This window comes from Carassius gibelio, chromosome B14 (assembly GCF_023724105.1).
Source record: "Carassius gibelio isolate Cgi1373 ecotype wild population from Czech Republic chromosome B14, carGib1.2-hapl.c, whole genome shotgun sequence".
NCBI classification, from domain to species: Eukaryota; Metazoa; Chordata; class Actinopteri; order Cypriniformes; family Cyprinidae; genus Carassius; species Carassius gibelio.
In genome coordinates this window covers 11,072,518-11,216,696 of record NC_068409.1, presented here as the reverse complement: position 1 = coordinate 11,216,696, position 144,179 = coordinate 11,072,518, and the positions used below count along the sequence as shown (strand labels likewise).

At 36.8% G+C, this 144,179-nt stretch overlaps 7 protein-coding genes across 7 annotated transcripts in view; 5 read left to right on the top strand and 2 right to left on the bottom strand.

Annotated features, from left to right (window-relative positions):
* LOC127971015 (gamma-aminobutyric acid receptor subunit alpha-2-like) overlaps positions 1–28,240 on the top strand; it is a 51,228-nt gene extending 22,988 nt beyond the window's left edge. The window contains exons 5-10 of the mRNA XM_052573755.1: positions 5,317–5,537; positions 7,651–7,733; positions 7,838–7,981; positions 16,178–16,330; positions 23,104–23,306; positions 27,549–28,240. Of these exons, the coding sequence (XP_052429715.1) occupies positions 5,317–5,537; positions 7,651–7,733; positions 7,838–7,981; positions 16,178–16,330; positions 23,104–23,306; positions 27,549–27,854 (1,110 nt within the window). The 3' untranslated portion in view covers positions 27,855–28,240. The remainder of the gene's footprint in view (positions 1–5,316; positions 5,538–7,650; positions 7,734–7,837; positions 7,982–16,177; positions 16,331–23,103; positions 23,307–27,548) is intronic.
* Positions 28,241–70,515: 42,275 nt separating this feature from the next.
* guf1 (GTP binding elongation factor GUF1) lies at positions 70,516–79,815 on the top strand. The gene is made up of 17 exons (XM_052574851.1): positions 70,516–70,946; positions 71,140–71,251; positions 71,356–71,504; positions 71,585–71,665; positions 72,302–72,379; positions 72,890–72,973; positions 73,073–73,137; positions 74,271–74,474; positions 75,613–75,752; positions 75,857–75,980; positions 76,082–76,214; positions 76,560–76,703; positions 77,452–77,585; positions 77,860–77,961; positions 78,163–78,282; positions 79,095–79,131; positions 79,216–79,815. Exons 1-17 carry the CDS (start codon positions 70,752–70,754, stop codon positions 79,342–79,344), a joined length of 2,031 nt encoding a protein of 676 aa, XP_052430811.1. The 5' UTR covers positions 70,516–70,751; the 3' UTR covers positions 79,345–79,815.
* Positions 79,816–80,093: 278 nt separating this feature from the next.
* gnpda2 (glucosamine-6-phosphate deaminase 2) lies at positions 80,094–85,632 on the bottom strand. The gene is made up of 7 exons (XM_052574852.1): positions 85,479–85,632; positions 84,998–85,160; positions 84,748–84,849; positions 84,181–84,363; positions 83,326–83,510; positions 82,279–82,453; positions 80,094–81,261 (listed from the first exon to the last, which is right to left on the bottom strand). Exons 2-7 carry the CDS (start codon positions 85,119–85,121, stop codon positions 81,197–81,199), a joined length of 834 nt encoding a protein of 277 aa, XP_052430812.1. The 5' UTR covers positions 85,122–85,160; positions 85,479–85,632; the 3' UTR covers positions 80,094–81,196.
* A 2,314-nt stretch (positions 85,633–87,946) lies between these two features.
* LOC127971589 (uncharacterized) lies at positions 87,947–127,147 on the top strand. The gene is made up of 17 exons (XM_052574704.1): positions 87,947–88,183; positions 97,518–97,656; positions 107,667–107,774; positions 109,367–109,527; positions 111,496–111,598; positions 111,717–111,762; positions 113,371–113,475; positions 113,589–113,684; positions 114,169–114,294; positions 116,622–116,741; positions 117,108–117,244; positions 117,326–117,452; positions 118,912–119,004; positions 119,423–119,605; positions 119,767–119,911; positions 120,727–121,731; positions 122,539–127,147. Exons 3-17 carry the CDS (start codon positions 107,671–107,673, stop codon positions 124,989–124,991), a joined length of 5,004 nt encoding a protein of 1,667 aa, XP_052430664.1. The 5' UTR covers positions 87,947–88,183; positions 97,518–97,656; positions 107,667–107,670; the 3' UTR covers positions 124,992–127,147.
* Positions 127,148–128,344: 1,197 nt separating this feature from the next.
* LOC127971590 (mitochondrial nicotinamide adenine dinucleotide transporter SLC25A51-like) lies at positions 128,345–132,372 on the bottom strand. The gene is made up of 2 exons (XM_052574705.1): positions 132,322–132,372; positions 128,345–130,243 (listed from the first exon to the last, which is right to left on the bottom strand). The coding sequence occupies exon 2, from the start codon at positions 130,170–130,172 to the stop codon at positions 129,270–129,272; it is 903 nt and encodes a 300-aa protein (XP_052430665.1). The 5' UTR covers positions 130,173–130,243; positions 132,322–132,372; the 3' UTR covers positions 128,345–129,269.
* LOC127971274 (centromere protein U) lies at positions 130,555–137,688 on the top strand. The gene is made up of 10 exons (XM_052574169.1): positions 130,555–133,142; positions 134,009–134,114; positions 134,313–134,667; positions 134,779–134,872; positions 135,370–135,486; positions 135,569–135,656; positions 135,930–136,123; positions 136,399–136,460; positions 136,631–136,787; positions 137,019–137,688. The coding sequence occupies exons 1-10, from the start codon at positions 133,095–133,097 to the stop codon at positions 137,136–137,138; spliced, it is 1,341 nt and encodes a 446-aa protein (XP_052430129.1). The 5' UTR covers positions 130,555–133,094; the 3' UTR covers positions 137,139–137,688.
* A 4,209-nt stretch (positions 137,689–141,897) lies between these two features.
* LOC127970959 (caspase-7) overlaps positions 141,898–144,179 on the top strand; it is a 4,622-nt gene continuing 2,340 nt past the window's right edge. The window contains exons 1-5 of the mRNA XM_052573675.1: positions 141,898–142,198; positions 143,007–143,052; positions 143,503–143,639; positions 143,735–143,863; positions 143,946–144,121. Of these exons, the coding sequence (XP_052429635.1) occupies positions 143,012–143,052; positions 143,503–143,639; positions 143,735–143,863; positions 143,946–144,121 (483 nt within the window). The 5' untranslated portion in view covers positions 141,898–142,198; positions 143,007–143,011. The remainder of the gene's footprint in view (positions 142,199–143,006; positions 143,053–143,502; positions 143,640–143,734; positions 143,864–143,945; positions 144,122–144,179) is intronic.

Below are 144,179 nucleotides of genomic sequence, written 5' to 3'. Positions count from 1 at the left end.
TATATATATATATATATATATATATATAGGGAGTCTTTTTTTTACAATTACTTGCTACAAATGTATAAACTATCAGTCAGACAACAGAAGGCATGTAGCAGACTGTTTACAAGTTTTTCAGAAAAGTTTTTAACCATGTTGATCATCTAGAGGCTTTTGCGAATCAAATATGATACAGTAGTTTTTAGCGTCAAGAGATCTCATTTATTTCTCTTTCCTATGTGATCCAGCATTCTCTTTTCCCAGCATGCCTCCTTCTCTTTATAATCATTAGTTTCTGTAAGCTAGTGCGGTGACAGATATGACTTGTGGGTAGCACTGGAAATCTTAAACCAACATCATCCTCATGTGAGATGTGCGGTTGTTATGGATGAGGATGAACCTGGTGGTTCCGTATCCTGATAAACCTGCTCTGAACTGAGCCTTCGGTGCTGCTTTATCTGGGCTAAACAAAGCCATGATGCACAAACACACACACACACAAACCAGCACAGAAGGTCATCATGTCTATTAATGCTGTGTGCCTCTGAGCCATGGAGCAGACGGTATGGAACAGGAGGCGAATGAGATGAAAGGACAACAAGGAAAGTGGAGAGGGAGGTTAGAGAGGGAGCAGTATTTGTTTGGCCCCTGTACTGCCCTACGGCCCCCAGGAGTCTCCGTATACAGCTGGAGTGGGATGAGGACAGCTGAGATTCAGCTGAAATGATATCTGCTGTCATACTGCACTCACACACACACTTAAGTCCAGGAATCCATATTTTTTAAATTCTGGGAGAGAATGTTTTCCTTAACATTAAAGACATTTCAGTCTGTTCAGTCTTACTTTTTGTAAATAATTTCATAATAAAACATTAAAATTTTAATGGAACAAAAAACAAACATAAGTAATGTCTTAAGTGAAACAGTGGTAACATGTAGACGTGGAAGTGAATCCACGTGAATCAATCGAGACTGTTCACTTCACATTATTAGGAAACACAAACAAAACACATTTAGGTGGATCACAGAGGGATTGCATTCACTTCAAAAGCAAAAGTAATCCACTGTGTCTTCAGCAGCTTGGATGTTGGGAGTAAATGATGACTGCTATGTTTATTATTTCATCCAACAATAAAATATCTCAATAGAAGACATTCATGAAACAATGGCAGACTGTTTACAGCTCACTCAGGGCAGGTCGATGCTGGAGCCAGTGTTCATTTTGACAGCAAATTTTGATTTAGTTTTATAGTCTTTTGACGAAAATACCCTTCATTTTAGTCATCTGAATTTTTTTTGTTTTAGTCTAGTTTTAGTCGGCTAAATATATACTATCTACTATCTGTCCTTTGGATGAGACGTTAAACCGAGGTCCTGACTCTCTGTGGTCATTAAAAATCACAGGATATCTTTCGAAAAGAGTAGAGGTGTGACTTCGGCATCCTGGCTAAATTCGCCCATTAGCCTCTGACATTCATGGCCTCCTAACTATCCCCATATCTGCTGATTGGCTTCATCAATTAAATGGAAATTAAATATAATAAAAATATAAATGTATGAAAAATATAATAAAAATATAATTTATGTACCCAAAATATCAACAATGACCAGGAAAAAAAGCTTGAAATACACTGTGACTCTTATTTTGAAATGCCTTCATGTTTGACTGTTGACATAGTTGCATGCTGCTCATTCAAGTTCAGATGAGGTGAATCAAATTTGCATTCTTACCACCATCTAAAACATATTACCATATAAATATTGCGATATTTATATGGTAATAATTCCTCAACATTAGCTCATAAGCAGTCCCTCGGCATAAATGTGCGCTATTCATTGATTATAACCAGCACGGAAGCAATCTGAAGCTGCGTTTTCTAGCTATTCGATCAGGACAGTACAATGCAAATGTACAAGACATCAGCCCTCCTGACAATTGATCTTTCCAAATTGTCCTTCCCTAATATTTTTGTCTCGTTTTTATTCGTTGATGAAAATGAGAGTATATTTTTGTATTATTATTATAATTATTATTATTTATTTTTTTTATTATTAAAAACTGTTTTTTATTTCGTTATTGTCTCATTTTCATCTGTGAGAAAATGCTGACAAAAATTATGACAAAAATAATTTGCTGAAACGCCAGTGTCTGTCAACAGATGTGGGAGGGGCATGGCAAAGCTACGTCACTTCACCAATAATCTGTGAAAGGCTTGCTCTGAGAAAGTGCTTATGATTTATGGTGATTTTTTATAAAGCACTCGGTGGATTTTTATCATTATAGGCTGATTGTGTACACACACTGCGAAGAAACATTTCAGTTCAAACAACATGTAAAAGTGAATTTTGCATCCGATGAACCCTTTAAATAAATGCAATCTAGCTAGATCTAAAATCCCTAGGAGTTAGTTATAACACCACCGCAAAGTAAGTCAAATTTTACATGAACTGTGTTTGGAGTCTTAATTGAATGGAGAAAGACTTTTTAAACAATACAAAGTAGACTACACATCTTTAATGAATCTGGCAACAGTCACTGCAGTTTCTGATGGTGTCTGAGCAGTAATAAACTTCTGGCTTCTGTTGCAGTGCTTTTGTCTGCAGTCCAGTCCAAAATATAGAAGTGTATTGAGTCAGGCTGCTTTTATTCTTAAAATGCTTTCATTTTAGTCTATTTATGCTTTTATTCTAGGCCTGCTTTCAGTATATAAATGTTTTGATTAAATGAAATGGAAAGAAATGTAATACATTTTTTTGTTTGTTTAATTTTCTTTTTTTCTTTATTTTTTTTTTTCTTTATTTTTATTGCAAGGATGCATTAATTTGATACTAGAATCAAAGGCATTTATACGGTCAAAAAATATTTTAATTTAACATAAATCCTGTTCTTTTGAGCTTTCAATCCATTAGATATTCCTAAAAAATTGTTTAATGTTTCCATAAACATGAAGCAGCACAACTGTTTTCAGCATTTATAACAGTAATATATACATACGTATATATCAAATATATAGCAAATCAGCATATTAGACAGATTTCTGAAGGATCATGTGACACTGAAGACTGGAGTAATGATGCTGAAAATTCATCTTTGATCACAGGAAGAAATAAAGAACAGTTATTTCACACACACATTTAACTGATGTGTCTACGAATAATCTAATGTAAATGCATACTCAGCACTTGTGAAGCAATCTCATAAACCCTCCTGACCTCACCACCTATCTTTATTTCCCTTACTCTCTGGTTATGTGTGTGTGTGTGTGTGTGTGTGTGTGTGTGTGTGTGTACATGTACAGTATGTGGGTGGTGGGTGTATGTTTAATAATATGAGTGCAGGGATGGCATGGTGGTGGGGTTTCATGGTTCATCTCTACTTGTTAATGGATGTTCATATAAACCCTCCTCAGCCGGGACAATACAAGCCCCTTGACTGAAATTAGACGGTCATAACCATTGCAGAATGCTGACTGGACGAATCGTCCAGATCTGAGAGACGTGCCAGAGAATGAGCTGTACATCCATCAAAAAAGCACCTGCAGCGGCGGAAGGCATCTGGCTACAATCCCTGCAGTGCTCAGACACTGTCTAAGTGGTCATAAAACTTCTGTCGCAGTGCTTCTCCATAACTGCTTGCAGTGTGACACTTCAGTCTGCAGCTGCTGTAAACCAGAACTCTTAGTCTGGAACTTTGAATGCAGAACCAATTTAATTTAGTTTAATCTTAAATCAGGACCTGATTCTAGTCAGAATGCTTTTATTTTTGAAATGCTTTCGTGTTTTTTCTGTTGCTGCTTTTATTCCAGAGATGTTTTAAGACTAGAACCGCTTCTTCTCTACATCTGTTTTTCAGTATTAGAACAGTCTGTTTCTGTTAGTCTTAAACTGCTTTGACTACTTGATTTGCTTGTAGTTTAAAGGGATAGTTCATCGTAAAAAATTGAAAATGACCACATGATTTATTCACCCTCAAGCCATCCCAGTTGTATATGACTTTGTCCTTTAAGACAAATACACTTGGAGTTATATTACAAAATGTCCTGGTTCTTCCCAGCTTTTTAATGGAGGTCGAGATTTTGTCCAAGTCCAATAAAAGTGCATAAATCCATCATAAAAAGTTATCCAAATGGCTCTTTGAGTTTAATACTGAACTGCTTTCACGGTAGAATTGATATTTTGAATAGATATTTTTATAGATATGTATTTTTTATATTTTAGTTTTAGTTAAATAGTTTAGTTTCAAGGTTTTAGTAATTTCCTTATCTGTTTTTGTGATTTTAGTTTTTTTTTATCTTTTATCTTTTTTAGCTTTGTTAACTACCTGAAATATATGAGTGAAATCTTACTGAAACGAAATTCTACTACATTTATCAATATATTAAACATCAGTTATGTTCATTTTTATGATTTCGTTTTTTTATTACATTTCTCAAAACACTGAAACAAAAAATAACCCACTATGAACATCATACGAACTATGAACATACTGTCAGCACTGCTTATAAATATTGCAAGTGTAACGTCAGTGGTTCTACTCAACACGCTCCGAGTGGGATTCGAACCACTGTTTCCGGCATGTGAGATGGGCCTCTGTTACAAAAGTATCCAACATAAAAATACCATATAGAAACAATTGAGTACAAAGCACACGGTTTTACAGAAATATGTCTGTCTTGGATGTGAATGTATCACAGCAGTTTTACATTCACTGTGGCCACTGATTGCTGCTGGAAACTTGTCGGCTGTTAGCTAGAACTCTGTTACCTTTTCACCTCCCTGTCTAAAGCCAAAACCCTCTTGTAATCTATCTTTAATGCACTTTAAAAGTTTTCCCTGTTCTACCAGCCGCGATGAGCTCCATAATGGTATCTCTGGGCAGCACAATCGCTCTTATGGAGCCGAGAGTGCGATCTGCTCACTCTCAGCGGCACTAGTTAAAGGTTTGAGCAATTGACTCTCCCCTACAGAGCTTGAGTCCTAAATGCAGGAAACTCCATTTGCAAATCAGTTGGCAAACTGTGTTTATCCACCAGAGCAAAAATAAGTGGATAGAAAATGTTACACCACAGATCATTTGAGGTTAAGAAAATGCATGTATTTGAATTGCATTCACAGGCTTTGCATGGAGAGGAACACAAACCCAGGTTGTCCAATTGATTGGACTGTTACAACTGTAAACAACACAACAGTAAATTCACCACCAATCAGTCACTCTAAGAGTGTACTGTGTGCTCAATTACCACAAAACAAAACACCATCCGAGCCCTTAGCAACAGAAAACATCCAATAGAACCTTAAAATGTGTCTAAAATGTGCTGTTTCATCTTTTTGCAGGAGTACACCATCGATGTCTTCTTCAGGCAGAGCTGGAAGGATGAACGGCTGAAGTTTGAGGGACCGATGAACATTCTGCGGTTGAACAACCTGATGGCCAGTAAGATCTGGACTCCAGACACATTCTTTCACAACGGGAAGAAATCTGTCGCGCACAACATGACCATGCCCAACAAACTGCTGCGGATCCAAGATGACGGCACCCTGCTGTACACCATGAGGTAAGCAAGGTGTTATTTTCGCTAAGTGCTTTCAAAGTTTCAAAAGCTACCGCATCTAACAACATTGGAAAGTGCTGTGCATTTAAAATTTGACATTCTCAGTGCCGGTGCAGTTGAATATGTTAATAAATATATTCTTTTAAACACAGAACATTGACCCCTACTGTAAAACTATTAGATTTATGATCATACTGTCTTTCAAATTGTAAACAAGTAGCATCTACTCACCCTCAAAACATAACTTTTCTATAAAAGTTCACTTTAAGTTTTGTTCTCATCCAATGATATTGTCTTACACTGAAAATATTGGCATACAATTACAGACAGTCAGATCAGCTTTAAACATATATGATTTATGGTCATATTGTTTGTTTTCACTTTCAAAAATCTGGCCTATGATCTTAAACTACAATCCAAGTTTTCTCTTTTTTCCTTTTTTTGGATGAGGGACATACCCAAACTGCAGATATCTTGCCCTCCAGTCTTTTTTCAGTGAATAATGACTTTAATTTTGATCTGTTCCTCACATAATGTTATCAGAATTTATATTTTTGGTGAACGATCCATTTAGCTCATATTGTGGGTGGCAAATGGAGTCATTCCTCATGTAAATCCCTGAATCACCTTGTATTCCAGAAAATTAGGATAATTCATTCCTCACCGGCTCCCACACTATGACAGGCAGTTGTATTGATTTAGCCACTAATTAAGATGTTTCATCTGTTTTCAGAAATGTGACACGCACTTTTATAAGAGCCGATTTTATTGAAACCATTGACCTTCTCTTAGTAAAGCGCAGTCCTCATTCTAATATAAATATTCAAGAGTCTGCGCACATCATCATCAATCTCCTTAATTACCTGCAGATAATTACCACAGGAAGAGCAGAATCTGCAATATATTGTCGTGTGTCGTGTACACAAGCCCCAAACAACATGGCCTTTCATAATGACTCGATCTCGACTATGTTTATCCTGACGCTGCTCCAGAACACATCATGACACTCTCCAACACGTACACTCTCAAATTCGTTTTTTCTTTTTTCTCTCTCTTCTAAATGGCTCTCTTGCTCCCAGCTCTTCCTGTGAGCACAAATGCTCCTCGTCGCTGCCAAATCAATGAGAGCCTGACTCAGCTGTGAAGTGCAGGAAGAAAAAAGAAACAAACCGAGAGAGAGACTGAGAAAGCAACAGACAAGAGTGAAATAGAGGAGAAATGGATGTTAAAATGAACTTGCATTTATAAGATAGAGTAGGGTAGAATAGAGACTAGTAATAAACTACTAGTAAGAGATTGTTGATCTATTGAATAGACACAATATTATTGAGAATATAGAATTAGGCAGTATTTTGAATATTGCAGTGATTTTAATGCTCTTTTTTATTTTCCTTTTTTTTTAAGAGCTAAACAATAGTTTTAAGGATAAGAGTGTATACGTAAGAGAAAAAGTATGAGAGTAATGGAATGTGGGCAGACATCACCTGTGGCTTTTCTTTTCTATTTTTATGGTGGCACAAATAAAAAATAATTAAATAATGTTCCTCATTCAGTGAGAAAAAAATTAGGAGGGAGTGAGAGAGTGTGGAGAACATGACTTAAATATTTGTACTAGACTATAGCTGGTTTTGAAGGATTTTAGATTTGATCAAAAATACAGTAGAGTATAATATATATATATATATATATATATATATATATATATATATATATATATATATATATATATATATATATATATATATATATATATATATATATATATATAAAATAACAAATTGTATTACTCTTTGAAATAACCCTTTTATTTCTTTCAGCATCATTACTCCAGTCTTCAGTGTCATTGCTCCAGTTAATATTCTTTACTGCAGTCCACAGTTGTTCTCAAGGTTGCTTTGATGAATGGAAAGTTCAAACGCACATGAATTATTTGAAATATATTTTTCTTCTTTAACTGTTTAAATGTATTTACTGTCACTTTTGATCAATTTAATGTGTCCTTGCAGAAAATTAATTTCCATTTATTTCTAAGCTATATAGAACCCACCCACTCATGCTAGTAATGGTAATGGCATAAAATGTCCGCTTTTGTTGTGTTTGGAAATGTAAATCACAGGTTGACGGTGCACGCTGAGTGTCCGATGCATCTTGAAGATTTTCCCATGGACTTCCACTCCTGTCCTCTCAAATTCGGCAGCTGTGAGTAACAGCATGGAGTGTCTTGCTTGTAATGATTGATTTAAACTTTCAAACAATCATCTGCAAAGTTTTAATTGTGGCCCCTATTGAAATCATTCCTACAGATGCTTACACAACAACAGAAGTGACGTACACTTGGACAAAGAACGCATCCAATTCTGTGGTGGTAGAAGAGGAAAGCTCTAGATTAAACCAGTATGACCTGCTGGGACAAACTGTGGGCAACGAAACCATCAGATCCAGCACTGGTGAGTCAAGATACTTACAGAATGATGGATACGGTTTTATTATATAGAAAACAAGCAAAAGATTCTTCAAGGATGCTTCCAAAGTCATTCATATTTGAAACAATATGACAGTAAGTAAATGGTGACAGAAGTTTGTCCTCAAACAAAAGCTCTGAAAGCCGCAAAGACTGAACAGACACGTTTGATAAATATACAAGGATGATTCTGAGGACTGTCTGATGTCACTGCAGATTTGTCCTTCTTTCTATCATAGTCTATCAAGCACACACTCGTTCTGTTCTGCTAAATCTGCTGTGTGCTTTAACACGATCTCCAGGCAAGACTCAACAAACCCTGCCTGTCACTTCCTGTGGTTCACTCTCGCTGTCTTTCTCTCTCTCTCTCATGCACATCTTTGGTTTTCAGTGACATTTCTTGCATGTTGGCAGTTGGTAGCTCAGTAAAGCGAACATATCCTCAACGTGGGGTGAGATCGAGGCCAGAGCATGTACAAGAAATTCCACTTCAGTTGAGCACAGGGACTGTACAACAACAACACCCAAAAGACACGCCTCACGTCATGTTTAAAACATTATCTTTACAAATGGATAGCATATTCACAGCTTATAAGAAATTAAATACATTCTGGATGTTTTTCTTGCTCAACAGTAATTATAAGCACATATGGGATTATTAAAATATGGATAATGATAACTATAGAACAGAGTAACTGATGGGAGATATGTAACTTATATAAACTACTCATCTACTCCCTCAAAGTTAAATTTTTTAATGCTTTTGGAATAAGTCCCTTAAGGTCACCAAGGCTGTGTTTGTTTGATGCACAGTAAAATGGTAAAAACAATGTAAAATAACTGTTTTCTATTTTAAAATATTTATAAATGTAATTTATTCCAGTGAAGGCAAAGCTGAATTTCCCCTTCAGAAATCGTTCTAGCATGCTGATTTGGTGCTCAAAAACATTTCTTATACGTAGTTATCAAAGTTGAAAACAGTTGTGCTGCTTCATATTTTTGTGGAAAATGCGATACATTTTTTAGGATATTTTATTGATAGATTACAGACAGACAGAGACCGACTTACTGATTGATTGATTGATTGATTGATTTTAAATGTATTGAATTAAATGCATTCTCGACATTGCCACCAGGGGCACTATAGAATATTTTAACTTACAGCTGACATATCATGAAAATTTGACTTTTTAGTGTTCCGTTGAACACTATTTAGAGTCCCAGCCTCAGAGGAAACAAGAGAGCATTGGATTATTGATCTGTTTACTGTATATTATGCTGCTGCCACACAGATGTAATATAAACATGCAATTCTTCTGATTCTGATTCTGATTCTTTCCCAGCTGTTTACCTTCACAGACATAACAGTCTCTTTCTTCTTCTACTGAAAATAGGCATTTTCAAAATGATATAATAAATGATGATCTATGGAATATTTTGAGCTGAAACTTCACAGTCAGATGCTGGGGACACCTGAGACTTATATATTGTAAAAGAAAAAAAAAAGGGGGGGGGGGGGGGGCAAAATCGGTTTTTGCCTATTTTCTTTTCTGCCAGTTTTTAGTTTAAGGTCAACTACTGTCATTGAAAAGCAATGTTTTAAGAGAATTTTGTTGAACATGCTGCTATTGTAACCAATTGTATAGTGAAAGTGGATGCACATGTAAACCTGGATTGATTCTTAATACTATTCAATAAGCTCAAATATAAGGATGTTTCCATTTCATTTCCTAAGACAGTATTCCCCTGCCGAGCAGTGGCTTTGCTTGTTGTGTCCTGCGGGACTGGTGTCTTCTGCCCAGACCCATTTGTTAAGCTCCATTTACATCACCCATAGCAAGCGGATGTACTCAGACCGGTACCGGCGACACGCGCACACAAATGTGTGCATTAAAACACACATGCATGAGCCTTTGGGGCTTTCCTCCCGAGGCACTTGTAAGTCCCCATCATGTGATGTGAGATTAATCATTCATTACAACAGTGTGAACATGCCGTCTAGTGTGAAGGAAATTGGGTCATCTGCCACACTTGAGTGTGCACTACATTTTGGACACTTGAGTGTTCGTAATATCTGAAGGATTTTTTAATACCTTTCTTCCTTGAGGCCACAGGCTGGGAAACCACTTAGAGTAAAACCACTCCAGTTTGTGTGTGTGTGTGTGTGTGTGTTCACATTGATTAATGATGCAATGAAGGGGTGTGTTTACAAAAACCAAGTGCAGTCGAAAGGCACAATGTCCGATGGGCACTTAAGCATGATGTCAGGAGGCGCAACGCCCATGTTTTATTCAGTCTTGTCTTTGCTTTAAAGGGATAGTTCACCCAAAAATGAAAATGTGATGTTTATCTGCTTACCCCCAGGGCATCCAAGATGTAGGTGACTTTGTTCCTTCAGTAGAACGCAAACCAAGATGTTTAACTCAAACGGTTGCAGTCTATCACTTGTATCTTAAGTGGATGGGAATGTCAGCTAAAACATGCAATAAAATAAAATAAAATAAAAAACATACAGAAACAAAACCAAATGAAACCCTGCATATTGCGGACTTATAAGTGCATTACCGCCACTTTTCTCTCAAGTGGACCATTGACACTCTATCTGCAATCCCAATTAGGAGTGTAAATGGTCCATTTGAGAGATAGGTGGCGGTAATGCATTTATAAGTCTGCGATCCGCCATAAAGCAAGAAGAAGATGCCTTGTGCCTGTAGCACATTGTGTGAATCAGAGGTAAAAAGAAAACAATATAAATACTGTTCAGTTTCTTGCACAGACCGATTGCTTCGTGTCTTTACACATCAATGTATCATCACAAGCCGTAGGGTTTAATTTGGTTTTGTTTGTTTTGTTTTATTCTATGTTTTAGCTGTGATTCTTTATAAGAGTGATAGTCTGCAACGGTTTGAGTTAAAAATCTTGGTTTGTGTTCTGCTGAAGAAACAAAGTCACCTACATCTTGGATCCCCTGGGGGTAAGCGGATAAGCATCAAATTTTCATTTTTGGGTGAACTATACCTTTAAGATAACAATAAATACACATTAGTATATCAATGAGTAATCTGTTTCATGAGTCACATTTCACCCCAAAATTCAGGAAAGGAACTATTAGAAATAATATTTTGCTTTAAGAACATGAAGCCTATATTTAGAACCATTAAGATTTTATGACATTATTTTCGTGAAATTCAAGCAGTGTTACATTAATGAGAATATAATGAAATGTTCCATTGTGAATAATGAGAATTACAAAAAAAAAGAAAAGAAAAGACAAAACACTGTCAGGAAACTGTCCAGATGCATTACAGTAATGAGAATTTTGAGGGAGAAATGTGCTTAATTATCATGAAAATAATGTCAAATGCAGCAGATCTTAAAAGAATAGTTCACCCAAAAAATTAAATCCCTGATATCCTTCGGAACATGAAAGAAGATATTTTGAAAAACATATTGTTTTGCATATGGAAGTCAGTGCAGTCCACACATTTCATCCCAATAAATTATAAAATGCATATATTTTCTGCTCCAAAGAAAGGGTTTGAACAACAAGAGGATGAGATCATGATGACTGAATGTACATTTTTGGGTCCCATAAATTAGTCTTATTTTTCTTAATTTATGTTATGTTATGTTATGTTATGTGTGCCCTAGACCTTTTCACAATATTAACTTGCACAAAGCAATTATTAAAGGTGTAGTTCACCCAAAAATGATAAATCTGTTATTATTCACTCACTCTAATGTCTTTTGAAACCTTAATGGTAAAATGTAATTGAATGTACAAAATGACAAGAAAGCACCACAGACATTTGTAACAACATGAGGGTGAGTTTATGACACACTCATGTTTATGTTTTGGTGAACTACTGGTTTAATCACAAAATCGCCCCTCTCTTTTTGTTAATCTCTTTTCTATCCATCATGATGTTCACACACTGAGATCTCTGTGTTTTTGTGAGATCATTACTGGCGAACATGCTTGATGCCGATGGTTCCATCAAAGTGTCTGGGTTTCCCCTGCGTAAAGATGGAAAACGAGAGACAGAGAGAGAGAGAAGGGGAAAGATCAAATGATGTTGGCATACTGTCAGTGCCATCGTGCTTAGAAGATGAGACATCTGGATTCCAGGCAACATCACCATGATGATCAGCAACACGGCTGCGGTGGGAGAGAGTGACACACGCTCACCAGCGGTAATTAGCAGTGTAGATCTGTCATCGTTTGCACTGCTTTTGTGTTTGGATGTGTGGGATCAGACTTCTGACTCTCAGCACAAAGTCTAGTCTACACAGCAGCTTATTATGGCCCAAAAACACCCACTTAGATATGAATAGATTGTCTGATAAACATGTAAAAGTGACCAGCCACAGTTCTTTTTCTTTTAGTGATGGAAATAGAATCTGAAATAGTTGATAACACAATAATTAGCATTTTTTCACACTGCAAAAACTCTTATTTTGTATATTAGTCTCGCAAATATCTAAACATTCTTAAATCAAGATACATTTACTTGAGAAGCAAGTATACATTTTGTTTTGATTTTTTTTTAAAATTAAGTGAGTCTATGCTTGGAGCAAAAAAAAAAAAAATTATATGGTTCCATTTTTTATATCAGTCAACTTCATTATTTAATATGAACTAACAATGAAGAATACTTCAATAGCATTTAATAATAGATTATTAAGATTATTTAAATGCAGTAACCTTTTTATATAAAATGTTATTTAAAAACAATTATTGTGTATGTTTTATCAAGTAAATTTATGTATTTATTTATTTATTTATTTATTCATTCATTTATTCATTAATACATACTAATACATGTTGTACATTTTAATATTATTTAATGGATCTGAGCTAACATGAACTAACAATAAATCGTTGTACTTTCATTAACTGATATTAACATAGATTAATAAATATTGTAACAAATGTACTTCCCATTTTAGTTAATGTGAATTTATTAACTTTAATGAGACCTTATTTTAAAGTGTTAGAAAAATAGCTATCAATGTGGTAAGAAAATTAAACTTAATTTGAACAAGATTATGTTTCTTACCCCACTGACAGATTTTTTTTAAGCATAAACAGATTTAATTTTTATACATTTTTTAGAAAACAAGAATTGATTTTGTGTAAATGTCTCAATATTTAAGAATTTATGGATAGAAAACAAGATTAAAAATATATTAAATATAGATTTTTTTCAGTATAATTAAACTAATACTGTTGAGAACATTGTGTTTGCAGACAGTTTTTAACAGATGTTTTATTGCTGTGTCACTCACCTTTTTAAACAGACTCCATATAGTCGTGTCTCAGAGGGCCGTTTCTTTGTCTTCATTAAATGATGTGTCTTTCTCCTGTTATTATTGTGTTGGTCTTCAGGTCAGGGTGAGGTCAGGCTTCTTAATGAGAATCTTTGTGTCAAGCGTAGTGTTGCTGTAATATATTAGCTCCGTTCCAAACCCTAGGGAGCTGTCTATCTAGACAACATTTTTAGGCATCTTGCACGCTTCCAAATCTTTCCACTTTCAAATATCCACTTTCATGGATAATAAAGGTTCAATTCATCAATGCCATTAAAGGAACTGTTATTTTTAAGTAAGCATTAATGGACTTACTGTATTTGTAAAACATTTTATTTAATCCACTCATGGGGTTTGATTTCGATTATGATGCTGTCTTGTAAAGCATCTGCTTCTGTAAAGAGTAAACAGCAGAGCAGCTCACTGGGGTTTGGAACGGAGCCAGTGTGTGTTCTGGAATCACGGCATCTCCTGTGACCTCATGTGACTGATCCTCATCTTCACGCTTTAATTAACATCTTTACGGTGCATAGACTGCAGCTCGGACACAGACTAACACAGTTTAGTTACAAAACCTAATGAGCTTCCTCACTGAATGCTGCTTTTTATTTATCAATTAGTAATTTTAGTGCTTCAACTTCAACTTATTTTAGCTGCCAAGGCAACATTTGTGATTTTTGTTTTGATTTCACTTTAGTGTTTATAGTGGGTTTTTGTTTTGTTTTGTTTTTATTAGTTTTTTTTTTTTGTCATTTCATCCGCTTTCATTATTACATTATTATACATTTTTGTAATTTTGTGATATATATATATATATATATATATATATATATATATATATATATATATATATATATATATATATAAATGTACAAAATGTATTTTATTTTATATTTTATATTTTTATTATTATTATTTTATTTTAAATTTATTTCAAATTGTAATTTTAGTGTTTCTACATGGTTGCTGCCAAGGTATTTTTTTAAATTTTCTATTATTTTAAGTTTTAAATATAATATTATATTTAATTTGTTAATATTAATAATCAGGTTTCATTAAATTTTTTGTTAGTTTCTATAGCAAATTTATGATCTGCTTTCATCATTTCAGTTTTTTTTTTTTTTTTTTTTTTTTTTTGATGTTTTTTTTTTTTTTTGATGTTTTAAATATTACTATTAAGATTTTATTTATTTTTATGCAACTTTCAGCTTTGGTTATTTTTAGTTTAGTTACCAATGCTTCAACTTAAATTTATTTCAGTTAACTGCCGAAACTAAATTTTTCAATTTTAGTCTACTTTAGTTTCAGTTTTTCTAATATTTATATTTTACTTTACTTGAGCTTTATTTGAACAATTATCAAGCATGCTTTCAGTTGATTTAGTTCACAACGATGACTCCAGGTTATATATGATGCTGCCAGAACTTGGCCACAATGAGGTATCCAAGAAGTTTTCTGCCTACCATTTGGAGCAGTCTTCATGTCAAGAGTAAGCGTATGATGCTTTAAAATCCTGCCAAAGTAGGCAGCACAATAGGTTTGGAAAGAGATCAATTTCTCCAAAGTCTCTAAAAAACACATCTTTATACTCAGTAGAGACACATTCTCACACACGTACACGCCTGAACTCTCCCCTTCTTTTCTGTTTCTCTCTATCTATGCACATTTACATTTCATCATGCTGTTTCTCTAGTGGACTGCTGTTAATTAAATTAAATCAGACGTGGCTCAGCCTCATCTGTGCTTATTTTCCCCACCGCGGCTCCGTGCTGAGCTAACCGGTGCTTGTGATAGACGGAAACAAACTCCGAGAGGGTGCTGTGTGCAGTTGAACAAGGAAGAGAAGAGTGGAAGAGTGGGTTTTACAGGATTAGAGCTGGCTGAAATCCGTCTGTGCTTCCTCTACAGAAAGGACAAGGAGATCCCCCCCCCCCCCCTCCTTTGCCAAATGGCACCACCACGGCATCCTCCACCAAGATCCAAAGGCGTCAGATAGATTTCTCTCTTCTGTTGCCATGGGCAACCAATGTCTTTCTCCATCTTTCAGTTATGCCTTCCCCCTCTCTCTCTGTTTTGTGGGCTGCTTGCTGGTAGACATTCTCCATTTCCAGGCGGCTTGCCACCTTTCTGTGTCTCTTTGAGCGGTTGGGATATTGCTCTGTGATGATGAGGTTCAAACCCTCATGATGATGTTGAGGAGATTTTCTCTCTCTATGCCATTTTGCTTGGTAACAAACTGACCTGATCTTTTCATCCATGGGCTTCGTGAGATGAGGTGTAATTGTGGAATCCCTCAAAGAGCTCTCGGCTTATAATTACATTTATCTTTCCCTCCCCTGCTATGTGACATCAGCTCTTTCGGAATATCCTCGGATCGCAATATGCGTTTCATAATCCTGCTCTTTGATGTTCTATTGAAAGAGTGCCGCTTCTTCACATTAGTCCCATTTTGTACACTATTTACTTATGATTTCCCATCAGGATCCAAAATTAGATTTTTGTCAGCAACTCATGTAGATTCTCCAAATCTGTTCATGAAGAAACAAACTCGTCTCATATTGGATGATCTGAGGAGGAGAAAATGTTCATTTTGGGGTGAATTATTATTTTAAAATCGAATCTTTTTTTTTTTTTTTTTTTATGTCTAGGTTCCTACACAAACATCTGATGGATGAATTTTCCGCTGAGGTTAAAGTTGTCAAAAGTCATGTGACAGTCACTAAGTTTTAAATGTAAACCTCTTGTATGTATGACTTGAATTGTTCACATTACTACAAATCGTTGGATCAATATTCCGATTTAAAACATGTATTATGTTGCGAATTAACTGATATTTGGGACTGTTTATCATAACTCTCTTTTGTCCTCACAGGTGAGTACACTGTGATGACTGCCCACTTCCACCTGAAGAGGAAGATTGGTTATTTTGTGATTCAGACGTACCTGCCATGCATCATGACCGTCATCCTGTCGCAGGTGTCCTTCTGGCTGAACCGAGAGTCTGTTCCAGCCCGGACTGTTTTTGGTGAGTTTCATCTCTGAGTGAATCTCGAAGTTCGAATCTCAAACTAATCATACATTTCAGATTGATCTGTGGTTTGGAAATAATTTGTACTTTGGACGCTACTTCAAAGAGGTGAAATAAAAGCCTATTTGTATATGTATTTTTGCTTAAAATTCAAATGTTGGGTGTTTTAATATCATAAATGGACTGTAATAACTAGAAACCACCATTTTGAGTGTGTTTATCAGGTTACATGTTAAGTTTTGAATATATTGGTTGATTACAATTGTAAACTTTCCACAGAGTCACTGTTGCTAAACTTTTTTGATGCACTATTGGCCTCCAGCCGAACTGATGCAGAAAACCTGCATAAATTAATTTAATGTGACAGATTAATGGAGGACTAAAGTCACATTGAGCTTAATAAAGAAGTGAAGGTTTGATCACAGATTAAAATTGACATGGCTATTGAGTTACAATTTTAAAAACAAAAGATTTATATATGCTGTATTTAGTGTGTATCTATATATAATTTATGTCACTGAAGAAATTAATTGAAAAATAACTAAATAAATATGTATGGTACAGAAAAATCCCAGTTACCATAGTTACCCGTTCATTTCTAAGGGGAAAACTGAAGAGGTGTTTTGGCTGTAGAGAGTGAAACATGCTGAAAAATATCATTTTACTTTTCTGGTATGAAATAATGATGAACAAAGATTTTTGTGAATCCCAGATTTTAAGTTCCCAGATTTTATGTGGCCCGTTTACAGGTTAAATAAGTAAAACGTTTTTGGCTCCCTGGGGGACCTTTCAGTAAAAGGTTTTTAAAAGAACCATTTTTCTTACTGTGAAGAACTTTTAAAAAATCTGAAGAACCTGTCACCATTATAAAGACTTTTTATAGAATGGAAAAGTTCCATGAATGTTAAATGTTCTTCGTGAAAACATAGATGCCAATAAAGAACCTTTAGAGTGTAGGTTGGTGGGCTAAACAGGCAGTGATGTAGAAGCAGGTGTTGATCTTCCTCTGCAGGGGAGGAGTTTATTCACACTATTACATACAGTAGAGTAGAGTAGAATAGGGGTGGAAACCTCTGGTCCTAGAGAGCCGCAGTCCTGTAGAGTTCAGCTCCAACCCTTATAAAAACTCACCTGCCTGTAGCTTTCTAACTCTTCAGACCTGGATTAGCTTGTTCAGGTGTGTTTGATTAGGGTTAAAGGAAAACTCTGCTAAAGGAGCTGCGGCTCTCCAGGACCAACGTTCGCCACCCCTGGAGGAGAACATTCCATATGCTGACATTTTGGCAGATTAGCTTCAATATAAGCTGTTTTTAGACAAGAAAGTTTTGAGTTCTGAAACTTACAGGATGTTTTTATAGCATAACTTTTTGTTGGAAGAAAAACTGGAGCATGTTTTCCAATATAGCAGTTCACCTGATTCTAGTTCATTAATAGAGTCTCATTGACCTAAATTGGATATTTTGGGTATTGAAAACATCCACAATGTCGACGTGCTTCAGGATCAGTACTGAGAAACACTATTGTAGCTAAAGAGGTGACCTTCAACCCATAAAATGCACAAGTAGCCCTGGGAGCCCCTGGCTAGTCCTCTGGCCTAGATTAGAGACTTTAGCAGGGAAGCCGGTCCTTTCTGAGCATTTCTGTGAGGATTTATGGAGCTCAGGTATGGAAAAATTTGGTTACTGTGGAAATTCCATGAGCTCTGTGTTGCTAAGCATGTAACGTTGAGAAGATGAGTCCTCCTGGCATAGTTTCAGATGTCTTTCTACCCCCACTGGCTGTCTCTCTCTTTTTGCCTGTGTCTTTATTCTCTGTTATCGGTTTCTCTCTCTGTCCCTGAAGTCTTCTGGGAGCTCTTCAGCTATCCCAGTCACTCTTTCTGTTTCTTATCTTTCTCGCACTATCCGTCTATTATATGAGCCTTTTAAACAACCTGTCATCGGTTAACCCTGAAAAGTCAGTGTATTAATTGTAGAGCATCAGATGAATTTGTAAAAAAAAGCTATATGACATTTTTACCATGTCGTAGATTGCTTATTAGAGTTTGATGAGGTGTTGAGATATTAAAGTTGAAATAGAGAGAATATCATTAAAATGGAGCTCAGATAAGCATGAAGGAGGTTGAGAGCTACATAATTGAAAACTTGCTCCAGGCTAAATAGCTCTGGAGCGTTATCTAATGTATACTTTATTATGATGCTTATATGTACACGGCGCAGCCATGTGTTTTTTAGTTTGTTGTATTAGTAAAGTATTAAAGTATTAGTCCAGCTGAAAATGTTGATTTGCTCACTCGCATGTTGTTGCAAACCAATATGAGTTTCCTTTACAAAAGCAGTTATATAGCTGGAGTGCCCAGAGTGCTTTTCATAATGGGGACAGGGTCTTTCAAGCTCAGAAAATAACAAAAAAGCACCATAAAATCCGTCTGTATGACTCATGCGGTACATTTTCTCTAGTCCTCTGATGTGATGCAATAGCTTCGTAAAAGGAGCACACCAAAATTACGAAGCCGTTTGCGGAAAATCTTGCCATCAGCGACAACTCTCAAATCTTCAAACACGTTCATTTCAAACATGGTGTTTAAAATAAACACATGGCACCAGGTTTGATGACAGTCATGTCGTTATCGATTGCATTGTGACAAGTTTGAATACATGCTAAATAAAGTTATCATATGACTTTAGAAGAGATGAGTCATGTGGACAAATTTAGCAGTAATTGTTTGTTCTTTTTAGAGATTGATAGCATGTTTATATGCTTTTACTTTTGTTGAATGGAAATAAGCAGCCATTCTGCCTAACATCATCTTATGCGCTTCACAGAAGAAAGAAATTCGTATGTGAGATAATCAGAAAACAATATTCATTTGTTGTTTGAAAATGTGGCAAAGGCTGTAAGTAAATGAAAGCATAGTTTAAAAATCTGCTCACCATCAAGCCATGCAAGATGTAAATGAATTTGTTTCTTTATCAGAACATGCTTTATCACTTGCTCAGCAATGGATCCTTTGCAGTGAATGGGTGCCGTCTGAATGAGAGCCAAATAGCTTATAAAAACATCAAAATAATCCACAAGAATTCAGCACCACTCAAGCCCATCAATTAACTTCTTGTTAGTAAAAAGGTGCATGTTTGTAATAAACCAATCATTAAGTTTTTATCTTCAAATCGTTGCTTCTATACAAACTAACTTACATTTTGGATGGGTGAGTACATTTTCATTGTAAGGTTAACTAATATACCAGTAAAAAAGAAAGCAGATGTTCTTGCCATGTATTATGGTAGGTTTTTATTTATTTTATTTTTTTACAGGTTCAGCTGGGTTTATTTGCAGCTCGGTGTATAATGATACTTGATGGAAACTGAAAAATAATTACACAGAATTCAGCCAATCTGCTGGTAACCATGCAATTTTATAAACTAAATTTAGAATGATGTTTTTTCTCAGATGGTATTTAGTTTTTAGTTTTTTTTTTAAGTACCAACAGAGGCAGTGTTTGAAGTCGTTTCAGGCAGTTTGGAGTGTGTTTCTTTCATCTCTCTGAAGTGCGGAAGTATGTTCCATTACATTTCTCTCCATGCCAAAACTGATACTTCTCCATCCTGCAGTCTAGAGTCTGACAGCGTCTCTACGAATGAGATGATTAAAGATTTATACACTTCTGCAAGCAAATCACCTGTTACCCAGGCAATCAGGGTTCCTGCGCAGTCTTCACTGCTCCCAGTACACCTGTATAATAGACTCCATATTCAATAAATGACAGTATTGTTATGATAAGGGGTTTTGTCTTGGGTTGGCTAAACCCCTGCTTAGGAATTCATTATTGCACCACACCTGTTTCTTATAACGGACACTATAAAAGTTGCACACATCCACACACACATCGCTGATTAGTTCTTAGCCTGTTAATGTGTTACCCTGTCTAGTTTCTGTCTTGCCTTGCCTTGTTTTGCCAACATACTTTGACCATGGATTGCTTATTGGATAACTCTTTTTGCCAGCTCTTGGATTATGCCTGTTTGCCCCTGTTTTGACCCATGCCTGTTTATGACCAAAATCTTTGTTCATCTTCGGAACACAATTTAAGATTATTTGGATGAAAACTGGGAGGCTTATGATTGTCCCATAGACTGCCAAGTAAATAACTGTGTCAAGGTCCAGAAAAGTATGAAAAGCATCGTCAGAATAGTCCATCTGCCAACCGTGATGTTATGAAGCGACGAGAATACTCATGCCACCGCAAGGATGCGCTGTTTCTACATGTATTTATGCTTTGAAAAAGAAACAGCGCATCCTTGTGGTGGGGCTGATAGTTTGAGTGATGTGGAAAGACACAGAGAAGAATGTTGACAAAGGAATTGTTGAATAAAGTTATTTTTGTTTTCTTCACTTAAAAACAGTATTCTCGTCACTTCATAACGTTATGGTTGAAACACTGATGTCAGATGGAATATTCTGACAATGCTTTTCATACTCTTCTGGACCTAGACAGTGTTTTTTACTTGACAGTCTAGCTCAACTCTCCCAGTTTTCATCCAAAATAGTAACCAGATTGGAGTAACCCTTTAATGACTGTTATAATGTTTAATATAAAAATATTTGGTTTATTGACCAATTAGTTGTGAATTAGTATGTCTTTTTACTCTCAATTGAATTTTGAATATTTTTTAATAAGATTATAATCACATAAATGATGCACTTTACTTGCCCAGTTACCATTTACTTTGACCATATTTTAAAAAGTGGGGCTAATGAGATGGTTCACAATGACTGATGAGTAAATTTCTCTCCATTTCCTGTGTTAATGTGTTCTCTATGATATTTGTAGATTGAGCTAATGGACTTCCTACGATTTGTAAACACATTTAAGATGGTCAGCTGAAATGTATCCGCTGTTTGAGATTATATTGATCTCTTTCGCATTTCACTGCAGCATTTCTTTTTTAGTCCTGATACATTGACTGCTTTGTCATTGGATGGATATCTGCAATTTGGCTAGGGGAATCTGCTCTTCTCTGGTAGTCAGCCCATTTCAAACTGCTGTCATACTCTTCCCACCTGGGATTGAATACTGCAAGGTTTGACGGCAATGGAAATTAATTGGAGGCATTTGTTTACATGCATGGTCGCAATCAGAGTCCCCAAGCTTGCCGTCTGTCAGGCCGATCTGTCATTGCAGACCTGGATCAGGCAGGAGTCAGGAAAGCACAGGTTCCTCTCCAGAATCCCTTTACGATATCACAGAGTCTCAGCTGAGAGTGTGAAAATGCTGGAGGATTCTCATTAAGGTTATTGTCTCCCCGGACCCGTGACTGAACAAGGCTGTCATCTTCTTGTATTATTCCCCTCAAAAACCGAATTATTCAAGCCCTTCCTTGTAATACACGAAGCACTTTCTAAAAATACTTACATTTTAGTAAACACTGCACAGATCTTATGAAGGGACAGAAATGGAAAAGAATTCAAGCATTTAGGCAAAGGGTTGTCATGTTTTTGGATCATTAGAAGCCCCAAGACTGGAAAAAATGTGGTGCACTAAAGATATAACAGCAGGGTCCTTACAGACTCAAGCTTAGGAGATGTTTAGTCTTTCAAAGTCATTGAAGGTGATGTCATTTTGTGACGTTAAAATACTTTCTCCTGCAACACAGCGGGCGATGTGTTGCTCCAACACTATTTCATGACCAGTTTGTACATATTTTTATGAGGTGGCTTATTCATATGAATTCGTACAGCTTCACTCATAGGTTTTTATAGGATTTTTGTGATGGGTAGGTTTAGGAGTGGTACTTCGTACAAATCCCTATGAATTTGCCACCTCATAAAATACTTACGACTTTGCAAAAATGGAATGAATATGAAAGAATTTCATAGTCGTGAAACTTCTGTTCCTTTGTGTTTCCCTATTTTGGTAATGTTCCATTCCTTGTTTTGTTAATTGATTAATCCCCACCTGTTTCCTATCCATTCCATTACTTTCCTTGTGTTTAAAAACCCTGTCTGTCCAGTTCCTTCTTGTCCACTATTAATGTGATGTTCTATTCTAGTGTTTGAAGATGTGTGCTTTTTCTCCCTTGATCATTAAAAGAGCTCTTTAGATATATATTCTTCGTCATGCACCTAATTTACACACCATAACGTATTAAAACGAAACAGGTCATATGAATTAGCCACCTTCTAAAATATGTATGAAAGGGTGTTTTTGGTAACAGTTTTGAACTATTTTGAAAAATTCAACAAGTTTGATTTGGGGGTGGGGTATTCATTCATCCATTCATTCATTTTTAGTAATTCAATGAAGAGTTTTGACTAGTTTGAAAAAGTCTGAAAAAATGCATTCAGTCATTGTTTTACTTATTATTTTATTGCTTTATTGTTTTATATATTATTTTACTGTTTTATTTATTTATTTGCATTTTACAACCAATATTAGATGTAGAATGTGTTTGGGAACAGTTTTGACTGTTGGAAAAGATTTTATTTACTTATTTGCTTTTACTTTTATTCATTCATTCACTCATTTATTCAGTTGTTTAATGATGTTTTACTCTTTGACTTATTTTTACCCACCTGTGAACCACCTGTGAACGTTTGCTAAACAGGTTTTATTTTTTCATGCAATGGTGGAATCAAGTGGTGTTACATTGATGTGATGCAAGATTTCTACAAAGTTTAATTCCAAATTCAAGTAATTCTGACATTCTGTGTCCTGCATTAGTTTATCATGGTAATTTGCATCGTGTTATCATTGTTTGTATTCCTCTCAGGTGTGACCACTGTACTGACTATGACCACTTTGAGTATCAGCGCCCGTAACTCCCTACCGAAAGTCGCCTATGCCACAGCCATGGACTGGTTCATTGCCGTGTGTTATGCCTTTGTCTTCTCCGCCCTGATTGAGTTCGCCACAGTCAACTACTTCACCAAGCGCGGCTGGGCTTGGGATGGCAAGAGCGTGGTCAATGACAAGGTAATAATCATTAATCATGTCCCAGCATGCTTTGTGTTGTTCAGGTGGGGTGTCATTAATTGAGAATTGTTAGTGTCTCATTATGGTTTGCCTTTTTTTAAATAGATAGTGGTTGATTTTATATGCTGAACAACAGCAATAAGACACATTCATTGATATCCTGACTGTAAAGCCATACTGATAGAATCCTGCACAGTCTATAATACATGTGGTTCTTTGTACTTCTGGTGCAGGTCAGGATGAAATAACCATAGATTAGTCCATTATGATCTTATCATAGAGCACTGCAGACTTCACTCATATCCTGCTCATATGAGCCAGGGGAAACTACAGAGGCTCAGATAACACTAAGGGTTTGTCTAAATCTAATTAGTACAGATTCATTAGTAATCATTCATGCAGACATTCTGTACTGATTGATTACAGAAGAAAATGTCATTTTTGTGGTTTATAAAGAAAATGTATGTGGTGATTACATGTGCAATTGCATGTGGTTGCTCACATGTTCTAGGTTTTGTTAAAGGTTGCTAATGTGTTCTAGGTGTTGCTATGGGGGTTCTAACAAGTTCTAGGTGTTGTTAAGGCATTGCTATGTGGTTTCTAACATTTTGCATGTGATGCTATGGGATTGCTAATTTAGGTGTTGTTAGGGCATTGCAGTTTGGTTGCCAATATTTTGTAGGTGTTACTATAGGTTGTGCCAAGTTCTACGCATGGCTATGTGGTTTCTAACATGTTCTAGGTATTGCTGTTTTGCTAATGAGATCTAGGTGTTACAATGTGGTTGTTAGCATGTTTTAGGTGTTGCTATGAGTTTACTAATGAGTTCTAGGCATTACTTTGGGGCTGTTAACATGTTCTATGTGTTTCTAATGTGTTCTAGATGTCGCTAGGGTGTTCTAGGGTGGTTACTAGATTGCTTACTGCTGAGGTCAAAAATGATTTAATGATCAAGATATGGTTCATGGTGCATATATGGTGTGAAATGTCATGTTTAAAATTCATTCTCAAAATACCAACTGTATGGGAAAAGTTATACTCCAAAGTTTAATACTTAACCTTAAAGATTTTTGTAAAACTCATTTATAAACCAATAATGAAAGATGATCCAAAACCAGCACTGGACATTTATTTGCAGATTTATGACAGCACAGTCAGTTAAAATTAAGCCCAAGCAAAACTGCATTATGTGCTATTTTCCAGTCATATGATTTTAATGAATATTGAGATGTTAGTACTTAAAGAACGAATTATTGTAATTCAGTCAACCCTGAAATTTACCATCACCCTGTCTTTCTGACACACTTCTTTTCCATCTGTCATCACATCCACAAAATCAAATCTGGAGTCTTATTCTCATTATCTGGGATTGATTAATATCAGTTTCATAGGGCCTCTTCCTTCCCCTAGTCAGACTCTGTAGCACAAGATCATTGCTTATTCATGAGCCTTCAAATCTCCACAAATCACATTCTTCTCACTAAAGGTCAGTCAGCCAATCAGAAATGACTGCCTGTAGAATTGGCATGTTTATGCCGATTTCATCACTGTCTTCCTCCGTTACAGTCACAGAGAGTAGATGTTCATTTCTTGGTTTCTTAGTCCAAGTTTATACACAATTATACATCATTTTATATATATACATACAGTACATACATTTTATTGCTTATTTTCTTGATAGATTCTGTGAGATTTATTTCCGAGAGGCACAGAAACACACTTCACATATGCACATAGTGTCTGAGTTGTTTACTCAGAATCTGCCACATAAATTTTCTAAAACAACATATAAATAAATTATATGAGCATGAAATGGGCTCTGTGGGATTCTAAAGTGTCATTTCATTTGTTTCACTGAAGGCTGTTTGACAATATGCTCTCATTGTCAGTTTTCATTTTGACATGCACAGCTAAACAAGACATGGTTTTCGTTGCTATCAAACTCTATGTATTGCACTCTAATCTGAATCTCAGCCGAACCAGAACCTTTAGGAGATCTTAAGATTTCATCCACGGTATCCAAGTGACATCTATGAAGAAGCAAGATGTCAGATTTATTTGCAGTGTTCATATATTGTTCAAGTGCAGAATTTCAGTGGAGTTTGAGCTGACAGTGTATATCAAACATCCCTCTCTAAGTAACCATCCTGCGTTTAGACTGATGCATGACTAGTTCCTGTCAGTCTCTTTAATTACCACAGCACCTTCATCAGTGTGTCAGGGAGAGGTGGTGCTCTTGGGATGAGGGGGAGGTGGAGGTCTGTCTGTGGTATTTTGAAGAAACATCCTGAACGCTCAGTGCATTCACCATCAAAACACCTGCACATGCTATGACTTGTTTCCATGTGAAACAGGATGCTTGTTGGGAAAAAAAATAATATTTATATTATATTTGAGCATGGTAATATACATGGCAATGTTAATGTGTTCAGTCTAAGCAGAATAGATCAGCTATGCTGCTGCTTTGAAAGTGCAAGTACCGAGACTTGCTATTGCCAAAACAACCATAGACATGCTGCAGTGAGCATGTAAGAAATGCTGCTGCTGCACATTTAACATATGTGAAATAACCAATCAGCCATGTGAATAATTATGTCATTATGTCATATTGAGTTAGAACCGCACTATCTACAGTTTCATGACAGAACTTAAAAAAAAAAAAAAGTATATATATATATATATATATATATATATATATATATATATATATATGGTCATGAAAAATTGTATGTGATAGTGGTGTGTGTCAGGCTTATAATAATTAACTAAAACTGAAATTATTAAATGTACATGTAATGTTTTTTTATTATATATTATTTCTTTCTTTTTTTTACCTTTATTGCCCAGGGTTATCGGTGTAAACTTCATGTGTCTCTTTTTTTTATAACGCACACGTTAATGGAGAGAGAAAGTTGTTATTAATGACTGTTTGTTGTGTGTGGGATCTTGTTATATTTCTGTGTGTGAGTTGTGCCAGCACAGCTGAATTTTCCCGCCGCTGTTATGACAAGAACTTATTGAATCATGAATCTTCCTCCCGTTCTTCATCATGAGTCTGCTCATCCTCGACACCTCCATTTGTCCCATCAACTCCTTATCATAATACCGCTCATGTTTTGCAACCTGTGTGGTTTTCTCTGGCAAGCGGATGATATAACACATAGATTACATTCCCACAGTGTTTGGGATTGACACTCATACTTGAGGCTGGGATTGTCCTGTTCAGATTGAAATCTGTCAGTGTGAATGGCAGCCAATCCTATTCTTTTAATCACTTAAACTATACAGGCTATAGTGTCATGGTTATGGACTTCTGTTCTCCTGTTCTTTCTGAGTTTCCTTATTTGGTCATGTTCCTTTTCTTGTTTAGCTATTTGATTATTCCCCACCTGATTCTGTTTTCGCTGAGTATTTTCCATGTGTTTATAAGTTCTGTCTGTTTGGTTTTTCTTTGTCAGTTCTTAAAGTTATGTACGTGGTTTGTCACTGTTATTGTTATAATTAAATTCTATTTCTTTGGAATTCCATATGGTACTCTCTCCCTAGACATGTACGGTTACAATTGGAGAATATTAACCAAGAGCATACAGTACATAGATATTAATCATTGTTTTAGCAAACTCACATTTAATATAGTTTTATTGTGGTGTGTAACACCCACTTTTCACATCCTACCTTTTTAATTATTATTATGAATTTTTTTTTTCATAATATTATTTCTTTTAATTTTTTCTTGTTTCACAAATTTGTCTGTTTACAGAAGTAAAATTGGCTGTAAATTGCGATTCTTTTTTAATTGCAGCTTTGTAACGCTTAAAGAAAACCATTTTAATGGTTTTAGTTTTAATATTTATTCATAATATTTATGTTTTAACATTTATGTTTAATGTGGTGTTTTTTGCATTTTAAATTTCAATCCAGTTTTCTGAAAATGTAGTTTCTGAGTTTTTGCTTAAATCAGGAAAAATATCTTATTGGGTACTCAATCAGTGAATCATTAACTTAAAAAAAAACGTATGTATTTCTGAATTTAAGAATATTTAGATATAAGTACTGGAGAACCACACAAAAATAATAAGTAAAAACAAATGTTTTATTGCAGCTGTTAACTTCACAACTTTCTCACAAATCGGTTATAAAATACAGTTCTTGCTCACTTTCATATCCAATCTGTGTCAACAGAATTGCATTAAGCTAAGTGAATTTATTTTTTAAAGTGACAAGCTCTTACTTTCCCTACAGAAAAAGGAGAAAGCTTCAGTCATCAAGAAGAACAACGCCTACGCCGTCGCCGTGGCGAACTACGCCCCCAACATCACCAAGGACACCGTCCTCCCCACCATCGCAAAGGGAAGCATAGCGGAACAAGGAAAGACCAAAGCTGACGGGAAACCGGCTGAGGCGAAGAAAACCTTCAACAGCGTGAGTAAAATCGACCGCATGTCCCGCATCATGTTCCCGGTTCTCTTCGGGACATTCAACCTGGTTTACTGGGCGACATATTTGAACAGAGAACCTGTGATCAAAGACATGATGCCCTCTTATTAGACGGTGTCCAGGGTTGCGACGGGTTCCACTAAGCAGGACTAAAGACCAGGCCAAAACCACCCAGGGACTGAATATAATCACGCTCTGACGCTCTTTCCCATCTGCTCCACACAGACGTGTCGTGGATTGTTGCAAGATGCCTTTCTATCTCTCTCTATCTCTCGTCTCTTTTCTACAACTTTTTCAGCAGTGCTTTCGAAATGACATTTGCCTTTGTACATATGTACGTAGTGGAAATGAAAATGATGTGTTTGTGTTTTGCTCTGTGAGAATCTGACTTTGGACCTCTATCTGTGATATAGACTAGCAAATTATAGTGATTTATTTATTTATTTATTTATTCAATGTAAAAGTTACACCTTTTTTGTGATGGTGCTTGTTTTTGAGTAGCTTATATATATATATATATATATATATATATATATATATATATATATATATATATATATATATATATATATATATATATATATATATATATATATATATATAAAGACCAAGCTCTATTGTGTATATGGTCTGATATTTTGTGCTGGGCCAATAGAAAAAAAGAAAAGAAAATTAAAACCATACTAAATCAACTGTTTACACACATTGCTGTATCTTTACTGACAGTGATTTATTTTCTTATATTGAACCAAGAATGTTCCTTTAACAGATTTTTTGAAGATTTGTTTACTGTCAGTTTTTGACTACATCCCTTTATAAAGGTCTCTAATGCAGCAGCATGTATCAGGGTTGTTTGGAAAGCTCATTCAACCTGAACTTTGAAGTCAAGAAGAAACCGCAATTGCATGCCATATTACTTTCATAATATGCCAATTTCTACAACAACAGAATTCAAGCCGGGGTTTGATTTTACCCATTGAGAATTTACAGTATTCCAATTCATTTAAAAACAAGCCAACAAGGCAACATCTGAAAGCAAATTATAGTATTTTGATGAAGGATTAGAAATACATATTATGTAGTCTTTAAAGAAACCACTTACTCAAAAATGAAATTTGCTCTAACATTTTAGGCCATCCAAGATGTACGAGTCTGTGTCTTTATAAGAACAGATTCGGAGAAATTCAACATTATTATATCACCTGCTCACCAATGGATCCTCAGCAGTGAATGGGTGCCATCAGAATGAGTGTCCAAATAGCTGATAAAAACATCCCAATAATCCACAAGTAACTTGTACTGTTTTTGTTTTTGCAGAGTGAAGACAAGTAGTGTTATCATAATGATTGATTTGTTTATTACAAACATTCAGTTTATGGATTATTATTGTGATGTTTTATCAGCTATTTGGACTCTCATTCTGATGGCACCCATTCACTTCAAAGTATCCAGTGGTGAGCAAGTGCTCCAAGTCTGTTCCGATGAAGAAACAAACACATCAACATCTTGGATGGCCTGAAGTTTTTGGGTGAAATCTCACTTTACGAATTAGTCCATATAACTTTAAACGTGACTAGACTTGGTGCTTCATGATTGTACATAAATGCACTATTTTCTAGGCATAGGTTTTGTTCACTATTTTAAAATTACATATTAATGAATGCAATATAAATACAGCAAGTTGAGCTTTCCTCACATCCTTCCATCAAAGATGAAGTGCATCATTTCGGATGTTGTATTACTTTCTCCTTGTCCTGGTTTAATGTAAAAAAAACACTATTATAAGACACCTGTATGTTGCCTTCTTAAAGAGTGAAAACACTGTGGCTTTGTGGCACTTTGAAAACTTTAAGCAGCATGATATGGACGTAGCTATTTGTTTTTCAACCAGTGGCAGGCAGGGAGTGTTTGGAAACAATCTGTTAGGTGCCGTTAAAGAAGGAGAAATGACGCACTTCATCTTTCATGCTGGAGCTAAGGAAATTAGTGAACATGTTTTAAAAAAAATTATAATCATGATGATTTCATGTTCAGTAGTTTCCTCATTTTGCCACTGTGCTTTCCTGTAATTGAGCTCTTAGAGACAATGATTTTTTTTGGACCAAAAGACCGAAGTGCTTCAACTACTGCATGTTTACTACAATTGTTTACCCTCTAAAATGAAGCTAAATATTCTTCAAATGCAGTGTGTTACAAAATATGATGCAGTAACATCATATAAATGTCACTGACTGAATTCTGCAAATTTCAATTGCCTGTCACAGCGAAGACTTTCTTTTTTCTTTTTGTATATATGTAAGGAATATTTGTTCATGTAGGTGTTGTTAAACACTTGTGATTTACCACAAGCCTGTTTTATGTTGTCTGCTTGTACAGTTTTATACACAGAAAAAAAATGCTTTGCAGAGATTTCAGGCAAGCTTTTAAGTTATTCATTTTAAGGGAAAGATGTATGATGTTCATTTAATTTAAGCATGCTGCAGCCTTTTTGGCTCTATAGAAAATGATCAAAGTGTTACAGAATGGTATACATTGTTGTTACAATTATTTATTACTATTTATTATTGTTAATTTGTTCATTATAAAATATATATATATATTTTCTAATGTTTAGGAGTTCATATCAAAGTGTCGGTATGTTTTTCAATATTTTTAGCTAAACTTTGTTTAATATATTTATTGAATATGTATTAATTTATTCCCTTTATTTCTCAGTATTATTTGACATGCGATCATATTAAATCTCTTTTCTGTGTGATTATCATATAGTTTGAAGCTCTGCTTTAATTTTCACATTGCTTTGATTGTATTAAATGATGGTTGCATCTTTGTTATGCAGAAACTGTTTGAGCAATAAAAAAAGAAGAGGTGACGTATACTTCCTGGGATGGAAAATAGTTTTCCACACACAGAATGTACTTCTCTGTCATTGTCCCACTGAAAGACAATGCAAATACATTGAAAAACATGATTTTTCTTCATAACTGTTAAAACTGATCTGTCAATCAGCTTTTAATGACAGCATTATTATTTAAAGAAGCACTGCATACAAAAATAACATTTGATCTAATTTATCTCACTTACATGGTGCTCTAAATGCATATGCTGATATTTGTTATGGTATTTTTGTGTACTTTTGGAAGGTTTACAGACATGATCGCTATGAAGCTATGAAGTGAACTATTCTTTTAATTGAAAATGTGGGGGGAAATCAATAACTTGTATACTGTTTTAAAATGAATCATCAAGACCAGTTTTCACTTATATCTGTTACCATTCTATATAATGAATATGATGTTTCCTATAATGTAAATGTGAATTTAGGCACATGACCAACAACTGAACCGCTTTAGTCCTTTAAGTGCTGGGACTCGGTTTCTAAATATTGGTACTTACTCTTTCAAACATCATCCTACTTACTCTTTCAACAGCTACTTGCTAAAAAACACAACTAGAACAAATATATTAATGTATGATTGTTTTATTTATATCTCTTTCAGGGGATTTTCCAGTATTCAGGATGGTTCAAATACATAATGATATGCATTTTTATGCTGTTATTTGCCATTGTTTTGTGCCAGGCTGCACGATGACTAAGATTTTGGGAAATGGCAAAATATGTAAATAGAAAAAAAAATTAAATAGTATTTTCTCCTTCCATTTAAAAACTGAGTATTGAAAGTATTGATATCCTTTTATCCAAGCTACTTAGAAAAAGGAAAGGAATAGTTCACCCAAAAATGTAAATCTGATGAAAATGTAATCACGCTCCGGCCATCCAACATGTAGATGAGTTTATTACTTTATCAAAGTAGATTTGAAGAATAGCATAACATAACTTGCTGACCAATGGATCCTCTGCAGTGAATGGGTGCCATCAAAATAACAGTCCAAAAAGCAAATAAAAACATTATTTCACAAATAATCTACATGTCTGCAATCCATTAATGAATGTTTTGTGAAGTGAAAAGTTGCATGTTTCTAAGAAACAAATCCATTATTAATGCATATTAATGCATTTGTCACTTCTGGCCAAAAGTCTAGACGATAATCCATGATAAAAATCTGTTCTGATGAAGAAACAAACTCATCTACTTATCTCTGTATATCTTGGATAGCCTGAATGTGAGTACATGGGCTCATGGAATTCCATCATCAGATACAGGGATTTCCCTCCATGACTTTTCAGCTGGGTCAGGGGAACAAAAAACTATGAGCATGACACAATACTTCAGCTAACTTCCCATTAAGATAGATTTTTTTTTGGAGGAGGCTTCTCTCTGCACTGCAGCTTAACTCTCATCTACTCCGGGGTCCACTGTCAAATCCATGAGACAATTCCATTAGCAAGACACTGAGGGCAGGAAGTTAATGACCAAAAATTTCTAGTGCCTCAATTAGGTCAGGAACGGTTTGAGTCTGAGTTTATGCATTTATTTATTTAATACCTTTGCCTTGACCTCAGTTAATAAAGTGCACAGTCTCTGTCTAGAACACCATGTACAAAATATGAAATCTGAGTGTTGTCCGGGTCATATTAAAAGAACAAAGTAATGATTTACATTTTACTTTAACACTAAACATAGCCTATGTTTATTTATTTATTGGATTTGCAATGCAAATTTTGCATTATTGCACCATTAGTGCATCATTTTCCCCAGAAAATTCTCATAACCATAAATGGAAGAGTATGTGTGTGTGTGTGTGTGTGTGACATATCAGAACACAACTTTGTATAATGACATGGGTATGACACACAGGTATTACAAGGAGAGGGTGACTTATGAGGACATAACCCATGTCCCCATTTTTCAAAACGCTTATAAACCATACAGGATGAAAATTTTTTTTTTTTTTTTTTTGAGAAAGAAAAAATGCACAAAGATTCCTGTGAGGGTTAGGGTTGGTGTAGGGCCATAGAATATACAGTTTGTACAGTATAAAAACCATTACGCCTATGATATGTCCCCACTTTTGTGTGTGTGTGTGTGTGTGTGTTTGAGAGAGAGAGAGAGAGAGAGAGAATTATATTATTACAGAAATCATACCTTCATTTATGTATCACTGACAAATGTGCATCATATTAAGTTTATTAAGATTATTAGTTTATGTTAAAACTGTAATTCAAATGGAAATTATTTATGGGAATTTATCAGAATTTCAAATAATTTATCAGAATTTCAAATAATAATTTTTAAGTGCATTTTTCTTTTAGCTGCGATATCTTTATTATTCTTTATTATATCGTTATTTTTACTATAATATAATGCAACTGAGAATATGAAGTATGCTCAATGATCATGAAAATGTTAATGCATTATTATTATCTTAAAATAGGATTTCCTTCATGCAAAAGTTATTTCATTGTTTTTCCTTTTGATTTGGAGTCAAATATGACCAAGACATTTGTTTCCCCTCTTATGGGATTTTAAAACTAGTATTTTCAAACCCCATCCTGTTGTGTTGGTTGTCAAATCAGACTGCAGAAAAAGGCATTCTGGGTTTTTCATAAGTGACCCAGTATCACATTTGAAATTGAGGGCAGAGGAATCCAGATGAGGTCTCAGTTCTGACAGGCCACTGTATTCCTGAGCAGCACCAGTTGTTATCCTTCATCAGTCAGCAGAGTAAGGACCCGATGACAGTAAACGACGGCTCCTGTCTAACTACGCCAAGGATTATGGCTCTTCATTTGGGCCAGGGGTGCCTAAATTTTGTCCTGGAGGGCTGGTGTACTGCAGAGTTTAGCTCCAACCCCAATTAGACACACCAGAACCAGCTAATCAAGCTCTTACTAGGCATACTTGAAACTTACAGGCACGTGTGTTGAGGCAAGTTGGAGCTAAACTCTGCAGGACAGCGGCACACCAGGACCAAGTCTAGGTACCCCTGATTTAGGCTATAGAGACAATATCACTTTGTCAAGCTACACTTTACAGGTTATTGAAGCCTAAACAACATTTTCAGCATGAATTTCATCAGTACGCCTACATTGTAAATATGAATGTCAAAGGCTAAATGCACACTGCTGCTAAATCTCTCAATGGCTGTTTAAAACCGCAGGGTGTTTTTTATTTTATTTTTTGCCAAAGTCTGCTAATGCTAAACTAACTAAACTTGTTGACTGAGACTCTATTAGAAGCCTGTGAGGATTAAATTACAAGAATCAAATCTTAATAGCAAATGTGCTGCTGGCATTAAGGATTTCACTTCTATAGAGGAATGTGTGATTGTCATGTATTTCACAAGGTTGTATAGGTCAAAAAAAGCAATTATGCAACTGTGCGTGTGGAGATTTTCTTCACCCTTGAGAAGGAACTGAAGCTACCACTGTTATTGCAGTGTGGCTATGGTTTGCTCGCACAAAAGACTTCACATGATTCTCACTTGCAACATTTTTGAAAATGTCACCAGGAGGGAGTTAAAGATGAGATTTCAGACTCTGAATAAGCCAAGCCACAAATCCAAATTTAAAAATGTAAAGCTCATAAATAATCATTTGTCAAGTCAAGTCAAGCGCTTTGTCATTTTTCAGCCACAAGATTATATAATCAAAAACACAGTAAAACATCATTGGGAAATATTATTGCCATTTATAATAACTGTTTTCTATTGAAATAGATTTTAAAATTTTCATTATTATTATTATTATTATTATTAGTGTCAAAAACGGTTGTGCTGGTTCAGTTCTTTAATGTCACTTTTTATCAATTTAATGTATCTTTGCTAAATTTGTTCAGTCAGTCATTCCCAAATAATGGCTCCAGCACAAAATGAGTGTCAGTCCAAGACTTGGAAGTATACCTTTATAGAGAGGGAGCGTGTAATTGGCATGCTGACTGCAGGAATGTCCAGCAGAGCTGTTGCCCATGAATTGAATGTTCTAATTTCCGCAGACTACGTGTAACCACACCAGTCCTGGACCTCAACATCCGGCATTTTCACCTCCAAGGTCGTCTGAGACCAGCCATCCAGACAGCTGCTGCAACAATCAGTTTGCATAACCAAAGAATTTCTGCACAAACTGTCAGAAACCATCTCAGGGAAGTTCATCTGCATGCTCGTCATCGTCATCGGGGTCTTGACATGAGTGCAGTTCATCGTTGTTACCGACTTGAGTAGGCAAATTCTAATTTTGATGGTGTCTGGCACTTTGGAGAGGTGTTCTCTAATGTCAGTGTTTTGGATCGAGTGGCCCATGGTGACGGTGGGGTTGTGGTATGGGCAGGCATATGTTATGGACAACGAACACAGTTGCATTTTATTGATGGCATTTTGAATGCACAGAGATACCGTGATGAGATCCTGAGGCCCATTGTTGTGCCATTCATCCACGACCATCACCTCATGTTGCAGCATGATAATGCACGCCCCCATGATGCAACGATCTGTACACAATTCCTGGAAAATGAAAACATCCCAGTTCTTGCAAGAGGAGTGAACCACAAGCCACAATCAACAACCTGATCAACTCTATGTGAAGCAGATGTGTTGCACTCCTTGAGGAAAATAGTGGTCACACCAGATACTTTTTTTTTTATACACTCACCTAAAGGATTATTAGGAACACCTGTTCAATTTCTCAATGCAATTATCTAATCAATCAATAACATGGCAGTTGCTTCAATGACTACGTTTACATGCAGCCAATAACCCGTTCAAAACCGGGATATTAGCAATAACCCGGTCGCGCACGGCCATGTAAACACCGGCAAAAACCCGGATATGCTCATATCCCGGTTTTTAAAAACCGGGCTATTATACCTGGGGTACCCATTTTCTAACCCGAATATTTGGTCTTGTAAACGCGTTTCGGCATATCCCCATCAAAATGTGTGTTCTGCGCATGTTCTATTCGCAAGGAATCTTGGTCTTTTGAGTCTTTGGATACAGGAAGAAGAATCGGAAATGACGCATATTGCGTCTTACGTCCAGACGCTAACCGTGCGTCGCCATTTACATCGGGATATTGGCGACTGATTACACATTCCATGTATACAGGAGTAACTCTCTCTGCTCACGCATGAAAACGGGTTATCCCGAATGTTTCAGAAACCCAAATAGTGACCTTAACCCGACCATAACCCGAATTTTAACAGCTTGTAAACGTAGTCAATGCATTTAGTGGTGTGGTCCTGATCAAGACAATCTCCTGAACTCCAAACTGAATGTCAGAATGGGAAAGAAAGGTGATTTAAGCAATTTTGATCATGGCATGGTTGTTGGTGCCAGACGGGCCGGTCTGAGTATTTCACAATCTGCTCAGTTACTGGGATTTTCACACACAACCATTTCTAGGGTTTACAAAGAATGGTGTGAAAAGGGAAAAACATCCAGTATGCGGCACTCCTGTGAGCGAAAATGCCTTGTTGATGCTAGAGGTCCGAGGAGAATGGGCCGACTGATTCAAGCTGATAGAAGAGCAACTTTGACTGAAATAACCACTCGTTACAACCGAGGTATGCAGCAAAGCATTTGTGAAGCCACAACACACACAACCTTGAGGCGGATGGGCTACAACAGCAGAAGACCCCACCGGGTCCCACTCATCTCCACTACAATTTGCACGAGCTCACCAAAATTGTATAGTTGAAGACTGGAAAAATGTTGCCTGGTCTGATGAGTCTCGATTTCTGTTGAGACATTCAGATGGTAGAGTCAGAATTTGGCGTGAACAGAATGAGAACATGGATCCATCATGCCTTGGGCTGGTGGTGGTGGTGTAATAGTGTGGGGAATGTTTTCTTGGGATACTTTAGGCCCCTTAGTGCCAATTGGGCATCGTTTAAATGCCACGGCCTACCTGAGCATTGTTTCTGACCATGTCCATCCCTTTGTGACCACCATGTACCCATCCTCTGATGGCTACTTCCAGCAGGATAATGCACCATGTCACAAAGCTCGAATCATTTCAAATTGGTTTCTTGAACATGATAATGATTTCACTGTACTAAAATGGCCCCCACAGTCACCAGATCTCAACCCAATGGAACATCTTTGGGATGTGATGGAACGGGAGCTTCGTGCCCTGGATTTGCATCCCACAAATCTCCATTAACTGCAAGATCCTATCAATATGGGCCAACATTTCTAAAGAATGCTTTCAGCAGTTCTGAAGGTGAAAGGGGGTAAAACACACTATTAGTATGGTGTTCCTAATAATCCTTTACGTGAGTGTATTTATAATAATGGCTCTCGCACAAAAATTTGGGATCAGTCATAGACTGTTCAATCATAATGCACAAATTATTTTAAGAGCCTAATTTCACCATCTACTTATTGCAGGTATTTGCCATTCTCCAAAACATTTTCTGTGATACACTGAAGTAAGTCACATGATCAAATGTACTGAACTATTGCTTGAATAAAGTGACTGTTTTGTTTGATTTGTCATGTAATTTCTCTACAGATTTTCTCTCCCAGTTTTTCCATGTAGACTATTTTCCAGCTCTTTCATACAGCACTATGACAAAGTGAGAATTCTGTCACTCACAAATAACCACAAACTCTTCCTCATTACTCCACCGAACGAGCACAGCGGCGGCCCGCCGTACACCCAGCAAGTGCCACGCTAAACAGATTGTTGTCTTTGTGCGTCAGCTGGTGCTCGCAAATAGGAGAGTCATTTCCACGGATGTGATAGATGCCTGACGGTGAAGATGTCAGCAGCATAACAGATCCACCCGTCTGCCTTGAAAAGGCGCTCAAATGTTTTTGTGTAGCTGTCGCTGCGATCTATGGCCTTTCTGGTGATTGCATTGCACTTCAAATAAATAATTGCACTCCTTGTGTCTTTTTTCTTTTGGCTTGGCTAGATTTGTTATCGAATGCTTTTGGGGATTGAGCGACTGCGAGATGGATCTCCATGACCGATCAACAGAATGCTTTTAGCCCATTAGCTGTGAACAAATTAGTGCTGCAATGGTTTTGCTACTTGCTTGTTTAAAAGACCATATTAAAGTTCCGTTTAATCAGTTTTGTAGCTAAACCAACAGCTTGACTGATCAGCATCCTGCCATTTAAATTTGTTGATTTAATGGAAAGCTAAGTGAAATGGAAAGGCTACTGTTTCCGCTGCTTGTCGCTGCTCTACCAAGCAAGCCAATGAAAATAAAGCCAAATGAATGTGTGGCAGTTTACTTGGCCTTAACGCCACAGAATGAAACTATGATTAGAATTTCACAAGCTCAATTAATTGGGGTTTTCCAGTTGTTTCGGCTATGCTGATTAACTCAAGTAGCGGTTTAATTGCCAAGGCGAAGGCTTGTTTTTTTTTAGCACCTGGGAGATCTGATTAAAGATTCAAATAAAAGCAACATCTTTAACAAGGTTTTGAGACGTAAAGGTCAGTGCTAAGTGCTGTTGTATCTAGTTAAGTTTTAAGGCCACAGAGAAACTAGGATGAATGCACTAATGATTAATGTCTGCTAACAAGGCAAAATTGGCATTACTATAAAATGAGGATTTAACAGTGTGAGGTGATTTTGATAATAAAAAAAAAAATGGTAGTCTGGTAAGACGTCATATTGTATTTTTTACATGGATAAAAGTGAGGGATCGACTTGCAGTTTTTACAGTGGTTTGCACTGAAGGTTGTAATCACAACTCACACATTTCAAAACTTTATGTCGTTATTGTCTATTTAAAGTTGGGACGATGTTTCATCTGTGGAACAAACGGCTGTTAAACAAAACAATCCACAGCCTCATTTTCATTTTTGTCAAAAATTAAATATGACGCTACACTGACTAAAGTCTATTACGAAGTTACAAAGTCATCCAGCATCCTAGCTTCCTAACATATCTAATTAGGAATTATACAAAACCTCATCAATAACTAACAAGAAAAAAAGTCTACATAATAACAAAGTCAAATTACACAGAAGTTTTGCAGCCTCTCAGAATAATCATTCTTGCTTCAGCTCACATAATTTTTCTTTCCACACTGAGATTTTTAATGCAGACTTGCAAATGCAGAGATAAGTAATAAATATCAGAAGAAAAACGATGCATCATTTGCATGCAAATTGTCCAGATGAGCTCTTCAAATCTAGGTCGTGTTAAGAGGGGAGGAGTTGAATGTGTTTGTACGCGTCCCAAAAAGCAAAACTCATCCCGTTCCTCGTTAATTATTTGCTCAGCCATGAAGAGTGAAGGAAACGAACAGAACGGCGTCTGTGAAGCGAGAATGCACACACTCCACGGTCACGTCTTCTCAGAGTGTGTTTGCGTATCTCCTTTAAAGCCAACAGCTGTTTGAAAGCCTGAGTCATGCTTTACAGTATTATCTATACTGTTGGAGATGGATGCAGCTCCAGAGTTGTTAAACTTTGCTTTTCATAGATGCGGAATATGGAGTTATAATGTGATATTTTTGCTCTGGATATTTCTGATTTTGGAAACAGGTGCAGATCTAACTGTTGAAATAGGCTACACAATGATCCCAACAGGAACATCCTCAGAACGTTCTGGAAAGATTCTCTCAAATGAACAGTAATAGAATGTTAGTTCAAAGTTCTCTGTTCTTGTATTCTCAAAACATTAGCACAAAATGGTATAATGTAACAGCCAGTTATTGTTCCTTGAATAGGCTGGATGGATAAACAATTACGTGTTGGAAGTAAAAATGTGACATTAACATGCAGAGACATCATACTCACATTTTGAACAATGCATTAGCATAGACCATTAAATGACTCACACATGAAGGTCTCAATGTACTTCAACACAACTGCCATGAACCAGTTGGCCTACCAATGGAACGCATGATGGAAAGGTATTTTTCCTGTTTCCATGTTCATACTAAAGTGATTTTTCTCTGCAATATGTGCCTTTGATGTTGTGTTGTGCAATTTATGTATGTAGATACAGGATCAGTCTATGTTTTGGTTTCGTGCCGCATTGTCTGCACAGTGCCGTGTAGCTTGATCATTTTTTCAATTTAGTTTAGTAAATTAGTGTGGGTGGACTAGAGGGAGACCTGCAGTTGAGTCTACATAGCACATTGAATTGTTTTATTTCAAACAAGCAAGAAAAATAAGACCCCATAAAATCGATATTTAGTTGCTTTTAGTCCATTTCTGTTTGTTTTGAGGTCATCTGCATCTGTCAGTCTGTTCCTCTGTTTTACTTTGCCTCCTAATTGTCATTTCATTCACCTGTGTTTGATTAATTAACTCACTTGTTCTTTTGTTTGCTCCCCCACAAATACTTTCTGTTTGACTCATTGGCATAGTGTAGATTTATTTGTTTGTCTCCTGGATATTCTAATTAAAATACCTTTGTCTTGATCTCCTTCGTCCTCTTGCATTTTTTCCCCTCACCAACCCATAACAATCTCTATCTGTTAGGGTAGAAAGCGACACCAGACAGGGACACCCTTCGCATGTCACTTACCTTTCACTCCACTCAACGTGGGCATTCACAGCAGGGATGAGAGGCCTGTAAACTCCACTGGATGAATGTCCATATTGATTATTCTCTGCCTGCAGAGTCTAAGATTACTTTCACTTCCAGATCGAAATGTTAGTAGTACTGGATTTGGTAAGCAAATATCACAGGGTTGCCCACCGGTTGGCTGGTGCAGCAAAACGTCTCGGTTATGCATGTATCTCCCTCCTTTGGGGAACTAGAATGGAGAGGCCACACTTAATACCAAGTGTAAATTCTAGTGTAAACTAAATGACCCAGTGCACATTGGCATGTGACTGCATCCACCTGCCGCTGATTACAGCATGAGTATAAGTGCATTGGTATCAATGCTAGGCATTTGATGTGCCAGTGCAGTCGTGGGCCCTTCCAAACCCCCAACACTACAAGCCCGTCAAACCACCACCGCTAAAGCACAGTATCATCAACATGAAGTGTTATCAAAGAACACCGATTTCTTCTTCTTCTTCTTCTTGGTTTTTAACGGCGGCTGGCAACCAGCGTAATTAGGTGCATTACCGCCACCTTCTGCTCCGGAGTGTGGAACAGAGCGTTACATTCTACTCATTAATCCTGTCCTTTTAAGAAATTCAAAGAAAGTTTTACTATTTATTTTACTTGCCCATTTTATTAAAGATTTAAAATGTACCACCTGAATTCCATTCTTCTTGATTTCAACTATCATACTACTTCTTTCTTCCTCATATTTCTTACATTCAAGAATTGCATGAGTTACTGTTTCTTCTACTTTGCATTCTTCACATAGTCCATTTGGATGCTTCCCTAATATTCTGAGTGTACTATTAAGATTGGAATGTCCCAGCAATATTCTATTATATACAACCTCTTCTTTCCTTGTTTTACCAATGTCTTATTATTTTACTTATTTGTGAATTAAATTGTAGAAAAATCTACCCTTTTCGTTGTTGTCCCACTTTATTTGCCATTCTGCAATAACCTTTTTCCAGATTAAAACCTTAATTTCAGACTTGCTTAGAGGAATTGTAATTCTATTTCTTCTCTCTGCAAAGCTTGTCTTGCTAACTTATCTACGTCCTCATTTCCCTTTATACCTATGTGTGATGAAACCCAAATAAAACTGATTAAAATATCATTCTGAACCAATCTAGAATATATCTGTAAAATACTAAAAAGAATATATTGATGACTGGATTTAAAAGACCTTAGACTCTTTAAAACTGAGAGTGAATCAGAACAAATTAAAACCTTTTCAGGTTTATAATCTTGTACCCACTGCAAGGACAAAAGTATTGCTATCATTTCAACAGTATATACTGCCAAATGATTGGATGTTCGCTTTATACAACTCATTGCCCATTCTGGAACTAAAAAGGCAGCTCCAGTTGTCTCACGCTCTGGATCTTTTGAGCCATCTGTAAATATTTGCAGGTATTGAGGATATTGTGTTCTAAAATGTACAGAGAATGCTGAAGACATGCTGAAGAAGCTCTTTCTGCTTTTTTAATTTCCAACAGATGTAAATCTATATGGGGAGCTGTATAACTCCATGGTTCATTTTCAGGAATCACCACTGTTGGGCTCATCTTAAACCTATTTACCTCTGTTTCTTCTACATACACTTTACTACTCCATCCAAAACTTTTTCTACACAATTTATTCTGTTAACACCGACTTCTCTCAGTAGAAAGTAGACTTATGCAGTGGACTCAGAAGTTGAACAATGTGATCGATTGGCTCTGAAGCAAAAAGCTGAATATGCGCTGCATCTGTTGCCTACTTATACTCATGCTGTGATCAGCGGCAGCTGGATGCAATAATCGCATGCCAATGTGCATTGGCTCGTTTAGTTTACACTCAAAGTAGATTGGTCTCTCTAAGCGAGAACTCAAATCGCCAGCCATCCGATGTGATGTCAAGGCTGACCGACTGAAAGGTAAGGTTAATTTACAAGGAATATAAAACACCAACAAGGCAACACTTTAACGAAAACTAGATTATGTACTTTGCCATGATTGAAACCCGCTCTTTAAAAAACACGCCCCAACTGATTGATGCTGGAATTGCTTCTATGATTGTTGGCTTGTTAAATTGTTTCTGTTCCTGGAATAGCAGAAAAAGAGTTTTGTTTGTGCACTGACAAATCAATCAGTGCTTGGAGAGAAAACGAATCCTACAGCAAGGCCAGAACAAAATGTGTGTGTGGTTTCTAATGAAATGAGAAAAAAAATGTGTAACATAAATCACTGCACTTGTACTTTAGAAACACTTGGGAGTGCAGCATTTTGGGTAAAGCGTAAGTGGATCATTATCAGGAAATAGTGCCATTTTTGCTAAACCTTAAAAAAAAAAAACATTTCAAGTTACTGCAGATAATTCATTAATATTTTCCCACTTTGATATTCAGAAAATCAAATTCATATTTTCTATACAAATATTCGTCACTATGATAATATAAAATTTTCCCACTTTCAAATTAATAACAGAAAAGTCCTATTTTCTGCAAAAAAAAAAAAAAAATGTATGGTATTGGTAATGCTATAATATTTTAACATGAATATCTGAAAAGTTTTATTTTCTGTAAAAAAAAATTTATAATAAAATCAGTATCATATTTTCCCTATAACAGTGAATTATTTGGTTAAAAAGGGTCATTGTCTTTCTCTATGATGACAGAATGTCACAACTAGGTGGAAAATAAACCCGCTGTAATGACATTTAATTTCAATAATAGCTTAATTTAAACAAAACAGAGTTTTAATTCTACTTTAATAATTACATACAGGTGCATCTGTGTTGAAAAGTTCATTTATTTCAGTAATTCAACTCAAATTGTGAAACTCGTATTAAATAAATTCAGTGCACATAGATTGAAATAGTTTAAAGTGTTAGTTTTTGGTTCTTTTAATTGTGATGATTTTGGCTCACATTTAACAAAAACCCACCAATTCACTATCTCAACAAATTAGAATATGGTGACATGCCAATCAGCTAATCAACACAAAACACCTGCAAAGGTTTCCTGAGCCTTCAAAATGGTCTCTCAGTTTGATTCACTATGCTACACAATCATGGGGAAGACTGCTGATCTGACAGTTGTCCAGTACAAGTCACTTTTTCCTTCCACTCAACTTTCTATTAACATGCTTGGATACAGTAGACCCTTCTTCACAAAAAGGGTAAGCCACAAACATTCATTGCCAAAGAAGCTGGCTATTGAGAGTGTACAGAGTGCTGTATCCAAGCATGTTAATAGAAAGTTGAGTGGAAGGAAAAAGTGTGGAAGAAAAATATGCACAACCAACTGAGAACCGCAGCTTTATGAGGATTGTCAAGAAACATTTATTCAGTAATTTCTGTTACTGTTTTCTCACTGCACCCGTATACCAAGAAATTGGGTGAGCACGGAAAATATGACTTCATCGCAGTGTTGCAAGAAGTTCGCTTTGAGTGCATGCAAACTCCTTTCACGTGGCAGGGTCAGTTACTCCTCGTCGCTCCCCTGTCATTTCAAAGAATAGTACAGTGGCGAATGCGACAAGTGTAAAAGCCTTATCCATTTGGGAAGGTGCACTCACAGTCAGCGGAGCCAGGTGAAAGTATAAATCCCACTTAACTTAGTTTGTTGTCATCTTCTAAATAATGCCGCGAGTGGGGCTTGAGGAAGTGACATTGCCTGCATCTGCGCAGTGCGGCCTGATGCAGCCCCTAAAATGAGACTCTGGAAACAGAAATACTGCAAAGTAATAATAAAGTGACTAATTAAGACAAAATAACATTATAACATTTAGTTTCGTCCTGTTTTAGTCAATGAAAATAAAGAGACATTTTAGTATAGTTTTTATTTTTGTTAACAACATTTAGTCTTGTTTTTATTTGTCAACAATATTCCATTATACATTAAATTATAGTCATCGTCACATGACCAGCAGTTACGTTGCATCTCGTCTCGTTTTCGTCACGTGATAAAGGTTTATTGATGATGATATTTAGTCATAATTTTTGTTGACGAAAGTAAAACTAACAGACATTTTTCTGTCAGATACATTCAATAAATCAAATAGATAAGGTGTTACATATACAACAACTTAAATGTGTATTTTGGATATTTTCTTTAGGCTGTTCTGAAAATAAGATGCTATGGAAACGAAATCACCCAAAATCTCAGAATTGAGCAGTGCATGAGAAACAATGTTTTCGCCAGAGGTTTCTTGCCATAAATCTAATCTAGCATCTAGCAGATAATGTGACTATAGTCAGTATAGTGTGTGTGTGTGTGTGTGTGTGTGTGTGTGTGTGTGTGTGTGTGTGTGTGTGTGTGTATACATATATATGTGTGTCCCCTGACAAGTCGGAGACCCCCTGGTCCAGTCCATAATCCGGTTTCTCAGTATCATCCAGGTATTGAAAGTTTGAGTAGTCAGTGTTAACCCACTGAAAAGAGTCTGTCAGTGCTCAGTTCTGATCTGATGGACTCCAAACACGTCATGCCAGACAAGGTACCAGACCTAACATTCTCCACAGCTCCTTTCCCTGCATCGCTGACAGAAATTTACCTCGGTGTCACCGAACCTCTGCTACACTCTATTTTTTTCTTTCTTTACACACACACATCTGACATCTATCTTCTCTCTGGCCCCTGATTCAGTCCGTCTCATCAGCTGCATGGATGTGACATAATTCTGTGGTGTGTCGTGTTCTGCTCTTGTGTATATGATGGTGTATGTCATGCGTTTGTATGTGTAGATGCTGCACTTGGCTCAATAGTACTGTCATAAATACTCACTACTTATCTTTTTTACTGCAAACCCGCTGGATTCTCAGTCATACTGCAACTTGTGGCGTACCTCAAGCCCTAAAATAATGTCTTGATGTCACACCAGATACACTTTTTCTCCTGGAGCCGTGGTCTGACTGTTATGAGAAACAGTGTGTCTGTAATTTTCGTTGATGTCACCGATCGGTTGATCTGCACACTTCCATCCCTGACAGAAATCTGAGGACTTTGTCTTTTTCTGACCTTACTACGTTGGAAAAGCTACAGACATCTATTCAGCAAAAAGAGGACCAGAAATTTGGTTTTGATGGACCTGGACATAATTTGATTTTAGCCATAACCACTGTCCTAAAACATTAAATTTTTTCCTTTGCAAACAATATAATATAATATGTGACCCTGGACCACAAAATCGGTCTTAAGTAGCACAGGTAGCTATTTGTTGCAATAGCCAAAAATACATTGTTTGGGTCAAAATTATACATTTTTCGTTTATGCCAAAATTAATAAGGATAACTAAAGACCATGCTCCATGAAGAAAAAAATCTATACCGTTCATTTATTAAAACTTACATTTTGATTAGTAATATGCATTTCTCATTTGGACAACTTTAAAGGCAATTTTCTCCTTTTTTTTTTTTTTTTTCGTCCTCAGATTCCAGATTTCAAGCAGTTGTATCTCAACCCAATATTGTCCTATCCTAACAAATAATATAATAATATAATAAAATATAGGAATGTAAGAAATGAACATTTTATATTAAAATACAATATTAAAATATAATAATATAATAAAATTATGAACAAATATAATACTAAAAGATAGACAAAGAAAGAAAAAGACAACAATTATTGTTATTAGGTAGTACAACTGTTTTCAACATTAATAATAATAATAAGAAATGTTTATTAAGCAGTAAATCAGCATATTAGAAGGATTTCTGAAAGATCATGTCATGTGACACTGAAGTCCAGAGTAATGATGCTGAAAATACTGCTTTGCATCACAGAAATGAATTACATTTTTAAATAAATTTAAATAGAAAACAGTTATTATACATTTGTGTATTATTATCTAACAATTTTGCTGTTTTGGTACTGTGGTTGGTCACTGCTTGATGTTCAATGTATAAAAACTTGGCCGTAAAGCTAAGCCATTGACTTTTAATACTAAATAAATTCCTGCAAAGTCGATTTTCAGTGCATCATATTTTTTTTGTTTTATTATTTTCTTTTTAGTTCTTCTAAACTTGCTATCACCAAAGACATCTCTGCTTGTCTTTACAATGCAATGTGAAATAAAAATTTTCACCTTCAAACTTCCATAGCTGAGAGCACTGTGGGAGTAATATATTCCCGACCGAACCCTCAGCTCTGCAGTTCCACGACATGCCTCAGGAGCACCTACGGCATAATCACAAAGCTAATTTCACAATTATAACGGCTCCGAGTGCATATGGGAGACTGTTACAATACAGTGATGAAGTACCTTCTGTGAGATGTCATGAGGAGAGAAGACATTAACGTCACAGGTAGATTTATTGAACGATTTAAGTCGTTAGTCAATGTAGGTTGTACAACTAGCATCATCGAACTCCTCCGATTCCAACTGACTTTAGAGAAGTCGTTTGATTTAAAGTTGTCTGATCCCCTGAAGAGCTGTGGTGAACTTTATAAACAGATGATGCATTAGAGACGGGAAACTTTATGGAGACTGCTAATGGGAAACAAAGGAAGTTCTTTATGAATAACATTACATCTCTTCATTTACATTGACACACTCTTTTCTTGTGGTTCATGTATTGTACGTCTCAGTCTGTTACTCTGAATGTGCTCTTAGCGCAAAGAGACCTAATGTGATTTGAAACTTTAAAGGTTTATTGCTGGCAATCCTGCAATGTTATTACTTTTAATGCGAGAATTGAAGTATTTTCTGTTAAAACAGGAAGATGAGTACATACTGGAGGTCTTGTCCTGTTTTAAATTTATTGAGGTCTTCAAGTGGTGTTGTATTGAAGTATTTTGCACATGAATGACCAAGCAAAGTTGTATTCATATGAAATAATGAGGTAGCCTATGTAAAGCAAAAGAAAATGTTAATAAAGCCAACAGGTCTGTTTCTTATGAAAGCAAAATATAAAATCAAATTAAAAAGGGTCACAGCACTGAATTGCTTTTTGTATTTCCCTTCCCCATGTGCTCTTTGCAACTTATTCTGTCTCCCATTCATTGTCATTTGGTCCAGGTGTGTCCAGTTAAATATCTTAATTTGCCAACCTACTTAAGTTGTGTTCTGTTCACTCTTTTCTGGCCGTTCTACTATTTCCTTACATGTGTCTCCTTCCTGAGTTGTCCTGGATTTAGCCTTACCCTTGTGGATTTGTTAAACACTATCTTCATTTATCTTCATTTATTTATCTTCATATTCTTAGTGCATTTATCTCACCATAGTGTAACCCTAACATTACCAACAATCTTACTTTTTTTTTTCTCTCTCTCACAATTCTGTCACAGATATAAACTTGCAACTCTGAGAAATATAAGTCTGAATTTTAATATTAATTTGTCCTGAGGAAAAAAAAAACTGAATATCAAATATGAATATCTGAATATGAAATCAAATCCTGAATTTGGAAATGTAGTGATTCTACACTTAGATCTCATAATTCTGACTTTTTACTATTTACTATTATTTTTCAGAACTGTGAGAAAGTCCGCATTGTGATTAAAAGGTCACAATTTTAGTTTCAAAAACTGAATAGGGAGAAATAAAACTGAGAAACTATTAAAACAGAAAGCTGAGAACATACTGAAGGTCTTGTCCTGTATTAAATGGCCTTCAGTTTATTGAGGTCTTCAAGTGGTGTTGGAAGTATTTTGCACATGAATGACCAAGCAAAGTTGTATGTGTATAAAATAATTAGGTATATAAAACTAGTTCTGTATTATCAAATGAAAATATTAACAAATCCAACAGTTCTCTTTCTTATGAAAGCAAAATATTAAATACAATTTTAAAAAGGTAACATAACTATCTCACAAAAGTATGTTTTGTGAGATAAAAGGTCACAATTACTTGACTTTGTTTATTTAGTGGTAGGATAAAAACTGAATAGTGAGGGGGGAAAACAGAATTCTGAGAATTGTGACTATTCTGAAAAGTCTTAAGACTCATGAGAATTGCAAGGGGGAAAAGTCAGAAATGTGAGATAAAAAGTTTAAAAAAGCAATTTCATTTAAATGTTTAATTCCGTCATGGAAACAGGCTTTCTATAGTAAGTTTATCTCTATTTTAGAGAAATTCTTCTGCTAAAGGCATTTTAAGTGTCTCTAATAAAATCCTGTCAGACATTTGGTGAGCAAACCAGCAGCATCGCAGAGTTACATCTATGTGAACTATATGATTCTCTATTTTCTGAGCATTATTCAAGAAACACGATTATTTGTGGTGAAATACAAAAACTCTCATATGACCCAGAAAATCATTGTCTATCTGTGCAGTAATGCGCAAACATTCACCCATCAAGAAAACACTTATATTCTTTGCTGCAATCTTCTGTGTTATTGCCATCACACTAATAACAAGTACGTTTTCCACAGCTGGTTTATTTGCTTACATGCTTGCTGCTGCATTTGTGAGTGAGTGACCCATAATAACAGTAAGAAAGCTGTTCTCGATATCATTAGAACTGATAGCTGAAGGCGCAAAATAATTTTAGGGGAAAAAATTAATCATGACATCAAATTATAAGCAGCAGGGATTCATTTATTGACTGGAGTTTATGTGAATGATGCAGAGCTGTAATTTTGCTGGACATCATAACAGGTCCGATCAGAGAGGAGTGCAGATGAGGTGAAGACGGTCAGAAATGAGCATCGGCTGATGAGAGGTAACATTGAAGAACTCATCTGCTTGCTGTTGTTATGGAGGTAAAGCAGTGGTGAAGGCTTTTCAAGGAAGCATTAACAGCCATTGAAAGCCATGTTTGTGCATTTGTGCTTAAAGCAACTTTAGAACACTGAATTAAACGAGCAAGACTAATATTCAGATGCATGATTGCGAGTGTGATGAATAAGGCAATATTAACTTACATTTTAGAAATGAAAATTATGTTCTCTACTGCTGCTCCACTAACAGTCAAAAGCCTGGAATAATTACAAACATTAAATGTCATTTAAGTCAAGCCAAAGGTCAAAATCTGCTTTATTGTCAATTCTTCCACATGTACAGCACATACAGAGAATTGAAATTGCATTACTCTCAGATCCTTGGTGCATACAGGTAACACTAACAGTAGAATGTAAAAATACAGATAAATACAGATTAAATATAAACAAAATACAACTATAAAAATACACAAATAAGGACATGTAAAAAAGAAAAGATAAAGCAGCACAAGGCTCATGGCAGATTAGTGAAATTAACAAACAGCACAGATATAATGGTTATAATACGAAAGAGGTTATCAGTCTGATTAAAGTGACAAAAAGCTCAGAGAGCAATCTTTATTTGAACTGTCAGAAGAGGTAGTTGAATGAGGTCAGTTCAATGCTGAATGAGGTCATGAGCAGACCAATGCTACACAAAGTGACACATTGAGCAAAATGTTTAAAAAGTAGTTTTTATATGCAGTAAAATTTATTGTGAAATATTACAATATTGTAATAAACGTTAAAATGCTTTTTATTCCTGCATGTAATATAAATTTTCAGCATCATTACCCCTAGAAAGGTCAAATGTAGAAAATACATTGTTTATTTGTCCCAAATATATGTAAAATATGAAGTCAATTATTTTTAAAGCTGTGAATTCACAATTAGTCCTATACAAAGTTAACGGTAAGCGAATGACACTGGAGGCCCCAAACATTCAAGTTACAAAATAGGGTTATGTTAAAAATAATGTGTATACATGGCGAGTCTTGGAAACTACATAAGGTTTGTCCAAGAAGTCGCTAAATGTGTCACTAGGTGAATGTATTTTTTTTTATTTTTTTTTTATTTTTTTTATAACACTAAAGTGGTCTGAAGAGTTGATAAATTGAAAACACTGGATAGATTTATATCCTTCGACTGGTTTTGCAGAAATCGCTGACAAATGCTATTGACCGTTACCGACATCTGGTGAAAATACATCATGTCAAAGACACCTTTAGAAACATATTTACTGGGAAAAAAAGCTGACATGTTCAATACTTATTTTACTTGCTTACCTACCTTCTCGCTCAATTTGGACCCGAGAAATGTATGATAGGTTTAGTGGATCATATGTATCGCAAACTTCTTGCGGCCTTTACTTTTAAATAACATTTTTAGTCTAGCACTAGAACTCTGATCTCACGTGTGATCTTGCATTATTTCCTTATCACTTCTCACGTGCGTTTGATTCTGGTGAATCTTCCATTGTAAAGTCACGCAGCGTGTGACCCCCTGTCACCAATCCATCGTGCAATGTGAACACAACAGCAATTGAGAGCTACACCTGATAGTTGTGCAGTGTGGAAACAATGGTCATCTGATGACTTTGAAAATCAAGCAGTGTAAACACAGACCTAGGTGACCAAAACACAGAAGTGTCTGGCTGTCCTTGGACTCATTCTTTGTCTTAAATACAGGTGCTTCTCAATAAATTAGAATGTCGAGGAAAAGTGCATTTATTAGTAATTCAACTCAAATTGTGAAACTCATGCATTAAATAAATTCAGCGCACACCCACTGAAGTAGTTTAAGTCTTTGGTTCTTTTAATTGTGATGATTTTGGCTCACATTTAACAAGTTCTCAACAAATTAGAATACTTCGTAAGACCAATAAAAAAACATTTTGTGATTTGTTGGCTTTCTGGAAAGAATGTTCATTTACTGTACATGTACTCAGTACTTGGTAGGGGCTCCTTTTGCTTTAATTACTGCCTCAATTCGGTGTGGCATGGAGGTGATCAATTTGTGGCACTGCTGAGGTGGTTTGGAAGCCCAGGTTTATTTGACAGTGGCTTTCAGCTACTCTGCAATTTTTGGTCTCTTGTTTCTTATTTTCCTCTCGACAATACTCCATAGATTCTCTCTGAGGTTCAGGTCTGGTGAGTTTGCTGACCAGTCAAGCACACCAACACCATGGTCATTTAACCAACTTTTGGTGCTTTTGGCAGTGTGGGCAGGTGCCAAATCCTGCTGGGGGAAAAAATCAGCATCTTCAAAAAACTGGTCAGCAGAAGGAAGCATGAAGTGCTCCAAGAGTTCTTGGTAAACGGCTGCAGTGACTTTGGTTTTCAAAAAACATAATGGACCAACACCAGCAGATGACATTGCACACCAAATCATCACAGACTGTGGAAACTTGACACTTGACTTCAAGCAACTTGGGCTATGAGCTTCTCCACCCTTCCTCCAGACTCTAGGACCTTGGTTTCCAAATTAAATACAAAACTTGTTCTCATCTGAAAAGAGGACTTTGGACCACTGGGCAACAGTTCAGTTCTTCTTCTCCTTAACCCAGGTAAGATGCCTCTGATGTTGTCTGTGGTTCAGGAGTGGTTTAACAAAGAGGAATATTACAACTGTAGCCAAATTACTTGACACTGGTGGCTCTTGATGCCTTGACCCAGCCTCAGTGCATTCCTTGTGAAGTTCTCTAAAATTATTGAATCAATTTTTCTTGAAAATCCTCATAAGGCTGTGGTTCTTTCAGTTGGTTGTGCATCTTTTTCTTGCATACTTTTTCCTTCCACTCAACTTTCTGATAACATGCTTGGATACAGCACTCTGTAAACAGCCAGCTTATTGGCAATGCATTTTTGTGACTTACACTCCTTATGAAGGGTTGCAATGATTGTCCATTTTGACCATTTTGAAGGCTCAGGAAACCTTTGCAGTGGTTTTGAGTTGAATAGCTGATTGGCACATCATCATATTCTAATTTGTGGAGATAGTGAATTGGTGGGTTTTTGTTAAATGTGAGCTAAAATCATCACAATTAAAATAACCAAAGACTTAAACTACTTCAGTCTGTGTGCATTGAATTTATTTAATACACGAGTTTCACAATTAGAGTTGAATTACTGAAATAAATAAACTTTTCCTTGACATTATACTTTATTGAGAAGCACTCAAGTCTGTGTTTGGATGTTGTCTTTACACCTTCAATAAGACATGTTTCTGTTGATTTTTGGTTTTGTTTCAAAGTTTTAATCAAGCATTTTCTATCTCAGAAAAAAAATAACTTCTGGATGCCATAAATAGTAAGAAACAGTTACATTGTGAGATATAAAGTCACAACTGTGAAATATATTTTTGACCAAAGTAATATTACAACAATCAAAGCCTATGCTAGTCGATTTGAACTAATCCACCACTGACAAAGCCATCTTGTTTTATGTTTAGAGAGCTGCTTTGCAGAGTACGTTCTTAAAGTGTTGCCATGTCAACTTATTATAAGTGACATTTATTAAGTTTGTGGACTTGTTGTTTATGTTTGGCTTATAAATCAATGAAGTCTATTGAGTTAATAAAGTAGGCAGGAGTGGGTTGCAATGTTTTGGTATATGACTTATTTTCAAAATAAAGCATTTGGATTTGAGCATGGTCAAGTCCATATTTTATATTTTTCAGAGCAAGATCTGGCAACATTCAGAAGAGAGACACAACTCTAATGTTTAAATAATGGCTGGTAATTTAACGCGTTAATTAGATTAATTAATTATGGAGAAAAATAATGTGTTAAAATTATTAACTCATTTGACGCACTTGTCCCGCCCCAGACCTATGTGGATCATCTGCCATTTCATACAGTCGACTAATGACTAATATGAGGCAGGACACCAACTTACTGCATGATGGAGCCTAGAGAATATCCCTATTAACGCCCATTTGAGATTGTTTCTCATATTTAAATCACATATTTAAGAAATATCACACGAGAAGCAGGTTAAGTGCAAATAATGATAGGCCTACTCCTCTCATTTTAGACACAGTGTTGACTGTTTTGCCAGCCTGAAGTGAAGATAAAGACAAAGCAGAACTGTTTATCTCCAAGCAACCCACAGTGGCATTTCATTTCTTAATCCATGTTTGGAACAAATTTGGTGTGTTGAACCATTGGCCACTGTCGCGTTGCCTTTGAAGCGGCGCTGCACAGACCGATCGGTGTATAACATCAAAGGCTACGTTCACACCGCAGGTCTTAATGCTCAATTCCGATTTTTTTTTTAAAAATTAAATTTTTTTGCAAGGCCGTTCACATTTCCAATTAAATGCGACCTTTTGTGATCTCCTGTGTGAACGTGAAATGACCCAGAAGTGACCTGCATGCGCAGAAGAGTACTCAACGGTAAACGACGTCACTCATTGTTAGCGGAAGTAGTTAACGTTAAACATAGATGTCAACAACAGTGTAGTCAACAGCGAAGCTCTTTTTGCAATATTAAAGTTATTTCACCAACGGAGCCAGCACAATTACAATCTTCTCGTTTTAAGTAGGAAAAAAAAAAGGTTTTTGGCCATGGCGTTTTGTGGAGCAGTGTTAGCAATGTCGGTACAGAGAAACGTGTGGGTGCGGAGTCACATGCAGGAGTGGTGGGACACTGATGTGAGTGGTTCTTCTCGTTCCCACCTACTTCAACGCAGAATTATGACGTTTGTAGCGTATCAATGACGTACGGGTCGGATACATGTGGCCTGGCCGTTCAGACGGAGGTCGCATTTCAAAAGATCGGATACGAATCGGATTCAGGACCACAAATCCAAGTGGCCTGGGTCACATTTGAAAAGATCGGATCTGTGTCGTTCAGACTGTCATGAAAAGATCAGATACAGTTCGCATAGGTGCAAAAAAATCGGAATTGGGTCGTTTTAGCCTGCAGTGTGAACGTAGCCAAAGTACCGCGAGAGCAATTCAAAAGCACAAGGAGTCTTCTGCTCTCTAAGCTCTTGCGGTACTTTGATGTCACACACCGATCAGTCTAATGGTGATGATCCTCTTCAAGTTGAACAAGCCTAATGATTCAATGAACCATTTTATGAATGATTCCCTTTACTTCACTCCTGAATGAATCAGCCATTTGAACGAATCAAACAAATGAATAAATGACTTGATGACTTAATCATTAAGACATTCACCACCACCTACTGGAAGTTTTAGTTTATTATTTATAGAATCTTTTCATTAAAGAAATAATTTCATATTTTAGTAATAATAATAAAAATTAAGAAAATAAATTATTAAAGTTATAGTTCACCCAACCAAAAATGACAATTCTGTCTTAATTTGCTCACATGGTCCAAAAAAGTAGGCTATATGTAATCAGCTTTATCAAACAAAATATTTCTTGCTGAACCTACTTTTTGTAATGTCTGTTTGATGATTCGATTAATTAATCACCACAACATGTTATTAATTCGATTACAAATGTTAATCGCTTACCAGCCCTAGTTTAAATGCTCCATTATACTAGTTTTACAGTTCAGTTCAACATACACTGAGTAGAATTTCTGTAAATGCGGTTGCCACTACCTGAATTGTTCAGTAGTCAAGTCATTGTATAATGCGGTCACCACTGACTAAACTGTGTGTACTGAACAGGACTGAGTACTAATGTGAACTGACAACCAAATTTAGCTGCAGTGTGTACAAGGCAAAAGTTAATCTCAAGTTCATCATCCTCTTGGTGATGCGTCTCGTTTCTCTGAGGCTGAACATTTTCTTTTTGCCTTTCATTCTGTTCTGTAGTGTGAGGTGTGTTTATCACGTTAGCGAAACAGAGCACAATCCATTTGAGTGGCAGGTGAGGTGAGTGCAGACTTCAGCCCCTGAGGAGGGTTCAGCTGGGACATTGTTCAGATGTTGCTTAAATGCTGTTTGGAGGTTGCTCAGTCGATTGCAGGAATTAGACAGAGAGGCAGATGTCGAGCGTGTCAAGGGGCCTGCAGGGGATTGTGGGATCCCTGTGTCCTTGTCTAGTTCCCGTGCTTAACACTGACCTCATATATCGTTATAAAACACACAGGCAGAGCGGTGGGCACATGCATGCTTACAAACACATACACATCAGCCCATATTGGCTCATGCAAGATTGCACACAAACACACAGGCGAAACAGGTGCTTGAGTGAATGCACACATATAAAACATTATTAATGCATAACATAGCAGCGAATACACAAATGTTGGCACACTTTATTCTCCTGGTGTAGAGCTCTCACTTCATGTCTGCTCAAAAGATATGTGCCATGAATATATTTTTGCAGTAAATCCTTATATACGCTTTTAACTCTAATAATGACGTTTTAAAGGGAAAATACTACAGAAAAAAAACATTGTTTTGTTTTGGGTTTTTTTTTTTATTGGTGACTTGTGAGATTTTGATCCATTTGGCCTTCCATAACAAATGGAAATACTGTAAGACATGCAAAGTCCACTTAAGTTTTTATTATTATTATTGCACATCTATAATTTCTATTTGTATCTGTAGACTTCAATTACTATACATATCTTTAAAGGCCATTTTAATTGTGTTCTTGTGATATCTATGGCATAAAGACACCACACATATACCTTAGACTAGAGGATCTCTGTCTGTCTCTCTGATGTCTCTTGACCTATTTTCTTCGATTTGAGCACTGACCCAGATATATCCACAAGTCGCTCGTACTCACAAATGTTGATGCACTATTATATGCCTTCATTGTTGGTGAAATAATAAAGGCAGTCATGTAGAGCTCATGCTCTTTTTCCACAATAATCCTTAAACCTTTTCAAACCATGACAGGATTCAGAAGCTAATACACGTCCGAGACATCAGCAATTACAATCAATTCAGCGTCGGAAGGGGAATACAATAAAAACACGTCAGTTTTTCCGTAAGTCCTCTCAGGCCTGCGATCCTCTGCCATTTCAGGCAGATAACACATTGTGCTTGTAATAGTCTTATTATGCACAGAGTGGAATCGAAACGTAAGTACTTTTCTTGATTCGGCAACCGAGAGTGAATGCTGTGGGGGGAAAGAGTCTCAGTAAATAGTTTCCTTGGTAACCGTAGAAAGAAGAGATTTTCTAGTTTGAGCAGCTAAGCTTTCCGTGGCAGGAGCAAAGCCAAGAATGACAACAACATGAGCAGGGCATTGCTTTTAAGACCGCCATCTTCTGAATGCTGCTTTTCTCCTTCAGGAGTGATATCGCCATCAGTGGTGGCGAGGATGATATTTCGGTGGCTCATATCAGAGGTGGGAGCCTTGGCACAGATTTTAAAAGGAAATTAGGCATGGACATAATGGAAACTAGTTTGATTGCTGTTGCTAGGAAACCTGGCATGTTCAAGTGGCACAGTCATGTCTAATTTTTGGTTGTTTATTTGTGTCACATTCAATATGAATAATGTTTGAATCATGATGATGTTGATATGCTGATCTGATGTGAGAGAGTCAGAGAATGATGTGATGATGTGGCACAAAAATGGAATGATTGTTTCCGAACAGGTTTCCAAAACTATGGCGCCCATTTTGCTTGTTCAAATTCAGCAGCTGCTGGTAGATGTTGCAACTACACCTTCTGACTCTACAAAGCGTCTTTCTCCTTTGCCAGTCATTCGAAAATATGTATTCTCACCATTTTTTCTCACACACATTATTTTACTATAGAAGGTAAAATACGATAAAATATTAAAATTACATTTTTTCAAATTATTTTAGAGTACAGAAAATATATTTTTATTCAAATACTATAATAATAATAATAATAATAAAAGTAGTAGTGATAATAGTTTAATAATTGTTGTTGATAATATTAATATTGCTGTTTAGAAACTGTTATTTTATTATATTAATTATAATAATAATAATAATTTATTATTATTATATTAGTTTTTACAAATTTAAAATAAAGTATTTAAAAAATATTATTAATATTATTGTGTTTGATTTATATTTCAAATTTTTTATTCATACATGCAGGAAAATATTATTTCTTGAAAGAATATATAGGTTCATAATAATAATAATAATACAGTGTAGTAATAATAATACTTTTGTTGTAATTGTTGTTAATAATAATAACAACAGTAATGTTTATTTATGAATTATGTTTGTTGCTTTTATCATTTAATGTTTATAAGCCAGTTATAATTAAATCATAATAAAATGTTAAATTAATGAATTTAATTTGATTTACATCTCAGCTTGATAAAGTATGTAAAAATATTACTATTATTAAGCCATTTAATAATACATTTTAGTTTTCTTTAATAATAATAATAATAATAATAATAATAATAATAATTATACATTTGTTCTAAATGTTTTTGTTGTTGCTGCTGTTGTAATAATGACATTGTTTTTTTATTATTGCTGTTGTTTTTATCATTTTATATTATAATCCAATTATAATTCAATCATAATAAAATGAACAATAATAATAATAATAAATTGTAGTAATCATTACTAACAATTGTTGTAGTTGTTAATAATAATAATAATAATAATAATAATAACAGTTATGTTTATTTATTAAATATTGTTGTTGTTTTTTTATCATTTACTATTATGAGTTAATTATAATAAGTTTAAGTAATGATTTTAGTTTGATTTATAACTGGGTATTTTTTTTTATTTTTATTTTTTATTTTTTTTGCCTAGGCAGGAAAAGACTGTTTCTGTTTGCCTTGTGTGTGATTGCTAAAACTGGGACATGCTCATAGTTTATGAACGTGACTCCAGGACACATGCAGAGCTCAGCTTCTCGGTTAGATGGTTTAGTCTCAATCCCTGTTAGTTTTTCATTAGTTCTACAGTAGCTGTCTCGTCCTCTCTCGGCTGCACCAGGCTGCCTCAGACAAGGGCATTAGAGAGCGCTCCGGCTGCCATGCCTTTGTTCTTGGCATCTGGCACGGTGGCATATGGACCTGTATCACGGGGGCCTGGCAGGACAGACGCACCCAGATCCTGTGCCCATACAAGATCCTCCATGCCCAGAAAATCTGCAACTTGGTGGAAAAAAATTTTGTAAAAGAGCTTTGTTTTCCCTGAGCTTTAATGAGGACTTCAGGCTGAAAATATTTAAAGATTGTATTAAAATGTGTCCGTTTAATGGCCATACAGTATGTCATTTTAAAACAGCAGTTGATTTATTAATTTATATCTATGATAAACAAACTCTCCTTAACAATGATTTGAGGTGTTAATTCATGTACCGTATGAGAAATATAGAAGTAATAGTCATGTCTGCCTGAGCATAAAAATAACCGATTTTTATTATAGACTTGGCACTTCAGTTCTTGTTTATGTCTTAACAGCTCTAAAACTTGAAGGATACTACAATGCAACTGAAAAACACTCAAGGATCAACATGCACTTGAATTGTTTTCCCAGTGTGGGAGTATTCTGACAAGCCTAGCAGTTGCCATGCCAACAACAGAGCTAAAGTGCCCACATCTCAATTCAGGAAGACATCAGATCTGAGAGGAACGTGACCAGGTCAGCTGCTGTGGCAGCCGATCCCTCATATCATCTTGTAATCAAAACAATATAGTCTGTGCATATAAATAATGAAGTGTTTTAAATAAAGGTGATTCTAATTACTGAAAAAAAAAGAGATTTCACCCAGACATATGATTAGAACTATATTCTGAATGCAAAATCCAGATGATAACCAGACAACTGTAAACAATCTATAGTTGGAATAATGGTCGGTATGTTTTTAGTGAGAAGAAGTTGTTTAGTGGTGCCCTGTTCACACAAAGTGTTGAGATTTTTTTTTCTTTCTTTCTTACTTTCAGTTTATTCCAAAGAGCATCATGTTTTTTTTAACTGGGGATAAAATTAAACAAAAAAATATTTATTTATTCAATTATTTTAAGCTATAACTTTAAGCTATGCTTGTGTAATGTACAGTTATATATAAATAAATAATATTAATATTAATATTATATTTAAAAAAAATCTCCTGCTGTTTTATTTATTAACTTTGTTTACTTGTTTATTTATTATTTATTAGCTTATTTATTTAATATTATTTAATAATTAAAAGGAGTACAATTTATGAATTTCAAAATTGGAATAAACTAAAATTATGGTATCCACTTAATAACCTCTATATGCCTGTACTGTTATAAGCAGTACTTGCTTAATTTATTATATTAATAAATGTATAAATATATATTTTAACAATTGTGTCTTTTTATTTTTCTGCTGCTGTTTTATTTATTTGTTTTTTTATTTACTTATTTACTTTGTTTGTTTGTTTGTTTGTTTGTTTGTTTCCTTACTCATTTAATCCAAAGGAGCACAATTTATATATTCCAAACTTGGAATAAAATGAAAATACTAATATCCACTTTATCACCTGTAAATACCTGTACTCCAAACGGTACTGTAATAATCTACACTTGCATAATTTATTATATATATATATATATATATATATATATATATAATATATTTTTTTTTTTGGCATCATTTTTAACAAAACAAAAGTAAGATGTGGCTTGGTTTAAAGGGGTCATATGATGTTGCTAAAAAGCAATTATGTTGTGTATTTAGTGTAATGAAATGTGTTTATGCAGTTTAAGGTTTAAAAACGTATTATTTTTCAAAGTTCATTGGTCTGAAAAGCGATTGGCCAGCTATTTAGTGCGTTGTGATTGGCTGAATATCTCAAGCGTGTAATGGAAATGTTACGCCCCTTACCGTACTGGAATGTTCTCTCCCAACATGACGACAAAACCAATAAAACCCATTACAAATGAGGCATTTCTTCCAGTGGGGACATAATTACTGATTATAATGACTTATAATGTCTTTTTATGCTTTGTTTAAACATAAAACCATGTGTGAAGAAATGACAAACAACAAGTGCTACTCTACACTGCCGGCAGGCAACCACAAGTAATGACCCTGGGCTGGACTCTGTCGAAGGCTTTAACAGTTAAACACAACTGCAGGCAGCAGCAACAATACCACAACTAGAATCATAGTTACGCCTTCTTTCTTTGTGGGGTGGGCGGTGTTATGCTAATTTTCCCACATCATGATGTAGACATGTGGGAGCGTGTTAGAACGAGCCGTTTCAGTGGGAGTAGTTGACTCTTAACTTTGATAAAGAATATCTCTTTGGATTTGAGACTTTACAACTTTACAGATCATCTTTATGCACCAAGAGCTTGTAACACTCCAGAGAGAATGGAAAAATTGAAAATGCATCATATGACCCCTTTACATAAATGATAATTGATTGTAAAGCCCTGTTCACACCAAGCACGATAACTACAAGGACAATGATAAAGATATAGTTCTAATCGTTCTCAAATTAAAGAATAGCAGAGTCCACACCACAGCCATAACGATAAAGGCACAGAGAAATGATATCGCTGGAATCACTTTCAGAACGATTGCATGATAAAAACTTTGACACCAAATCAGAATCTTTCCTGCTATCACGAGGTCGAGAATTGTAAAGTGGCACATTAATGTTCGTTTAGAATAAACAGACAATATCCCTCACTGGTGTAGATGCTAATATTGTCATCATTATAGTCACCGTTATTGTTATCGTTCTTGGTCTGACTGGGCTTTAATGCAAAAATAGCGGAGGGGAGGAATTAAAAAAAATAAATGATGGTGACAGCCAGAAGGTAAATTATTTCAGAGGTAAAGCTAGTTTCACATTTTAATTATTTTGATTAATGCACACGGATAATTTATGCACAAGATTGTGCATTAAGAAAGTAAATGTACCCAATTTTGATTTCAACCGTAAGAGCTTTAATTTACTATTCCAAATTAAAATATTTAATAACCTAAACTTCAAACCAAAATTTGTTTAATGAGACTGTCAACTGTAAAACGGAGAAGGAACTGGAGATGGCTCGCGGCCTGGAAAGCAGATTTGAGTTTAACCTGTGAAGGGTGAATCAGAATCAGGAACAGATGTTAAAATCATGGATGAGGGAATCCTGCCTCTCTCTCTTTAGAACTGTCAGCGAGAGCCAGACCCAGACAAGATGGCAGAAGGAATCCCATGAGCAAAAATACAAAATGAAAAGAGACAGGGACACAGACTTTCGCATGCCGCTCTGACAGCTATTGGGGAGTCCAAATAAACAAAATAGATTAACACACCCACACACCAGGCATAACCTATTGGAAGTTATCACCCAACTGTCAAAGCAGTGGAATATGAAACTGGAGGTGATGGCATGAAAGCTGATTAGTTTTGATTGAGTCAAAATAAACCTGGGGACCAACTGCTGTTTGGTGCACTCACGCCGAAACTGATTAACCACCGATACGCAGACGTACAGACAGCTCGTGACAGAAATACTTCCCGGTTTATGTGTGAGAGAGGATATGTGTGCTCATTTAAAAAAATAAAAATCACAAATGAAATCTTTATTTCGGCTGTTACCCCCAGACAGCAACCCAGGAAGTGTTCTGACGAGGCTCTTCATATATTTCAAACTAAATAGAATTATTGTATCCACTTCATAAGCCGAGCTCTATTTGCATAATGGAATATGGTATTTTAAAAATGTTAGTGTTTTTAAACATTACTACTTGTTTTGGTAGATGGTTCAGAGAACATTTAATATTAACGTTCCCATAATTTTTGCAAAATTATAAAAATGTTTCATTGCTCTTTATATTATCTTTAATGTTCACATAACCAAGAATGTAAAAAAAAAAAAAAAAACCTTTAGCTGATATACATAGAGAAACATATATTTAGAGTGTAAGTTCACTTTTTTCTCCTTGTGCCCTTTGCGTTTGACAAACAGACCCAACACCTCTGAAAATATTGATGCATGCAAGCATCCGTGTGTGCAAGCACAAACACACACTCGCATGCACACAAATTACTAACCGGGGGAGATTGTGTTTGCCCTTACTGCTCCTGTCAGGAAGGGTTAGATTAGTTCATGGTTCACTTGGCAGGAATCAAATCGAACCCACATACAGCTTTTAGAGAGCCAAGCAGGTGAGCAGGACATTTAGTCTTCCTGGGGCCTTTCAGACCAGCAGATAATGTCACGCTACTGTGGTCATCAGAAAACAGTTTATAACTGTTTAATAAATCCAGTTTTAATTCACAAAACAGTGACCTTATCGGGTATTTCATGGTTTGTGCCTGGTACAATATGTTAATTAATTCTTTATATGGGAAATAAATATTTGGAAAAACTGACAGATGAACAGATGAGAATTTTCAGTTTAAGATAATTAATGTGCATAAAAAAATAAAAAAAAGAATAGTTTCATAAATAATATCACAATGCAAATTATAGTAGTCTTAAAATAGCCTTCGTTTTCTTTATGGAAATTTTATTTTATATTATTGACAGCCGTACTACACCACCAGCAGCAAGTGGCCCTTTTTGTATTTGAATCATTGACCATTCAATTGATTCCGTTATTATTGTTTTAATTTAAGACTCAAGATTTTTATTTGCGGCACAGTTATATACTCAATATAACTTAAAATCAGGAACTAATTCAGTAATGATACAAGTTACTGTCTTCAAGTGAGTCATTGAATTGTTCATTTAACTGATTCATTAAAAATCAACAATTCGTTCAGCAATGAAATTAGAGACTGTGTTTATGAATGAATCATCAATCTGTTGAAAACAGTGCAGGGAACCACGAAGCTGCTGTTTGGTTCTGCTGTGACTTTGTTTGGAGCTTTTTTCAAAGGTGTTGCAAAACTAAGTAACTTTAAATCATTTGCAATCGTTGAAATGTAAGTCACCAAATTAAATGTGTAAATGAAATATTACTTATTGCCATGGTGAAACTGTGGACTATTGGATCATGTCTGTGAAAATTAACAAAGGAAAGCTAAATTGTGTAAGCAAAGTCATTTTTATACTTGTAATACTTGGAATGTAATCAGATACACTATACACTATTACTGTACAGTACACAAAATATATACCCAAAGAAAACAGCAGAAAGCAGCTACATCCTTCACATGCAGGCATGGAGCCAAATTACTGCAGCCAGGTCAGTTTAGTTATTCCACAAGGTCTGACGTTCCTCTGATCTGAGATCAGTGACAGTGTGGCCAGATGTTGATTTGTGCATTCTGCCATTGTTCTCATTATAGCAGGTATGATCTGAGACATGGAGACAATTAGTTAGTGGACCACATGACTGGAAACAAGCATAAATCTGGCAAAGCATGAAGAATTTATAAAACAACACTCATTTACAGAGTCTATTTATATCCAGCAGTGTTTGGAAAGCCAGCCAACAGGATCCTTCCTGTGAGAACTTTTTATTATTGTTATTATTATTTGCTTGGGTGAAAAAAAATATATGACAGTGCACATTCATTTCTATTTCTGGCCAAGATATTTCAGCCTAAGAAATAATAATTATAATAATAATAATAAAAATGAGTCCATATGTTCATATGTGCACACTTGCCTGTTATTAAACCTTGTTCGCATCATAAAGATAGCATAACTTTTCTGAAATGAATACACATCCGCAGCGCTAAGCTTGATGTTGTCAGCAGTCATCAGAGCTGGATATTGCTTTCCGGGTGGCACCGGGCTGATTAGCATTATGATGAGGAAGAGGTGGATGTCATTCAAGAGCAAGGTGTGATGAATGACCTCTGTGTGTCTGATATGAGACCGACCCAGGGGGTCACATCCACATCCACCTACGCATCTGCTTCCGGATCCATATTTTTGTCCTAAGGTTTCCATCTGGCATTATAGACATTTAACAGGGAATAGTCATTAGATGAGATGAGATAAAAGAATGATTACTAATGTATGATAAATGCAATCAATCAAGTTATAATAAATCCAAGGTTCTGAGATTGAGCAGCTTCTGTGTATCCTTAAAGGAATAGTTCCTAAGGCCTTCGGAGATGAGTTTGTTCATTCATCTGAACAGAATTGGATAAATGTAGAATTACATCACCTGATCACTATGGATCCTCTGCAGGGAATGGGTGCCATCAGAATGAGAGTCCAAAAAGCTGATAAAAAAATCTCAATAATCCACAAGTAATCCACACCACTCTAATCCAAATTAAACCATAGCTTCTAGCCAAAATATAAGTCTATAATCTATAATAACGCTTCATTTGGTGAAAAAGTCTTCTGTTATCTCCACTGACATATTTGTTCTGAACTGTTTTTCCATTGTAAACTGTGGTAAATCTGCACATGTTTCTCTCCTGATTCAGACAAGACAACTTTTCACTGGAGAAAGCAATAGAAAGCAATATTATGAATAGAGAACTCATAATTTACAAAGGTTAACTGCTGATTGTGGATTGTTATGATGTTTTTATCACCTGTTAGGACTCTGATTCTGACGGCACCCATTCACTGCAGAGGATCCAAGTCATGTAATGGTAAATTTCTCCAAATCTGTTCTGTGAAAGCAATAAACACATCTACATCTTGGATGGCAAAATTTACATTTTTAGGTGAACTATTCCTTTAAAAACAACACATACATTTTCATTTGCAAAGTTTCAAAGGTGCTGCATAAGAGGAATGACCCTGGTAATCCAGAAAAACTGCCCAAGGCAGTTAGTATATACCGACATTCAATCAGTCAGCTAAAACAAAATGTACTGCAGTAATCAAAGAGCATGGGCTGTGTTTGTGCAACATCGGCTGATTACCTCAAGACATGGAAATTCTCTTTAAAAAAGAGAGAAAAAGCTTGTGTCAATGCATGTTTTGACGCATGCACTTTTTATTTATGTGTGCATGTGTGTCCATCATGCATGCATTACTTTTGTGTGTGCATGTGGATGTGCATGAGGATGTAAGTACTTTCTGGAGATGTGGCCGAGGCAGACAGACCACTTTGCATCCCATTACTCATGCTGTGGAATGCTGCTCAGGTAATTGGGAGTAAAAGCAGAGAAAAAAGCAAAGCCTTTTTAAGACAACGAGCACCTTTTTAAATTGACTGATTTGATTGCAAATTCAATATGACAAAGCCCCACTTCCCTGGCTTGTTTTGTAATTGCCCCAGGGAACTGCTCCAGAAAGATGGAGGAGAGGCAACAGAAATGAACCAACCTTTAGCTTTACTTTCTTGAATGAATGAGGCAAAAGATACATATTGGCAGGGAAAACTTTGCTGTATCATGCCGGTAGGGAAGCACATTGTGAAAAGTCAAAAAGAAGAATTGTCTAACGTTTTTAGATAATTAGTTGGCAAAGGTTGTGCAAGAGAGTTGCTTTATCATGGCAAATGAATTTACGTTTACAATTAAACTCTTGGCAGATGCATTTATTTACAAAACCATTTACTAGATGAATCAAATGGTTGCGCTAAAATCTTTTAAGCAGATGGATAAAGTTTCCAATCTGGCAAGAACCTGTTTATACAAACCCATTCAATCCATTTTACAAACTGCGTGTGCTTGGTCAGGCAAATTTTGTTTTTTAATACATAGAAATGTTAGCAGTACGGATAAGGAATCAAGAAACAGTCCTTATTCCTTCCTGTTGTTGTTTCTTTTAATCTACAGCACAACCAGTGTAGTTCAAACCATTCATTCACAATGAGTCTGTTATTTTTAGTGACTCAAACACTAAAGATTTACTAATGAGACTTACATAAATGGAGCTGACTGCTTGTTCATGTAGTTAAAGACACACATTATGCATTTTGTCAACTGTTGGCAATTTTATGAAAAACGAATGAAACCACACTTTTGTGTTTGTTTATCATTATAGTTTTTTTTTTTTTTTTTTTACTAAAAGTCATTAAAAGTTAATGTAAACAGACATTTTGCAAGTTTATTATTGAAATCAGACACATTCTCTCTGTTTAAATCTAGATTAAAAACGCATCTCTTTCGCCAAGCATTCAAATAATGCATCTTATAAATTGTGACTGCAGTTGTATCTGATCAAATGCGCGTTATTATTCTTTAGCTTGGGTCAAGCTAATTAATTTTACTTCGTTGGAACAGCAGTTGCTAATGATGTCTCTATTTGTTTCTTTTTTTTTTTTTTTTTTTTTTTGCCATGGGATGTACTAGGATTTCCACAAGCTCCAGTCTGGATCCAGAGCACCTGAGTAGAGAAGATGCTGACCCCTCAGAGGACCTCAGATGATGCTAACCCTGAATCAACAAACAGAACTAACAAATATTGCCACAAGTGTGACGTCATCATATAATAATTGCTGTTAGTAATGTTCATCATCTGGCTGACTACGTCTTGTAAAAATGTTTCTGAAAATTCTGTCATATGCGCACAAACTGACAGTCACCACTTATAAGCTACTACTAAATATTGTAGAAACATTTTTCTGTAAAGTTGCATTGCAATGATTTGTATCGTAAAAAGCGCTATACAAATAAACTTGACTTGAATTGAATTGAAATCATTTGCCAGTTGAATGTACTATTATTTTATTTATTGAGAATAATTATTAATTGAGAATCATTAAAAGGGATCAAAACCAGAATAATTTTTTTATCATTCATAATTCCCATTCTTCAGGCTTTTGCTGTAGGTGTTTTTTCAGTAACACTGTATTTTCCAAGGGATGCCTTGGCACTGTTTGTAATGGTATACTATTACAAGAATCCAATGTTACAGAAAACTTTTGACATAAACTGCCAAATGCACCACAAATTAACAGCAAGTTTTCTGCAAATTAATAATTTTTGCAAGAATGATGAACAGTGCAAATGCAGTCCTCACAAAAGTAATTATTACCAAACATTGCCACAAATTAATTACACAACTTAGATACAAATAAATAGATTTTACAAGTTGTGATATCTAGGGATTTTGCAAGTTCTGGTATCCAAAAGTCTTAAGTCAGAAATAGGAAATGTGTTTTTGATTATTAGTGGTCAGTGATTCATGCTGCTCATAGCACATTTCTAAGTGCTTTAATTGGTCAAGGCTTTTGTAGTGTTTTTGAAAATGCACTAAAGGGTCATTTTTGTGCCCACTGAGTGTGTGACTTGATTTAGATTTTCGAGTGGCTTATTCTGATGCACGGGTCATTACAGCATCCCAGCCTAAAATGCACAACAGAGTAACAGACAAATATCTACCAGTTACCCAAATTTGAAAAATATATTTGTTTTGCTAAGCATACCATTAAGTTAACATTTCATGAATAATCTATAAATTAGAAATATACACTTTTGTACTAATGCTTTAAGAACATTAGATAACTTTGTACATTCTATTAATGTTGCAAGAATTTTTTTTTTCATAACTTTGAGAGAACCTTGCCAGAACATTGACCTCAAAAAAGACAAGTGTGAGGATGTTGTATGAGTTGAAGTAAATGGCATTGAAATTGTATTGTTTTTGTATAAAAGGAGAGGCTGTGTTATGTACTGTGAACAGAATGTAAAAACAACACAATTCGCTCATTGGCTGATGCATTTCATGTCCTCCACTGATCACGTCACAAGCTAAATGTGTAAGGATTCATTGTGCATGACACAACAATGAGACAATCATGTGCTGAGCGTTTATCTTTCACAAGTTTGCGTCTGCCGAATGTGCTGTGATTCCAAAGCTTTTGTCTGGCGTCCACCCACTCATTTCTTTACAGCCGCCCCCCAGTCTCTGTGCCAAATGCAGAGGGGAGGATTGTCAGCTCCTCTTTTTCTTCACAATTACTCGCCACTGCCACAATCCCACTTTTCCTCTTTAACCTTTGTGTGGCAAGATCAGATGGATACTTGAAGCTGGTTTGTATTCAGAGACTGCAGAAATGAAGTGATATTGAAACAAAGAGTTGATTTCAAATGAGGCCATTTGGCATCCAGAGAAAAAACAATTGCAACAAAATGACCTGAAATAACGCCGAAAATAAAACACATGGATTTTCAAGGTGTTTGGACCCTTGGAGCAGGAGGAATTGTTTTCTCTTGTGAAATTGACTTTGTAGAAAGGTTTCTTTTGTAGCTTATGTTTCACAGCCTGACGTTATGGTCCCAAAACAATCTTCATTTTGGCATAGACTTCCTTTTATTTTCTGTGAACTGTTGCAGGTTTCTGCACGGATATAAACATGTATTTAGATTTACATGATTATAATGATCTCTCTCATTGGTTCTCAGATGGATAGAGATGCCCTCTGCATCCTAATGTGCACATTTTCCTATGCAAGAGATGGATTATTGCATCCCAAATCATGCTACTATGAAAACAGCAACAACAAAAAAAACATTGACTAGCAGTTAAAAGGGATCTATTTGGATTTTGAATTATTTATGAAATATTTCATCATATTAGAGGAATTTTTTATGTACTTTTTTCTATCAGTACATGATTTAAACCCTAAGCATATAGTAAGTACATGTAGTTAATTAATAATAATAAGTGTATGAAGTGTGCATCACCAATGATTTGCAAATTTTTTATATGTAGTAGTATATATTGCATATTGGGATCCAATGGCTTCTCAAAGCACCTCTGTTTTTTAAACTTCTTATTATTCTGTTAAATCAGTGTCTCAGACAAGGATCAAAATCTCAATGAAAGTGTTCAAAAAGAAATCTCAGAGCTCATTCACTAATTTAACACCAGATTTGGCTTGCCAGATATGATGTGAATCCTCTTTTTTCACGCATTTATTGTAATGGTGCATTTTGAAGTGGCAGCATATTGTTTTCATCTGAAATTCGTGTGTGAGGACCATCATGTGACATGTAGAGCAGCGACCCCACTGTTTGAATCAAATGTTGTGTGATATTTAAATGCTCAGCTCTCCGTGGACCAGCCTCAACAGAACAGACTGATTTCTCAGAGAAATGAGCGAGCGCTAGGCTGGCCGTGGGTGGCACAATCACACTAAGGAGAATGCGTGGGTCCAGGGCTTATTCCAGGATCTGATCAGCGCGGCAGAGGAGCACGGTTTTAATGAGTGATACTTTACTAACTGCAATTACAGAGGGACACATTATCACAGGCTAGCAAAGTCATGTTGAACACAGTCATACATCATTATTATGGGGCTGAGGCCTACAGCAAACATCCATCAGGCAGTGTGAGAGGTCAACAGGAAGAGGAAACGTGTTAATGAAGGGCGACTCAACCTGTGCTGCGCTTCCATCACAGTCTGTTCGCTTCCAGCTTTTTCTCTTGTACCTTTACATTTCAAAAGGGACAATTTAGGTACTAATGTGATACCAATATGCATCTTTTAGGTTACATGAGATACAAACTTGAAAGCTTTTTGTACCTTTTTCCTGAAAGTGAAGGGAATTAAATCACACATGATGAATAAAGTGAGCAAGCTGATATCCCAAGGAACGTTAAAGGAATAGTTCACACAAAAATTATCATCATTTACTCAGCTCACGTCATTCCAAACCTGTGTATATTTTCTTTCTTATGTTGAACACAAAAGAAGATATTTTGGAGAACCAAATATTTTGGTGCCCACTGACTTCCATAGTAGAGAAAGAAATACTATGGAAGTCAATGGGGATCATCAGCTGTTTGATTACCAGCATACTTTAAAATATATTTTATGTTAAACATAAGAAAGAAACTCATTTAGGTTTGGAACGACATGAGGGTGAGTAAATGATGACAAATGTTTATTTTTGGGTGAACTATCCCTTTAAATTCAGTGCTGAAATCATATATGCCTCATTTCATTAACTTGACAGAACAATATATCTAAAACAAGCAGTGTTTTTAAAGTGCATCTAAAATGCAGTTTATTTATTGTTCCGCATACTCTCGCACCAAATAAACATGCTAAATGCATAATGCATGCTTCTTACTTCATACATACATTAAACACTCCATGATTAATTCACACACGCATGTAAACACTCCAAAGTGCAATTTCACATTACTACGCTCACAGCTGCAAACACTTTTCGAAGATAACATGAGTAGTGTTCTATAAATATCCTTTATAACAGAATCTGAGCATGTCATAAAATAGCGTTGGTCTACTTTGATGTTGAGAAACTGACAAGTGCAGACTCAAAGCCACAGAAAGGCCTGACAGTGATAAACATCGACCAGTGGCCATCAGCCATCAGAACCAGAAAAACATCTCTCATTTGATTTCTTACTGAAGCAATATTCAGAGGGACCTACTCACTATGAGTGGGCTGTTATGTTGCCATAGTAATGATTTTCCTCCCACTTATTCCAGCTGCATAATTCATTGTGTTTACGGTGACACCTTGTGGGCAACAAGAGCAGCTACACTTAATGAACATTTTAGATGATAGATAGATAGATAGATAGATAGATAGATAGATAGATAGATAGATAGATAGATAGATAGATAGATAGATAGATAGATAGATAGATAGATGTAATGGAATTCAAGTTTTATCAATCAGAAAATTGTAAGTACTTGTTTGAGCTTTCTTCCACAAATCAAATCAAATAAAACTGAATCCAATTTTATTTCATGAAGTAGTGAGAGAATTTTGGAATGACATCAGAAGAGCTAATTTATTATTTTTACGTTTTAGTATAGACCTATTAAAAATACACAATCAAACAACCTTTTATTTTGGGTAGGCTATTTAAAAAAGGTTCCTGGAACATTTGAGTGTAGCTTTTAGTATAAATTGCACTTGCAGTGAACTACATTTCCCATAATTCCAAGTTCTTGCTCCGACGATAACGCTTGATGACGTTTCAGCCAACATGGCGGCTCACAGTAGCTGTCACACTGGAGAACACAGCCTAGTGAAGACTTGACTGTTTCTAAACACTGAGTATATGCTTTCATTGAGGATATTAATCCTCAAATCTTTTTTTCCGAGGGGAGGATATGTTCGATATACAGTTTGAAGCCACAGTAATCTTTCTTTTTTCAGTAATAACATGTTAGTGAGCTGATAGAGATGATGTCTTTATTTAGATCCCACGGTCTTTTTCTGTCCTTTATCAAACGCGTTCCTGATATTAAAATCTGCCGCGTTAGACACAGATCTCAGGGCTGCATGAGCACATGTACAGTGATCAGACACAGATGGATGAAAGGCTCCTGCTGGAACATCGGTCCTGTCAGAGAAGTCAGCTCTAATGCATCTGAGAAGGTCAATTCTATTGCTTTGACTTGTTTTTGCTGTAATCAAAATACTATATAACCTATATATTAGCCTAATGTGATTTTACAATAGTGACTACAGCAGTTATTCATTCTCTGATTTTTATAGATAATAATGGTCTTATAATAGTTGATGTGCTTGTTGCAGCTGTATACTGAATCTGAGTCCTTTGTATTTTCAGGAGAGTCTCGACATGTCAAAGTTTCCAGTGGAGAGGATTCGAAATTTCAGCATTATTGCTCATATTGATCATGGCAAGAGCACTCTAGCTGACAGACTTCTGGAGATCACCGGTGATTTTCTATTTCTCTTTCCTGTGGATTATGTGAGTTTTAAAAAATTGTTGCTCGTAATCTCTTTATTTCGTTGTTTTTGTTATGTTTTTTTGTATGAGCAGGTGCCATTGCAAAGACAGCGAGTAACAAGCAGGTGCTGGATAAACTGCAGGTGGAGAGAGAACGAGGAATCACTGTTAAAGCTCAGACTGCGTCTCTCTTTTACCAGCGTGATGGACAGACATATTTGCTCAATCTCATCGACACACCTGTGAGGATAATAACATTACTGTTAGTCTACTAATGTCTATTATTTCTATAATTTGAGAGATTGTATTATTTTATATTTAGGGCCATGTTGACTTCAGCTATGAAGTTTCACGTTCCATATCTGCTTGCCAAGGAGTTCTGCTCATTGTAGATGCAAATCAGGTGAACCGTTTCATAAATGACACATTCTGCTTATTAAATGAGTATTAACAGAGTTAAAGAGTCTTTCGTTTTTATTCTAAACCTGCTACCGTTTGTTTTTATGCACATACCAATGTTATTTTTTTGTATTATTTATATACTAATATAGTATTTATTAATATTTTACATGTTTTTAATGTATGTTCAGTTTTTATTTTATTTTAGCTTAAGTTTTAGTTATTTTGGCATGTTTTTTTTCTTTTTCATGAATTTTTGCAAGTGTTCGAAGCTGTTTCTATATATATATATATATATATATATATATATATATATATATATATATATATATATATATATATATATATATATATAATTTTTTATATATATATATATCATTTTAGTATTTTTCATGCTCTCTCACCTTAAAGTTGTGCTTATTTTATTTCAGTTTCTGTCACCATTGTGACACTTCTCATTTTTAAGTTTATTGTTTAAGTTTACATTAGCTTTTTCAATAAAGAAAATAATTTATAAAAGAACTTAAAAACAGCACAAACATTACAGCATAAATACTCTATCAATACCAAAAACTTTAGACTTTCATAATTGCATTAAAAGAACAATAACCAATTGCAAGTTTGTTTCTATAATTCAAAGGGAATTCAAGCGCAAACAGTTGCCAATTTCTACCTGGCATTTGAGGCTCAACTCACAATCATCCCTGTGATAAACAAGGTAGATATTACAGACTGAATTTATGATCTTTCCTTTAAATGCAGTGAATATTTTATATATGCAAGTTAAAAACATGTTTCATCCCAGTGCTTTAAATAAATTATAGAAACGTCTTTAGATCCAACTCAAGTTAAGCACAGAGGCAGGACACTGCAGAAGATTTAGGAAAACCTTTTTTTTTTTATACCTGAATTGTTTTGATCTTGTGATCAGTCCAAATACAACTGTGTGGACCTTTATTAATTGGCTTTCATCTAAATGCTTTATTACAGTTCCCTAGTATGTTTTGAGCTTGTTGCATAACTTATTATGCTATGTTATTACATTCAACTTGATACATCATTACATTTGATCTAGGAATGAGTCAATTGTCATTTTAATAGTCACTGATTGTTTTATTTATTTTCAGACTGACATTTTAACTGTTGCTCATCTGAACTGTCAACATTTGGCATTTTAATGTGTGTGTGTGTGTGTGTGTGTGTGTGTGTGTGTGTGTTTAATTGACAGATTGATTTGAAAAACGCTGATCCAGAGCGAGTTGAGAAACAGATTGAAAAGGTTTTTGATATTCCCAAGGAAGAGTGTATCAGGGTGAGCTGTATTTAAACATGTTTTTTGTTTGTTTGTTTTTTTTTATACAGATGTTATGCCAGTTATATTTTTACCTTGGCTTGTTATTGTTTTCTGTAGATCTCTGCAAAATTGGGCACAAACGTGGACCAAGTTCTCCAAGAAGTAGTGAAAAGGATTCCTCCGTGAGTATCATAAGCTGATTCCCTTTTCTCCACAAGAGGTCACTGTGAGAGTGTAAGAGCAGCACATACTGTGTGGGTGTGCTTTGATTGATTGTATTTGACCATGTTTGCATTCATAAGATTCATTGTATCAGACAAAAGGAGCCCAGTGATCCCCAAAGCCCAGATTGCATCTTTCTAAAGAGGATTATGAATCATACGTTACAGTTCACACAATAGAGAGACATGCAGAAAATATTTCGAATCAACTGATGTGTGATGTCAGGAAGAACAGAAGGCTCTATGAGACAGATGTTATCAGAGCAAGAACAGTATTAGTTACTGCATCTCACAAAACCTGTCAAGAATTCACTACAAAAGACAAAAACAAACTTTTTGTTATATATTTGTTAAATTATAAATTTGAAGTAATGGAGCCTGTTTTTGTAATATAAAATTGCATTGTGAAATTAATTGCAAAACAGTAAACAGTAATGCGTTAAATACATTTAAAGGTTTTGGGTCAGTCAATTGACAAGTCTAATGCTCCGTAATATTGTGAAATATTATTACAATTTATTATAACTTTTCTATGTAAACGTATAGTGCAATTTATTCCTGTGATGCAAAACATGTTTTCCTGCATCTCTACTCCACTCCAGTCTTTATTCACATGATCCTTCAGAAATCATTCTGATTTACTGCTCAAGAAACATTTCTTCTTATTATTAACATTGCAAACAGTTGAGCTGCTTAACATTTTTGTGGCAACTTAATTATCATTTGAATTGAAATATTAGTTACTACTGTACTGATAAAATTACATTACATGTGAATATTTACAAACTAACTTTGAGCATGAAGATGGGAATGAATCAGGAAGTTTCTTTTTGGTAAATCAACATCACCACATGTCATCATGTGTTTTTCCAATAAACCCGCTCGTCTACATTCTTCATCATCTCACATTTCCTCCATAATGTGTTTTTTATAGCTTCTTTCATAACTTCTTCCTTTTACATACATTGTTGGCAGTGTACATGAGGGACAGTTTTCAAATGTATAAAGTGGTTTTCATTCTTTAAAAGTCTCATGAGAAATGAGTTTGTTTAAATATATTTCTGTACATCATCAGTTTTTCCTCTCTGTTTCAGTCCGACAGCGAGAGTGGAAGACTCATTTAAAGCCCTTGTCTTTGACTCCACTTTCGACCATTACAGAGGAGTAGTGGCCAACATCGCTCTGTTTGGTGGACGTGTGTCCAGAGGAGACAAGATAGTCTCTGCACACCTGGGGAAGTCATATGAGGTCAATGAGCTGGGCCTTCTGCGACCCGACGAACACCCAACAGAAACACTGTGAGAATCTCATATACACTGTAGGCACAAACAGACCTCACGACTCGTCATGAGAAAACAAAACACAGATACATAAATCAGTTCAATACTAAAACGTTTTTGTATTTCAAAGGCATCACAGTAATCTTAAGAAAAGAGTTTTCAGCCTTTACAACCCAGACACTCCAGTATAAAGATGTATTTCTTTATTATAAGTAACCTTCCAGTTGTGTTTTTGCATTTTTTTTTATAGAATTGTTTACATTTAATGAAATATGATGGTTATTTTGGTTGGATACAATTAATATAAGAAAATTGTTCCTATTCCAAAACTCTGAAATTGCACTGGAATTAAAATTTTAAACCTAAAAATGATTTCATGATTTTAAAACAGATCAGTGAATATTATAAATAACATCTAAAAACAAGAATTAAAAGTTAAAAAAAAAGAAAAAAAAGATTCATAGGTTCCTGATTAAGTCTTGTTTTCAAATTTAAGAACGTTGTTTTTAGGGGTCCAAAACTCTTAGATTGCACTGAAACTTTGGATTTAAAATGTAATATTAAAGGGGTGAATCAAGTTTTTTTTTTTTTTTCTAGGCTTGATTGTGTTTATGGGATGCAGTCTAATGCTTCGTAAAAAAAAAATTCATATAATTTATCTTTATTCCACACTGCTCTGTCCATTCTCCTTTAAATGCACTGATCATTTCCTGCTTTTATGAAGCCCCTCCCTCATAAATATGCAATGAGCTCGGAGTGGTTAGCTGGTCCAGTGTGTTGTGATTGGCTAAACCACCTCTAGTGCGCGTCTAAACGTCCCGCCCCTCAGCTCAGTGGCATGTGCTCCGGTTGTATTGTAAACAATGACATCGTCAATATTGCTTATCAATTTGAGTCTGATAGAGACCCAGAGAATATTAATAAACTAATTTAAGAGGATTTTAATGTGCACCCCTAGTTTTCTCTTCCTCTTCTCTAAAGCAGCGCAACATGACCTTGCCCTTTTGTTGCATGTTCCCAGGTGAACTTTCATCTTCATAGCTTTGCAGATATTGTTCATGCTCAAACAGCAACATTACACACTAACTGTTTCAGACAGTCTCAGTTCCGCTAATTTAACCTTTGACCTTTTGCATTTTTACATTTTTGCTCTCAGGTATGCAGGGCAGGTGGGTTACGTGATCGCAGGGATGAAAGAAGTGAAGGAGGCTCAGATTGGAGACACACTTTACCTCCAAAAACAGCCTGTGGAGTCGCTGCCAGGGTTCAAACCGGCTAAAGCCATGGTCTTTGCAGGTGTGTTCCTAAAACCGTCCTGATGTTTGTGCTAAACTGTGTAAACCAAAGTTTAAGGGGTAGGTTTACAGTGCTGAAAATCTCAAATTGTGTGACACTTTCAGGCATGTATCCCATGGACCAGTCAGAATACACAGCCCTGCGCAGCGCCGTGGAGAAACTGACGCTAAACGACTCAAGTGTCACGGTTCAAAGGGACAGCAGTTTAGCTCTGGGAGCTGGATGGAGGTACACACACACACACACTGTTGTTTTAAGGTTAGTCGCCGAGTCGAGCTTGTATTCTGTCACTTTTTCAATATTTAAAAAGGTTAATTTCTTTGTCTCAGGCTGGGATTTCTGGGCTTGCTGCATATGGAGGTGTTTAACCAGCGTTTAGAGCAGGAGTACAATGCATCTGTCATAGTAACAGCTCCGACTGTACCCTACAAGGCTGTGCTAGCATCTGCCAAACTCATAAAGGTAGGACTCGTTGACAAAATGTGCTAAAAACCAACCAGAACACCTTAGCAACTATATAGCTACATGGTACTGTATATACTATATACCATAAAAACTGCATAGAAACATGCTAAAAACACCTTAGGAACTGATTAGCAACATGCTGGTATATCTTAGAAATTGCATAAGAATGTGTTAAAAACTACCCAGAATACCTTAAAAACAATATAGCAACGCATTGTTTTGCACATGCACATTTTTCTTCAGTGTGCAGATGGTATGTAGAGATTTATATGAATGAACATGAATGAATGGATGAATGAATGAATGAACAGCAGTTAGCGATAAGCAGTTTTTGACTTGTAGGAACACGGTGAAGAAGTGATCACCATCATCAATCCTGCTCAGTTCCCTGATAAGTCACAGGTCGTGGAGTATCTGGAACCCATGGTGATGGGAACCATCATCGCTCCGGACGACTTCACTGGGAAGATCATGACCCTGTGTCAGGTGGGATTAGATCAATCACCTTTCACATTGACTGCAGTTTAGTTTAGTTTAGTTTACTCAATATAAGTAAAAACTGAACAAAAGTAATCTTGGTTTCTCCTAAGTCGAAGAAAAAGACCAAAGTGACAACATCAGCGACAAATACTTGCGAGCCGTTTACACGACAATGGCAAATTTTGGGGACTTTAAACACATATTTTGAAAATGGGTTTCAAAGTGTATGTTTTTGAAAACGGCACCATTATCGTTTCCGTGTAAACAACCAAAACAGGAATCTTTGAAGACGATGACGATTTTAAAAGCAAGCACGAACAAACATACACAACAATGGCGGAGTACATAGTACTTTTTGTTGCTGCTCAAGAGTTTGCTTACGCTTCTTCAGCAAAGTGTAGATTTACTTCACCAATATTACAACCAACAGTGGAGACGCATCATATACATATAATAATATAAACATATAATCGTCACTTCCCCACAGGTGCTGTTTACTAACAAGGTGACATCGCCAACTACTGGCATGGCAAACGTAATACAGCGTTTTCAGCCGTTTTCGCAGATATGTTTAAACTTGAATCGTTTTGAGTAACGCTGTTTTGTATACGTGAAACTTTTTAAAAGGGCAAGGGAAAAGCTTTTCCGTTTTTAACTACATCCTTGTTCCTTGTTACATCCCAATTTCTGTGAATGCATATTTTGAGTCTTGCATTTGTAGTGACCCACAATGCAATTCTCTGCCTTTTTGAAGAGCCGCAGGGCCGTTCAGAAGAATATGTTCTACATCGATGACCATCGGGTGATGATGAAGTATACTTTCCCTCTAAATGAAATTGTAATGGACTTTTACGACCAGCTGAAATCCATGTCATCAGGATACGCCAGGTGAGCTCGTTGTGAAAGAATGAATTAGTGTTTATATTAGTAATAAGACTTGCTTTTATATAGCACATTTCAAAAACTCAACTCTAGGTCACTTTACAAATACACAATACATAATCCATGCAGTACTAACAATACAGTGGCAAAACAAATAAGTGTGAGATGTGTTAGGAAACATTAGAAAAAGATTGTAAATAAGTGAGGTATCATTTGTGTTTTGATATTTGGATATGTCACTTTGAGTTTCTGGATGAGCTTGTTTTCCTGTTGTCCATAGCTTTGATTACGAGGATGCTGGTTATGAGGCCGCTGATCTGATTAAGATGGACTTCCTCCTCAATGGGCGGCCAGTGGAAGAACTCACCACTATCGTTCATAAGCAAGTCTTGATCTTTCATGATACAGTTACAGTTTTTCTTATATTTCAAGAGGTGTTTAGAAGTTATTTGATAATTTAAAGGCAATTAAATACCCAAATCCCTTTAAAATGCGAATATGGCTATAAAGATATGATCTTCCGTGTTTGTGATGTGATTGCTAAAAAAAAATGACACAAGCTCTGATTCGTCCTTGTGTTCAGAGACAAAGCGTACAGTGCAGGTAAAGCCATATGTGAGAGACTGAAGGAGTCCATCCCCAGGCAGATGTTTGAGATCGCAGTGCAAGCAGCCATCGGCAGCAAGATCATCGCTCGAGAAACGTAAGTGTAGATGTAGATAATAACTTCAAACATAAAGTAATATTTGAAAATTTGCTTAAAATGATGTCACCCTCAGGCCATCCAAGATGTATATGAGTTTGTTTCTTCATCAGAACAGATTTGGAGAAATACATCACCTACTCACCAATGGATCCATTGCAGTGAATGGGTGCCGTCAGAATGAGAGGCCAAACAGCTGCTAAAAACATCACAATAACAGCAGTAATTAACATCTTGTTAAGCTTTGTATTTGTAAAAAAAAAAAAAAATCAGTTTTTTCTTCAGCTGCTTAAGGTTCAAACCTTTGCATCTAAAATATAAGTCCAAAATACTGCTTTCTCAAGTGAAAAAGCTACCTTGTCTGAATCAGGAGAGAAATCTGCAAAGATCAAGCACTTTTTATAAGCATAAACAGTTCTAAACAAAAATGTTGGTAGATTTTGAGTTACTTTTTTCACTGGAGGACACGTGATTATGAACTATGCTCTTCTTTATTTTGATAAGAAGAGATGGTTTAAAAGTGGATTTAACACATTAATAATGGATTTCTTACAAATATGCATACTTCAAAAGAAGATAAATGATGGACTGTGGTTGTGTTGATTATTGTGATATTATTTATCAGCTGTTTGGACTCTCAATCGACGGCACCCATTCACTGCAGAGTGTCCATCGGTTAGCAAGTCATGTAATGCTAAATTTCTTCAAATCTGTTTTGATGAAGAAACAAAAATCTACATTATGAATGGCCTGAGGGTCCATTTTTGCATAAACTTCTCCTTTAATATTCCTAATCTTTGTTTCTCTTTTAGAATAAAAGCATATCGAAAGAATGTTCTCGCAAAATGTGTGAGTACCTCTTCTCATACTGAAAAATGTTTCTTCTACCTTTTTAATTAGCTGCTGATTCTTGGTCACATCTGTCTTTCCTAGTACGGTGGTGACATTACACGAAAAATGAAGCTGCTAAAGAAGCAGGCTGAGGGAAAGAAGAAAATGCGCCGCATTGGCAACATCGACGTCCCAAAAGACGCTTTCATCAACGTTCTTAAACGGAAGTAGTTCCCTCAGGAACATTATCATAACAGATATCAAAGCCTGGGGTTGATTTGTGAAGGGGAACATGCCAATGTACAGTATGATGATTGATTTAGAAATGCTATTAAATTTCATATAACTAAGTGATGTTGTTCTGGGAACTTAAAGCAGGTTTGATGAATTCATCTTCATCATGCTGAAACAACATCGCCGTTCTCTCAGGAGCGGATTTAGAGACTGCAAGCTAAGGGTTTTCATTGGAAACGTTTAGACTGAGTGGATGCAGAAGTATTTGGCAGCGCTGTTTTCCTTTGAACACATTTATTTCATTTCCATCACGCTGCAGTGGACGTAAGGCTGAAAGCAGTCTGGGACATTTTCTGAAACATTTTTGAGTGTTTGCAACTATAAGCAGAAATCGGGCGATTCTGACAAGACTATTGCATGTCAATGTCTTATTTCAACCCATAATTAAAAACAAGGTTTTTTACTGTGCATATAGATAACTAACCCTGTTTTTATACTGTTGAAATTAAGCACACCACCTTTCCAACTGCTGGCTTTTCAGAAAGTAAAAGAAGAAGAGTTTGAAGAAGAAGAGTTTGAATAATAACGCTAATTTGGTGCTGCACAAGTTTTGTTCAAAGCACAGCTAGCTAGCTGGCTCAGGGGCCGTGATGTTTGTCAGCAATCACCATTAATCAAATGATTGAGATGGCCAGTCGATCAAATAAATGCGGGCTTTACAGTTCACAGAAGCCAAGTGACAAGTGTTATTTTGAAACACCAAAATCTCAACACAGATTTATTCAGAAAGCAATGAAACAAAAGTGTGTTCTATAATACAAGTGAAATGTCCAGACTTGTGTTTTATACTCTAGTTTTCAGAAATGAAACAGCCTGTATATCACAAAGAACAGTAACAAAAGAGAATACATGGGTACTACACATCATGTGTGAAATTAGTTAACTTGAAAAACATTCACACACTTCTCTACTCAGATGTGCCAATACAAGTCTTTTCGATATATGAATAAGCAAACATGAAATACACTTTTCCAGAATTTCCCACTGGTTTTACATGCTGCAAGTAACCTGGATTCATTCAAAGGCAAGAAAATGTCAACTGAAATTGTATAAAATTACATGTGCTTAGTAGGAAATTCTGATCACAGATCAGCTTCCTGTTAACTTGTGTTTATCAGCATATAAGACACTCCAAATGATTGGGTATCATAACCCCCAGAGGTTTCATATGTATAGGAAGAGATCCTAAATTTGGAGAATTTAGGGAAAACTATTTACGTAACATCTAAACAAAAACACCCCCCCCCCCCAAAAAAAAAAAAAAAAACACTTTCAATTTGCCTTGTAGTAAAAAATCCACATTCAAGTCAACTTTAAGTAGCTGTGGGTTAAAGTGTGCTAATAAAAAACTGCCCATCGGTGGAAACAGTATTTCCAGATTAAACTACAGTACAGAAGAACTGATATATTCACTTACTCAGAATGGGTTGTAACAGATGTTTTCTTTCATTAATGTTGTGAAGGAGTGTGATAGTGTTATCTAAAACAGCAAACATCAGCTGAAAGGGTTAAAGTAAGAGTGTTGCTTAGTATAATTTCCCTAAAACATTATCTTTTCTTGTTAATACTGGACGTAAGGTAGTTTGAAAGTGAATTATAAAGGCTAATACAGAGATTAAGTAGGAGTGTGTGAACATGGCACCATAGGAAAGCAGAGTTGTTTTGTACAACATCTACCAGTTACACTTTATGACCATTCAGAACTGCTGTGGTCCCTGAGACCAGTTTCCACTCATTCACACTTGATTAGATTTTGAGGCCGTCTTTCCAGACGTCCCGTCTGGCGCGTTCAGTCAATGTAGTCCTTGACGCTGAGCATCGGCTCAACTAGCTGATTGTGGACGTGCATCAGCCCTGCAAGACAGAAGATCCATCAGTATGTTTAGGAAATCCAGCCCAGCCAAAAATATTAAACCCCCAGGAGAGACCAAAGCCCTTAAGACCGGACAGATCGCGTTTCTGAGAAAAGCGCTTGTGATGGACATTCCAGACGGGTTTAGATCTTGAACCTGCCGTCTTTACACAGATATTGACCTTGAGACGGGCCAAGCACTAAAACCAAGATGAGATCATGAAAAACGATGAAAAGCAAACACACAGCTGCTCTACTGGGTTCCTCAGAGGGAATAGGGATGGCTAAAATTGTGTGGTTGCTAAGATTTTTTTATTGTTTTTAAAAGACATCTCTTATTTTCTGCAAGGCTACATTTATTTGATGAAAAACACAGTTAAAGCAGCAATATTGTCAAATATTTTTACAATTTAAAATAAATGTTTTCTATTTGAATATATTTTAAAACGCAATTTATTTCTGTGATACACAACTGAATTTTTAATATCATTTCTTCAGTCTTCAGTGTCACACGGTCATTAAGAATTAATTCTAATATGCTGATTTGCTTGTTTTTTTTATTATTATCATCAATGTTGAAAAAAAACTGCTGATGTTCAAGATTTTTTGATAAACCAATTGTTCAAAGGAAGAGCATGATATAAAACAAATGTGTAATATGGTAAATATTAACGCATCCTTGCTAAATACAAATTTTAATATATATATATATATATATATATATTTTTTTTTTTTTTTTACAAAAAATTTTGAACAATAGTTTGCATATGAAACCTGAGGCCATGAGAATGTAAAACATTTCATGAAGTAACAACAGTAAACGTCAATCAAATTCACACAGAATTTTCAAACATGAATGAACATGTTTCTTACCTTTTAACGCTTGTTTTAATAAGTAACTATTTAGTCAATTTACCAGTTTTTTGTTCTTCAAAGAATCTGCTTCCACCGAAGAGCAACTTTCTGTCTACGTGAGTCAAAGATTTGCCCCTCGGGCAGCAGAGAGCTCAGTCACGTACCTTTGAAATACTTCACAGTTTTGACCCTGAGTTCCAGTGTCGCATCTTCATCACAAATAAAAATGGTTCGTGGATGCTGTTGGAAGGCAGATACCGTCCACATGTGGTTCACACCTTCCTCGATGGCTTTATACAGGGCAAAGGCCTTATGCGCCCCGGTGATCAGAATCATGACCTGCAGATCCAGGACAAAAAGGCAGCATTGTCTTAAAATGACCACATTCAGAATGGTAGAGACACATGTTGTTCAGAAGGCAAACATATGTCAGAAAACTAGTTTAACTTTAGAGTAAGACACCAATGTCTATGTCTAATTAAAAAAAATCCTAAAACAAAAGAAACTGCATTGCTTCATTACTGTAATAATCATTTAATTAAGTGATTTTTTTGCAGTCTACAATGCGACTTGAAGAGGTTTTAGGAGATGCACGCTGTCTGATATAATAATATGATGGTGATGATAATCAGGTGACCCGAAGGACTTTTTACCCAGCATCCTGTCTGTTAAAGTATTCAGGTATGTTTATGTACTTGTTTGCAATTCCAGCACAATCAGTCTCACATTGAATAGGATAGGAGTCTTGAGACACAGACTCCTATTCAATTCAGTGCTGTAACAAAGAGAACATTTGTTACTATATAAAAGATAATTATATTTATAAATTGCAGATGACAAATGCTCCAAACAAAAATGTGTCTGACTGGGACAAAAGGAAGACACTGATATCAGGATGCTTTTGAAATAAAGGATGCTTTTGAAATAAAGGACAAAAGATGTTGTGTCCATTATACATTCAGATTCATGACTTAAATTTTAAAGTATTACGACTTTATATTGATGTGGTAAGTAAAATGTTTGCATTGTGATGTTAAATTGATGCCAAACACATTCCCATTTTATTCACTGAAAATAGAATTTCTTTCTTTTTAAGGTGCTTTAAACTATGCAGCTGATCACTTTGTTTTCTTTTCTGAGCTTTATATGCCAGGTTTGTCTTTTTCAGCTGAATGATCTCCTCCTTAGTTTCCTGTATTCTTTATATTTACCTCTCTGGCGTCCATCACTGTTCCTACTCCAACAGTGAGAGTCATGGTGGGCACTTTGGAAAGATCGTTCCCAAAGAAACGAGCATTGGCTACTATGGTGTCTTTGGCCAGGGTCTTCACTCTGGTCCTGGACACAAGACTGGAGCCGGGCTCATTAAAGGCAATGTGCCCATCCGGACCAATGCCTAAAAAAACATGGAGAAAGATTAATAACAGATGAATGGATGAAAATATGCAATGATTCTGAATATAAAAGTAATTGGGTATGAAAGTAAGTACGGCAAATGAGTGAAAAAGGGCATTAGTTGAAATGTGCAATCTACTGTGTATGTTTTCGTCATGTAACTAACAGTCTAAAGCTTATATAATTTAAACCAGATTTGTTATTGTCAACTAAAACCATAACAAAATTGATTATATTAATTTCAATAAATCTGCAATCAAATAAAATATAAATATTAGATTAAAAAAAAAAATTAAAGCCAAATAAAAATGTTGTTTACATTTATTAAAAAAAAGACTAAGAAAAACAAAGTTAAAAATATTAAAATAAATGCTAATTCAATATAAATTGTATAGAAATAATACTACAATGAAACTGAAACAAATTCTATCAATTATTGCTACAGCAAGCTTAAGAATCAATTCGGTGGCCAACAAACAGACCTTTGATTTTGGAGTTGAATGTGCAATCACCATACAAGCATTACTAACAAAAAGCATTTGTTATTGCAGCAGTTTAACAGTTTTGTGAGTGCAGATTAAGATATGCATCACAAAGCACTGTTTCTGGTGTCTCTCGCTTTATCCGTGTCTGAAATACCAATTTATTGGGATCGGATTTATTGAATGCACCTCCCACAAACAGCTCAATTCCACCAGCAGCAGTGATCTGCTGCTCAAAGGCTTCACACTCGGCCTGCAGGTCGCTGGCGTTGCCGTCCAGTATATGAGTGTGCTGGGGCTCGATGTCGATGTGCTTAAAGAAGTTATTCCACATGTAGGAGTGATAGCTCTCGGGATGATCCCTGGGCAGACCTGAAGAGGAAGACAAATTTAGAAAGAAATTATAATGCTGCTTTTAATTATTACATTCTTTTCTAATATTGCATTCAATTAATGAGAATCATCACTGAGAATAATGTAAATGAAAAAAAGTAAACCAACTAGATTCATTACGATGAGAGTTTGATGGAAAACATGCTTTTTTAGCATGTTGTGAAAATGTCAGTGCAACTATAATGTTTATTAAATGTTTTCTCAACTAGACTAGAAAGGGATGAGGATGAAGGGCCATTTATGCGTTATCCATGCGTCGATTTGCTGCATCGGCAGCTCTAGTTCTGCAGTGTTTTGAGATAGTTTGTGGAGATCTTGTGTACTCAGCACTTTTGTGAGAAGCGATCTGTGCAGTTCACTCACCCACATACTCATCCATGTTAAAGGTCTTCACGTATTTGAAGGACAGGTCTCCATTCTTGTGGTATTCGATCAGCTTTCTATAGCAGCCGAGGGGTGTGCTACCTGCAAATAATCAAATTACATAAAAATCATAATTTTCCTGATATACTGAATTTACAGATTGTGATAAATTTCTGAGAGAAATAGGATATTCGACAAGAAAGATCCTTGGTTTTATACATTGGGAAATGTTTGGTAACTTTTAGTTCACCTGTTGGGAGTCCTAAAGTGAAGTATCGGTCAGCGGTGGGTTTGAACTGGATGATCCGGTTGCGAATGTACTTTGCAGCCCATTCGCTGGCCAGATCATAGTCGTCCAGAATCACAAGTCTCATGACTTCTCACAGATAACAGGTCACTGCAACCTTAAGACTCTAGAAATAAAGACAGATCAATACTGGATTGACCAACACTGACCAATTCTAATGACCGAGCAAAGCCCGTTCCATTGAGGGGCAAAACAACCAAGATGCACATTTGCTTTAATAAATATGATCGAATAACATCGACAGTGTATAATCATCATGGCAAATATATAACGTTAATCATAAAACTTCATATGTTTGCTTTTGAACTTATATTAATGTTATCATATCCTCTAGCTTTATTTACAACCAGTTGCGTTTTTAAGTGTCGTTACTTGTCGAATAATGGTTATGGATATATGATGGGTAATAAAATCTTTTACTTACAGTGATAGAGCGCAGGATCTCAGCCGCGTCCGGGTGAATGGAATGGATACAAGTTTTCTTCGAAAACACTGATCATGTGATCGAGTTCCGGTCATGTGCGCTTGACGACACACTTCCGGGTTGTAGCACCTGCCCATATATGGAGACCGACGAGGCTTTTCTTTAATATGAAATAAGCAATGTACAGTATGAAAGAAATTATAATAAGCATTTTGGATATCGTTTAAATTTGAAAATATATGAATTAAGAAACATTAGTGTTTCGTATCGTACTGACGCTGTTGTTTAATTAAATGTATGTTTCATTGGTATGACAAACTGTACAATTTTAGGTAAAATAATAACAATAGTGCAAACATCTATCTATCTATCTATCTATCTATCTATCTATCTATCTATCTATCTATCTATCTATCTATCTATCTATCTATATTTTATATTTTATATTTTTGTCGAATTTTCCCTACGGTCATTTAATTTGCTTCTTTTCTACCATGCCTGACCTTGCAGGAGGACCCCAGGGAGACAGACGGCTGAGAGAGAGAAGAACAGAAGGCGTGGAGGATTGAGGGATGATAGCGTGCAGAAGTCTGATTCATTTTGGCGAATCGGTTCGTTCGGACATTTCGTTTCAAAAATGGTTCCGTCGATTCGTTTGAGACCACACTGTGAAATGTTTAAAGAAACAGCGGCGGGACGTTTTTGTTTTCTTTTCTTTTTTATCTCTTTCTCTTCGTCTTTATGTGTGATTAAGTAAATATGCATTTATGTTGTTTTGACAGAGTTGTTTTACATACAGTTATATATATATATATATGGACAATGACTTTCTCATATTTTCGGCTCTGTCTGCCACTACAATCCAGATGAAATTGTAGTGCTGACTTTTAGCTTTAATTTAAAGGGTTGAACAAAAACATAACATAAAATGCTTAGGAATTTCAACCATTTTTATACACAGTGCCCCCATTTTTTAGGGGCTTGAATGTAATTGGACAAATAAATATAATCATAAATAAAATGTTCATTTTTATTATTTTGTTGCGAATCCTTTGCAGGCAATAACTGCCTTACTAACTGCCTTAAATGTGGAACGCATGGACATCAAAGACTGGGTTTGCTCTTTTGTGATGTTTTGCCAGGCCTAAACTGCAGCTGACTTCAAGTTGTTGTTTGTTTGTGGGTCTTTCTGCCTTTTGTCTTCAGCGGCTGAAATGCTCAATCAGGTTGAGATCTGAAGATTGACTTTGCTGCATTTGACTGAATCTGGGCAGATAGTATATCCCTGTGCACTTCAGAATTCATCTGGCTGCTTCTGTCTTCTGTCACTTCAACACCAGTAAACCAGTTCCACTGGAAGCCATGCATGCTCATGCCATCACACTGCTCCACCATGTTTCACAGATGATGCTGAATGCTTTAAGACATGACCTGTTCAAAGCCTTCTCCATAGTTTTTTCTTATTGTCATTCTGGTACAAGCTGATCTTTCAGCCGCCCAAAGAATGCGTCTGTAGTCTGGGTTTTTTAGATGTTTTTAGAAGTCTATTCAGGCCTTGTTTGCACCTTGTGGTGAACCCTCTGTATTTGCTCTCATGAATCTTCTCTTGATTGTAGACTCTGACAGTGACACGTCTACCTCCTGGAGTGTGTTCTTCTCTTGGCTGGATGTTGGGAAAGGGTTTTTCTTTACCATGAAGAGGTTTCTCCGATCATCCACCACTGTTGTCCTTTGTGAATGTCCAGGCCTTTTTCTGTTGCTGAAATCACCAGTGAATACTTTTTTTTTTTTCTGAATGTAGGCTACTAAACTGTTTATTTGACCACTCCTAGTTCCTGCTATCTCTCTGACAGATCAAAGTGTGCAATTTTTTTACTCAATTTATTGTATTTAAAGTGTAATGTGTATGATATATAATAATAATTATTATTTTTTATTTTATTTTTTGCTAATTGATTAAGCTACCATTTGTATAACCATAGTTTTACTACAAATACCATAATTTGTGGTTACCATGGTTCAACTACAGCAAGTACTACCAAGGTTTTTTCATTTATAATAAAACCATGGTTAATTTTCGTAATGTTATCTGTTTACATTTTTCGGATTTGTTTGGTTGTCTGCATCTCTGTATATACATATTGGACACTATTAGGTTCATGCAATTTTCTTCGTTGGTGGATCCTAAAATTAAAAAGTAAAATAATTCAAATAAATATATCGGCATATTAATTTACTTGAAAGTGCTGTTAGTTTCTTTGTGTAATTCAGTTCGATTGCAAATTATGTAATTTATTAATTAATTTTTCTATATTTCTTATTAAATATGGCTAAATATCACAAATTGTGAAATGTTCTCTTATAACAGTTGCGATTTACAAACGCGTTGCGAATCGGTTCAACTGAATCAAAATAAAGAACCATTTCAAAACAGCGATTCCTTCGCGAATCGGACCTCGCTGGAAAGGGATGAGGGAGGGGTGGAGTCAGTGGCCGAAGAGAGGCTCTCTGCGTTCAGATGGAGGATTAAGCTGGTCCCTACCCTGACAGCATCCAGCACCGATACACAGCCCAAACATCATCCCACACCTGTGTCCCGTCTGTATCTGCCGGGTCCTGCTCCCTTCATCCCGTGCTGGCTCTCCATCGCCGGACCGCACCGGTCCACAGCCCCGGACCGGACCGGTGTCCTTTCAAACCACGAGGTGGGTGCAGCTGTCTCTGTTGTTCTTCTGCTTGTTCATTCACTGGACATGTGTTTGTGGAGCATGTTTAAAGGGTCAAGGGTTGATACTTTTAGGGTTTGGATTCATTTCTATTGTGCGCTCACTGCTGTTCGGACGGACGGAGAGCGAGATTCAAATCGGATTAAGATTAAACAGGGGAACCGATAGAAGATTCAACATTTGTTTTACGCTTTCTACATTACCACACATGACGATTTAGTCCTCAAATGAAATGGCATGAAATGGATTTAAAAAAAAAAAAATCTGTTCAACACATTGGATCGAGAAAATACAAGCCAGTCTGAGAGGAGCATTTTGGGTTTCGCGTCGGACGTGAAAAATATTTATAAATTTTTCAAAATAATAATTGAATCTGCTTTTAAGTCTGATTGTCATACTAGTCTAATCATGATTGCTTAACGCAGATTAGGGGTTGTGTGTATGGGAGTGCGTTGTAGTGATTCGTAAAAGAATCATTCGTTTGAATCGGTTCCTTGTAATGAATTGGTCTGAAGCGAATCTAATTATCCGATATATGGTGGTTTTAATGAATTATGACTATATTATGTAAAAGCCACAAGACACCAAATTAGTGTTTCCTTGTTTGTATGTCAGATTTTAGGCGAACTATGGCTATATTACAAAATAGCTGTCACATTTGTATTTTTAACGATCAGGCTTGAGCTTGAATAAACAGCACGTTGCTTATTGAGATAAAAGTTAAAAAAGCAAGCAGCTCTGTTACGCTTAATATAAAATTATGTTAAATCCTGTCACTGAATCGTTTTCAATGAACGAATAGTCAGACAGAATCGATTCGCGTTAATGACTCGGACAAGCGCTCGTGTCTTCACTATTGTTCAGTAAGCGCAGGTTATTTTGGAGACGCGCTCTTGACGCGGCGCGGCTCTTGCACGCACTGTGGCTTTTGCGTTGCGTCTGGACTATATTTGTCTCAGACTGCACATATGTTGTGGAAATAAACTAAGATTTTCTGTGGAGTTGTAAATCTCGTAGACCATGTGATTATGTCTTTCAGTGGCAGAGGGAGCACTGCTGTTTCTGAATGAGTGAGGTGTGGCATAGGCACCCTCTTCTCTTTCTCTCCCTCGCCTTCTGTGGTTTTTGAGCGCTTGGGAACACCGTATACACCGCGCTAGATTTTATGCTCTATTCCTGTAATATAGCTTTATTTTGCATGCATTTACATGGGGAGTGGATTGTAATTATGTACTCACGCGACCATGTGCGCGCGCACGCCACAGCCAAATGTACTAGACAGAGGATTATGTATTGTGTCAGGAGGAAGTGTAGAGAATAAGGAACATGATTATTTAGTGTAGGAAGTGTAGAGAATAAGGAACATGATTATTTAGTGGTGTGTGTGTGTGACGTACATGCTGAATCTAGAGACAAAACTTTAACTTTAACATACATATTTGTTTTATTATAATTTTATTTTAAGATTGATATCTACTAACAGCAAGCTTTCTTATAAAACAGTGTTGGGACACAACTGTGAATCTTTTTTTAAATAGGTATATTTTATTATTAATGTGAACTTACATTATATTTAACATGAAGTATTGAGTCATGGTTCGTGGATAAATTAGGGGTGAAAGATACTGGCATTATTTAAATCCATTTACTTTATCTATTTAAAATGACTAAATCAAATAGGTTTGATTTTAAGAAGAAATCAAATGAAACTGTACATTTATCTAAAAAACAATGCTATTTTTCATGGTTAGTAAAGTATAATACAACAATATAACACAATGGCAGTATTGCAATCTTTGATTTGAAGTAAAAAAAAACAGGTATTTGAAAATCAACGACAAAAAGACAAAAGAAAAATACATTTTGAAGTAATCAAAAAATAATATACTACATAAAACTATCATTTGGCAATTAAACATGATTTTTTAAAAAAGTTGAAATACAGTCTAGAGAAGGAAATGCCACTGTTTATCTTAAAAAGCAGGTTTCATAGCAGGTTTGTTTTAAAGTTTCACATGTAATGTCATGCAAATTAAATTGCCATTTTTGCTCCCTGAACCATGACTGCTGTTTTCTATTACGGGATATTGTTTCACATTTGAAGAATTAGCATGTGTGTGTGTTTACCTGTTTGGGTTGGAGAAGTTTTCTGCTAGGTGTGTGTGTGTGTGTGTGTGTGTGTGTGTGTGTGTCTACGTATTCTCAACAATTTGCGTGGCTTAAGGCTCAGCTGATGACTTGGTGATGAATGGAGAACATATGATGTAGTTCCAGTGCAGAGAAACGGCCTGCTGTACTTACACATCAGGAAATACAGGAAGCTCCTGTGACCCAAATTCACTCTTACTTCATGACACACACACACACACACACACACAAACATGCACAGGTTTTTCTACCTATTATTCACCTCTTTCATGGTCTCTGGCCTTCTCTTATCAACATAATTGGATCATTTGTGTCTAAATGAACATCTAATCTGAACCACTTTTTGTGAAGTACTTACAGTGAGAGTTTGTTTTTAAAGGTTAATAGCCATTTGTGGTGTTTTAGTATCATGTTATTATATTTGTATATTATTTATATATGTCATATGTATTAATATTGTTAATATATTGAATTTGTTTTGTTGTTGTCTTTTTATTATTATTATCATTTTTAGTTTTTTTCTTTATATATATATATATATATATATATATATATATATATATATATATATATATATATATATATATATATATATATAAAAGCTTTAGTTGTAATTATTTTAGTACGTCAAGTGAACTAAATAAAATGTTGTTTTGAAGTTTCTACCTTAAGGTTTTTTGATATATTGTATTGTATATCCATTAAAATGTATTTTATTTCAAGTAACTGGTTTTTATGGATTTAGTTTTAGTTAATTATAATAACCTACTTTAGTTTACGTCACAGCCTGGGGAAACTATACTTTGCTACATGGCTATTGCTATCAGGAGGTGTTTGTAATTTAGAAGGAGTGGCCTTTTCATTCTAAAGATAATTTAGTTGATTGTGTGTGCATCCTGTCAAACAAGTTGTTTTTCTTGCAGAAATTTAATTTAGTGTATTTTTAGCAAAAGCTATAAGACACAGACTAAAAGCAGCCTGACTTTCAGTGTATTTTTGAAATTTCAGGACCAACTTATTTTGTCCCAAGACACAGACCCCCAGAAGTCTCTACATTCTGTAATTACCAGATGCGAGTGCAAATGTCGAATATTAATCTCCAAATGGTGCCTAGATTTACCAGCATGCTGGGAGCTGAAAGCCCTCGGTCGCCGATGGAATTGAATTGAGAGTTTGCTCAAAAGGTTCTTTCTTTTATTATGCTAATGGCCGGCTCTGACAGGCAGAACGGGGAAGAGAAGGGCGATTTAATTAGAGCTAAAGAGGAAACGTGCAATCATTTTCAACACACACAACAACCTGCTGACTGCACAGACAAAGCAAAGGACACAGCATTATAATAGGGCTCAACCATTTATTTGGCTGTTAGTTAATGGGTAAAGGATGAAACACATCTGACCTAGTTACAGACTGAAGCTGTGAACTGCAATGTGTCTGCTGCATTTCTTTAGTCCTCAGTGGTGCAGTACCAACCCGGGACCGAACCCTCGTTTTAAAAGCATATGCCACATCTTATCACGTTATTCAGGAATGTGATGCAGCAGAGAACAGTCAATAGAGCTGGACGCGATGCATTACATTTTACGTGCATTTGCGCTATGTGAAATGTTAGAAATCTCTGTGGAATGTCTTAAATTCATTGGCGTTTAGACCTGGAGGGCCTATGGTTAATAGCTTCTTTCTTTGAGTCTCTCAGTGTGCAGAACTACTCATGCACGAACCTACTATTGGAAAGAAGTCAAGAATTATATCAATATGTCCCTCTTAAAGTCTTTTTTCTCTTTCTAAATAAGAACTTGTTTCTAAAATACATGTTTGAATAATGGTTAAATATAAGGGCTAAAAGGAATAGTCATTTACTTCCCTTCTTGTTACTCCAAACGCATTTTTTTTTTTTTAGGAATCTCTGAACAGCTGTTTCATATACTGTGAACAAGTATATTGGAGTATGTACTCTGACAAACTCCAAAAATGGCAAATAAACCGTAAAAGTCTGAAGTTTAAGTTATCAGAACAGACTCCAAGTTACGTTTACTAAAAGTCTTGCACGTATATTTGTTTTCAGTCTCAAGTTTGAATATATGCAAAACCAATGTAATTTGAGAGCTGGGACAAAGAAAACTTTTCAAAACTACTGTATCATTTTTGCATAGAGTTTGACTGCTTTCCCAGTCGAGACATTACCTAGCTTCAACATAAAAAATGTGGTTGGAATAATATCAGTTTCTGATAAAGTTGAAAGAACATTAATACTGTAAAGGTTAACAAAATACAAGGGCCCAGATTTACTATCAGTTAGCTCCAAGAAACTACTGTCAGGATTTACTTAAGGCACACGGTGGGAAATAAGTTATTTTCGCGACTCACCTTATTAAATATGCATTTGTAAGAATTTCCCTTTCAATCTGTAAATTTATGGGAGGAGAGTATTTAAATGAATCACTTTACACGATTTACTAAGATTTGCGTTCGTCACTTCACTGGTATTTGTGGCATTATTTAACATCCAAAAAATGCATATTTTATAGAACATATCTTACTAATTTAAATTTTTGGGTGAACTAATTCTTGGTTGTACTTTGCGCTGATCTTAGTAGATTGCGCTGGTCATTATGGAAGTGAGATGTTGCGTCTTTGTTCTTTTTTTGTTCCTTGTCAGTAAATCACCCACGGAATTTTCCCCTCCCATCAGCGCTTTTATGGAATTGTGCTCTTACACTAATTTGCCCTGTTTAGTAAATCTGGCCCAAGATGTGTAAAATACGCTGAAAGTGTATCACTCTAAATACAATTCAATATAATTGATGTCATAATATTTACACAAAAAACAAAACTCTTGAAATGTTCGGCAATGGCTTGGATCTTACAATCTCTCATCCTATTTTTCCATGAAATGAGCAATTGATGACAGAATTTTTATTTACATTGACCACTGTAATATTAAACCCAGACACAATACAGATGCAAGTTTAGCTCTTGCTAAGTCCCTCCCATTGTTGGCTGCTGTGGGGCGGCCCATCTTGGCCAAATCTTGCCTTGTCTTTTACTTGTCTTGTTCTCAGTTCAAATTGGATTTGAACATTCAGTGGCAGAGCCCACAGAATCATCCTCCTGATTCCATGCAATCCTTCAATCCTGCTGAAAGAGAGTGAGGTGGTTGGTGGAGGGGAAAGACAGGACTGTGTCAGCTGAGGGGAAGATGGGTGAAAGTAAGGACAAATGCAATGAAAGAGTGTCCAGATGGACAGAGTGTTTTGGGTTCTGATATAGTTTAATGCAGTTGCAACTTGCAATGGTGTTTGGGGAGTTGCAGTACTCTTTCTCAAATTCTGTGGGGCTTTCAATAATCAATGCAAAATACAATTAAAGTTTCAAAAATCCAATAGAGAGCATGCATTTTTAAACCACCCAGAAACAAGTTAGCATTGTTAGCAATTCTGGTTCCTTTGTTATTCATATTTAAATCCCTGCCACAGAGATGCTCCAGTCGATTAAAGATCATGGAAGTAGAACTTAAAACTGTCTTGAGGTGGTTGGATTTATTCACGCATGTCAAAAATATTTATTAAAAGCTTCTTTCTTTTCAGATTCTTATTTACAGCATTATCATAATAGGCTGTATATTAACTTATTGGGAGAAAAACTGGTAGTTCTATGTGAAACCAGACATTGAGCACCCCCATATAGCCAAAATGGTATGATCATAACACCTCAGCGAATATTCAACTGTGAAATTGGTAGTCGAATCCGGCTTCTCCTAGTCTCAGCCGCAGACGTCACTCCCATGGACTGCTGGTTAAACGTCTGATGCATATGGGACACAAAAGTGGAAACACTTCAGGAGTGTCGAAGTCGTCATTGGATTGGTTTAATTTTTGGTTGAATGTCGCGTTATTTATCATTCCACCTGTAAACAAAGATACCGTGCTGCCAAACCCCCTCTCGAAAGAAGATAGCCGGCATGTTTACAACTGTAACGACGAGTGATTATCAGGATCAACTAAATGCTGTATTTTCAAAAGCATGTGAAATATTTAAAGTTCACGGCATAGAATTTTTTAACTATGTCTGAGTGTGTGTTATTGTGGCGACATTTCCATGCCTCGAAACGTGGCGCTGAACGAAACGAACTGGGATTGTTTGTTGGACATGTCAGTCAAACGGCCTCATAGGTGGGCCTTGGCCAATGAAAGCTGTCATGTATTCCAGGTCTGGCTACTCAAGACTAGGCTCCTCCTATCAAAGCATTGAATCTTCGACTATTCAGGGTCACCCGTACTGCTCACTAGTTACTTTCACAGCCTCATTGTGTTTATAAATGCACTCTTGTATACTATTCTAGCTTCAATTTTCAGGGAACAATTTGTCAACTAGCCACACAACTTTAAGTATCATGCATATCTATAAAATAATCTGTGCATTACAAAATTCATGCCAAATTGTCAATGGTTTTTGTTCATGTTCGTTTGCAGCCCTTTTCTTCGACTGCTGTAGGAGCAGTTTAATGAGAGCTGTAAAGGTCAGAGTCACAAGCAAACATCCATTTCTGTCCCAGTCAGATAGGATAGGAGACAAACTCTCCATTGCGCAGACACGATCGCTATCGATTCCCCGGGAACTGTTTGTTTCTGAGCAATCAAATGATCCTGAAGACACCAATACAGTTTGCACATTTCCACCAGTGTATTCTTGGAAAGCAAAGAGATGTTGTTTCTGTGGGGCGATTGAAAAAAGTGTTATGCTATTCAATGGGTTTAAAAATAGCATATTCTTTAGAGAGCCAGGCTGTTGAGGCAAATCTTGCAACATGGTGTTGAGGACCACATGTCAGACTCATGCCAGGTCTTTTTATTTGCCCATTTCTCACTGACTGCTTCTTGACAAATTTGTTGCTGAGCAGGAATTATTTTATTCTGTCCACGAAGAAGAAAACCGCAGATGTTGCACACATGATGGTCTCATTGATTTTTTATAGAGGTATCATTTGTTTCGTATAAAGGTCTAGATGGTCTAACTGTTAATTATTTGTTATTCAAAAGAAGGATATGTCTTCATAATTTGTCGTCTTCTGAAATAGATTTCCATTTCGCAGACATCACTTTGTGTTTTGACTTAATTTCTCCATAAATCAAGAAACATGTTTCTCATATACAGTATAGCTTGCAAATGGCAATTTGCATTAAGAAATGGAAACCTAGTCAGAGTTATTATTGTAGTTTTTTTATATATTCGAAGAAAACAATGAACACAAAATGAACAAAAAAACTGTAAAGAAGATAAAAATAGTGGTTTCATTTTAAAGTAAATAAATAAACAAGATGCAAAACTATAATAATCTTGACAAATGTAATCCAGATGTTATAGCTAATATTAAATAATAATATTTCAGTGTACTTCATGTTTCATTTCAAAATTGAAATTTACTAGCAGTTTCTTAGTGAAAAGCTTTTTGGAGCAACTTTTTCAGTGTTGGCACATTTCCGTTTGATACATTGTTGAGGCTCTGAAGCACATGCACAAGTACAGTAGCTGCATTATTGGAATTCATTTTTCATGAGTCCTGCAGTCGGCATACGAGCTAGTTACCCAGCAGCATGGCATGCTAAAGAGGGCAAGCATTGAAAGGCTGGACCTCAACTCCACAAGGGCTGCAGTACAGGGACATTGAGAAATGGAAATCCCATCCAGGGGTCAAAGTCCTGCAGATGCTATAAGATGAAAGAGCCCAATGTATGTGACACAAACCTAGAGAGACGCAGCCTGAGGACGGCTCTCGTGACTGTTGCATGACTGCCGCCATCGCATGATTTCATGTGCACTGAACTGAAAGTCACAGAGCTACACACTCTGAAATGTTAATAAAGCGTGCTCGATGGACAAGCATTGCACATTACCGCAGTGAGGCTCAGCACAGAAAATAGATTAATCTATCAGGATTAGTGCAGAAATGCAGATTTATTTGCTGATTCTGATGCAGGGCCAGGTGTGCAGTTACACACAGTCAAAAAGTCTGTCTTTTGTATTTCTGATAGTATAGGAGCGAGTGTCTCAATGTTTGCACTGAAATGGCCTAAATGTTGTTGTTTCTTCTTCCCCCAATCAAGAATCATCATTTAAACCAAACACTGTTTTCACTAAAATAAAAATATTAGAACATGTTTTCATTTAAATGCACCAATATTACATTATACGATAATAAACAGCATTGCATATAGTTTAACTAAACCATTTTAACATGAAAAATGCCACATGGAATCGTTAACGTAAATTAATTGTTCATTCAGAGTTTGGAACTGATTCATTGAAGTGTAAAGTTTTAACTGATTATTACAATTTTTTTATTTATATTTATAAATTAATTATTTATTTATTATTTAAACGTTTTCTATTAAGAAGAAAATTATGTTTTCTAATTTGAGCATGCTGCGCGTCATAACACGTCTGTATGTGTAAACATAAAGAAGTTGTCCTGGCTAGTAGGTTATCCGCGCTGGAGCCGTGCACAACTCAAGCGGGAAAGGTAATTCTGCAAATAACTGAGATGGTGACAAAGAGGCAAAATTTACGGACTGCAGCTTCTCATGCCACTTATTAATCAGAGACACTAACTAACAATACTATCTTAAGTATTTGGCTTAAAAAAAACTAAATAATAAATTTTTCAGTGACAGAATCATTATTATTATTCAGGGTGTTGCCCAGTTGTAATCATAATACAAGTATGAACATAATCTAATATAGTGAGTAATATACCGTATTTTTCGGACTGTAAGTTGCACCTGAGTATAAGTCGCATCAGTACAAAAATACGTCATGACGAGGAAAAAAACATAAGTCGCACTGGACTATAAGTCGCATTTATTTAGAACCAAGAACCAAGAGAAAACATTACCGTCTACAGCTGCGAGAGGGCGCTCTGTGTTTTCAGTGTAGGCTACAGGAGCACAGCGCCCTCTTGCAGCTGTAGACAGTAATGTTTTCTCTTGGTTTTTTCTCTCGGTTCATGTCAAATTAATTTTGATAAATAAGTCACACCTGACTATAAGTCGCAGGACCAGCCAAACTACGGAAAAAAAAGTGACTTATAGTCCGGAAAATATGGTATGTTACATTGTAGGACATATATTTCCGACTCTAATTATGAATATGCTTGTACCTCTATCAGATCAGTTCTCATTGGTCCTGATGGTCGTGAGGGCCCGTTTCCGCCACCTCTCAACCAATCCCCACAAGAGAGATGTGACATCCAATCACACGCTGAGATTTCTGGATTCTGGAGCTGTTCGGACACAAGCCACACCCAGGTGAGCTACATTTCATCAAGCTAGTCTGCTGTAAAAGATGCAAGTGTAACAAATGGATGCATCCAGTTGTGACAGAAAGCATATTTTCTATTAGAAACACCCAGGGATTTATGTATCTGAAGATACTTAGCTTCCATTCGGTCATAGATTCGAGCTGCTGTGGCTTCTATTGTGAATCTGAATGAATGAAAACCATACCTGTTTGATTTTCCTTGCACTACGAAAACAGGTAGTTCATGTTAAAGGAATACTTCATCTAAAAATGGAAAAGTCAGGTATAATTGGCTTTAATGCTTATGATGTTCACATTCTATTTTCCCTACATTGAAAGCAAGCAGGAGGTCACTTTTGCTCCTAAAAGGACATAAATGCACCATAAAAGTAGTGACTAGACTATGACTAGAGTGCTATCTGTTAGCTATGGAACTGGAAATGTAAGTTCCCTGTAAGTTCCCTTATGGCTGCCAATCTGATATAAATAACACTAAAATAACACTGCATGGGATAGGTGAAATCATTGTGACATTAAAGAAATAAGGAAAGTTGGTTGTCATCGCATCAGTTTACATTTAGGTCAGCCTCACAGTGCAGTGGGTCACAGTCACATTGCATGACTGTTGATGGCCAGTGCATTCAACCAGCAATGTGAAGCACTCAAGCAAGTATAATAAATACTAATGGAGAATGTCCTCTAGCAGATTATCATCTAGAGTCATTCCTGCATTGGTGAAGAGCCTCGGATATTTGACCTAGTGACTGAGTACACGGGTTACGGTTACATATTAAAAGTGATTCTTTCTGTAATGGATCCTGCATTTAGAACGGGATGGAGAGGAAGTGTGAGCGAGACATCAAGCGGTCTTCTTTAAGAGCGTGCATGGTGCTTATTATAGGCGTCTGCTTAAGTGCTGGAGGAGATGGGGGTTGGGACAGACATGGGAGGGAAGGAGGGAGGGTGTAGAGTTACTGTAGGCAGCATTAATAGATGCTTTGAGGTGGTTCAGAGCTGGAGATCCTGTGGCTGTACGCCTAGTAGCTGTTAGGATGACTTATAGCTCTGATTATAGATGAATAACAGTAAGATGTTGCTTATTGTGAGCATCATGATGTGCCAAGTGCTTTGACGGACAGCGCTACAGCAATTCCAAGATTATGATTTAGCATCATCCATGTCAGTCTCTTTAGTCCAGCAATGAAGTTATAGGGACAAAAACTGATCTTGTGTCAGTTTTATAATGTAGGTTCATTTTTAATGAATGTTATGAATTTGAAAACTTTTGTATAATGCAAAATGGATGATACATGACATGAAATAATCTTAAACAAATCATTAAGGAACCAGAACCATGTCTAAATGTATTTCTGTAAATTCATTTTTGAGGGATGATCTCCAGCAGTCATCGCTTACAAAAATGAAATATTTTCTTTTTTTGTTTCAAAAGAGACATCTTGGCCCTTTTTGGTGATATATTGAAGCAAAGAGACTGTCAAAAACCTGGCAACCGACGCTGCTGAAACTGCAGTCATGGGGCCAGACTGTACAAAAGTCAAGTTATGTTTATTGTCATTCTCTTCATTACAGGCCAAGTTTGAGAGAATAAAATATTGCTCTTCCTGAACCATGGCCTATAAAACAAAATAAGATGGCTGACCCTATATGTCAAAAAACAACACGTACATAAATTTTAAACCATTGTATAAAAATAAAAAAAATAGTACACACTAGTAGTGTGCAGGATAGTGGGAAGTTATTTGAGCATAAGTTTAAAAGACTCTACACTCAATGCCATAGAAGAACCATTTATGATTTCACAAGGAATCATTCAGTCAAATGTTCTTTAAAGAACCATCTCTTTCTTACCTTTTTATGATCTGGAGAACCTTCTTTCACCACAAAGAAACTTTTGTGAAACAGAAAGGTTCCTCAGATGTTAAAGGTTCTTTATGGAACCATTTAGACAAAAAGGTATTTTTTGTGGCATCGTGAAGCACCTTAGTAAGTATGTAAGAGCGAGAGTGTAGTAATGCTGCATTAAGACACTATTAATTGAGTTTGAGCGCGACAGCTAGTGATTTTGACTGAACTGTGCAGTATTAGTCAGAGAATGACAGAATGAATTGGGCAGAAATCACTTAGCCTAACAGGAGTGCTGAGTGATTGTGAACGGGAGCAGCTGAGTGCGAGTGTGAGTGTCTAAATCTGAGCTTTTACTGGACCGCCGCAGGCTGATGACTGCAGTGTCATTACAGCAGCTCTCAAAGGAACTAAATGAAATACTGAGGCTGAATGTAGTGTCATAGAGCCTGTCTTCTTTCAGCATGAAGTATTGGCCGAGAAGTGTCTAGTCTTAGCTTTAGATAAACCACTCGAAGCCCTTCTGCTGATGCGTATTATACAAAAAAGTGGCAAGAACAAGTTGAAATTGCCAGTTTGAAAGGTTTGTCTATTAGATATTTGCGAGATACTCTAAAGTTTCATTTGATGCTCTTAGTGGCATGCAAATTAGATTTCAAGTTATGTCTGTGAAATAATCTGCAGTTTTCTAGTTATGCTCAACTTTAAACTATTTAAACAAGACTGAACTAAATTGTCTTCTGTAGAGCTGCTTTATATCTGCAATTGAAGTTGTTTCATAATTGATGAATTTTACTAAATTATCACTGTTCCTGTTTATTACTGTGACTTGATTTGAAAAAAGTGTGGGACATTAACCTACACCTTAAAGTCTAACAAGTTCAGTTTACTTAAAAAATGGTGGAAGAATTATTGGCTAAAAGTTAAGAAAGCAGACTCTTCCTGAATAAACTGATATACACTAGAATGTTGATTAATGTTATTTAATATTTAATAAGATTACATCAAATTGTTAACATTGTTATATTTTGTAATGCAAACTTCCTAAATACTATTATCAAAATGGATTTAACCAAGGACACATAAAGAAAAAACTGATTTCCAACATTTCCTCTTGTTTTACAACAACTAGTACAGAAGGCAGTCAAGACAAACTATATTAATATATAATACTGTAGATTCAATTTGGTAGCTTTTTGCTTTGAGAGCTTTCTCCAGTGTGAATATACTATAGGAAGAACCTTTTGCAGTATGACTTTATTAAAAATCAATACACAAGTGTAGATGTTCCACATACAGTACTCTCGGACAGAAACTGAGAGCTGTGCTTGATGTCTGTCTGCTCTGAGTCTTGCAGAAGATGCAAAAATGCAGGTGGAGAGAGAAGAGACCTCGTGTTTTTATGGATGAACAGGAGTTGAAACTGTCACTGCAGACATCTTCATGACTCCACAAGGGCAACGGCTCTTACCTGACTCAGCAAACACACACACACACACACACACACACACACACACACACACACACACACAGCTGCATAAGAAATTCTTTACATAAAACCTTACTGTTTTATTATCTGTAGTCATTTTACTCTCATCCAATTACTTTTGCTGTGAGCTATGAAATATCAATAGTATCTCCTGCTTAACACATAAGTGCAGTGCAGCTGCCCGTCTCGGATCTGCAGATCTGGATCAATCCGGATTAAAACGAGTGACTAAATGACACCCTTGCTAGGTGGGCGTACTAATCCACTAATACCTCACACACACGCACATGTTCAGCGCTCAGATTGCATGCTGGATTAATCCAGTTTGTCACAGTACCACGAGAGCCGCAAATCTAGATGCACTCGAGGAGCCTTGGAGGTCAAGAGGTCATCTGAACTGGGTTTACATGCATTTCCAATTTACAGACAGCATGAAGCAGCATTTGAATATTCAGGATGATTATTTTTGGAATATACAGTAGGTCAGGGCTTAATTTGATCCATTAGATCGTGGATGTTGTGAATGGAGCATTACACTTATTGTTGCTCATATCATATGTCCTGTAATCCTAACTATTAAACTCAAGTGTGTAACTCACACCACAGCATTTCTGCTCCAGACGTAAATGACTCCTCAACTCACGTGCGAGGAAAAATGTGCTGCTACTTTACTAAGTGATCAGAGTTTTCAAACCAATCAGAACAACTTAGCAGCTGCATAACAACCCAGTAAAAATGCCCCAAAACAATAGAAACTGCAAACTACTCTGTTTAGAGTAATCTGAATGGTGTTTACTAAAAACCATGGAAATTTATTTAGAAGATGAATTGGAAACGTTGATTTCATCTGTTTAATTCTAGTATTCAGGCAGCTTCATGAAACAGTCGAAGCTGTATTCAAAGGCCAAAAATGCTGGATTTTGATTATTGTTCTGTATACATACCGTATTTTCCGGACTATAAGTCACACTTTTTTTCAGAGTTTGGCTGGTCCTGTGACTTATAGTCAGGTGCGACTTATTTATCAAAATGAATTTGACATGAACCGAGTGTCATGATCCTGCCCTTGTGTCCTTGATTTTTCCTAGTCTTGAGGCAGGATCATGACAGACCCTTGTTTTGTGTACAAGCGCATGGCCTTGTCTTTGGGCCATGTGCTTGTGTTGTCTCGTTCCCTTGCCCCGCCCCCCTTGTTATCCTAGTCGTGTCGTGATTGCCCTATCTGTGTCACCTGTCGTGTCTTAATTGTTCCCCCTATTTAGATCTCCTAGTGTGCTCTGTCTTGCGTCGGTTCATTGTGTTACTTATGTGTTTCTCAGATGTGTTCCACACTTGTGATTGTATCCTGTATCCTGTATACCGTGAGTGTTTGTTTATAGTTAGTGTTTAGTGTCTTTATCTGGTCAGCCCTGTCTTGTTTGGTTTTAGTCCTTACCCTAGGTATTGTTTTCCCCCTCGTGGGTTTTTGTTTTCCCTTTTTGTATTTAATAAACCCTTTTGTGTTGAATCCTGTCTGCACTTGAGTTCCTCCCTTGCAAACCCTGACAGAATGAACCGACCCCCAAGGAACTCAGCAGACAGGAGGCAATGCTGGATGGCATCAGCCAGCCAGCGAGATGGTTTTGAGGGCTCTCGCCTTGTGGTGTTCCGGGGGACCAGGGGAGGTCGTTCCGGAGCGAGCGGGCGAGAGGAGGAGCCCCAGAGGTCCCCACCTACCCAGCTGCTGGCGATCCCGGAGGGTCGTGTCCTGGCCGTGGCAACCCTGGGGGGTCAGGCAGGCCCCTCCCAGAGTCCTGAGGTGCCCTCCTCAGCCAGCAGTCTCCCCATGAAACGAGGGAGACGGTTTTCATGGGAGTCGGCTTCAGAGTCTTCGGCGTCCGAGTCTGCCCTGTCCGAGACCAAACTCCCCCAACCCGCCTCTGACCCAGCTGTAGCCTCTGCACCGCGCCCGAGGAGGAAGAGGAAGAAGAAGGGGCCTGCCGGTCCTGTGACCCTGTCTCCTCCCGAGTCAGCAGCGGTGAGCGTGCCTGAGCCAGCAGCGGTGAGCGCTGGCGTGCCCGTGCCAGCAGCGGAGAGAGCTGGCGTGCCCGTGCCAGCAGCGGTGAGCGCTGGCGTGCCCGTGCCAGCAGCGGAGCGAGCTGGCGTGCCCGTGCCAGCAGCGGTGAGCGCTGGCGTGCCCGTGCCAGCAGCGGAGAGAGCTGGCGTGCCCGAGCCAGCAGCGGTGAGCGTGCCCGAGCCAGCAGCGGTGAGCGTGCCCGAGCCAGCAGCGGTGGGCGTGCCCGAGCCAGCAGCAGTGAGCGTGCCCGAGCCAGCAGCAGTGAGCGTGCCCGAGCCAGCAGCAGTGAGCGTGGCCGAGCCAGCAGCGGTGAGCGCTAGCGTGCCCGAGCCGGGAAAGAAAGCTGTATGCAAGTCGGCAGTCGTGAGAGCGGAGGAGAGAGCCGCGGCCGACTCTGCAGCAAAGACTCTTGTACAGTCGGTTTCATCTCATAAGGAGATGCCTATTGTCCTAGCTGCTAAAGCATTTTCTGATTATTTGTCCCGTCTTGTCCAAATTTTAGAAATCCCCGTCAGTCCTGTCTTGTCCCCTGACCCTGTCCCCAGAAGTCCCAAATGTCCAGCCGTTGTCTCCCCGTGTCCTGTTGATGTGGCCCCGTGTCCTGTTGATGTTGTCCCCCCGTGTCCTGTTGATGTTGTCCCCCCGTGTCCAGTAGATGTTGTCCCCCCGTGTCCAGTAGATGTTGTCCCCCCGTGTCCAGTAGATGTTGTCCCCCCGTGTCCAGCTGTCGTCTCCCCGCGTCCTGTAAGTCTTGCCCCGCGTCCCGTAAGTCTTGCCCCGCGTCCCGTAAGTGTTGCCCCGCGTCCCTTGTCTGCTCCTGTCATGTCCCCTGTCAGTTGTCCTGAGACCCCTCCCCGCCCCTCACCACCCAGACCTGCCCGTACCCCCCGTCGTCAGCCTTCGTCCTGTCCTCCTAAGATTCCTACCCCACCCCCCCGCCCTGGTCTGTCCCCCATGAACTTTGTGGTCCCGCCCCCTCCCCTTCCCTGTTTGTTTTTTTTGTTATGTCACCCTAACCCTGCCATTGTGTTTTCATGTTTGCCTTTGTTATTATTAGTCATGTCTTGTTGGTTTGTGTCTGTGTCCCAGTCTGTCATGTCCCGTGTTTGATGTTCCCTTGAGGAGCGTCTGGAAGCCGCTCCTTAAGGGAGGGGTTCTGTCATGATCCTGCCCTTGTGTCCTTGATTTTTCCTAGTCTTGAGGCAGGATCATGACAGACCCTTGTTTTGTGTACAAGCGCATGGCCTTGTCTTTGGGCCATGTGCTTGTGTTGTCTCGTTCCCTTGCCCCGCCCCCCTTGTTATCCTAGTCGTGTCGTGATTGCCCTATCTGTGTCACCTGTCGTGTCTTAATTGTTCCCCCTATTTAGATCTCCTAGTGTGCTCTGTCTTGCGTCGGTTCATTGTGTTACTTATGTGTTTCTCAGATGTGTTCCACACTTGTGACTGTGATTGTATCCTGTATCCTGTATACCGTGAGTGTTTGTTTATAGTTAGTGTTTAGTGTCTTTATCTGGTCAGCCCTGTCTTGTTTGGTTTTAGTCCTTACCCTAGGTATTGTTTTCCCCCTCGTGGGTTTTTGTTTTCCCTTTTTGTATTTAATAAACCCTTTTGTGTTGAATCCTGTCTGCACTTGAGTTCCTCCCTTGCAAACCCTGACACCGAGAGAAATTAACCAAGAGAAAACATTACCGTCTACAGCGACGAGAGGGCGCTCTATGTTGCTCAGTGCTCCTGTAGTCTACACTGGAAACATAGAGCGTCCTCTTGCCGCTGTAGACGGTAATGTTTTCTCTTGGTTCTTGGTTCTAAATAAATGCGACTTATAGTCAGGCGTCAAGGAAGTCGACCAGAAGTTGAAGTCGGCCGCGTGCCGCCATCTTGTAGCAGAACTTCACTTGCCTCAGCATCCCATTGACTCCCATTCATTTTGGCGTCACTTTGACAGCAAATAACTTTACATCTGAGGCGTAAGTGCTAAAAATAGCTAAAAATGGGCTTCACTTGTCTCAGTTGAGTTCCAATGGGGTCGCTGTGTCCATTTCTTTTACTGTCTATGCTTATAGTCCAGTGCAACTTATATATATGTTTTTTTCCTCGTCATGACGTATTTTTGGACCGATGCGACTTATACTCAGGTGCGACTTATAGTCCGAAAAATACGTAGCAAACATAAAATGGTCTGATCTGTTCTTTTGTCAGTCATACGAATGAGCACTTTCTTATTTCTTATTTTGTCTGTGAAGATTGTAAGAATGTGAATATAAACCCATCTAGCTACAGTGTTGTTTTGATATTACAGTAGTTCTATACTGTTAAAGGTTTCAGTTCATTTAAGTCTAAACATTACAAATACACTGGTTTTTTTACTTGATATTTTTTAAAGAATCCTGAAAAGTACCACAGGACCCAAAAACTATTATGTTACAATGTTTCCAACATTGAAAATATATCAGCACATTAGAATGATTTCTGAAGGATCATGGGACAAAGAAGAGAATGGAGTAATGTTGCTGGAAATTCAGCTTTGCTTGACGGGAATAAATTCTATTTTATATTAAAATACAAAACTCTTATTTTAAATTGCAATAATATTTCATAAAATTACAGTTTTTTTCTTCCACTTTTATTTCTTACTGATCCTCAACCTTTAAACGGCAAAGTATACATACATACAGTACATATATGGCATTATAATGTATTACTGTTTGATATATTAGTAATTTGTTTTATTTACATTTTTTCTAATTTAAAAAATATATAGAATTATTCCAATTTATTTTATTTAATCCTTATATAAATTAATGATTATTTTTTACATTTATTTATTTTTAATTTAATTGTTTTAATAGTTATCATTAACAACACTGCCTAGTTACACAAGCTTGATATCACACATTGTTGGATTATGTTGGATTATGAAAAGTGTCAGAACACTAATCTATAAAGTAGCACACTTGTTTATTATTAATTACTGAAATAATAAAACGGTTTGTTTGAAGTGAATCTTGCTGAGCAGGTTATTTAAGTTTTAATGGTCAACATATAGCTTAGCTAAAGGATGCTGGCCTTCAGGTTTTGTTGATTAATACTCTTAGTGTTGCTTGTAAATGACACGCATTTCATAGCATTCTTGTAAATGTCATTTCATTATACTGACCAAACCTCATAGACATCAGGATTTAGACTGAATGCAATCTCATAGAGCAAAGGTAAAAGGTCACATGACCCTCTTCAGCATGCAGTGCAACCAGCAAATCAGTGCATAATCAGGCCGATTATTCTGAGCATGATGAAAACTGTGCATATTGATCAGGCGTTCAGAGGGTGGTTTAGAGAAGTTGTGGTTTGTGAGTGATTGAGTAAGTGTGTAAGGACTATGGGCTCCCTTGCGTCTGACAGCAGAGATAACACACACTTACAACAGTGTGTGCCGGAAACAGAGAGATGCATGTGTGTTTGTAGCTGCACATGTCCAGAGGAGTGAAAGAAGTCGTGCAGGTATTTAAACAGACTGAATAGGTGCAGTGTGTGTTTCTATCATCTGTAGAAGGCTGATGTTATTATGCATGTGATATCTTGTCTGCTGATTGTCCTCTAAATGCCAGGCCTGGTGTCACCTCATGACTGTGCCGCTGCTATTAGCATATATTAAACCCTGCACACACACAGGACAGAGTGAGAGAGAGTGTGTTGAGAGGAGGATATGAATTAAGAAGGATGGAATAAGCTGCATCTGAAATTGAATTAAATGGATTCGACTCATTTATAGATGTAAAATGGATTGTGAATGCCATTTCATGTTGGCTCTGCAAAAACCATTGATGAGTTTTCTTTCCTGTGTTGATGTATTTCCTTTTGCAACAAGGCTTGTCCCTATTTTTAATACTCAGTAGTCTTTAGAATAAATCTCAGAGATGAAACTTGTACTTGTCAGACGCAGGTGGTATAAGAGGGAGGAGCATTCCCATTCCAGAGAGCATTTGATTGGACAAAAAAATTGTAGTGCAAGATGGTGTCAGCAATACTTAGTAGAAGAGCAAGAATCCAACAAAGTGAGAGAAAAGACATTTGTATTGTTACAAAAGAATTCAGTTTCAAATAAATCCTGTTCTTTTGGGCTTTCTATCCCTCTAAAAATCCTGATAAAAGTGTATCAGAGTCTCCACAAGAATATGAAGCAGCACAACTGTTTTCAGCACTAATCGTAATAAAAGTAAATGTTTCTTGAGGATCAAATTAGCATATTATAATGATTTCCGAAGGATCATGTGACTGGAGTAATGATGCTGAAAATTCAGCTTGGCATCAAATGAATAAATAACATTTTAAAAGATATTAAAATAGAAAACCATTCTTTAAATTGTAATAAAATTTCACAGTGTAACTGATTTTACCATATTTTTAATCAAATAAATGCAGCCTTGGTGAGAATAAGAAACTTCTTTCAAAAACATTAAAAAATCATATTAGGAGTACATTAAAATTATGACTAATAAAGCTAATCAACATGGACAGCATGCCACAAACCATATGCAAAAAAAGTCACTGTATGAGCGTCAACCGTATTCTCTGTCCGCTCATTTCTCTGTCTGTGTCTCTATCTCTCAGTTAGATGGAGGAGCGAGAGAGAAGCAGAAGTCGATCTCCAGGGAGAGTCGGTCGGGTGGAGCAGGTGGTGGGGAAATGGCTGCGCCGTTCTCGAGGCTCTCTCAGCAGGTGGAGTAACCTCACACACACACACACACATATAATATTAAAATCAGAGCAGAAATGCATTTCTTGAAGGACAGCAAAAGTGAAAACGCCCTTCACATTTGGAGCTCCAGAACATCACAGGCAGATCTAATGATGTTTAGATGTAGCCACGGAAGTCGGTTGACTTAGGATCTGTCCCAGTTGGTGCTCTCAGCCTTTGTAGTCATCTTTTGATGTAGTGCACACTTTGATGCTGCAATGTCACATGGACTGTGAACAACACACAGAGCAACCACCAAACCAGTCCTTCCCAACCATGACGGATCTCCCATGTGTTTAACAGAGACTGTGTGGGTTGAAGCCATCTTTTGGTTTTCTCCAAACCCATACAGATATAGGGAAAGAACACTAGTCAGATCATAGAACCATTTTCCATTAATTAGGGTGAAAGGTTTTATGGTTCCTGTATAAGATATTGGCCTTGGTTTCCAGATGGGCCCTACCATAAATTCCAGCTTTGTGAAGCTCGCAAGATCCAGCGTTTGTTGAGTGGTGTACTTAGAGTTGTTGTTTGTGGGCTCTTTTTCTTCAGAAAACACTTCACTTGATATCTGTATCTGCATAAATGTTTAGATGGCAAATAATTCCTTGTTTTCTCATGAGAACTGCTTTCGAGATTTTCTCGTACTTCCATCTGCTGTAGGCTTGTAGTTCATTTGTCTTTCACCCGCTGGTATAAACACAGTCGTCTCCTGCCATGCAACCACACGTTCATCAGGCAATTATCATCGCCATGTGTTTTAGAGTCTGTTGGCATACAGTGACGTCATTTCATGTGGTTTCAATGTGATATTTTTAGAGAAAATCCTCAGTAGTTTAATTAGCTCTGTAGTTAATTATTTTAGGACTCACCGCTTTGAGCTTAAGCACTTCAATTTTGGAGTAAGTATTGACAAAACTATTTATTTTTCACTCAAAAACTGTTGTTACTGATGTGCATAAGCTCAGATCGCGAGGCCTACTGTAAATCAGTTCCAAAAAGAAATACAAAACCAGGGCTGACTTAAAAAAACAAGTTGACTAAAAGATTGAATCCCACATTTGGTGATAATATAGCACCAAATTAAGGTAATTATTTTTTTCACAACCCAAGTGTTATAAAATAAAAGCAATAAGCCCCATGAAGCCGTGGTGCTTAGGGGCGTTGTTAGCCACGACGTTGAGTGCCTAAAACCCCCGTAACTGTTATAATTTGCCTGTAAACCACACTTCATGGGGTTCATTGCTTTTATAAAATGCTAATTCCATATACATAGTAAGGTTTCACAGATTAAAACAGAGCAAATAAACCGTTGTGGTTCCAACAAAGTGGTTGCTGAACAACACACAGACGTAAACAAAGGTGTATGATAGTAGTGTAATTCAAAACAGCTTTGAACGCAGCTCAACCAATCTAGGACCTGAATTATCCATTTTATAATGCAAATATTCAAAGATAAAATGTACACTACTGTTCAAAAGTTTGGGATCAGTAAGATTTTAATACTTTTATTCACCAAGGCGGCATTAAAATAAACAAAAGTTTGATTCTGTGCTTGCTCTGTCTCTGAAAGGGAGCGTATTTTAGGAGGCAGGAGGTCGCGCTCTGGGGATTCGGGCCAGCAGAACTTCCCTGTGAAGGTGACAGTGGAGGTGATCAGAGACACGGTCCTGGACTCCCATGGATTCACTCTCTCATCACAGCATCCCCTGCTGGTCAGGGACGTCACTCCAGGTACACACACACACACACACACACACACACACTTCTCGTGGAGTTTGGCTTGGGGCATGCGCTAGAGCAGGTTGTTTTTAAACACAGATTATGATCTTAATTAAGCCGGGTTTGGATACTCTCCTGGCTGTGCTCGAGAAAATGTGCCCAGAGGAAAATAACAACACCTGTTAAGATCTCTTATATTTCTCAGAGACACCAGTAAAATTAAATGGAGACGTGTGAAAGCACCGTCCTGCTTCTCAGATGTTCATCCTGAGAAAAGTACTCTGATTTATAAGCTTCTCCTCTGGACGCTTGTGTCTAGAAATCTCTGCATCAGACTGAATTTCCACCCTCTGTGCTGCTTTGACAGAGATGGTGAAACTGTGAGAAAGGACGTGACACTTGAGCTGGTGTGTGTGAGGAGGCCACCTGCTCCTCTGTCATTTATTTAATTCATTATGATGCAGGTGCACAAGCTCCTTCACACTCAATATCTGTCTTTCAAACAAAAACACACACTGACACAAGCTAATTTTTTAGCTGAATTTTTATCATCATTACACCAGTCTCACGTGATCCTTAAAAAAAATCATTCTAATAAACTGATTTGCTGCTCAAGAAACATTATTTATAATATTAATGTTGAAAACAGTTGTGCTGCTTCATATGTTTGTGTGGAAACAATGATAATCACAATGACAATATCAAAATATTACTGCATTAATTTAATGCATCTTGCTGAATATACATATTAATTGAAAGATAAATTGTACTGATTAAAATACTACATAAATACTTTTATATTTTGATGTAAAATATTACAAATAGAACAATAGAATAAGAACAAATAGAGCACCAGTTAACAAAATTTAGCAGAAATGTATGTAGAGGTTTTTTTACTTTTAACTGAAGTCATTACTGTTTTGGAATGACCGCCTAAACTTTTATATTACGGTACAGAATTGTTTTCTTAGCAACACGCCAACATCAAGCTCTGTCTGAATAAGTTGTGAGTTGATGCTGTCATTCGTTGAATCAATGGCATCCCAGATTTGTACAAATAACTGTCTTCACATTAGGAGATTTACATAATAAAGAATAAAAAAATATCAAGAGAAGAACATAGGAAGGCTAGATTGCGTGAGATTGCATGTCAACAACATTGCCCTAGTTACACAGACTCTGCTGAAACTTTCTCTAATGTCTTCTAGCGAGTCTGCTCATGAATCACAAGCGATAAATCCCTGAATGAATGTTTCCCGCCTTTGCAGAGCGTTCTATATCTAAATCAGCCACTTATAAGGGTTCATTCTAGTCGCCTTAGAAGCACACTGGATCGTGCAACAAAGCTATTATGTGTGCATTCTTACACACACACACACACACACACACACACACACACACACACACACACACACACACACACACAGTCATTCTGCAGTGCTGACTTCTCTCTTTTTGCAGCAGAAACAGCTGATAAAAGACCAGAGGGAGAACCTCACAGCCCTGCAGCACATAATTATGTGAAAGGGGAAGAAGAGAGAGAGATCTGCCAGCCATTGGTGGTTGGTTCTGGCAAGGCAGAGAGCAATCAGGGCCTAAGGGGATGTTGTTGGGGCAGACTGTGTGTGTGTGTGTGTATAGTTTGGCTCAAAGACAAATGAGTGTAAATGGCAGAACAGAGCAGTGCAGAGACAAACAGACTCAGACACTCTATCCACAGAAGCAGCAGATGTGACATGAATAATGAATTAAAAATGCAACTTTCATGACTGTAACTGTAACTTTTACTCATTTATAGAGTTAGTGATTTAAACAAACCCCTAAATCAAGCAGTAAGCTGGCACATAACTTAAATAAATGTGGCTATTCTTCATTTTATCAGTGATCAGACTTTTTTCCTGTTAGAATATAAAGCAGAATGCATGAAACTAGAGTTGCATTTTAATAGTTGCATATGTGTGTGTGTGTGTTTATCTGTAGGAGGCCCAGCAGACGGTCAGCTTTTTCCTGGAGATCAGATCCTAAAACTGAACAATAAAGCCATAGAAGATATTTCGCCTGAAAACGCGGAGCAGATGATTAGGTGACTGCACAGATTAAAGGGACACAGCTAAAATAACTTTACTAAATTAATATTGCTTGCTTGCCCCGCCTGATTTGTTAACAATGCCTTTTTTTCATGTTTTGTGCTCTGCCATCAGGGATTGCCAGGAATCTGTAACCATGACAATCCTCAGAAATATGGCGGTGTGTACTTAAGAGTCTTTTTGCAATTTGTTGATGTTGAGTCAGGTGGTGGTAGGGTTGGGAATCAAGAACTCGTTTTTAATCAAATCTGGGTTTCTTTTCCAGTTGAAACCGACGGGGTTGTTATATTAATGGTTCTTGATTTTCTACAGATTTTCTTTCACCAGCACAAGTCTATTTGAGTCACATCTTTTATATAGCAGCTTCACAGTGATAAACAAAAATCTTTAGTTATGAAACGTCTGAAAGGGTTAGTTCACCCAAAAATTCTGTCATTCATTACTCACCCTCATGTTGTTCCAAACCTATAAGACCTTTTGTGACAAGTCAGCTGCCTCCTCCATGATTATCATCGGCACCCGTCTTAAATTGCCGCCCTTCACCAGGCTCCCGACTGGAGTGGGTGTGTGAGAGGAGGGGCGCTGGATAAGTCAGGGCTGGAGGCGTGTGATGGGGCACACCTGATGTGAATGGAGCCTCATCACCGCCGCTTTAAAAGCCCAACACGCCTTTCCTCGAGAGACCGGTCTCATTCCCGTGCATGCACACTGGTGTCCAGGAAGGATGCGTTGAGGGATTTCCGCGCCACCAGAGACATGAGCCGTCGGACCCGCGATCCACACCAGAACCTCATCTGTTTACACGGCCGACGGGCCAGGATGCCGGGCCAGGATGCCGGGCCGTCCATCCCCTGCAAGCACCACGGCCGACGAAAAGGATGCAGGACGCCTCTTACCTTGACCCTTCCTCCTGAACACTGTCTTACCCACACAAACCCCGCAGCACGACGAGGACACCAGATCCTGTTTATTTTGGACACTCTTACCCTTTGGCCACTTTTGTCCCATCTTTTACTTTATTTTCTGTTAATAAAAGCTTCTCCGAGGCACCCACTGTGTCTGTCATTGGCTCCTCCCGTTACACTTTGTTAATCTTAAGAACACAAATAAAAATATTTTAGATGAAATCCGAGAGCTCTCTGATCCTCCATACCCAGCAACCATACTGACACCTTCAAGGCCCAGAAAGGCAGTAAGGACATTAAAAATAGTCCATGTGACATCAGTGGTTCAACATTAATTTTATAAGGCTGGGAGAATACTTTTAAGTGCAAAGAAAACTAAAATTTCTTAAACAATTTCTTCTCGTCTGTGTCAGTCTTGATGGCTCCTGCATCTGCAGCACCACATGCTTGCATCCTGGTACTCTTGTGAATGCACAAGACTGACATGAAAGAGAAGAAAATGTTGACTACAGTCGTATTTTAGTTTTCTTTGCGCACAAATGTATTATTGTAGCTTTGTAAAATTATGGTTGAACCACTGATGTCACATGGACTATTTTAACAAAGTCTTTATTATGTTTCTGGGTCTTGAATGTAGTGTCAGAAAGATCTCGAATTTCATCAAAAGTATCTTAATTTGTGTTCCGAAGCTGAACGAAGGTCTTACGGGTTTGGAACGGCACGAGGGTGAGTAATTAATGACCGAATTTTCATTTTTGGGTGAACTATCCCTTTAAATTTCAGCCATGAGCAATCCTACAAAACACCAGAATGTCATTGTCCAGCTCAGAATATAAAGAAATGTTTGTTTTTTTTGCCTTCAGAATCCTAAGTCTTCATTCATAACAGCAGAGAAGAGAGCTCGCCTGAGAAGAAACCCCGTTAAAGTGCGCTTTGCAGAAGAGGTGGTCGTCAACGGACACACTCAGGTAAAGCCATGTGCACTATGTACTATCTGGCCATGAACACAAGCAGAATTGCTTGATAATAGATTTGTTGTTGGTATATTTGTTTTCATCCACGTTTCATTGACTGTTTCCAGGGAAACTCTCTTCTCTTCCTGCCCAACGTTTTGAAGGTGTACCTGGAGAACGGCCAGACCAAAGCCTTCAAATTTAACAAGACCACCACTGTCAAGGTTTTAGATTGCTGTTTTTCTTTTCTATACTGTATATCAACTTTGGCTTTAACTTCTGTACTGTGGGGTCTAGTGATACTGCAGGAAATCTATCAGTTATTGCTTGATCCTACATTTATTTTTGTGAAAAGATGAATATATCTATAGATATTAACCTAAAAAGACCCCTTTTTTCTTTATTTTATAAGACATGTATGTTTGTTTCATTAACCTCCGAAATCCAAAATGACTTTGCGTGGATGTATACACTACAAAATAAAGCTTCATTATTAGTATCTGTGATTTAAGATCCATGAAACCTTTCCATTACACAGAAAGCTCTTTACAGTGGGAAGGGTTCTTTGGATCATTAAACTGTTCTTAACTTGTTTAGGAACTGTTCACTGAAAGGCTCTCTTTTGAACCTCTTCTATGTCATTGCTGCTCAAACCCTATTCTGAAAGCTTTATTTTTGAGAGTGTAGTAAAGTTGTCTCTGTGTGCAGGATATCGTGTTGACTCTGAAAGACAAGCTGTCTATTCGGTGTATTGAGCATTTCGCACTGGTGCTGGAACAGCAATATAACATCACCAAACTACTGCTGCTGCATGAGGAGGAGCTCATACAAAAGGTAACACACTAGCTAACGAAAAGTAGCAATGCTTTTAACGTCACTATATAGATTTTCAAGTTAGTAACAGTAGCTCAGCTACATTCAGAATAATGCTAAGCATTAAGAAGCAACTTTTCCAACAATAACCGTAGCAGGACAAATAGTTAAATGTACCATGACACTATATTGTGCACAGGTTAGCATTGATCAAACACAATACACACCTAAAATGCCTCTCTCTCTAAGGTAGCACTGGGAAAACTGATTCATATTTGTGTATTGATTAATGTGGACAGTTCATTTCAATCAGCCAATTCACTGATTCTTCCCATCATCCTTCAGTTTGACATATATTTAAGTCAAGTAGGACTGTGAATCTTTGGGAAGTCAGCGATTTGATTTGAATCGATTCACAATTCATAGGTTTTCGATTTGTTTCATGAACAATTTTTTGCAAATGATTCAATTAAATTCGATTCACAATTAAATTCGATTCAATTCGATTATAACGATTTGATTCTGCATTCTTTAAGTTCATTCACAGGATTATTTAAATGTTTCCCCTAAATTCTTTAAATGCTTAGTCAGGGGGCAAATTACAGTAGCCTTTATGGTTAGAGAACCATAGGTAAAAAAAAAAAAAGAAAAAACAGTTTGTACATTGTTAAATCCTGGTTTAATGATGCGACATGGCATACGTAAAAATGTATGTAAGCCAAGATTTAAAAAAATGTAGCCTATGTATTATCATTAAATTAAATTAAATTAAAGTTTACTTGTATAGCGCTTTTTACAATACAAATCATTACAAAGCAACTTCAGAAAATCATAATTATTATAATTTTTTTTTTTTTTTTTAACAAGGAATTCTCTTCTTTTTTTATTACTTTTAATGAGCTGTAAGAAATCAAATACAATGCTGGACAATAATCAATCATTTGTAATCAGTATTGTTTTCCTAATGGCAATTTTATGTTTGTTTTATATACTGGACTACATTTAATTAGCAATTAAATTAATTTTCTTCACAGAATAAGGTAGAAAATATACTTTATAGTTTCTGTACTGTAATAAATTATATGTCAATTAGCACCGCATCATTCATAAATTAGATTTATTGTGGGGTTTTTTTTACATTTCATCAGTTCATTCTGCTTTTATTCAGTTTAGCTGCAGATATACCCTGGCACGTCTATGAGAGCAAGATCACTTCTCTTTCAGTGTGAACTTCTTTATCTATAAATTTTCACAAAATAAAATGCTATAGTAGGCTAGCTATTTAACTTTTCCTCTCCATCAGCAAATTATTCTGAGAGAAAACGCACCCGTTGTCTCTTTGCTAAATCTACAAACACTACTTTCATGCATATGATTATCAGATAAACCTTGCGCTCTTATTTCAAGGTCGTCATTAATGCTTCGGTTATTTTAACAGTTTCCTTCATACATTCGGTTCATCCGCAATTTTTAAACACATTTATCATTCAATGGAACTTCTGCTCTGTTTATGCAATAAATACAGCTTTCGACTGCTCAGGTAACGGTGTCAGTAAGATGCAGAGAGCCACTGACAAACTACAGAAAAGTAAAACTACTTCACTTTAGTATTACTGGCCACGAGTCCTATAGATCGCACGTCAGCTGCGTCAGAGACGAACGTAGCGCGAGAGCAATCGGTGAAGAGTAGAGCGAGTGAAGGACAGATTAGAGGCACGATTCATGAACACTCTTCAAGGTCTCCATTAATTTGTGCGCGTAGTAATTTAATGTGTATATATTTTGAAAGCATTGAATCGCTATAGAAATCGCGATTCATTCGATTCTTAGCGTTTTGAATCGATTACTGAGATCGGTGATTCATGATTCAAAAATCATGTTTCAAGATCGATGCATATGAATCGTCAGGGTTTGTAATCGATGCAACGAGAAAACGAGTGTATCGTCACACCACTAAAGTCAATTTAAAGTCAACTTACATAATGTGCAAAATGCATTTGATTAAGTAGAAATAATATATGTTCATGGTATGTATACTATTTGAAAACATTTAATATACCAGTATTTTACAATATTTCTAAATGTAATAACAAAATGTGACTTGTACAATGCAAATTATCTTTTTTTTTCTCTCTCAACAATGCAATTTTGACAGTCGTGTGTGACTTATTTTCTGTAAAATATGGTTGTTCAGTTGTGAGGAATTAGGCATAACTAGTTATGTATAAAGATATGTCTAATTTTCTAACATATGTTAAACCATATTTAACTGTTAATTTTGTGAAATATACCTACTTACACACACTACAGACACGACTGGAGTTTGTAATAAAGTGCTGCTCTTTCAGGTGGTACAGAAGAAGGATTCACATGACTACAGGTGTCTGTTCAGAGTCTGCTTCATTCCAAGAGACCCAGCTGACCTCCAGCAGGATGATCCTGTGGCCTTTGAGTACCTCTTTCAGCAGGTGCCACAATTGAATTATGTACCGCTAAAAATAAAGTGGTGTAGAAATAAAACAAAGCTTTACTGTAATCGGTGTTATTAAGTAAAAGCAAGTAAGGTACTATTACAGTTTATCAGTATTATGAATCAGTTTTTGTTTTATTGCATTTTCATGTTAATTTTATAATTTATAAATTATTTCAGTTTCAGTTATTTTAGCAATCAATTAATTTCAAGAAATATTGCTTTGGCAAATAGCTGAAATATTTTTATTTGTTTAATGTCCATTAATGTTCATTTCATTTCAAGTAAGGAAAATGTTTTATATGGTTTTAGTTTTAGTTAACTGATATAACCCTGGTGTGTGTGTGTGTGTGTGTGTGTGTAGAGTGTGGGAGATGTGTTACAGGAACGCTATGCTGTAGAGATGAAATGTAACACAGCGCTGAGACTAGCCGCTTTGTACATGCACGAGAAACTGGCAAGCTGTGGACAGACGACGAGAGCATCTGTTAAGAGCGTTGTGTAAGAGCGCACACCTACACTCAGAAATACTCATGCTACATTAGAAAACAGTCATTTAATAAATGTGCGTGTCTGTGTCAGCAAGGAGTTTGGTTTAGAGAGCTTCATCTCTCCCACTCTGCTGAGGAACATGAGAGAGAAAGACCTACGGAAAGCTCTCAACTACCACATGAAGAAGATCCAGTCACTGCTAGAACCACATCAGAAGGTGTGTGTCTTTTACGTTTTTCAGAAAACGATGTTAAAATCTCCCTATAAACAGAAAATTATATATTTTAAAATATTTTATTATATTTAAAATATTAATTCAATTAATACTAGTTTATAGGTGATCTCTTTGTATTTTGATTTGTTTAGGGAGACTCTATTACTTCAAGGGATACTCCACCCCAGAAATGAAAATGTTGTCATTAATCACTTACCCCCATGTCGTTCTAAACCCGTAAAAGCTTTGTTCGTCTTATAAACACAATTTAAGATATTTTAAGATATAATATTTTTATATTTTAAGAAGAGCATAAGCTTCCTGCATTCAGCTCATGTTCCCCAAAATGGCGCTACGGTGATGTGTAGAGACGCAGAGGAGACAAATTGTTCAATGAAGTTATTGTTTTTGTTTTATTCGCGTACAAAAAGTATTCACGTCATTTCATAATGTAATGGTTGAATCACTGATGTGCAGATGGACTATTCTGATGATGTCTTTCATACTTTTCTGGACATTGACACTGTTATTAACTTGTTATTATAGTCATAAGCCTCCCGGTTTTCATCCAAAATATCTTAAATTATGTTCCGAAGAGGAACTACCATATTTTTCGGACTGTAAGTCGCAACAGATTATAAGTCGCATCAGTCCAAAAATATGTCATGACGAGGAAAAAAACATATATAAGTCACACTGGACTATAAGTCGCATTTATTTAGACCCAAGAACCAAGAGAAAACATTACAATCTACAGCCGCGAGAGGGTGCACTATGATTTCAGTAGTAAACTACAGGAGCACTGAGCAGCATAGAGCGCCCTCTCACGGCTGGAGACGGTAATATTTTCTCTTGGATCATTTCTCTTGGTTCATGTCAAAATAATTTTGATAAGTCGCACCTGACTATAAGTCGCAGGACCAGCCAAACTATGAAAAAAAGTGTGACTTATAGTCCGGAAAACACGGTAAGCTTTTATGGGTTTGGAACAAACTGGGGGTAAGTGATTAATGACAAAAAATATATATATTTTGGGGTGTAGTATCCCTTTCAGTTGGGCTGCATCATGCAGACCATTTTTTTGCTCATCACAACAACCTCGGAGCTCACAACAGATCGGTCTATAAAGGTTTATAATTTGTCATTGAAAATCAGTTTTCCTGTGGTGAAAATGGTTGGCCTTTTTCCTTGAGGTGAAAAACTGTTGTGCTCTATTACTGCTGGTTCATCTGTCACACTGTAAATGTGGGATGCAATATTCCATGTTTGGTACTCTGATGATATCCTGCACATGTGTTTTCTATACCAGACACGAATATGCATACTGTGCACTTTAAACCTATTATGCACTGCAGCAGTTGTCAGACCGCTTTTCTTTGTCCTGTCCTTGTTTTTGTTACTTCAATCATAATGAAAATCTATTTGTTTATCTTTTCCATTTCCCTCTCTCTCGCTTTTTCAGGTGATTTCTGTGTCTCAGGCCCGGTTGGCTTATCTGACCCAGATGGCGGAGCTGATTTCATACAGTGGGAGAAGCTACAATGCCACCATGCTGGTGAGAGAGTTGTGTCCATCTGCCACGTTCATCACAAATAGCAAACAAAATCTGCAGGACACTGATATGTTTCGTTTATTTTCCTCTCTTGTCTGGCGGCAACCATTAGTTTTTTCTAGATAATGTTCTGCCTGATTAAAAAAAAATTATATCTTGTTTTTAAGGTTATGAATTTAAGCATGTTATATAAGTTGGCTGTTTTAGGGAGTGAGAGATTTGGATAAAATAGCAGTATCTCTTGCAGTGGCACAAAAATAAACCTTGAAATGACGTAAAGCCCGAGACCAATTCATTATAAAGCACTGACTCATAAGATTCACATGGGACCATTTTAAAAATCCTGCTTATATTCTTTTTAAGTTTATGTATTTCCCCGGTAAGACTGAGTCAGACTGAAGGACATGTGTGTGTGTTACAGTTGCAGGACAGGGAGTCACTAGTGAGTTTGCTGGTGGGAGCGAGATATGGGATCAGCCAAATACTAAACCACCAGCTCAACATGATCTCCACCATCATAGACTTCCACTACATCACCCGAATAGAGGTGCTCTCAGAGTCCGACAGAGTCAGCATGCTCAAGATTTACCTGCAGGACATCCAGGTGTGTACACGTCTACCAACAGATTAAAATAAACACTGCTGAAACTGTACCTTAGGGACACCCAGGTGTGGATAAACACCCAGGCGAGGAAATATGTTTTTTTCTCTCTCTTCTTCTCTTTCTCTCTTCATCTGACAATCTCTTTATCCTGCAACTTCCAGCCAATAGCCCTGTTAATGGAATCGGTAGCAGCTAAAGATCTGGCATGCCTCCTGGCTGGATACTGCAAACTGCTGGTTGACCCCAATATCAATGTGTTTCGCTGGGGACCCAGACCTAAAATGCGACGCATTCCAGCAGAAGAAGGTAGGAGATTAGGGAAGGTTGTGTTATTACATATGTGGCATAACAACTTTTTTTCTCCTAACACCCTGCCCACACTACAAGTGACTGATGTTGCTCTGTGTAGGGAGAAGTGTTGTTATTAACTAAATCTGTAAAAAAATAATTTTTGTTATATTAAATAAAGCAGAAATAAAATAAACTATAAATAAGGGATGGATTTTTGCTTATGTTGGGCATATATTTCACCACATTGTGGCCGATAGCCGATATATTTTCTTTTGTTTGGAAACAACACCAAGGGAATCTATCACCATTCAGGCATAAGTAAGCAATCAAGAATGACCACACTGCTGACATGATCTTATCACTAGCACACCCTCAGCACATGTTACTTGTCACACTAGAGTTACTTGTCGGGGAGCTGTTTTGGGTTTGGTGCCTTGCTCAAGGGTACAACACAATGCCGCAAAAATAGAAACCAAGAGACAAAATTTTGCACATTGCATGTTGTGGTTGCAAAACATGAAAAAGTACTATGGTGGTACCATTGTACAGTGATGGTGCCAGACTATGGTACTTTGAAATATACTGAAAATTATGTACCTTGTTGTATACATAGTTCTTCCAAGAATATCACGTTACTACTTTGGGACATATTGATTACTCTGTTACAATGCATATGGAATGTATGTTGTGTTGAGATATACAGATTTAATAAAATGCCTTTTTGTAAGATTTGTTATTAGTTGCATTTTTAAGTGCATTAAATCACTTATGAAATAAGTCACTTGTACATTATATTATACTAAATGCTACATAAATTGTGTTTTGTGTAGGGTATATTTATCGGTGTGGGAGCGATTCAGAAGACAGTTCAGAGGATGACTATGCCATGGAGGGACTGCTAGACACCCTGTCAGAGGACACTATGTCTACTCATACAAATGATGGCACAGAGGAAGGAGAGGAAGCTGAGGGGAAAAGTGAAGCAGAGGCAGAAAAGGTTAGAGTGATTGTAACGCATCCCTTTTTAGAAGACGAAGGAGATGAGGTGAGCAAGGGAGAGTCTATTGGAGATGAGGAATATGCCATGATGATGGATTCCCTTTTGGAGACAGGTTGGTACACGGACCCTCGAGTAAATAGCAGCTTCTCCAGTTTGTCTAGTAATTCACTAAATGCACTGGAGGAGAGTATTAAGACAGCCATTGGTGGGCTTGGCCATATGGATGTGTCTCTGGAAGAGAAACCCAGTTCTGATGCCTCAAGTCTGGATGTCCACCACCCTTACCTCTTGGAGGTGCCAGAGCTTTTGGATGAGAGCGGCAGTTCCAACAAACTCAGACGACCTTCCGACCTGACCTACAATAATCACTCAGTTCTGTGCTTCTCTGAGCTCTCTCAAATGTCTGACAGCTTGCCAAGCCCACCTGTGGCCAACGACGATGCTTTGAGTGAGGATGATGGAAGAGGAGACAGTGGAAAAGATGGTGGCATCTCTGCCATGTCAGCAGAATTTGAGGCTGTGTTAGCCTCTTGTACCCCTAACAGCATAAATACTAAATTAGCAGGAGTGAACTTTAAGGCACTCTTCACCCGGATTCACAACCATACAGAATGTAGACAAGAGGGAAAAAGCTTCCCAAAGAAAAAGATAAATGAAACTAAACAACAGGGGCCATCTTCAAAGTTAATAGCACAATCTGTGCTGATGAGAGCTATCTCCTTAAATGTTCCTGAAAAAGCAAAGGACACAAGAGACAGTTGTTCAGATTCTGAGGATGAATTTTTTGATGCCCAAGATCGATTTACCCCTCCCATCACAGAGCAAGGCCTCACAGGTCAGTGAACAATCTATTTTTACAACAAAATATTTGTGTATTCCATAAAAGAAAGTTCCAGGTTCAATAAAAGAATAAAAGTTAAGCTCTATCAAAAACATTTATAGCATAAAGTCCCATTACCAGAGAAACTTTTTTCGGCAGGACCCCCAAAAAACTAGCTACAATCACTATTACACTAAAGCACTTGAAATAAAAGCAGAAATTAAAATTATTATTATTATTATTATTGTAAAAGCACTTCTTTAAAACCTGTTATTTCATCTGTAACATTTTTGCACTTCTTTTACACAAAATCATATTTCATGTACTTGTACTTTCTGCATGCATGTTGGAGTAGCTGAGTTTACTGTCTTTAGGTGCTCATGACAAGTTGAAAATATATGATATAAATTTGCACAAGGTTAGTAAGCAATAAGTAAGAAGTTGCACTAGCCTGTTTACTTGCATTGTAAGTGTTTTACTGCAATTTTTGCTTAAAAAAAAACTAATGAATTAGTGTTTAAAGGTAATCAACATTGTTACATATGTCGGTGCTGTTGTATATATAGTGCTGTTGCACTGAGCGTGACCTGAGTTCAAGAACCGGCTTGCAGACCTTTCCCAATCCTGTATCCCCTCTCTCTCCCACTTCGTTTCCTGTCAGTATATACGGTCCTATCCTAATAAAAGGCAAAAATGCACAGAAATAAATATTTAAAAACAAACACTGTTGCATGTAACGTTTTGAACCTGGAATATTATTTTAAAATGTTTTGATTTTTTCAGCATATGTACACATCTCTCTTACCTCTTACTCTTTTGCAGAGAAAAGCTCAGATTTTGAGAACAAACAACCTTCTTTTAGTGACATTAAGGTTAGTGAGGACAAGAAGAAAACACCAGAAACCAAAGACAGCAAAGAGAAGGACAGCACCACACCAGAGACCCTCAAAAAGAGACCTTCTCTTGCCAACCATTTGACCCCTGCATTTCCTGAGACTAAAAACCCTGAATTGGAGGTCCATCAGCCTCCAATGACTTTTCTCTCGAAACTTACACCTGTGGAACCTAAATCTTTCTCTACTAACCACTCCACCGGACAGAAAGCCCAGCACTGCAATGGAGACATCCCTGGTCGAAATTCACAACTATCATCGCAGCTTCTAGAAATGGAGCCAGACACCATGGAGTTTAAACCAGTCACAGGGCCTGGACCACCATTGTCTTCCTCATTAATAACAGCTGTACGCCAAGCTACCTTTCCCCAGCAAACCTTAGTAGACCCAGAGTCTGTTCAAAATGGTCCGAGATCACAAAATGGAATAACTGACCAGGTTTCAGACAGTCTAGATAAAGAGACTACTCCAAATAATCTGGATCTTGGGAGACCTGATAGTCAACATATCAAGCCAAATCAGAAAGAGCCAACAAATGCCAACGGAACTGAATTTGGGAAAAATACATCAGACAGCAAGAGTCCTTTACAACAACAGTCATCAGACGCTCTTAAAATCAGAAAGTCAGAAAATAAAGTTCCCCAGAGGAACACAAAGCCCCCAATACCTCCCAAGCCATCATTCATTGGTTTACAGACATCCTTGAAGGCAGTTGATGCTCAGTCACAAAAGCCTGAGGAAAAGACAAAAGTTCCCCCCAATGGTCTTTCTCTACACCCCTGGTCTCAGAGAAATGGTACCAGTACCTCCTCACTCTCTACACTGAGTAAGGGTATTTCTCTAAGTCATGAGAACTTAAGAACTGAACTAAAGGCTGAAAGCTCTACAGTCAAACCTACAAGTGCTTCAACCACTCCTACCCCATCTCCATCTCCCTTACCTTCTCCTTCAGTTCACTCTATAAATATTGTTCCTGAAGATCAAACTGGGACTACCTTCCCCAGCAGAACAGGCTTATCGGGACGTCTGTCTGCAACAGCCTTGCGGGGGAAAATTCAAGATATGCCCTGGTATCTAACCCGCTCCCAAGAGATCTTGGGGACAGTAGCACTCAGCAACACTATTTCATCAACCGGCAAAATAGCAACCATTGCAACAGATGTGAATCATGATTCCAAGAAGGTATCTCCCAAAGCCACTTCAGTGCCATCTTTGATTGACTGGAAAGAGAAAGATGCTGAAGTAGTTATTGTGAAGCTAAAAGATGGACCCGAGGAAGTGACCTCAACTCCTGTTGTAGACACTAACAGGAAACCTCCAACATTGTCAAACCATCCTGATCTGAGGCAGAAATCTTCCACAGAAGCTACCGAGTTGCACAGGCATTTTGGGACCTGCAAGTCCGAACAGCCTCAGTCACACAAAGGTTACCCTTCAGAGATTCAACTTGACAATGCGTCCTCTCTATCCTCATCAAGTCCTTCCCATCGTGATGCATGTGGCTGCCATACAGTCTATGCTAACTGTTTCAGTGGAGATACAGAGGACAACTGCAGCTTTGATGATAATCTGACTGTTTACGAGTTCTCCCGTCGAAACCGCATAAGTAAACCACCACAACCCACCCCAGTTCCCACCCCTGCAACCCTCTCTGGTACCTCACCAAATGTTCTCTCCCTACTCAGAGATTCCCCTCGTCCCCTATCTTCATCGTCAGAACTCAGTCCACTCCTGGTCCCACCCAGAGCTCTGGAATCTCTGCATCTAGACTTTAGACCAATGAATAATCCGCTTAATTTTTTGCAAGGCCACCGTTATGTTACTGGTAACAAAGGTGCAGGCCTTAAAGACGGATATGCTTGTTTGCAGCGAGATATTGATGAACTACTTATGGTTTTGAAAAAAGGGCCTTCTGCAGTATACCCTCCAACCCACAAGGGGGAATGCGAAAATGGCAATGTGAATGGGAATTTGTTTTCAGAGACAGAGAGATGCCTGGTTCAGGCGGAGGCACGGAAATTGGCGTCAGGATGTCAGAGAGCCACACGGGTTGGATGGGCACCTGATGATGCTCTTCTGTCACTTGGAAACAGCTTTGGAGCTCTAGTGCAACTTACCTCAACCTGCATGCGAGTTCCTTGTGCGGACTGCGGAGGCTGTCATGGGGATATTGATGCAGATGAGGCCCTAAGGAAGCTTGAGGAGATTGTGGACCTGTATAAGGAATTTGTAGGAGCTGTAGAGACGACTAGAGAGGGCGAAGGTGTCAGGCTCTTAGCCAAGCAGTGTACTGTTCTCATTTCAACCGTCTTCTCACTAACACAGCTGTTTCGGACACGGACACCAGACATAGACAATGGAAATGTACCTCTGAACTTTTGAATTTTTCCTTCCGGCACCCTCTTAAGGGATTGTAGAGTGCGAGCATAGAATTGTACTTAAAGTAGCTATGACTTTCTGGCATCTAAAAACTGATTGTGTGCTGGCACACAAGAATAATAGTAAGTGCCGTGAACGTACACACAGTTAGCATCCTAACATGTCAGAACTGTTATGTGTTAACCTGTTTGTCTTGCCAAGTCTCCCTATAAACGTACTGGAATTATGCATTCAGACATACAGTAGCTATTTTCTAAAGTTTCTTTAATTCCCGATGTATGTATAGTCTGTAGTATGTATTTATTTTTTTTGCATACAGTATATGCACACCGTGGTTTCTTACCTACTATACCTGCATTTAGTTTTTTTGGGTAAATGTGAATCCCTACCTCTTGCTCTAATAACTGAGATAAAGTGTTATGAAATTTCACCTGTTTTCATGTTTAGTTTAGTCATGCTGCTCTAACAGATTGAAGGAACAAAGTGAAAAGACACTCCACTAACCCCAAACAATAGATTCTGGGACTAAGAAGCTCAAAAATTTATGCAGTAATTTTTCACCGGACTATCCAAAGGATTTTCATTTAATTTTGTCTATGATAATTTTCCAGCTGTAGAATGAGAGTTGATGGCAATGGAAGTGCGGCAGTTTGGATTTTTTTTTTACCTGTATGTTGGCGTGTCAAGTTTGGCTTTTGATGTTAGTTTTTATATTGGCTTATCAGCTGACTGTTAACCACAGAGATCGGTCTGTCCAAAAACACAATAGCACAATTGGGGTATGTTTACACAACAACGATGTCACCACGTTACTGTAGCATTCTGTAAAACTGATCCCAATGATAGCCAAACCACACAATTTGTCACTCATCTGTAATTTTCGACTATGCAAGCATCACAATTTATACCCAATTTTTCTTACATTTTATACATATTAATACATGCAGAATTTTCTATTTGTTATGAACCACTAATATCTTGCTTTAGAGCACATCCCTGACAAGCCTAGGCCTTATATTTTATCTTGGAAGATTGTTGTGAAATTTGTTGGACTGCATTATTTTGCGAATGCACCATATATTTATTTTGCCTACTGTTTATTCAAACAAAAGGTTCAGTTGGAAATATTTTTTCTTCCTCTTTTGTAAGTGGTGAACTGCACCATATTATGTATACATTAAATACTCAAGTGTAAATTATCTTTGAGTAATGCCAGAAACATACTCCATGCAAGTATGTGAACGCAAATGCTTCTAGTGAAACCAGCTCGATTTCATTGTGTAATACATAATGCAGTGCCTGTTGCCTCCTTGAGAGTTTGTTTGGAACTGCACAATTGAAATGCCTCACTCAAGCCTTCAAATCTGCATTTCTGATCTAAGAATTCCAATTTTGGATTTGGCTGTCATATTCACAAAAATATGATTGAGGAGATTATCAAAGACTACACTTGGAACTTCGAGTAATTGAGTCCTGATTATTCATTTGGCCTTTGTTGCTGATCTCAGACCAGTACTTTGTGGTATTACAGCCAAGGATGAAAATTCTCACTGGCTGTTTCTAGAAAAGGTTTCAAAAGGCAACTTGCACCCAGAATACATAAAAAAAAAATGTATTGCCCAGATCACATTACAAATTCATGACATCAGCCTTGATCAGTTCTAAGTAACTTGACTTTAGAGAAGTGCTTCCAGATGGCAAGAATATCACCCATATTGGACACATCCCTCCCAACAAACACACTGCCAGATCGTGGTTAAGTCAGAAAGATAGTTTGCATCAAGAGGAAAGTCATGAGAAGGAAAGAGACAAATATCTGTATATTATTCAGTCTTTTCACAGGAACAATTTTCATATCATACTATCAGAGAGCAAACATATTTCTGTATTAAAATCTTCTTGTCAAATGAAGGATGACAAAGACTGCCATTGCATTTGTACCAACTCTGAAGTTGGTACTGCTCGTAAAGACCTTATGTATTGAGACATGTTGTATGCAGATTATTGTGTTTCAAAGTGCACCAAATAAAATCTTAAATGTGGCTTTACGTGAATATTGAGGCAAACACCTGAATGAAATGAGAAGAGACGATGGAGAGTATGTTTTGCATCCCCTCTACTGTGTTCATGATAATAAAGGTTTGATTTCAAATGACAAATGTTATGGAACTAATGCAGCTTTTGTGTTGTGTGGCTTTATCATTTTCCTTTAGGCAAAATATAATTTGGGGTTGAAATATGACCTGAACATGTTCTTGCCAGATTTTGTGAGATTTGATTTAGATATTTTTGGGCTATTCTCAAAAGCTGTGACATCTGTCATTTTACAATGTCTTGTCTTTTCTAACAGTCTAATTTCTAGTTAAGCACTCCTACTAAAGCACTAAATTGTCAGTCAAACTGTATTTGCTTTTTAATTCGCAGGAGATTACAGATTAGGCCTGTGATTAAACTCAAACCGAAATCTTTCACAGTTCAAACAGAGGGAATGATGGGATTGTGCCGGAGCTGTCTGCTGGAAGACACGCTCACTATAATCTGTGCCTTTTCAACAGAGGGAGTGACTACATTTTTATCTGTGGTAACTGAAAGATGTTTTTGTAGGCTTTTCTCTTTTTAATTGTCATAGGAAACATATTTTACCACATTGTGCTGTGTTAAATATAACTCTGACCATTTTTTTATTTTAACCTAGAACAAGCTAAGCAACCGTATATCATTAACCCTGTTAATTTAGAGGCCAATTTTGCACTACTTAAATTCACTAAAGAAAACATAAAAATCTATTTGCGTTTTTAATTGCTTGCAATTTGTATGAAAAGCAGGAATCAAAATGTTTTTAAATTTAATAAAACCTCCAGTCAGCTACCTCCATCAACATCTAATCATTTAGGACATTTTTCTAAAACAATCCCTGGGATCTACTTACGGCTCAGAGAAGGAAAAGCCACCCACATGGTGCCCTAAGATGGTGCTGCCACACGGCTCTAAAAGCATCTGTCCTTGAATGCCATTTCACCCCATGTGATGGGATGTTTCCGTGTCTTCCTCTGTCCCCTGGAGGTTAACTCTGTCTGAGCAGAATGGAGGGAAGTGCAATTGAGCCCATTATGTCAGCCACGGTTAAGTACAGGGCTTTAAAGTGTGTAGATGCTGAATGGCTCGAAGAGAAAGAAAAAATTGCATTCAGAAAAACATGCAAAAGTGGGACAGAAAGGTTCCCAATTCTAATGCTCAGATTTCTTGATACAATTGCAACTGCAATTGGGTAATATTCAGTGCAATGATATACATAATACATAATATAATCTGTAAAGCTACTTTCAAATATGTGTACAAAACATCGACACCCGAAATGCAATAAGAGGAATTACTAGTTTACTTTCCACCCACAACAATGTGAAAATGTCATTCATGTCACAAAACACTTGTTACATAAAAACTGCATTTCATGAAAATGATCACACATCTTTGAATACATCAGGACTTTTTCTGATTGGCAAAAAATACTAACACCATGGGCTTGTACAGACATCTTTCGCTTTGTGTGGTCCACAAGTCTCACCCATTTACGATCCCTCGGTCAACCTGCACGAAACACTTACGGTGATACATGGCTTGTCATGCTCCAGTCCAAAGTTTGTGCATCAGATTTTTTAACAAAACAACAGAAAAGAAGTAGCAATGTACTGTCAGTAGTACAACACTGTGCTTTCTCCATCCGTGTCCCACAGACCCCCAAAAAGTGAGTAAAAGAGCCACTACTAAACTGATACAAGAGCCAAAGCACGTGGCCATACATTTCACAACACTTATAGTAGCCGAGTGATATGGATGGACTTTATGTAGTTATCAGCACAAGTATACTTTCCATCCACAATTCTACAGATCATTACATGTTACAGGGACAATTCACCTAAAACCCATTTACTCACCCTCATACCATTCCAAACCTGCTTGACTTACTTTCTTCTGTGGAACGCGAAAGAAGATATTCAGAAGAACAGTTTTGAGTCCCATTAATTTCCATTGTATTTTTTGTCCATACTATGGCAGTCAATGAGACCGAAAACCATTCGATTACTAAGATTCTTCAAAAAAATATCTTCATACAGGTTTGAAATGACATGGGGTGAGTCAATTATACATTTTTGGGTGAACTATCTCTTTAAGTGCAGACGTTAAGGAGCTGGCATTGTCCAGACCTCTTTTAAAGAGGTAAAAACTAAACTAAATTTGGCTTGCTTCGGACAAAGTGCACTCCATCATCAACCCCAGTCTTCAGAAAACTTTCAGGAGAAGCTCGTAGGTTGCATTGATGATCCCCCACGACAGAAGAGATCGATGGTAGTTGAGCGTCGCTCCGCGGAAGAGCAGCACGATGCTGCCGCCTCGTTCCCGCCACACCGTCATCAGCACTTGATGGCAAGGAACAAACTCGCCCCCAACTTGAGCCTGAGCTCGAGATTTGACCACATTCAGGGGGTAGAACATGATACCCAGCGCCGCCCCCAGCAGCCCGCCACACACAAAGTCATTGGCCATGTGACCCATACGGGTTCGGGCATCAGGCAGTCGCTGCTTAATTGGCCCACGCAAGCCAAAAAACAAAACGTTACTAGGCCCGTTTCGCAACAAAATCGGGACCAGCCCGCGGTAGCACTCTCTCACACCATAATCCCGCAGGAGAGTTCGGAAGGTGTGGGCGGTGTTATTGAAACGCCCGTTGTGCCTGTGATCCTGAAGCAGAGTTTGCACCCTTTCAAACGGCGTAAGGGCGGCCTCAGCCGTCCCGGCCAGCACGGCAGCAGCGCTCCGTATAACAAGCTCCGGTGCACCACTTCTGTGAGCGTGACGCAAAAGCAATCGGGAAAAATCCTCATACAGGCCAAACATGATGGCCACGGTGGTGGACTTCTGCAGTAGTGGAGGCAAAAGCCCTCGGTAGAGATGTCTCAACCCTTCCCTCTGCAACTGCCGGACGGCCTCGGTCGCTCGCACCCCATGAAGCTGCTGCCGGAACAACACTTTCTGAATAGGAAAGGTCACGATGATGTTGGTGAACGCAGCAAGCGAGCCGCACACATAGTGTTTTCCCCGACTGCCCAGATTGGCCCCTATTAGCGCGTGGCCACCTTTACTTTGCCGGGCCGTATCCGGGTCCATAGTAGTAACCACCCCCATAGAAAACTAAGCATTGGACTGGTCTGTCAGCAGAAGTGATCCAGGTAAACACCCATCAATAGCATTTTAAGCTGTAGGAAAGAGAAAATAAAGCATAAGAACAGTCAAAAAAACATATCTTGAAGAGCTGATCCAATCCAAACGTGTTTTACTGGCCAGTGGTTGCAGGTAAGAGCCTAATCTTTGAAACCGTTTTGCGTAATTTACTGCTGAGATAAGACACGTTACCTAACCGCAGATCAAGTGACCCAGACAGAAAGAGGACAGGAGGACATCAGGCTACTTATCAACTTAAAACTTAACCTTTATATTGTTTGTAATATGGTAAGATTAAAAAAAAAAAATGATGATAAATGATGTGCATTATCCTTTGAAGGTAAGAAAAAACATTGTTTTTGTTTATGCACTGGTAAAATTTGAGTTGATTTTTCTTTAATAATGTTCTTTTTTATATATATTGGAATAAGAAGAGAAATCTAGAATCCTTTCTGTAAAAACTAATTACGTCAACAAATTTTAGATTTTGATCCTGGCTTTATCCAATGTTTAGATTTCTGTTCTGGAAATGTATGCAAATTAGTGCATAATTAATTACATAATGCCTCATTTGCATATGTTAAACACTTTAGAAAACTTGCAACCCTAAACACTTATCTTAATGTACCGTGAATAATCAACTAGGAAAGTATGGTGATATATATTTGTTGCATTTTTCCCCAAACTTATTTACTCACCCCCGTGTCAATCCAAATTTGTGTGATTTCATTCATGTGTAAGACAAAAGGAGACGTTTTGAAAAATGTTCACGCTGATCTTTACTATTCAATGCAAGTATTTAACATGGAGACAAGATATGTTGTGCAAGCTTTTATGTTGTCACATCTGTCTTTATCAAATGCTTCAGTTTGAAAATACAGTAGAAGGTTTTGAAAGAATGTATAATATCTATAATTACTTTACGAGTCTTGATATATAGTGCACATATTGTCATATAAGGTGTTTTATTGTGCTTTTTGGCGCTTGATAGCCCCTGTTTGCTGTGTGCTTTTGTTGTTGCCGTACATGAAAGAGCAGTGTCACTTTACTAAACATCTCCTGCTGTGTTTCAGGAAGAAAGATGGATCTGAAATGACTTGAGGCTGAGTTATAGCAGTAAAAATTGCTTAAAAGCCATGAGAATAATGCATAGACAGTAATCCAATAGCAGACTGGATGCAACTACAACTCATGTGCAAGACTTCTCCAAAAATAAAACGGCACATGTGGTGGTGAGGGAAGAGCTATAGGGACTTCTGAAGGTCATGAAATAACCTGCTGCAATCATAATAAGACTTAAACTGTCCACCATCATATATCAGACTAAAACGCTACCCGATCATGACCCCACAGTGACGACAGGACGAGGTCAGCCAGCTGGACAGATGCCCTAACTTCACTACTCATTAAACACTTACACAGGTAGCTTTTAAGAACGACACAACAGTTATAAAGGACTTTAAGCATGTGTGGCTGAAATGTCCTTGATAGGATCTGACTTTATGTGAATCATCTCTTTCCAGAGTATTTGAGAGCTTGATTCGTTTGTATACGTACATATGACATCTGCATGTATGCTACATACACCTTGTTTAAAATCTGCTGTCATGTGTGCAGATGAAATGTTTCGTTTCCATAACATTCCTTTATTAATCATAACGTGCTGGATAGAGCTAGCAGGCTACCGCTAGCACTACAGTGGCAAAAACATTGTAAAGACAAAATCCACACCAGTAACTTATCATGTACATGAGTCTTACCTCCTGTGAAACCAATATAAGTGTAAATACAAAAAACATATACAATATTTTCTGTATATAAACTATGTTGCTCTTTTTGACTACAGCATGTCCTAACAGCAATAATTAAGAGTCAATAACTTTCAAACATCACTTTAATAAACATAAATGACTTGTATGTTATGATTTAATTGCTTAAATGTGTTAATCTGTTATTAGTGTTACAAGAACACACTCCTACGGGAAGCTAATGCTAATATTGTGACAGCACAAGTTAAGATGTTTACACCGCGAATTTATTTACTAAAGGTGTTTATGTTTGTGATTATATAAATCTGCGCAGTTCGTAGAGCTAAATGTATGTAATTAACTACCTTCTGGTCGCGGTCCGGGGGCTGGTTGGGTCAGTGAGGCGGTACCGACTCAGAGCTTCTTTAGTTTTTTTAGTGTTTCCACTTCAGACTGACAGAGGGATGGACCGGAAGTGGTTACGAAAGAATCGCTTCTAGTGTTTCCACTCGCGTGGTGTTTCCACTCGCGTGGCGTTTCACTTACTACACAACAGGAGAAAGTTTTATTCATTTATTTTAGCTTACACAAAATAATATAATAAAGAGAATATTAGAATGGACACAGATTCACAAACTACATATTTGTGATGATTGTAAACAGACATCGTAGATTACAGTTTACACATAATAAAGTGCAGCACCAGAACAGCAGAGGGCAGTCGGAAGAGAAAGACGCGTTGCTTCGCTTTGTGTGCTTTCCACGAAACAGGGAAGGAATCTTCCTTAGACGATTGTAGGGTTAATATAAATAGTATATTTTATTCCGTTAAACAAATAATATGTGGAACGTGAAATACTTTGTCATAATTTCATTTTAGTATGTTATATATACAAATTAATTGTAAAATCTGCTCTCTACTTTTAAAAAAATAAATTGCACACCATAAAGTTGATAAATTTCCCCGTGTCTGAAATGGTACAGTTCAAGCGTTCAAACATTCGCGGTAAAATTATTATTACTGTCAGACTCTGGATAATTTTTTTTAAACTTTGTGATAACGCTAGGCTGTTGTTTTTGTTTTTTATTGTAAGTGAGTATTTTATCTATCATTATATGTAATTAAATTAATGCGAAGATGAGTAGGATGACGAGAACTCTGAAAGCTCTTCAGCGCGAGCTGAAGGTGAGTGTTTAATTGTTGTCAGCTGTTTAATGTTTCTTATCCAACGTTATATTTAATCAAGTAATTCCTGAAAAATAAAATTAATACCACCAATATTTATATTAGGTAATAACAAATATGTTGGTGTTACTATTATTTATGATATAAAATATAGCTAGCATCCATATGTCATGCAACTTTGTACATTTATTATTTTATACGTATTTATATTTGTATTTTTGTTTTAATTTTAATTATTGAAATATGTAACTTTAGTTTTAATGTCACAACTACTTATAAGTTATAAGAAGTTGTTTTGGTTGTTATGATGGTATAATAGGACATATTAATGATGGCAAATTAAATATTAGACATGTTTTGTTTTTTGATAAGTTGTTCCTGAAACATCATATTAATATCAGCAATATTAATGTTATGTGATAACAAATGAACTCTTTTTGTTGTTGTTTAGTATATAATATAGTATTTAATATAACTTAATAATATGACACCCATCATATTTGTATATGTTTGTTATATCATACTTTTTTATATTTTGACTTAATAATTCCTAAAGAATGTCATTTTGAAAACAAATATACTTTTATTATGGGATAATATTTTATTGTTGTTTATAATATGAGTAATATTAAGCATTAAATTATATGTGTAATTTGATACATGTAATAAACGTATAGTATTGACCTGAGACTGAAGTTATAGTATATATATATATATATATATATATATATATATATATATATATATATATATATATATATGTTTATGTGTGTGTACCATATACTGTACATGTACTTACTGTACATTCAGTAATATGCACTTAAAGGTTTGGGCAGAATTTGTTGTTAACTTCTGTCATTTCTTAGAATGCAAAACAGAGCAGTAATGATGCAGTGGAGTCCTCACAGCCCCTGGACATTTCATCCATTGAGAGAGCCAGTTTCTTTCAAGGATATCAGTATTCTCCTCATGGTATGACAATCCTGTAATAATACTGTAAACTGCAATACTGTCGTTTGGAAGAAAAAGCAAAAACATAAAAGTTTTTATATTTATGGCATAAAAAGCAAGTGGTCATCACTTTTTGAAAACAAAGCCTGAAAGTAACTCTTCTAAATAGGCTATAAAGTCCAGAAAGTGACTTTATTTGGTTCTTGGTGTCTTTTGCAGGGAACCCCCTTCACAGTACCGCTTTGGAAGAAGATCTCAGTCCTGGACCAGAACAGAACCAAAAGTCTGCTCCAGAGACGATTGGTCGACCACGAGCTGGGAAGTGTGCTCTCGGTGTAATGGACACTGATAAGACCACAGTTACTCAGGCTAAGAAAATAAGCAAAGCTGTTTCCGAGGCATTGAATAACAAAGCTTCATCCAAAGAGAACCAGGAACCACATCAAGTCAAGTCAAGTCAAGTCTGCTTTATTGTCAATTCTTCCACATGTACAGTACATACATACAGAGAATCGAGACTGCGTTACTCTCAGACCTGTCAGACAACAAATAAAGGAGAAAAATCAGTAGTAAGGTAGAGTGTGGTCCTGTGAGATCATCGGGTTTCAGAGGCATTTCTGGTACACAGCTGTGGTTATGCATCAGTATATAAATGTAAAGGCTTTCTGTGTTTTTACTTTTACAGAAGAGGTAAAGGCAGACCTTTGCCAACCATATCAGAAGGCAGAGAGGATGCAGGCAAGAAAAGAACATCAATCCCCACAAGCTACACAGCCAATGTGAGAGTTTAAAGGAATAGTTCACCCAAAAATGTAAATGTTCTCGCTCTCAAGCCTTCCAGGATCTAGATGAGTTTGTTTCTTAATCAGAACAGATTTGGAGAAATGTAGCATTACAGATCACGCAGCAGTGTGAAATAAATGCACAAATGCTTAAAGGAACCCCGGAGTATGACATGAGTGGAAACCCGCCATGAATCAAACATCAAAAAGCCCCAGATCAGAGTGCTTTTTGATGAGAATTATTTTCCTGATAGTTTAATACATAAAATAGCCTGTATATATTAGAATATCTAACATATCTAATATTATTCACACAAATATTTAGTTTAAAGGACCTTGAAAACCCATTTAAGTTTTCATTATTCATAAATGCACACTTTAATGACTCTTAAAAACATTTTAGCTGTTTAGACTTCTTAAACTGTTGTGAATCATGGCAGATATGTAAAGTAATTTATTTTGAATGCATGTTTTTTTCCCCCTCATTTTTCCAGGAAGCAGTCAAAGGTCGGAGGTCAGTAAAAGAATCCTCTTTGACCCTAGGAGCAGCTCAGAGACAGCAGAGGTTACCGCCATCCTCAGAAGATCTGACAGACGAAGAGGAAAGTTTTGTATGTCTCATTTCTTCATTTATCAGTATCTACATGTATGATATATGAAATATGGCCATTTAATTCAGTTTGTCCTTTACAGCACCCAAGCATGGAGAAGTCTAAGAGAAGAGCGTCCAGTCAGCGGCAAAGTGGCCAGAAACAAAAAAGGAAATCTTCATCTTCATCGGGTACTAAACAAGACAGTTGTTTTAAATGTTTTTTTTTTGTTTTTTTAATGCATGAATGCTTTAATAGTGTGCAATGAAGCTTGTCTTGGTTCTTGCAGTATTTTTCATTTTCGTATTCAAAAAACATAGGTTGCATAAACCAACCAAACAGCACAGAAATGACATTAAATGATATTGCAAAACTAAAAAAAAACACAAAAAAAATACATTGGCCAAATGCAAAAATGTAAGGGATTTGAGAAGTCCAACTGATCTTGATGTGGTGCTCGATAGTTTCCAGGAGTTTGTCACTCAGTAAAAGTAAGTGTGAATTGCACTTATCAAAGTCAATTGCTAAAATATTTGACTCTGGTTTCTGCAGGGAGACTATAAACTCTGAAGCAGTCAAACGCTCCATTGATGCTGTCGGTCGCTCATTTGAGGAGCAGCTCTCAGAGATAGCGAGACTGTTTTTTAGACATTTTCACGTAAAATAAATGGAAATGTCATAATTATAAAAAATGTATTTATTCATAGATCACAGCAAAAAAGGAGCTCAAGAATGTGAGAAGATGATTTGTAAAGGATCGTATGACACTGAAGACTGGAGGCTGAGAATTCAGCTTTGCCATCAAAGAAATAAATAACATTTTAAAATATATTGAAATAGAAAATTTTTATTTTTAATGAGTGTTTCCAAATTTTGAAATGTTGAATAGCAGAGTTGCTTTGCAGACATTAACCGTATTGTTCTCTCTTTCAGATCAACAGCACTATTAATCAGAAGAGGACCAGACTTGTGGAAGCCATTAATGAGCTCATAAAGTAAGCACTGACAGTAAACATACAGTAACTGATGTTAATTTTGAGATCCGTTATTGTAAAGGGACCATATAAAGGGGAACTGGATTTTTCGACCATTATATAAACGTTACTTGTTCGAATCATAGTAATGAATTCATAACTATAAAATTGAAATGAGTTCCTTGTCTCAGGGGAAAGACAAAGCTGAGAAACCTTCAGAAAGATCATGATGAGATGGAACAGAGACTCAAAGCTCTGAGAGAAGGTTCCTCTTTGCTCACCCACCTGCAGGAGCTCAACAGAAAGTACATGAAGCACTCCACAGCTCATCCGGATGAGGTGGAAATGGTGAGGGACTCTGCAATCAGTTGATTTGGTGTTGATCTTTCATTCCTATTGAGCTCTGTAAGACAAGGAAGGTTTATTTATATAGCACATTTCATACACAGTGCTAATTCAAAGTGCTTGTGTACATAAAATGACTCTACAAGCAAATCATTTCGGCATATTGTATGGCATTGGTGGGATTTATTGTTCTTTGGTCCATTTCTCATTTCGTTTCTGTATCTTGTCTGACAGTATGGCCCATCCTGTATGCCTGCCATGTTGATGGAAGCCAGGTGCATCATGGGAACCGAGCACCAGCTAAAGACTGTTAATGACCATCTTCAGCAGGTCTTCGATGAAACTGAAAATTAATAACTACACACACTGTACAGCTCAACAAATAAACCATTATAATCGAATGGTACATTATCAAAGCCATCATTAACAAGTGTTGGGAGCCAACCCGGCGTCCGAGGCTCAGACGATGCTGTACTGCGCACTACAAGAGAACATCGAGCACCTGAGCGGATAATACTTTTCTGACAGTCAGCTGGTGCAAGTCAAACCCGAGGCCAGAGACAATGGAATCGCCAAAAAACTGTTGGACATTATTGAGAAGTTATGTGGCATGGCTTCAATACACTGCTGTGAGAACATTATTGGTATTTTTTCTTTTGGTAGAGTTCTCTGCAGACAAAGTCATATTTACAAACAGGAATCCTGAAATTCGAAATGAAAAAGCCCCTGAAAAAAACACTGAGATCATTTCTAGTCTAAAGCATCGTCTCCATATGATTCTCTTATGAGACAAGCTCATGCGGGCATTAGAGGACAAAGGGTCTAAGTGACTAAGCACCATTTCAAACCTTACCACCATGAAATTCACTATGATTAATAAAAATAAAGTAATCGTGATGCTTCAGTAATAGTGAAAAGACCTGATGTCAAATGTATTTTCATAACAACAGTATTAAAGATAATAGAATAGCTTGTATACAATATACAGCATAAATTCCTAAAACTAATAAACATTGGGATAAATTGTACATATGCCATTCATTGATGTCACGGGTGAGCTCTGTTCTTACCGGCCCTGAAATAGATCAAATATGGAAAACAAACCATTAGAGGATAAGAAATGGATGTGAGAGGCTAGATGCATCTGTTTTTTATGGATCTCTGCTTTTTTCAGGGTTTCTGGGTTTCTAATTTCTAATAAAATCTTTGTTTGTACTTATCTATTAAGCATTATATTTGTTGTAAATCTATTAATGATACTTATTGACACATTATTGACACTCCTCAAGACGCTCCAATAGATTACTGGTCACAATATTATTTTACAATTGAAAATATTACAGTTTTGCTGCATTTTTTTATCAAATATAAAGCCTTGGTTGAGCATAAGTGACTTAAAAAGCATTAAAGATCTTAATTACTTTTTTTAGCTTTTGTCAGGCAGTATGCGACTCGCTGAACTTTATTTAGAGCAGTAATTCTTTACATTTGGACTCCAAAGTCATCCATATCATCCACATCAATATTAAAAAAATAGGAAAAAATGTATATTAATTGTACAAATGCACAGCATTTTAAGATTGCATACACAACTTTCCTGCATCTAGAATTCATATTTTAAAAATTTATTACATTGCTAGGTAATCTGAAATCATTGGTTTGGGCATAGCTAGCCTAAATGTGCTCTGTCTATATTGGAAGGGTATTAAAAACATTACTTAAATATAAATATTCACAACCTAAAATTTGTACCACAAGTATTTAAACAACCTCCCAGATCATCAGAACTACTTGTTTAATTTATCTTCCAGAAATAAACATTTGACACCACAGTTCTAAGTTAGGGTTAATTACTTTATTCAAATGACCGATTGCCTTAATTGCATCTTTGCCTTTGCTTTTTACCGTTCAGAAAGAAATGTGTTTTTATTAACTAATTTAGTTCTGAATGTGTTTACATGTTTTTAATGACAAATAAATGTAGATAACAATGTGTTAAATGTAAATGCCACTGAAGAGAATCAACAAGGAACCTGTGTTATTGTGGAAATCACTGTGAAGTAACAAGATCTTGTTTTTGTTTTATTTTTCCTGCTGGCTGAGACCGATAAATACAAACCCGATTCAAAAAAAGTTGGGACACTGTACAAATTGTGAGTAAAAACAGAATGCAATGATGTGGAAGTTTCAAATTTCAATATTTTATTCAGAATACAACATAGATGACATATCAAGTGTTTAAACTGCGAAAATGTATCATTTTAAGGAAAAATAAGTATAATTAAAATTTCATAGCATTGACGCAACTCAAAAAAGTTGTGACAAGGCCATGTTTACCACTGTGTGGCATCCCCTCTTCTTTTTTATAATAGTATGCAAACGTCTGGGGACTGAGGAGACAAGTTGCTCAAGTTTAGGAATATGAATGTTGTCCCATTCTTGTCTAATACAGGCTTCTAGCTGCTCAACTGTCTTAGTTCTTCTTTGTCGGATCTTCTCCTTTATGAGGCACCAAATGTTTTCTATGGGTGAAAGATCTGGTACCCGGATCCTTCTTCTATGCAGCCATGATGTTGTAATTGATGCAGTATGTGGTCTGGCATTGTCATGTTGGAAAATGCAAGGTCTTCCCTGAAAGAGACGACATCTTGATGGAAGCATATGTTGTTCTAGAACTAGGATATACTTTTCAGCATTGATCGTGCTTTTCCAGATGTGTAAGCTGCACATGGCACACTCACTCATGCCCCATACCATCAGAGAACATTGCAATTGTCCAGTCTGGAGAGAACAAGAGGTTGGACAATGATTTGTGTGGCCTGCTCTGATAGGAAGGGTCAGATCTTCCTAATGTTGTATAGGGCAAATCTGCAGAAATACGCTGTTGTAGCAGTATGGTCTGAAGCTTAACTGATCATCAGAACTTCAAGGGCCCTGGCTGTCCTGGAAGGAGTTATAATATATATAATGTTTCTTAACAGTTCTTTAATCTCTATCACCCTGGTTGAATTAGTTGATATTCAGCCTTTAAATCCTCTAATCACTACTTTTCCAAACTTTGAAATGGTTGGAATTTACTTTATTTTAAGTACAGTTAAGTCTTTGAATTCAACTACCAGCATATTAGATCCACTTCCCCGTTCAGTTATTAAGAACTGTCTCGCATCATTCTGTCCTCACATGGTTTGTAAATTTATCACAGAGTTGTGGAATTGTTCTTCCAGCATTAAAATTAGGCCCAACACTGAACCCTGAAAAACTCCCTGCCAAACAGGCACGGTATTGGATTTATGATTAACAAGTTAACAAACTGGGCACGACTGGAAAGACACAGCAAATTATGCAGCCTGTCCAACAGAACAGAGTGGCACTATATCAAAAGCAGAAGAAGTCTAACATGACCAAGATACTGCATGTGATGTAACCAAACACAGCTTTAGACCCAAAAGCAGAACAGCCTAAATATGCAAATAAAATTAATTTATTGCCAAAAGCCAAGCAACACAATCCATCTCTCATTTGCTGTTGAAGATTGGGGTGCAGGAAACTAAACAGGCCATAAATTTGTTGGTAGAGCTGAGAAACTAGTTTGTTGAATCGGTGTGGATGGTGGAATGAGGTCTAAAACTGGAGAAACAGAATTAGAATTTCAACATAACACCCGATCTAAAGACACAGAGAGGTGCATGTTAAGTATGTGTCTAGAAGAGACCAGGAACTGGAAACAGATTAACTTCCTGAAGCTGAATGGCTCCCAAACTGATTTGATACTGATTTGTATTGGCGACTAAGTAAGGCTGATCAAATTAGGTACTGTAGGTTGTTGATTCCAGCATGGTATTTCTTATTTCACAGGTGGGGAATCTTGATACGTTACATTTGATGCAATTATAAAACACATTCATAAAACTGCTCTTTACCATCTTAAGAACCTTGCATTCTCAACATCGCTGATACAAAAAGAGGGTTATACACACCTTCATTATGACTAAGCTGGATTATTGTAATACCTTGTTCTCTTTCCTTCCAGCTGAATCTCTAACCAGGCTACAGTATGTCTAAAATTCTGCTGCTTGTGTGCTTTCTTGAACTGCTCCCCGGGTTTGATGTAGTGTTATATGCATTTATGGTGTAATTGCATATTGACTCCACTAGAGGGGACCTTGGGTTGACTTAGTGGGGGTTACGGTGTTAGACGAGTTAGACAGTGGTTTTGCATGAGCGGGTTAGCAGCAGGAGCTGCTTGTGTTCTATAATAAATATGTGGTTCTGAGTTATAACTCTCTGTGTACGTAGTCTACTGGATACACTGCAACAGAAGAAACACTACACCGGGAACACATTACAACCGGTGCTTCCAGTTGCACTGGCTTCCTATTAACGCTATAAGATTGATTCTGAAGTTCTAATGTGAACATATGACTGCACGGGATGTGTCTTTGTGATCTTATTAGTCTTTATATTCCACCACACCCTATCTGTTCTGCCAACTCTCTTTTACTCTGTCAGCCTTCATTTAAATTTAAGATATATGGGGGAAAGAGCTTTTTCATTAAAAGCCCTCAAGCTGGAATGCACTTCCTTCTACCATCAGAAACTCTTCAACTTTGGAACACTTTAAAATTCTCGTAAAGACACATTTATTTAAGGTTGGTTTTAATTAACTGTTGTTTTGTTCTTGTTATTTTAGTTTTATTGACCGGATGCACTTTGGGTTTAAGAAAAGTGCATTACAAATAAACTGCATTATTATTTTATGTGCACATTTAGGCTTCCAAGCATCTTTTGAGCATTGCATTGTGCATTTCAAGCATCCAGGGCTATTAAAACAGAAACAACAAAAAAGCTATCTTCATCAATTGAACAAAAATAAGCAAATTAGATTTCTGAAGGTTCATGTAAAAAGGTGAATTACAAATTACAATTACAATTACAAACGTGAACGCAGAATCAGCCAATCAGCATTTTCTGTTCGAGCAGAATACGTAAATTTAGATTTAGGTAAAGCTCAAAAATCCGCTATAAGAATTACTTTCGGAATGACTTCTATAATATTGTACTGTACTTTTAGAGACTGTTGTGTTTACTGCGCATGCGTTTTCGTGGGTGGAGCCAGTCTCACGGAACTATTAGGATTTAATGCTTGGTTCTTTGGTTCATATTTATGAGTAGGATTTCGCTATTGAAAAGACGTTAAAAATATGAATTAATATTTACAATCTAAAATTTGTCTTAGAGGACGTTAAAAATATCACTCCATTAATATTTACAATATAAATTTGTCTACGTTCTACCCTCCCTCCCTGTTAAAGAGAAACTTTCTTTGGGTTTGTACTAGTTAAAAACTTTCCGGATCATCAAAACTATTTGTATGTCATTTCTTTTTCAGAAGGAAAACACCTGACAACACAACTGTAAGTTATTTACCTTAGTCACACTACTGATCACCTTAATTACATTTTCTACATTCGTATATATATATATATATATATATATATATATATATATATATATATATATATATATATATATATATATATATATATATATATATATATATATATATATATTGTTTCAGAATGAAATGTGCTTTTAAAAAAACGAATGACAAATGGATTTAGATTAAAAAAAAATAATAAGAAATCAGAAGTGACTGTGAATGCCACTAGAGACTCAATGGATTCTGTTTCTGGTTAAAATTAGGTTTTGTCTCATTAAGGTGGCTGTGATAGTCTAAGACAAAAATTCATAATACAAAGTTACCATAAATCCAGATATTTGTGATCATTATGGATGTTCAACATGTAGAGACTAAGAAAGAAACAAACAAGTTATCTTTATATGAACTTGTTACACCTGTTGTTTTAAAGGTCAGGCTTTATGGGAAGTGCGTTTGAAAACACATATTGTATGGTCATTTCCTTACAAGAATACAGTAGTCATCCTAAAGTATTGTATGTCATTTTTATGAATAGTTGTAGTAACATAAGTGTGTGTGAGTGTACAAAATCAGTGACTTGCATAGAAACTTGCCAAAAAAAAAAAAAAAAAAAAATATATATATATATATATATATATATATATATAATTTCCTCATGTTATGTTACTTGGAATTGCTAGAGAATGTGTTGATTTGACATAATAGTCTATAACATTTATTAAAATTTCTGGAAATGTGAAGCATTATGTTTCAGTAGATCTGTTTCTTTTGTTTCCCTTTAGTGACCATGTCGGACTCTGTGGATGCCAGACAAGTGAATGCCAAAGAGTATGTGTGATTTAAATGAAAACTGATCAACTGCAGAAATGCAGAAAAACAGGCATACGAAAGGAATAGTTCAGCCAAAACCAAAACTTTGATAGATGAGTTTGTTTCTTCATCTGAACAGATTTTAAATTGCTCACTAATGTTTCTATGTAGTGAATCCGTTGGTGAGCAAGTGATGTAAAGCACTTTTTATTTTATTTTTTTTTTACATCCGTTCTGATGAAGAAACCTGTATACATCTGAAATGGCCTGAGGGTGAAATACATTTTCAGCTAATTTTCATTTGTGAGTGAATAATCAAAATTAGTCAAAAATAAGGAAAAATCTCATTGTGAAGTTAATGAAAGTAACTGCTAACTAACCACTTTTTATTTACCACTTCCTATAGTGTCAGTAAATCATTTCCACAGTAATTGTGAATGCATCATAAAAGTCTCTTTGTTTGCACAGGGGTTCAAATGTCACAGATGCTGGAATTGATCAGACGGATGCCAAACCACATTCAGATGTTTTTCAATACAATATGAACTATCCCAGTCTGGGACAATGTATCGTCATCAACAACAAGAATTTCCAGAGAAATACAGGTACGAGCTGGGACTAGCCCTGATGAGTTGAACAGGTTAGTAGTAATGTCCTGATACTTTTTTGATTAATCCTTTTTTTCCCCTTTTTTGAACAGGATTGGGAGTTCGTAACGGGACAGACGAGGATGCAAAGAATGTGTTTCAGGCCTTCTCAAATCTGGGCTTCAAAACGAAAATTTACAATGATCAGACTGTGTCACAGATGAGAAATTTGTTAACTAAAGGTATGTTGATTGAGTCTGAATAGTGATTGGTTACAATAATTGAATTGATCAGTCATAAACTTGTATATTCTTTCATCCTCAGTGTCTAAAGAAGATCACAGTAAATCAGCCATGTTTGCGTGTGTGTTGCTGAGTCATGGAGAAGATGATAGGATATTTGGCACAGATGACTGTATTGAGCTGAAGGAACTGTTTGCACTCTTCAGAGGAGACCGCTGCAGATCACTGGTGGGGAAACCCAAGCTTTTCTTCATTCAGGTGAGCTGATTGATAATATAGAAGTCTTTTATTGTTCAGAATTGTGTTATTTTACTTT

Coding starts and splice junctions, on each gene's coding strand:
- LOC127971589 (XM_052574704.1), top strand. CDS start 107,671: ATGGAGGAGCGAGAGAGAAGCAGAAGTCGATCTCCAGGGAGAGTCGGT. Junction 111,763..113,370: donor CAATCCTCAGAAATATGGCG/GTGTGTACTTAA, acceptor TTTTGCCTTCAG/AATCCTAAGTCTTCATTCAT. Junction 117,453..118,911: donor TGCTAGAACCACATCAGAAG/GTGTGTGTCTTT, acceptor TCGCTTTTTCAG/GTGATTTCTGTGTCTCAGGC.
- gnpda2 (XM_052574852.1), bottom strand. CDS start 85,121: ATGAGACTTGTGATTCTGGACGACTATGATCTGGCCAGCGAATGGGCT. Junction 84,364..84,747: donor TAACATGGATGAGTATGTGG/GTGAGTGAACTG, acceptor CTTCCTCTTCAG/GTCTGCCCAGGGATCATCCC. Junction 83,511..84,180: donor AATTGAGCTGTTTGTGGGAG/GTGCATTCAATA, acceptor ATGTTTTTTTAG/GCATTGGTCCGGATGGGCAC.
- LOC127971590 (XM_052574705.1), bottom strand. CDS start 130,172: ATGGGGGTGGTTACTACTATGGACCCGGATACGGCCCGGCAAAGTAAA.
- guf1 (XM_052574851.1), top strand. CDS start 70,752: ATGATGTCTTTATTTAGATCCCACGGTCTTTTTCTGTCCTTTATCAAA. Junction 77,962..78,162: donor CTCACCACTATCGTTCATAA/GCAAGTCTTGAT, acceptor CCTTGTGTTCAG/AGACAAAGCGTACAGTGCAG. Junction 79,132..79,215: donor AGAATGTTCTCGCAAAATGT/GTGAGTACCTCT, acceptor TGTCTTTCCTAG/TACGGTGGTGACATTACACG.
- LOC127971274 (XM_052574169.1), top strand. CDS start 133,095: ATGAGTAGGATGACGAGAACTCTGAAAGCTCTTCAGCGCGAGCTGAAG. Junction 136,124..136,398: donor TGTTTTTTAGACATTTTCAC/GTAAAATAAATG, acceptor TCTCTCTTTCAG/ATCAACAGCACTATTAATCA. Junction 136,788..137,018: donor ATCCGGATGAGGTGGAAATG/GTGAGGGACTCT, acceptor CTTGTCTGACAG/TATGGCCCATCCTGTATGCC.